Consider the following 121,896-nt stretch of genomic DNA (forward strand, 5'->3'; position numbering starts at 1 on the left):
AGATGTAACGGTCGGGGGTTATGTTTGAAAGAACCCTGTCCACGTAAAGTTTTACAGATGAGAATTAGGTCAAACGTTTAAAAATAAAATAGCAATGCATTTTGGCACATCATCTGACAGAATAGTCTGTGTATTTGCATACTGGAGCCCGATTATAATCCTGGACAATGGCAATGTCATTCTCTTGACTTTTGACAATGAAAAAACTACACACTATAGTAATATTTGTTTAATAATTTTCATCTTTTTTTTAATCGACATTTTCATGGTAAAAGGTTAGCTGGACAGGGTTCTTTCAGACATAAGCCCCAACCGTTACATCTCAGGAAACAGGGGGAGAGAGCACCGTCTCCCGATGGTCCTTCCCAGCACCTTGACGTCATGACATGGGACTTGAACCGGCCAACTGTCTGTAGCAGAGGCAACGGGTCAAGCGCTCCACACCATTGCGCCAAGGCACCTTGGGGCATTCAGGAGATTTCTCCTGGTGCTTTTGAGTTTTTATTTTTTAGTCAAGCCTTGAAAAGTTCAAATTACTGCAGCATTGAGCTGTGGGAGGAACAGGCCTTGAACATGGAATGTCTGTACTGAAAGCCTGATGATTAGACCACTGCACCATCAGTCAGACACTCTCAGGCAAAGTCTCCTGGTAATTTTGAAGTGATCTTTTGTTCGTTAGCCTTCAGTTCGTAAAGTTTAAATAACACAGCATCATATTAATCAGATGTTTCTTAGCGCTGTTGAGGTCTTCTTTTGTATGATAGTGTAACAGCCGGGAATCGAACCCTGGTCTCCCACGTGGAAAGCCAACATCTTAACCACTACGACAATTAGAGTTTTGAGGTTGTCAGGCTGAGGCTGAGGCTGTGAGCCACTGCTAGAATAGCAGTAAATGAAGCTCAATAACTCTAGCATTAAACTTTAGGAAGAGTGGGATTTGAACATGAACTCTCTGTGCTGAATAACCCCTACTACACCATCACTCAGTAACATCTGCCTCTTTGTACTGTTGAAGCGATCTTTTGTATGTTAGCCTTCAGATAGTAAAGCCCCTGGGACTCCGAATCCATATTCAATACACACACTTTTGCTTCAACACCCAACAGCCTTGTGTGGCGCTGTGGACTAGTGCGCTTGGCTGTAAACCAAGAGGTTGTTGGTTTGAATCCACCTCGGGGACCATGGTGCTTTTAACATGATCCGAAGCAGTACTGTTTAAACATTCTAGCTCTGTTTAACTCAAAAGCACCAGGAGAAATCTCCTGAATGCCCCAAGGTGCCTTGGCTCAATGGTGTGGAGCGCTTGACCCGTTGCCTCTGCTACAGACAGTTGGCCGGTTCAAGTCCCATGTCATGACGTCAAGGTGCTGGGAAGGACCATCGGGAGACGGTGCTCTCTCCCCCTGTTTCCTGAGATGTAACGGTCGGGGGTTATGTTTGAAAGAACCCTGTCCACGTAAAGTTTTACAGATGAGAATTAGGTCAAACGTTTAAAAATAAAATAGCAATGCATTTTGGCACATCATCTGACAGAATAGTCTGTGTATTTGCATACTGGAGCCCGATTATAATCCTGGACAATGGCAATGTCATTCTCTTGACTTTTGACAATGAAAAAACTACACACTATAGTAATATTTGTTTAATCCTTTTCATCTTTTTTTTAATCGACATTTTCATGGTAAAAGGTTAGCTGGACAGGGTTCTTTCAGACATAAGCCCCAACCGTTACATCTCAGGAAACAGGGGGAGAGAGCACCGTCTCCCGATGGTCCTTCCCAGCACCTTGACGTCATGACATGGGACTTGAACCGGCCAACTGTCTGTAGCAGAGGCAACGGGTCAAGCGCTCCACACCATTGCGCCAAGGCACCTTGGGGCATTCAGGAGATTTCTCCTGGTGCTTTTGAGTTTTTATTTTTTAGTCAAGCCTTGAAAAGTTCAAATTACTGCAGCATTGAGCTGTGGGAGGAACAGGCCTTGAACATGGAATGTCTGTACTGAAAGCCTGATGATTAGACCACTGCACCATCAGTCAGTCACTCTCAGGCAAAGTCTCCTGGTAATTTTGAAGTGATCTTTTGTTCGTTAGCCTTCAGTTGGTAAAGTTTAAATAACACAGCATCATATTAATCAGATGTTTCTTAGCGCTGTTGAGGTCTTCTTTTGTATGATAGTGTAACAGCCGGGAATCGAACCCTGGTCTCCCACGTGGAAAGCCAACATCTTAACCACTACGACAATTAGAGTTTTGAGGTTGTCAGGCTGAGGCTGAGGCTGTGAGCCACTGCTAGAATAGCAGTAAATGAAGCTCAATAACTCTAGCATTAAACTTTAGGAAGAGTGGGATTTGAACATGAACTCTCTGTGCTGAATAACCCCTACTACACCATCACTCAGTAACATCTGCCTCTTTGTACTGTTGAAGCGATCTTTTGTATGTTAGCCTTCAGATAGTAAAGCCCCTGGGACTCCGAATCCATATTCAATACACACACTTTTGCTTCAACACCCAACAGCCTTGTGTGGCGCTGAGGACTAGTGCGCTTGGCTGTAAACCAAGAGGTTGTTGGTTTGAATCCACCTCGGGGACCATGGTGCTTTTAACATGATCCGAAGCAGTACTGTTTAAACATTCTAGCTCTGTTTAACTCAAAAGCACCAGGAGAAATCTCCTGAATGCCCCAAGGTGCCTTGGCTCAATGGTGTGGAGCGCTTGACCCGTTGCCTCTGCTACAGACAGTTGGCCGGTTCAAGTCCCATGTCATGACGTCAAGGTGCTGGGAAGGACCATCGGGAGACGGTGCTCTCTCCCCCTGTTTCCTGAGATGTAACGGTCGGGGGTTATGTTTGAAAGAACCCTGTCCACGTAAAGTTTTACAGATGAGAATTAGGTCAAACGTTTAAAAATAAAATAGCAATGCATTTTGGCACATCATCTGACAGAATAGTCTGTGTATTTGCATACTGGAGCCCGATTATAATCCTGGACAATGGCAATGTCATTCTCTTGACTTTTGACAATGAAAAAACTACACACTATAGTAATATTTGTTTAATAATTTTCATCTTTTTTTTAATCGACATTTTCATGGTAAAAGGTTAGCTGGACAGGGTTCTTTCAGACATAAGCCCCAACCGTTACATCTCAGGAAACAGGGGGAGAGAGCACCGTCTCCCGATGGTCCTTCCCAGCACCTTGACGTCATGACATGGGACTTGAACCGGCCAACTGTCTGTAGCAGAGGCAACGGGTCAAGCGCTCCACACCATTGCGCCAAGGCACCTTGGGGCATTCAGGAGATTTCTCCTGGTGCTTTTGAGTTTTTATTTTTTAGTCAAGCCTTGAAAAGTTCAAATTACTGCAGCATTGAGCTGTGGGAGGAACAGGCCTTGAACATGGAATGTCTGTACTGAAAGCCTGATGATTAGACCACTGCACCATCAGTCAGACACTCTCAGGCAAAGTCTCCTGGTAATTTTGAAGTGATCTTTTGTTCGTTAGCCTTCAGTTCGTAAAGTTTAAATAACACAGCATCATATTAATCAGATGTTTCTTAGCGCTGTTGAGGTCTTCTTTTGTATGATAGTGTAACAGCCGGGAATCGAACCCTGGTCTCCCACGTGGAAAGCCAACATCTTAACCACTACGACAATTAGAGTTTTGAGGTTGTCAGGCTGAGGCTGAGGCTGTGAGCCACTGCTAGAATAGCAGTAAATGAAGCTCAATAACTCTAGCATTAAACTTTAGGAAGAGTGGGATTTGAACATGAACTCTCTGTGCTGAATAACCCCTACTACACCATCACTCAGTAACATCTGCCTCTTTGTACTGTTGAAGCGATCTTTTGTATGTTAGCCTTCAGATAGTAAAGCCCCTGGGACTCCGAATCCATATTCAATACACACACTTTTGCTTCAACACCCAACAGCCTTGTGTGGCGCTGTGGACTAGTGCGCTTGGCTGTAAACCAAGAGGTTGTTGGTTTGAATCCACCTCGGGGACCATGGTGCTTTTAACATGATCCGAAGCAGTACTGTTTAAACATTCTAGCTCTGTTTAACTCAAAAGCACCAGGAGAAATCTCCTGAATGCCCCAAGGTGCCTTGGCTCAATGGTGTGGAGCGCTTGACCCGTTGCCTCTGCTACAGACAGTTGGCCGGTTCAAGTCCCATGTCATGACGTCAAGGTGCTGGGAAGGACCATCGGGAGACGGTGCTCTCTCCCCCTGTTTCCTGAGATGTAACGGTCGGGGGTTATGTTTGAAAGAACCCTGTCTACGTAAAGTTTTACAGATGAGAATTAGGTCAAACGTTTAAAAATAAAATAGCAATGCATTTTGGCACATCATCTGACAGAATAGTCTGTGTATTTGCATACTGGAGCCCGATTATAATCCTGGACAATGGCAATGTCATTCTCTTGACTTTTGACAATGAAAAAACTACACACTATAGTAATATTTGTTTAATCATTTTCATCTTTTTTTTAATCAACATTTTCATGGTAAAAGGTTAGCTGGACAGGGTTCTTTCAGACATAAGCCCCAACCGTTACATCTCAGGAAACAGGGGGAGAGAGCACCGTCTCCCGATGGTCCTTCCCAGCACCTTGACGTCATGACATGGGACTTGAACCGGCCAACTGTCTGTAGCAGAGGCAACGGGTCAAGCGCTCCACACCATTGCGCCAAGGCACCTTGGGGCATTCAGGAGATTTCTCCTGGTGCTTTTGAGTTTTTATTTTTTAGTCAAGCCTTGAAAAGTTCAAATTACTGCAGCATTGAGCTGTGGGAGGAACAGGCCTTGAACATGGAATGTCTGTACTGAAAGCCTGATGATTAGACCACTGCACCATCAGTCAGACACTCTCAGGCAAAGTCTCCTGGTAATTTTGAAGTGATCTTTTGTTCGTTAGCCTTCAGTTCGTAAAGTTTAAATAACACAGCATCATATTAATCAGGTGTTTCTTAGCGCTGTTGAGGTCTTCTTTTGTATGATAGTGTAACAGCCGGGAATCGAACCCTGGTCTCCCACGTGGAAAGCCAACATCTTAACCACTACGACAATTAGATTTTTGAGGTTGTCAGGCTGAGGCTGTGAGCCACTGCTAGAATAGCAGTAAATGAAGCTCAATAACTCTAGCATTAAACTTTAGGAAGAGTGGGATTTGAACATGAACTCTCTGTGCTGAATAACCCCTACTACACCATCACTCAGTAACATCGGCCTCTTTGTACTGTTGAAGCGATCTTTTGTATGTTAGCCTTCAGATAGTAAAGCCCCTGGGACTCCGAATCCATATTCAATACACACACTTTTGCTTCAACACCCAACAGCCTTGTGTGGCGCTGTGGACTAGTGCGCTTGGCTGTAAACCAAGAGGTTGTTGGTTTGAATCCACCTCGGGGACCATGGTGCTTTTAACATGATCCGAAGCAGTACTGTTTAAACATTCTAGCTCTGTTTAACTCAAAAGCACCAGGAGAAATCTCCTGAATGCCCCAAGGTGCCTTGGCTCAATGGTGTGGAGCGCTTGACCCGTTGCCTCTGCTACAGACAGTTGGCCGGTTCAAGTCCCATGTCATGACGTCAAGGTGCTGGGAAGGACCATCGGGAGACGGTGCTCTCTCCCCCTGTTTCCTGAGATGTAACGGTCGGGGGTTATGTTTGAAAGAACCCTGTCCACGTAAAGTTTTACAGATGAGAATTAGGTCAAACGTTTAAAAATAAAATAGCAATGCATTTTGGCACATCATCTGACAGACTAGTCTGTGTATTTGCATACTGGAGCCCGATTATAATCCTGGACAATGGCAATGTCATTCTCTTGACTTTTGACAATGAAAAAACTACACACTATAGTAATATTTGTTTAATCATTTTCATCTTTTTTTTAATCGACATTTTCATGGTAAAAGGTTAGCTGGACAGGGTTCTTTCAGACATAAGCCCCAACCGTTACATCTCAGGAAACAGGGGGAGAGAGCACCGTCTCCCGATGGTCCTTCCCAGCACCTTGACGTCATGACATGGGACTTGAACCGGCCAACTGTCTGTAGCAGAGGCAACGGGTCAAGCGCTCCACACCATTGCGCCAAGGCACCTTGGGGCATTCAGGAGATTTCTCCTGGTGCTTTTGAGTTTTTATTTTTTAGTCAAGCCTTGAAAAGTTCAAATTACTGCAGCATTGAGCTGTGGGAGGAACAGGCCTTGAACATGGAATGTCTGTACTGAAAGCCTGATGATTAGACCACTGCACCATCAGTCAGACACTCTCAGGCAAAGTCTCCTGGTAATTTTGAAGTGATCTTTTGTTCGTTAGCCTTCAGTTCGTAAAGTTTAAATAACACAGCATCATATTAATCAGATGTTTCTTAGCGCTGTTGAGGTCTTCTTTTGTATGATAGTGTAACAGCCGGGAATCGAACCCTGGTCTCCCACGTGGAAAGCCAACATCTTAACCACTACGACAATTAGAGTTTTGAGGTTGTCAGGCTGAGGCTGAGGCTGTGAGCCACTGCTAGAATAGCAGTAAATGAAGCTCAATAACTCTAGCATTAAACTTTAGGAAGAGTGGGATTTGAACATGAACTCTCTGTGCTGAATAACCCCTACTACACCATCACTCAGTAACATCTGCCTCTTTGTACTGTTGAAGCGATCTTTTGTATGTTAGCCTTCAGATAGTAAAGCCCCTGGGACTCCGAATCCATATTCAATACACACACTTTTGCTTCAACACCCAACAGCCTTGTGTGGCGCTGTGGACTAGTGCGCTTGGCTGTAAACCAAGAGGTTGTTGGTTTGAATCCACCTCGGGGACCATGGTGCTTTTAACATGATCCGAAGCAGTACTGTTTAAACATTCTAGCTCTGTTTAACTCAAAAGCACCAGGAGAAATCTCCTGAATGCCCCAAGGTGCCTTGGCTCAATGGTGTGGAGCGCTTGACCCGTTGCCTCTGCTACAGACAGTTGGCCGGTTCAAGTCCCATGTCATGACGTCAAGGTGCTGGGAAGGACCATCGGGAGACGGTGCTCTCTCCCCCTGTTTCCTGAGATGTAACGGTCGGGGGTTATGTTTGAAAGAACCCTGTCCACGTAAAGTTTTACAGATGAGAATTAGGTCAAACGTTTAAAAATAAAATAGCAATGCATTTTGGCACATCATCTGACAGAATAGTCTGTGTATTTGCATACTGGAGCCCGATTATAATCCTGGACAATGGCAATGTCATTCTCTTGACTTTTGACAATGAAAAAACTACACACTATAGTAATATTTGTTTAATAATTTTCATCTTTTTTTTAATCGACATTTTCATGGTAAAAGGTTAGCTGGACAGGGTTCTTTCAGACATAAGCCCCAACCGTTACATCTCAGGAAACAGGGGGAGAGAGCACCGTCTCCCGATGGTCCTTCCCAGCACCTTGACGTCATGACATGGGACTTGAACCGGCCAACTGTCTGTAGCAGAGGCAACGGGTCAAGCGCTCCACACCATTGCGCCAAGGCACCTTGGGGCATTCAGGAGATTTCTCCTGGTGCTTTTGAGTTTTTATTTTTTAGTCAAGCCTTGAAAAGTTCAAATTACTGCAGCATTGAGCTGTGGGAGGAACAGGCCTTGAACATGGAATGTCTGTACTGAAAGCCTGATGATTAGACCACTGCACCATCAGTCAGACACTCTCAGGCAAAGTCTCCTGGTAATTTTGAAGTGATCTTTTGTTCGTTAGCCTTCAGTTCGTAAAGTTTAAATAACACAGCATCATATTAATCAGATGTTTCTTAGCGCTGTTGAGGTCTTCTTTTGTATGATAGTGTAACAGCCGGGAATCGAACCCTGGTCTCCCACGTGGAAAGCCAACATCTTAACCACTACGACAATTAGAGTTTTGAGGTTGTCAGGCTGAGGCTGAGGCTGTGAGCCACTGCTAGAATAGCAGTAAATGAAGCTCAATAACTCTAGCATTAAACTTTAGGAAGAGTGGGATTTGAACATGAACTCTCTGTGCTGAATAACCCCTACTACACCATCACTCAGTAACATCTGCCTCTTTGTACTGTTGAAGCGATCTTTTGTATGTTAGCCTTCAGATAGTAAAGCCCCTGGGACTCCGAATCCATATTCAATACACACACTTTTGCTTCAACACCCAACAGCCTTGTGTGGCGCTGTGGACTAGTGCGCTTGGCTGTAAACCAAGAGGTTGTTGGTTTGAATCCACCTCGGGGACCATGGTGCTTTTAACATGATCCGAAGCAGTACTGTTTAAACATTCTAGCTCTGTTTAACTCAAAAGCACCAGGAGAAATCTCCTGAATGCCCCAAGGTGCCTTGGCTCAATGGTGTGGAGCGCTTGACCCGTTGCCTCTGCTACAGACAGTTGGCCGGTTCAAGTCCCATGTCATGACGTCAAGGTGCTGGGAAGGACCATCGGGAGACGGTGCTCTCTCCCCCTGTTTCCTGAGATGTAACGGTCGGGGGTTATGTTTGAAAGAACCCTGTCCACGTAAAGTTTTACAGATGAGAATTAGGTCAAACGTTTAAAAATAAAATAGCAATGCATTTTGGCACATCATCTGACAGAATAGTCTGTGTATTTGCATACTGGAGCCCGATTATAATCCTGGACAATGGCAATGTCATTCTCTTGACTTTTGACAATGAAAAAACTACACACTATAGTAATATTTGTTTAATCCTTTTCATCTTTTTTTTAATCGACATTTTCATGGTAAAAGGTTAGCTGGACAGGGTTCTTTCAGACATAAGCCCCAACCGTTACATCTCAGGAAACAGGGGGAGAGAGCACCGTCTCCCGATGGTCCTTCCCAGCACCTTGACGTCATGACATGGGACTTGAACCGGCCAACTGTCTGTAGCAGAGGCAACGGGTCAAGCGCTCCACACCATTGCGCCAAGGCACCTTGGGGCATTCAGGAGATTTCTCCTGGTGCTTTTGAGTTTTTATTTTTTAGTCAAGCCTTGAAAAGTTCAAATTACTGCAGCATTGAGCTGTGGGAGGAACAGGCCTTGAACATGGAATGTCTGTACTGAAAGCCTGATGATTAGACCACTGCACCATCAGTCAGTCACTCTCAGGCAAAGTCTCCTGGTAATTTTGAAGTGATCTTTTGTTCGTTAGCCTTCAGTTGGTAAAGTTTAAATAACACAGCATCATATTAATCAGATGTTTCTTAGCGCTGTTGAGGTCTTCTTTTGTATGATAGTGTAACAGCCGGGAATCGAACCCTGGTCTCCCACGTGGAAAGCCAACATCTTAACCACTACGACAATTAGAGTTTTGAGGTTGTCAGGCTGAGGCTGAGGCTGTGAGCCACTGCTAGAATAGCAGTAAATGAAGCTCAATAACTCTAGCATTAAACTTTAGGAAGAGTGGGATTTGAACATGAACTCTCTGTGCTGAATAACCCCTACTACACCATCACTCAGTAACATCTGCCTCTTTGTACTGTTGAAGCGATCTTTTGTATGTTAGCCTTCAGATAGTAAAGCCCCTGGGACTCCGAATCCATATTCAATACACACACTTTTGCTTCAACACCCAACAGCCTTGTGTGGCGCTGAGGACTAGTGCGCTTGGCTGTAAACCAAGAGGTTGTTGGTTTGAATCCACCTCGGGGACCATGGTGCTTTTAACATGATCCGAAGCAGTACTGTTTAAACATTCTAGCTCTGTTTAACTCAAAAGCACCAGGAGAAATCTCCTGAATGCCCCAAGGTGCCTTGGCTCAATGGTGTGGAGCGCTTGACCCGTTGCCTCTGCTACAGACAGTTGGCCGGTTCAAGTCCCATGTCATGACGTCAAGGTGCTGGGAAGGACCATCGGGAGACGGTGCTCTCTCCCCCTGTTTCCTGAGATGTAACGGTCGGGGGTTATGTTTGAAAGAACCCTGTCCACGTAAAGTTTTACAGATGAGAATTAGGTCAAACGTTTAAAAATAAAATAGCAATGCATTTTGGCACATCATCTGACAGAATAGTCTGTGTATTTGCATACTGGAGCCCGATTATAATCCTGGACAATGGCAATGTCATTCTCTTGACTTTTGACAATGAAAAAACTACACACTATAGTAATATTTGTTTAATAATTTTCATCTTTTTTTTAATCGACATTTTCATGGTAAAAGGTTAGCTGGACAGGGTTCTTTCAGACATAAGCCCCAACCGTTACATCTCAGGAAACAGGGGGAGAGAGCACCGTCTCCCGATGGTCCTTCCCAGCACCTTGACGTCATGACATGGGACTTGAACCGGCCAACTGTCTGTAGCAGAGGCAACGGGTCAAGCGCTCCACACCATTGCGCCAAGGCACCTTGGGGCATTCAGGAGATTTCTCCTGGTGCTTTTGAGTTTTTATTTTTTAGTCAAGCCTTGAAAAGTTCAAATTACTGCAGCATTGAGCTGTGGGAGGAACAGGCCTTGAACATGGAATGTCTGTACTGAAAGCCTGATGATTAGACCACTGCACCATCAGTCAGACACTCTCAGGCAAAGTCTCCTGGTAATTTTGAAGTGATCTTTTGTTCGTTAGCCTTCAGTTCGTAAAGTTTAAATAACACAGCATCATATTAATCAGATGTTTCTTAGCGCTGTTGAGGTCTTCTTTTGTATGATAGTGTAACAGCCGGGAATCGAACCCTGGTCTCCCACGTGGAAAGCCAACATCTTAACCACTACGACAATTAGAGTTTTGAGGTTGTCAGGCTGAGGCTGAGGCTGTGAGCCACTGCTAGAATAGCAGTAAATGAAGCTCAATAACTCTAGCATTAAACTTTAGGAAGAGTGGGATTTGAACATGAACTCTCTGTGCTGAATAACCCCTACTACACCATCACTCAGTAACATCTGCCTCTTTGTACTGTTGAAGCGATCTTTTGTATGTTAGCCTTCAGATAGTAAAGCCCCTGGGACTCCGAATCCATATTCAATACACACACTTTTGCTTCAACACCCAACAGCCTTGTGTGGCGCTGTGGACTAGTGCGCTTGGCTGTAAACCAAGAGGTTGTTGGTTTGAATCCACCTCGGGGACCATGGTGCTTTTAACATGATCCGAAGCAGTACTGTTTAAACATTCTAGCTCTGTTTAACTCAAAAGCACCAGGAGAAATCTCCTGAATGCCCCAAGGTGCCTTGGCTCAATGGTGTGGAGCGCTTGACCCGTTGCCTCTGCTACAGACAGTTGGCCGGTTCAAGTCCCATGTCATGACGTCAAGGTGCTGGGAAGGACCATCGGGAGACGGTGCTCTCTCCCCCTGTTTCCTGAGATGTAACGGTCGGGGGTTATGTTTGAAAGAACCCTGTCCACGTAAAGTTTTACAGATGAGAATTAGGTCAAACGTTTAAAAATAAAATAGCAATGCATTTTGGCACATCATCTGACAGAATAGTCTGTGTATTTGCATACTGGAGCCCGATTATAATCCTGGACAATGGCAATGTCATTCTCTTGACTTTTGACAATGAAAAAACTACACACTATAGTAATATTTGTTTAATCCTTTTCATCTTTTTTTTAATCGACATTTTCATGGTAAAAGGTTAGCTGGACAGGGTTCTTTCAGACATAAGCCCCAACCGTTACATCTCAGGAAACAGGGGGAGAGAGCACCGTCTCCCGATGGTCCTTCCCAGCACCTTGACGTCATGACATGGGACTTGAACCGGCCAACTGTCTGTAGCAGAGGCAACGGGTCAAGCGCTCCACACCATTGCGCCAAGGCACCTTGGGGCATTCAGGAGATTTCTCCTGGTGCTTTTGAGTTTTTATTTTTTAGTCAAGCCTTGAAAAGTTCAAATTACTGCAGCATTGAGCTGTGGGAGGAACAGGCCTTGAACATGGAATGTCTGTACTGAAAGCCTGATGATTAGACCACTGCACCATCAGTCAGTCACTCTCAGGCAAAGTCTCCTGGTAATTTTGAAGTGATCTTTTGTTCGTTAGCCTTCAGTTGGTAAAGTTTAAATAACACAGCATCATATTAATCAGATGTTTCTTAGCGCTGTTGAGGTCTTCTTTTGTATGATAGTGTAACAGCCGGGAATCGAACCCTGGTCTCCCACGTGGAAAGCCAACATCTTAACCACTACGACAATTAGAGTTTTGAGGTTGTCAGGCTGAGGCTGAGGCTGTGAGCCACTGCTAGAATAGCAGTAAATGAAGCTCAATAACTCTAGCATTAAACTTTAGGAAGAGTGGGATTTGAACATGAACTCTCTGTGCTGAATAACCCCTACTACACCATCACTCAGTAACATCTGCCTCTTTGTACTGTTGAAGCGATCTTTTGTATGTTAGCCTTCAGATAGTAAAGCCCCTGGGACTCCGAATCCATATTCAATACACACACTTTTGCTTCAACACCCAACAGCCTTGTGTGGCGCTGAGGACTAGTGCGCTTGGCTGTAAACCAAGAGGTTGTTGGTTTGAATCCACCTCGGGGACCATGGTGCTTTTAACATGATCCGAAGCATTACTGTTTAAACATTCTAGCTCTGTTTAACTCAAAAGCACCAGGAGAAATCTCCTGAATGCCCCAAGGTGCCTTGGCTCAATGGTGTGGAGCGCTTGACCCGTTGCCTCTGCTACAGACAGTTGGCCGGTTCAAGTCCCATGTCATGACGTCAAGGTGCTGGGAAGGACCATCGGGAGACGGTGCTCTCTCCCCCTGTTTCCTGAGATGTAACGGTCGGGGGTTATGTTTGAAAGAACCCTGTCCACGTAAAGTTTTACAGATGAGAATTAGGTCAAACGTTTAAAAATAAAATAGCAATGCATTTTGGCACATCATCTGACAGAATAGTCTGTGTATTTGCATACTGGAGCCCGATTATAATCCTGGACAATGGCAATGTCATTCTCTTGACTTTTGACAATGAAAAAACTACACACTATAGTAATATTTGTTTAATCATTTTCATCTTTTTTTTAATCGACATTTTCATGGTAAAAGGTTAGCTGGACAGGGTTCTTTCAGACATAAGCCCCAACCGTTACATCTCAGGAAACAGGGGGAGAGAGCACCGTCTCCCGATGGTCCTTCCCAGCACCTTGACGTCATGACATGGGACTTGAACCGGCCAACTGTCTGTAGCAGAGGCAACGGGTCAAGCGCTCCACACCATTGCGCCAAGGCACCTTGGGGCATTCAGGAGATTTCTCCTGGTGCTTTTGAGTTTTTATTTTTTAGTCAAGCCTTGAAAAGTTCAAATTACTGCAGCATTGAGCTGTGGGAGGAACAGGCCTTGAACATGGAATGTCTGTACTGAAAGCCTGATGATTAGACCACTGCACCATCAGTCAGACACTCTCAGGCAAAGTCTCCTGGTAATTTTGAAGTGATCTTTTGTTCGTTAGCCTTCAGTTCGTAAAGTTTAAATAACACAGCATCATATTAATCAGGTGTTTCTTAGCGCTGTTGAGGTCTTCTTTTGTATGATAGTGTAACAGCCGGGAATCGAACCCTGGTCTCCCACGTGGAAAGCCAACATCTTAACCACTACGACAATTAGAGTTTTGAGGTTGTCAGGCTGAGGCTGAGGCTGTGAGCCACTGCTAGAATAGCAGTAAATGAAGCTCAATAACTCTAGCATTAAACTTTAGGAAGAGTGGGATTTGAACATGAACTCTCTGTGCTGAATAACCCCTACTACACCATCACTCAGTAACATCTGCCTCTTTGTACTGTTGAAGCGATCTTTTGTATGTTAGCCTTCAGATAGTAAAGCCCCTGGGACTCCGAATCCATATTCAATACACACACTTTTGCTTCAACACCCAACAGCCTTGTGTGGCGCTGAGGACTAGTGCGCTTGGCTGTAAACCAAGAGGTTGTTGGTTTGAATCCACCTCGGGGACCATGGTGCTTTTAACATGATCCGAAGCATTACTGTTTAAACATTCTAGCTCTGTTTAACTCAAAAGCACCAGGAGAAATCTCCTGAATGCCCCAAGGTGCCTTGGCTCAATGGTGTGGAGCGCTTGACCCGTTGCCTCTGCTACAGACAGTTGGCCGGTTCAAGTCCCATGTCATGACGTCAAGGTGCTGGGAAGGACCATCGGGAGACGGTGCTCTCTCCCCCTGTTTCCTGAGATGTAACGGTCGGGGGTTATGTTTGAAAGAACCCTGTCCACGTAAAGTTTTACAGATGAGAATTAGGTCAAACGTTTAAAAATAAAATAGCAATGCATTTTGGCACATCATCTGACAGAATAGTCTGTGTATTTGCATACTGGAGCCCGATTATAATCCTGGACAATGGCAATGTCATTCTCTTGACTTTTGACAATGAAAAAACTACACACTATAGTAATATTTGTTTAATCATTTTCATCTTTTTTTTAATCGACATTTTCATGGTAAAAGGTTAGCTGGACAGGGTTCTTTCAGACATAAGCCCCAACCGTTACATCTCAGGAAACAGGGGGAGAGAGCACCGTCTCCCGATGGTCCTTCCCAGCACCTTGACGTCATGACATGGGACTTGAACCGGCCAACTGTCTGTAGCAGAGGCAACGGGTCAAGCGCTCCACACCATTGCGCCAAGGCACCTTGGGGCATTCAGGAGATTTCTCCTGGTGCTTTTGAGTTTTTATTTTTTAGTCAAGCCTTGAAAAGTTCAAATTACTGCAGCATTGAGCTGTGGGAGGAACAGGCCTTGAACATGGAATGTCTGTACTGAAAGCCTGATGATTAGACCACTGCACCATCAGTCAGACAATCTCAGGCAAAGTCTCCTGGTAATTTTGAAGTGATCTTTTGTTCGTTAGCCTTCAGTTCGTAAAGTTTAAATAACACAGCATCATATTAATCAGGTGTTTCTTAGCGCTGTTGAGGTCTTCTTTTGTATGATAGTGTAACAGCCGGGAATCGAACCCTGGTCTCCCACGTGGAAAGCCAACATCTTAACCACTACGACAATTAGAGTTTTGAGGTTGTCAGGCTGAGGCTGAGGCTGTGAGCCACTGCTAGAATAGCAGTAAATGAAGCTCAATAACTCTAGCATTAAACTTTAGGAAGAGTGGGATTTGAACATGAACTCTCTGTGCTGAATAACCCCTACTACACCATCACTCAGTAACATCTGCCTCTTTGTACTGTTGAAGCGATCTTTTGTATGTTAGCCTTCAGATAGTAAAGCCCCTGGGACTCCGAATCCATATTCAATACACACACTTTTGCTTCAACACCCAACAGCCTTGTGTGGCGCTGTGGACTAGTGCGCTTGGCTGTAAACCAAGAGGTTGTTGGTTTGAATCCACCTCGGGGACCATGGTGCTTTTAACATGATCCGAAGCATTACTGTTTAAACATTCTAGCTCTGTTTAACTCAAAAGCACCAGGAGAAATCTCCTGAATGCCCCAAGGTGCCTTGGCTCAATGGTGTGGAGCGCTTGACCCGTTGCCTCTGCTACAGACAGTTGGCCGGTTCAAGTCCCATGTCATGACGTCAAGGTGCTGGGAAGGACCATCGGGAGACGGTGCTCTCTCCCCCTGTTTCCTGAGATGTAACGGTCGGGGGTTATGTTTGAAAGAACCCTGTCCACGTAAAGTTTTACAGATGAGAATTAGGTCAAACGTTTAAAAATAAAATAGCAATGCATTTTGGCACATCATCTGACAGAATAGTCTGTGTATTTGCATACTGGAGCCCGATTATAATCCTGGACAATGGCAATGTCATTCTCTTGACTTTTGACAATGAAAAAACTACACACTATAGTAATATTTGTTTAATCATTTTCATCTTTTTTTTAATCGACATTTTCATGGTAAAAGGTTAGCTGGACAGGGTTCTTTCAGACATAAGCCCCAACCGTTACATCTCAGGAAACAGGGGGAGAGAGCACCGTCTCCCGATGGTCCTTCCCAGCACCTTGACGTCATGACATGGGACTTGAACCGGCCAACTGTCTGTAGCAGAGGCAACGGGTCAAGCGCTCCACACCATTGCGCCAAGGCACCTTGGGGCATTCAGGAGATTTCTCCTGGTGCTTTTGAGTTTTTATTTTTTAGTCAAGCCTTGAAAAGTTCAAATTACTGCAGCATTGAGCTGTGGGAGGAACAGGCCTTGAACATGGAATGTCTGTACTGAAAGCCTGATGATTAGACCACTGCACCATCAGTCAGACACTCTCAGGCAAAGTCTCCTGGTAATTTTGAAGTGATCTTTTGTTCGTTAGCCTTCAGTTCGTAAAGTTTAAATAACACAGCATCATATTAATCAGGTGTTTCTTAGCGCTGTTGAGGTCTTCTTTTGTATGATAGTGTAACAGCCGGGAATCGAACCCTGGTCTCCCACGTGGAAAGCCAACATCTTAACCACTACGACAATTAGAGTTTTGAGGTTGTCAGGCTGAGGCTGAGGCTGTGAGCCACTGCTAGAATAGCAGTAAATGAAGCTCAATAACTCTAGCATTAAACTTTAGGAAGAGTGGGATTTGAACATGAACTCTCTGTGCTGAATAACCCCTACTACACCATCACTCAGTAACATCTGCCTCTTTGTACTGTTGAAGCGATCTTTTGTATGTTAGCCTTCAGATAGTAAAGCCCCTGGGACTCCGAATCCATATTCAATACACACACTTTTGCTTCAACACCCAACAGCCTTGTGTGGCGCTGTGGACTAGTGCGCTTGGCTGTAAACCAAGAGGTTGTTGGTTTGAATCCACCTCGGGGACCATGGTGCTTTTAACATGATCCGAAGCATTACTGTTTAAACATTCTAGCTCTGTTTAACTCAAAAGCACCAGGAGAAATCTCCTGAATGCCCCAAGGTGCCTTGGCTCAATGGTGTGGAGCGCTTGACCCGTTGCCTCTGCTACAGACAGTTGGCCGGTTCAAGTCCCATGTCATGACGTCAAGGTGCTGGGAAGGACCATCGGGAGACGGTGCTCTCTCCCCCTGTTTCCTGAGATGTAACGGTCGGGGGTTATGTTTGAAAGAACCCTGTCCACGTAAAGTTTTACAGATGAGAATTAGGTCAAACGTTTAAAAATAAAATAGCAATGCATTTTGGCACATCATCTGACAGAATAGTCTGTGTATTTGCATACTGGAGCCCGATTATAATCCTGGACAATGGCAATGTCATTCTCTTGACTTTTGACAATGAAAAAACTACACACTATAGTAATATTTGTTTAATCATTTTCATCTTTTTTTTAATCGACATTTTCATGGTAAAAGGTTAGCTGGACAGGGTTCTTTCAGACATAAGCCCCAACCGTTACATCTCAGGAAACAGGGGGAGAGAGCACCGTCTCCCGATGGTCCTTCCCAGCACCTTGACGTCATGACATGGGACTTGAACCGGCCAACTGTCTGTAGCAGAGGCAACGGGTCAAGCGCTCCACACCATTGCGCCAAGGCACCTTGGGGCATTCAGGAGATTTCTCCTGGTGCTTTTGAGTTTTTATTTTTTAGTCAAGCCTTGAAAAGTTCAAATTACTGCAGCATTGAGCTGTGGGAGGAACAGGCCTTGAACATGGAATGTCTGTACTGAAAGCCTGATGATTAGACCACTGCACCATCAGTCAGACACTCTCAGGCAAAGTCTCCTGGTAATTTTGAAGTGATCTTTTGTTCGTTAGCCTTCAGTTCGTAAAGTTTAAATAACACAGCATCATATTAATCAGGTGTTTCTTAGCGCTGTTGAGGTCTTCTTTTGTATGATAGTGTAACAGCCGGGAATCGAACCCTGGTCTCCCACGTGGAAAGCCAACATCTTAACCACTACGACAATTAGAGTTTTGAGGTTGTCAGGCTGAGGCTGAGGCTGTGAGCCACTGCTAGAATAGCAGTAAATGAAGCTCAATAACTCTAGCATTAAACTTTAGGAAGAGTGGGATTTGAACATGAACTCTCTGTGCTGAATAACCCCTACTACACCATCACTCAGTAACATCTGCCTCTTTGTACTGTTGAAGCGATCTTTTGTATGTTAGCCTTCAGATAGTAAAGCCCCTGGGACTCCGAATCCATATTCAATACACACACTTTTGCTTCAACACCCAACAGCCTTGTGTGGCGCTGTGGACTAGTGCGCTTGGCTGTAAACCAAGAGGTTGTTGGTTTGAATCCACCTCGGGGACCATGGTGCTTTTAACATGATCCGAAGCATTACTGTTTAAACATTCTAGCTCTGTTTAACTCAAAAGCACCAGGAGAAATCTCCTGAATGCCCCAAGGTGCCTTGGCTCAATGGTGTGGAGCGCTTGACCCGTTGCCTCTGCTACAGACAGTTGGCCGGTTCAAGTCCCATGTCATGACGTCAAGGTGCTGGGAAGGACCATCGGGAGACGGTGCTCTCTCCCCCTGTTTCCTGAGATGTAACGGTCGGGGGTTATGTTTGAAAGAACCCTGTCCACGTAAAGTTTTACAGATGAGAATTAGGTCAAACGTTTAAAAATAAAATAGCAATGCATTTTGGCACATCATCTGACAGAATAGTCTGTGTATTTGCATACTGGAGCCCGATTATAATCCTGGACAATGGCAATGTCATTCTCTTGACTTTTGACAATGAAAAAACTACACACTATAGTAATATTTGTTTAATCATTTTCATCTTTTTTTTAATCGACATTTTCATGGTAAAAGGTTAGCTGGACAGGGTTCTTTCAGACATAAGCCCCAACCGTTACATCTCAGGAAACAGGGGGAGAGAGCACCGTCTCCCGATGGTCCTTCCCAGCACCTTGACGTCATGACATGGGACTTGAACCGGCCAACTGTCTGTAGCAGAGGCAACGGGTCAAGCGCTCCACACCATTGCGCCAAGGCACCTTGGGGCATTCAGGAGATTTCTCCTGGTGCTTTTGAGTTTTTATTTTTTAGTCAAGCCTTGAAAAGTTCAAATTACTGCAGCATTGAGCTGTGGGAGGAACAGGCCTTGAACATGGAATGTCTGTACTGAAAGCCTGATGATTAGACCACTGCACCATCAGTCAGACACTCTCAGGCAAAGTCTCCTGGTAATTTTGAAGTGATCTTTTGTTCGTTAGCCTTCAGTTCGTAAAGTTTAAATAACACAGCATCATATTAATCAGGTGTTTCTTAGCGCTGTTGAGGTCTTCTTTTGTATGATAGTGTAACAGCCGGGAATCGAACCCTGGTCTCCCACGTGGAAAGCCAACATCTTAACCACTACGACAATTAGAGTTTTGAGGTTGTCAGGCTGAGGCTGAGGCTGTGAGCCACTGCTAGAATAGCAGTAAATGAAGCTCAATAACTCTAGCATTAAACTTTAGGAAGAGTGGGATTTGAACATGAACTCTCTGTGCTGAATAACCCCTACTACACCATCACTCAGTAACATCTGCCTCTTTGTACTGTTGAAGCGATCTTTTGTATGTTAGCCTTCAGATAGTAAAGCCCCTGGGACTCCGAATCCATATTCAATACACACACTTTTGCTTCAACACCCAACAGCCTTGTGTGGCGCTGTGGACTAGTGCGCTTGGCTGTAAACCAAGAGGTTGTTGGTTTGAATCCACCTCGGGGACCATGGTGCTTTTAACATGATCCGAAGCATTACTGTTTAAACATTCTAGCTCTGTTTAACTCAAAAGCACCAGGAGAAATCTCCTGAATGCCCCAAGGTGCCTTGGCTCAATGGTGTGGAGCGCTTGACCCGTTGCCTCTGCTACAGACAGTTGGCCGGTTCAAGTCCCATGTCATGACGTCAAGGTGCTGGGAAGGACCATCGGGAGACGGTGCTCTCTCCCCCTGTTTCCTGAGATGTAACGGTCGGGGGTTATGTTTGAAAGAACCCTGTCCACGTAAAGTTTTACAGATGAGAATTAGGTCAAACGTTTAAAAATAAAATAGCAATGCATTTTGGCACATCATCTGACAGAATAGTCTGTGTATTTGCATACTGGAGCCCGATTATAATCCTGGACAATGGCAATGTCATTCTCTTGACTTTTGACAATGAAAAAACTACACACTATAGTAATATTTGTTTAATCATTTTCATCTTTTTTTTAATCGACATTTTCATGGTAAAAGGTTAGCTGGACAGGGTTCTTTCAGACATAAGCCCCAACCGTTACATCTCAGGAAACAGGGGGAGAGAGCACCGTCTCCCGATGGTCCTTCCCAGCACCTTGACGTCATGACATGGGACTTGAACCGGCCAACTGTCTGTAGCAGAGGCAACGGGTCAAGCGCTCCACACCATTGCGCCAAGGCACCTTGGGGCATTCAGGAGATTTCTCCTGGTGCTTTTGAGTTTTTATTTTTTAGTCAAGCCTTGAAAAGTTCAAATTACTGCAGCATTGAGCTGTGGGAGGAACAGGCCTTGAACATGGAATGTCTGTACTGAAAGCCTGATGATTAGACCACTGCACCATCAGTCAGACACTCTCAGGCAAAGTCTCCTGGTAATTTTGAAGTGATCTTTTGTTCGTTAGCCTTCAGTTCGTAAAGTTTAAATAACACAGCATCATATTAATCAGGTGTTTCTTAGCGCTGTTGAGGTCTTCTTTTGTATGATAGTGTAACAGCCGGGAATCGAACCCTGGTCTCCCACGTGGAAAGCCAACATCTTAACCACTACGACAATTAGAGTTTTGAGGTTGTCAGGCTGAGGCTGAGGCTGTGAGCCACTGCTAGAATAGCAGTAAATGAAGCTCAATAACTCTAGCATTAAACTTTAGGAAGAGTGGGATTTGAACATGAACTCTCTGTGCTGAATAACCCCTACTACACCATCACTCAGTAACATCTGCCTCTTTGTACTGTTGAAGCGATCTTTTGTATGTTAGCCTTCAGATAGTAAAGCCCCTGGGACTCCGAATCCATATTCAATACACACACTTTTGCTTCAACACCCAACAGCCTTGTGTGGCGCTGTGGACTAGTGCGCTTGGCTGTAAACCAAGAGGTTGTTGGTTTGAATCCACCTCGGGGACCATGGTGCTTTTAACATGATCCGAAGCATTACTGTTTAAACATTCTAGCTCTGTTTAACTCAAAAGCACCAGGAGAAATCTCCTGAATGCCCCAAGGTGCCTTGGCTCAATGGTGTGGAGCGCTTGACCTGTTGCCTCTGCTACAGACAGTTGGCCGGTTCAAGTCCCATGTCATGACGTCAAGGTGCTGGGAAGGACCATCGGGAGACGGTGCTCTCTCCCCCTGTTTCCTGAGATGTAACGGTCGGGGGTTATGTTTGAAAGAACCCTGTCCACGTAAAGTTTTACAGATGAGAATTAGGTCAAACGTTTAAAAATAAAATAGCAATGCATTTTGGCACATCATCTGACAGAATAGTCTGTGTATTTGCATACTGGAGCCCGATTATAATCCTGGACAATGGCAATGTCATTCTCTTGACTTTTGACAATGAAAAAACTACACACTATAGTAATATTTGTTTAATCATTTTCATCTTTTTTTTAATCGACATTTTCATGGTAAAAGGTTAGCTGGACAGGGTTCTTTCAGACATAAGCCCCAACCGTTACATCTCAGGAAACAGGGGGAGAGAGCACCGTCTCCCGATGGTCCTTCCCAGCACCTTGACGTCATGACATGGGACTTGAACCGGCCAACTGCCTGTAGCAGAGGCAACAGGTCAAGCACTCCACACCATTGAGCCAAGGCACCTTGGGGCATTCAGGAGATTTCTCCTGGTGCTTTTGAGTTTTTATTTTTTAGTCAAGCCTTGAAAAGTTCAAATTACTGCAGCATTGAGCTGTGGGAGGAACAGGCCTTGAACATGGAATGTCTGTACTGAAAGCCTGATGATTAGACCACTGCACCATCAGTCAGACACTCTCAGGAAAAGTCTCCTGGTAATTTTGAAGTGATCTTTTGTTCGTTAGCCTTCAGTTCGTAAAGTTTGTGCGGAATAACCCCTACTACACCATCACTCAGTAACATCTGCCTCTTTGTACTGTTGAAGCGATCTTTTGTATGTTAGCCTTCAGATAGTAAAGTTGAAAGAATCAAGAGTTGAACATAGAATCACGTTCATCAGAGTGTAACACCCAGGAATCAAACACAGGTCACCTGCACTGAAGGACAACATCTTAACCACTAAGCCAAAGCAACTGCCTATGGCTCAGGGGAGATATGAGACTTTTGAGGTCATCAGGCTGAGGCTGTGAGCCACTGCTATACAATAAAAAAATGAAAAAAACGATGGGCTATAGCCCATGGTCAAAAATTTATTTTTTCATTGACTGAGTGAGACTTCCGGACGCTTTTTATCTTCTTCTTTATTCAAAGTAGGCAAAGTTTCAGAGTAAAGACCAGAGTGGGATTTGAACCCACAACTGGATCATGTAGACAGCGACTTAACACATTGCACTACCAGGTTGTCTGTGATCTGCTATGGCTTCTCCTCTGTATTATCTGATTAACATCCACGATAACACTTTAAAGCACTAAAGACACATTTGATGCACAGCAAACAGCATTCAAATGCTCTGTACATGATCCCAAGGCCCCATTTGAGAAGTGACACCAAGAAGAACAACTTACAACTTGAAATCAAAGTGAGCTCAGTGGCACCCTTGTTAAGATGACGTCCATGTGAGCCAGAGGTTGTGAGTTCAAATCCAGCTTAGTTCCTCCTACTTTCACTCTGCAGCATGTTTTGGAGAATAACATCCAGAAGAACACAAGAAAGAGATGGAAAGCTGAGAAGACTCTCAGAGAGCATGGTGGCACTCTGTGATAAGCTGCTGTCTATGTGAGCCACAGCTTGGGGGTTCAAGTCTAGCGGAGTTCCTTCTACTCTTGACTGTGGACCACATTTTGGAGAACACCCAGAAGAACAATGGAAAGCTGAGGAGATTCTTAGAGAGCATGGTGGCTCTCTGTGATAAGCTGCTGTCTATGTGAGCCACAGGTCGTGGGTTCAAGTTCAGCCCATAGCCCATGGCCTTGGACGGCATACTATAGCATGCAATTTTCTACCTTTTTGAGTATTTAAAAAAAGGACGAAAATACTTTTTGGGGCTATAGTCCATGGTCTCTTGAGTGATTTACGTCTTTTTTTTAATCCTTTTTGACCATGGTGGTCTCGGACGGCATACTATAGCACACCGTTTTTCATCATTTTTGAGGATTTGAAAACAAAAAGACGAAAATAACTCAGAAACTACAAAACATTTCAAAGTAAAAAGTTCCAGCATGTGTCTCTACAGTAAGCTGAATTATAAAAAGTGTGAATGGAGTTTCTAGGTGAAAGTGATTCTTTTTGACATGCCACAATCTGCCATTGACCGCCATACATTTCTCAAATTTGAAAGTACTATATTTTTAAAACTATGAAAAAACGACATACTATACAGTACTTCATGGTTTCAGAAGTTTTTCATGATATTGAAGGATTTTAAAAGAAATGTAGAAAATCATGAAATAATTACATACTATAGTTCATGTTTTCGGAAGACTTGTTGCGACAGGTAGCAAGTAGCTCAATGAGTTTGTATACTGGCTATACATCTGATCTGTAGGTTGTGGGTTCAAACCCCACTCAAGTCTTTACTTTCCACAACCAATTTCCAGAAGAAAAAAAAAAGCAGTGTGAATTGGCCAGTACCAATGACACAGTGGGCTAGTCATAAACGCTTTAAACGGTGTGTTCCTCGTTGACATAAGCTCAGCTGGCAGTGACTCAACTCGTACTAACCACAAAACATTAAATATTAATGAAATAAAAATAAACGTAATTAACATTCAGTTTCTGTTGTGCTGCAGCCACTCCGCCTACCCGGAAATGTAGTCTCTGGGTTGTTTGACTCGTTTATAGCGCTTATTTTGTTACTCTTTGGGTATATTTGTACATTTCCACCTCCAGTCGATGCTTCATATCCATATGATTGAAAAGGCCGGGGTGATTGGTTTATTTTTCAAACACAGTTCTTATATGAGGCGATCTAAAATCCCCCTATGGGGATTATAATGCAAATAAAAAGTACATGAACCTGTGGATTTGCACCCTCTACTGAGTGACGTCAGGACTTCGGTGCTCTATATCATCCCATTTATATTAACCGCAGCACCCGCGAGCAGCGCAGGGAAGCACATGGGATTCTATACGGTACACCGATATTTTATGCGTTTTAAAAGTTATAAGCCTATAAATAGATGCCATTAATTTATTTCCCCACATTATTTTACCCGCAGATTAAATATTAACTAATACTATATATTATTCACCCGAATCCATCCACAACCGCGGCTAAAGCCGCCATCCGCAGGTCTCTAATGACTATGCTCCAAACGTCACAGTCAACTCTTGTCCCGAATCCAATACATAATCTATGAAAAGTGGATAAAGGCACTACATAAATGCACCATTTTACATCTATGGTGCTCACTTGTTTTCTATGGTGGCGCTTAACTAGTATTTACCATAGTGTTTTTTCTTGTCTGGAGGATCATGAAGATTCATTCCTTTATAGACTACAGATTAAATATATACATGTGTACAATATTCTGCACGGTACAGTTCCTGATATTTGTGTCCAAATTCACTTGCACTTTTATTGTACGTTGCGCTTGTTAAATGTCATTTAACATCTATTAAGTGCGCCGAAATCAAAATGCAAAGACGCAACTTGAAAAAGATTCAAATAAAAACGTGACAGTTCAATGTCTCTCCATACCATTTAAAAATTCAATAAATATTAACATTTAAAGCTTTCATTCATGTACGTATATACAAGAACTATACAATACACAATGATGTTATGAATGTCAGGAATGGTGTAATACCAACTCGCACAGCATGTCCAACCATATTCTGTAGACTTACATTGTCTGATTTTCTCAATTGCAAAATACTTTCCATTATGTTGTTGGTTCTCAATTTCTTTATCATAACTTGGCAGAAATTTACATTATATACAATATTATTTGAAAAATATATCAGTAACAAAAAAAATACCATAATGAGTTTTTCTTTTCTTTTCTTTTTCCTTTTTTTGTATTATTTATTTTTAAAGCATATCTGACTGACTTCTTTCCACACAGGCAAAAGGGCATGCCACACAGTAAAATCCTCAGTGTACATGTATCCATTTGTAACTCTTGTACAAATGTACAAAAGCGCACAAAATGTATCCAAATGGTCCATTTGGATATAAGATGTACACTTTCAGAGTTCAAATAACACTATGGGGATTGTAGTTGAGTGGCGGTAGGCTCGCAAACAGACTTGGGAAGTTCAAAATTACTAACAGCACTGACAAACTTGTGTATTGTCTGCTCGGAGCAATATTTAACGACCCACACTGTAATATATATATATATATATATATATAATATTCTTACACTGTCAGAGTTAAATGAACACTCTGGATGTTGCCGTTTTGGCTCCCCTAAAATGTGTTTACCGCAGCGGTTTCCAACCTTTCCTGGGTCAGTGCCCACTCCAAACATCGTGAAAAGTGTTGCTCGTGGCCCACCCATCATCTGACCTAAGTGGTCAGATGATGGTTTCCCCTTTTACCCATTTAGACCTGAGGCCGATTCTAAAAAACGGCTTCTGAATGCTAAATGTTTTCTGAAAAACCTATGTTTCTATGTCAGTGGTGGCCGCGGACCCCCAGCTGAAAATATGTAATTCCAGAAGTTCAAAACGTTCGCTCTGAAAGAATATATATTCCAAATTTGCGCCACATTTTCTCGATTTTTCAAAAATAGCAGATATACAAGCTCATAGCGCGGCACTGAGTGCCGCGCTATGAGCTTGTAGATCTGCTATTTTTCAATAGCTAAAGTATAACATAATGCTTAAAACACCAAAAGGGGTTCCCGTCCTGAATGGGTTAAGGTCAGATGGCGGGCCACTTGCATTTTCAGAGCATGTTTATTTCAATGATCAATCAATCAATTGTGTTTCGACTTTAAATTTATATATTTATATATATATATATATATATATATATATATATATATATATATATATATATATATATAAACTTAAAGTCGAATATATACATATATATTGATGTTAATATACATTATTATATTGATGTTATATTATCATTAAAATCATAGTGCTATGCCAATTAGTTGGGGGCAAACTTGGAATGCCCCACAGGTTGGGAATCGCTGGGTTTTTAATGTCGCCACAAAGGTTCACAATACAAACATCAATAGTAGTTCTAATGCACTTGGAACAAACAGGCTTACACACACACACAACTGTACACACATCGAAACATACATGGTAGAAATGCAGTCGTCACATTTATTTTGAACACGTCTTGTAGACATTTTTGTTTTCTTTTTTTACAGCACCTTTTTGTTGTCGTTTTGTTGTTTTTCTTCCATTTCGTGTGTGAAGCAGAAAGGAGCAGAGCAACGCAGTGCACAGAGCTGCACTCTGCAGTTTTTGCTGAGGTAAACCATCGCTGGTCTAAGTCCACTGGCATCATGGGGCAAAAAATTAAATTAAAATAAAAAGATCTTCAAACCTTTTGTTGTTATCGCAGCAATAGTGTAGTCCATCAGATGCTGCGAGGACGATGAGCTGACGCACACGGAGCTCCAGGGTTCGATTAAAAAAAGCTGAGGGGGAGAGATTTTCTTAGTAAGCCCTGTATACGAATAATTCCTCCTCGTACAACAAAATAGTTCAATAGCAGATCTACAAGCCTCAAGCTTGTGGAACAGCCATTTTCAAATTATTTGGAAAGGAGAAAAAAAAGGTGTAATTGTCAAATTGTGATATTATCAAACATAAATATCAAACGTACCAGACGGTCTACATTTCCCTAAAAGGAAATGCATGCATTTATTTCAGTCTGACCAAAGAGCAGGGATAAAACATATCCCCACCGGACAAATAAAAAAGAATGGAGCTCCTCCCCCACAGCAAATTGAACCCTGCGGAAGCAGCACGTTCACAGGATGAAATCAGCGTTCATGTCGGGACAGACGTGCTTCTGTGAGACGAGTCCCTCTCGGATCCTAAAGCGTCCCTTTTTGACCTGACAGCGGCTGCAGGGCCTAAAGTGCTGTTCGGACTGTGCTCTCTAGAGGAGGCACCTCCGCTGGAGTCTGCCGTGGGCCGCGGGGGCCCTGGAGGAGGTAGGAGGAGAGTCCCCGGGTCCGAGTGCCCCTTCCCGGCCGCCACGGAGAGGGGGGAGGAGGAGGATTCACCGGCGGCGGCGCCCGTGGATGGCGAAGCTTCGGCAGAGCCCTGGCGTTGGGTGACAGCGCCGGCGCTGGCTGCGCCGGCGGTGGTGGTCAGCCCCTGGGCGGTGGAGCGAAGCCGCCTGCCCGCGGCCTTAGTGGTTTGTGGCGGGCTCTGGGTGGTGGAGGGCAGCGGGGGGGCCGCAGGCGAGGCGGTGGGGCTGTGCGGCGTGGAGGTGTCGGGTTCCGCCGAGGCCAGCGCAGGCCCGTGGAGGTCGGGGGGGTCGAGCGTGGTGAGGCCCTCCTTCTTGCTGCAGGACTCGCAGCACAGCTTGTTGTATCCCGGGATGGAACAGTAGCGAGCAAGGACCTCCATTTGACAGAAAATTGATTTGTCCCCAAGACATGGCTCATCTGGAGACAACGGGACAAAGCATTACAAACTCTTAAAAATACCTTTCTTATTGTCTCTACCCATATTGTACATTTAAGCACTATAACCGAGCAACACACTTTTAGTGCCATAACTTTTTTTTCCACCCTAGCCTAAATCATGATCATCAGGTATGAATTTATTATTAAAAAAGTGTACAATGTTTGTTAAAATGACATTATGTGGACACGCCCACCAGTATGATTATTTTGCCTGGTGGGTGGTGATGGGTGCAGGTGATCCACCTGAACTGAAACGGCACCCACAGCTGTTGTATGATAAAGGGGGAGGGGATGATATTGTCATTGTCATTGCACATAACTACCACACTTGTGGTGTGTTAGTTATGTGCAATGATGTCTTCCCTTTGAATGTAGGGTTGATAATGAAGTACTGTCACCTCATAAACACATGAAAAACTGGAAAAAATACAAACATCTTAAAAAAAGAAAAAGCCCTAGGACTATTGCATGTCACCGTCCCCAAATGAAGAACGCTCTAAAGACTTTGGATTGGTTCTGCAATGCAGGTTATTTTTTACCGTTAGTGTTACCACTCAGTTTTAACAATGAAAGCTAAGAGATTGTCCTCAATCTGCAGGTGAGTGACGCATTCAGAGACTGACTTGTGAATCCCCACAATTTGGTAAACACTATTTTCAAAACGAGCTTAGACTTCGACACCTGTCACATTTTCCCACATAGCCTACTGTAGAATTGCGTGTTGACTTACTGGAAGAGAGTTTATGGACAGGGTTTTCTACTCTCTGGTGTACACTGTCATCCTTCAACGTGGAATTCTCTGCCATTTCATTGGTGAGGGGAGACGCCGACGACTGGCCTGCAGCATGCAGACAGAGGGCCAGATGTCAAACTTTAGGATAACAAAAGTGTGCGTGTGTGTGTGTGTGTGTGTGCGTGCGTAGGTGCGTGCGTGCATAATGAGGCATAATGCCTCAAATTATAAATTGTCAGAAAACAGGAATCAGCAGCTTCAAAAACTATTTCGCTTGCATCCGCAATAAACCATTAGCACACGCAAAGGCAGGACGTGCACCATTTATGTCCTGAATGGTCTTTTGATTGACACGGTTAACGCAATTACAGCACTGTGCAAATAAGGCGGTATTTCACGCCTGAGAAGACACAATGATGGACAGGTTAAGAGTCCAGCTCCTGTAACTCCGGGAGAGTTTCGGAAACTTGGCGCTGCACTCAATACAATCCCATGACGGGTCCATTTAGCTCCATCTGTACACTCTTCTGGGTTAAAGTAGGATTTGACTGTGTACAATACGTTAAGTGGTTCGTGTGAGGAACGCAACGGCCTTGGGCAGTTGGCAACATTCAGATGCCTGTATTCGTTACAAGGCTGCAGGTAGCTCGAGTGCTTGTTGGTTTGAGTTATACTGTATAATGTGCCTTGTGCACTGCGCACCACTGTGGACCTGTGAATGATGCAGTAAATGGCATTGGACTGAAAAACGCTGTAAAAATGCTTACAAATGGAACTGTCCGTGGCCTCAAACCGAGGGTGCTTGCAATTAATTAAATTTTGTTTGCCAATAATTGGATTAAAATATAATTATTGCTGGAGGAGACCACTTACTTCTGCGGTTGTCTCCATCGGGGCCAAGGCACACTCTTACGAAGAGAGAATGAGCAAAATAAATAAGTAAAAGAAAAGTTGTTTGTGTTCCAGCCAAGTGGCCTTCGTCTCTCGTACTTCCAATTTGCAATAATAAATAATAAGATATGCACCGATGTATGGGCCACATATTGGTATCTGTTTTATATCCATAAAAACAAAACACCCCACGTTTTTTATAAGACATCTGTAGACGTATTTTGCGGCCAACTTAAGAGTTAGTTTTATTACAGTTTTTTATTACAGTTTTATTAGAGTTTTATCCTATAGTTTTATTAGAGTTTTATTAGAGTTGTATCCTATAGTTTTATTAGAGTTTTATCCTATAGTTTTATTAGAGTTTTATTAGAGTTTTATCCTATAGTTGTATTAGAGTTTTATTAGTTTTATCCTTTTATTAGAGTTTTTAGTTTTATTAGAGTTTTTAGTTTTATTAGAGTTTTTAGTTTTATTAGAGTTTTTAGTTTTATTAGAGTTTTATTAGAGTTTTATCCTATAGTTTTATTAGAGTTTTAACTAAGTTACACCACTGCACTTTGCAGCCAAGTGGCCTCAGCAGAGACTCTTTACTTAGTCTGTTTTCTCTTCATAAACATGAAAGAGTGTGTGTGTGTGTGTGTGTGTGTGTGTGTGTGTGTGTGTGTGTGTGTGTGTGTGTGTGTGTGTGTGTGTGTGTGTGTGTGTGTGTGTGTGTGTGTGTGTGTGTGTGTGTGTGTGTGTGTGTGTGTGTGTGTGTGCGCGTGCGTGCGTGCGTGTGTGTGTGTGTGTGTGTGTGTGTGTGTGCCGGAGACCACCACAGAGTGAGCCCCCATGCATCCTTAGAGCGTTCTACAGCAGCGCCATTGAGAGTGTTCTGACGAGCGGCAACACCGCCTGGTTCGGAAACTGCACCACCCCACCCCCGCTCCAGGAGATACACAAGAGACGTTGTGTGGCTAAGGCTGAAAGTATCATCAGAGACATTCACCACCCCAGCCCAGAGCCATCTAATGTTGCGATATTGAGGGGGCAGAAAACAGCCTGGTCACGTGGTTCATGTACTCGCGCGAGCCCATAGACTCCAATGCATTCCGTAAACTTCCGGTTGTCCCTATGTGGAGCCTTCAATTAGGGACAAACCAATGGAAGTCTATGTAGAAGAGCCGCCATTGGACTGGCCCAATGAAGTGAATAGAGTTTGCGTAACTCTGTCTATACTCTATGGCTCTGCCACAGCCATGGCCTGTTCAATTAAGAGCCAAGTCCAGTGACACTGCACAGACCTTTTTATATTTATACATGTGCAGTCATCACCTATTTATTTATTATGCACTCATATTGAACCAACCAATCAATCAATCAATCCGTTCTGTTATGTTCTGGACCCCAGACCAGAACACTCCGTCATTCTCTGTCATTCAGGACTTCAATTAAACGTTTACAGTGTGTGCCATTCAGGACTTACCCGGACATGGACTCAGTTTGCAGATGAGCACGGTTTCAGGTCTGTCGCCCTCACACTGGCCTATGCTGTTGTCGCTGCTCCTGCACACCACCTGCCTCTGTTGGATGCCCTCACCACAGCTCACTGAGCACTGAGCACACACACACATTTAACATCTTTATTTGCTTTCACATTTAACAAGAAATTCTCAAACACAAAGAAACAATAGTAGATGCACAAACTTGGGAAACTAAAAGTAGGCATCGCGCGCACACACACACACACACACACACACACACACACACACACACACACACACACACACACACACACACACACACACACACACAGTGTGACTGACCTGGGACCAGGCCCCTGTCCTCCACTGGGCGGGGCAGGCGGTGTGGTTACAGGTGCGTCTCATTTCGGGCCGCTGCTCGGTGCAGTGCTTGGTGTGCACGGGCCTGTTGGTTCCGTTGTGGAGGCTCTGCATGCACTGCACGGCCCGGGACTGGTAGCCCAGCTTCCCACACGTCTTACTGCACGGCCCCCACTGCTCCAGCACCCAGCTGCCAGGAAATACACATCATAATTCAGTCAGATAACTCATGAATAGATTGAACAAATACTTATTATAGAATGACAATACACGTGTGGCATAATATTTTATCTTGGCTGCATATTTTCTACATATTTTCTCCCTGCACAATTAGGCCTCACTCACACCTAAGACACACGCAAGACACACTTGTGTCCTGTGTGTCTTGGCCGCCTCAATGCATTTCCAATGGGAGTTGCGCGCACGCACACACACACACACACACACACACACACACACACACACACACACACACACACACACACACACACACACACACACACACACACACACACACACACACACACACACACACACACACACACACACACACACACACACACACACACACACACACACACACACACACACACACACACACACACACACACACACACACACACACACACACACACACACACACACACACACGACGTCATGTCTAAAGCCTGAAATTGGAGGCCCTCACAAATCGAATAAAAGCAAGAGTGAAGAAATCACAGTCTTGGGCTGCATGTACTTTAAAGCTATCTACAGAGGCTGCCTGTCTAAGGCATTTTATTCCAAGCCGTCTGGCTGTAGGAGCAGAATGCTGCTTCACCGTGCGTATATGCCATTTATATGGCACTTTGAGCAGGTCAGCACTAGAAGATCTGAGGGGCCACACGGCCACTGCAGTCATGGGTTCTGAAACACAGCTGGCTTTGAGAACCAACGCGTCACATGTTGTGAGCTTGTCGATCGGCCATTTCCATTTGGCCATTTCCATAGCTTTCCTCATAATATGCATGCTGGCGTTTCAAGTGGTTAAAGCAAAACATCCAGTAGAGGGAGACAAACACACTCACACATGCTGGCTGCACTCGTTCACGTTGCAGCGCTTGCGGATGGGCTTGGGCTTCTTGCTGGTCTCGCAGAAGTTGCGATGCACCAAGCGGCCATCGCTCTTCCTCCGACAGCCGTACTTGGTGTACTGAATACCTGTGTGATCAATGTGGAACAATTCACTGTTAATGCACTGAATACCTGTGTGATCATGGAACAATTAGCCCTTCGCTAAGTCCCTCCCCAACCCGTCCTTGTCCAATAGGCACGTTAGCAAGAGAGGAGACATGGCAAGCTGTGCCTTCTCACTCATTGAGATGCATGGTAAACAGTGCTATGATATACACCATAGACAATATCCCATACAGCTTAACGAATCCCTGGAACTACATCTTTTCAGATGGGGTCGGAGGCCAAATACAGATAATTCTGAGTGTCCTTGACATGAAAAAGGTTGACATAGAAACAGGTTTTTCGGAAAACTGTTAGGATTTAGAAGCAGTGGGTTAATGTACTTACACACTGACCTCCTCCACAGGGCTTGGAGCAGTGGGTTAATGTACTTAGACACTGACTGTCGTGTTATATATGGATGTGCGAGGAAGGTATTCAGAATTGGTGTAAGATATAAGGGGTCAAGTGATGATCATCTGTGTTCACATTAACTGATAACTGGAAACAGAGAACTCTGTGAGTCTCTCACCGCATTCCTTGCAAGCACCACTGGTGAAATGGGGGGCTGTGAGATCCTTATCAGTACCAGTCAGTGGTGTGAAACCATTTATGACCTATTCAGAGGAAAGGTCTCAACTTACTGAACAGGACATGTAGGTAGGAGCCATAATCTGGTTCTTTAATTCCTTTCATTGATAAATGTGTTCTAAGTAACCAATATTATACTGGGTTAGTAAAGCCTAGATAATAAATATAAACAGTAAATCTAGACAGTTTGATCTAGATAAGCAGCAGCTCACATGGCAGGAAGTGATGGGGGCTGTTGCACAGGCTGTCTCAGGACACAGGCCATAAAGGTCCGTGCTTTCTCATTGACTAAAGACAGGGGCAGAAATACTGTGCCTGTCGATCTGATTGGTTGCAGAAGCAATCCATTGCTTTAGATAGACTGTTTGGTCCAGAGTTGAATTAGATTCATCTTACCATCTTGACGTGACAGAAGCAGCAGAAAGGCCAGCTGTAATTATAATGATATGATATGTGCATTATTCATAACTATGTTTTAATGTGTAATATGATAATTAGATTGTAACCAAGTGTTTATTGTGTTTCTTTTCTCCAATCAATAATCTTGAATGGTAGATTTAAAACCACATACTTGCCACATACCTGGTTAGTGGGTGGAACACCACACAAACGTGGAGCCACACACACATTACAAAGTGGGCATAGTGGAACCACACAAAGTGGAATACCGCACACATGCACACTTACCAAGTGGAACCTCAAAAGGAGGAATACCGCTTATGTTTCAATATAACTACACTTCTCCAAATGAGAGCAGCGTTAGGTATTAGACTTTAAGGGCGTGCTAAGCACAAATCCAGGGTACTAGTATCAGTCTGCGTGGGGAAGTTTGAACAAACGTGTGAATGTTGATATATGTGTTTTATGTTTAAGAATGAACTAATAAAAACCCTATAAAAAGCATGTTTGATTCGTAAAATAAGGAAGTTATTGAAGCATTAAACAAATCAATTGTGCGTATTAAACCTAGCTAAATCTGTTGCATTCTGGGGAATTCGGATCCCGGCAAATCTCACCGAAAACCGAACACTGACCTCCTCCACAGGGCTTGGAGCAGTGGGTTAATGTACTTAGACACTGACCTCCTCCACAGGGCTTGGAGCAGTGCGTTAATGTACTTAGACACTGACCTCCTCCACAGGGCTTGGAGCAGTGGGTTAATGTACTTAGACACTGACCTCCTCCACAGGGCTTGGAGCAGTGGGTTAATGTACTTAGACACTGACCTCCTCCACAGGGCTTGGAGCAGTGCGTTAATGTACTTAGACAGTGACCTCCTCCACAGGGCTTTGAGCAGTGGGTTAATGTACTTAGACAGTGACCTCCTCCACAGGGCTTGGAGCAGTGGGTTAATGTACTTAGACACTGACCTCCTCCACAGGGCTTTGAGCAGTGGGTTAATGTACTTAGACACTGACCTCCTCCACAGGGCTTGGAGCAGTGGGTTAATGTACTTAGACACTGACCTCCTCCACAGGGCTTGGAGCAGTGGGTTAATGTACTTAGACACTGACCTCCTCCACAGGGCTTGGAGCAGTGCGACCAGCTCTTCAGAGCCCACTCGTACGTGTCCAGTTCTGCCAGCAGGACATTGTTGTTGGTGATGAGTGGCAGCAGGTCCTCGTGGATGATGTACTTGTACGTCAGGCTGATCTTGGCGTCTTCCTCCTGCGGGATGACCTACAGACAGAAACAACATGATATACTGTACCTCAGTTTTTTCTTTGTTTTACTTAAAATACTGCATTATAAACCACTTTGTTAGACTAGACATCTCAAATGTTTTCGTGTCTAGGGCCACCAAATTGATATGTATTTGGCCGCAGAAAATGTTTTGTGCCAGTGACCCCCAGAATACATGAAAAAAAACGGTTAAAAAATACATTTTAAACATTTTCCAATACTAAATAGTCAAAAATTGCAGATGTATATCTGCAATTTTTTGAGTAGCCCACGTATGAACTTGTAGCATGGATAAAGTTGTGATGCTGTTGCAGGTACTGTAAGATTTTGAACAAAAAAAATTGTTTTCAAAGTAGTACTGCTTAATTCCCAAAACGTGTAAAATGCAGGCTTGCAAAGAATAAATATATAGAAGGCAGGTCTATGGAGATAGACCCTGACAAAGACTTCGGTCGGACCACGTTGGTCTCCCGTCTTGTTGCCTTGCACATAAATAAATCATTCTATGTTTTCACCAATCTTTTGAATCTTTTTCTTTGCAAGTTTGCATTTGACACCTTTTGGGAATTAAGCAGTACTACGTACTTTGAAAAGTAACTTTGTTGTTAGTAGAAAGAGGAGTACAAAGGAACACAGAGGCCCTGTTTGAATGAAGCCATATGCAGCGGGGGGAAATCAATATTGCAACACACTGTATGCACACTCTGTTATGAGTAAAAGTCAGGAATTTAAAAGTAGCCTACACATATTGGTCAAAATGTACTTAAAGTAACAAAATAAGTACTCCGTCATTGTGCAGAATGCCCCATTTCACAAATGTATAAAATGTATATAAAATATAATTGAAATATACTGTAGATGCGACGAATTGTGAGCTTTTAGATCGGCTATTTTCAAATTGCCCGAAATGTATACAGGACCAAAGTGGTCAATGTAGCGTTTTGTTTTGTTTCTGGTTGGTGCGGGCTGGCTCCTGTGGCGGGACGGGACGGGCGGGTTATCCAAAAAAAGCCGGCCCGCGCAACACTAAAGCCTACATGTTCTCTCACCAGCACTACGATGCCCTCGTGGAGAGGCCCAGCGGTCTTCAGGCTCTCCTTCTCTCCACCGATGGAGTACTCCCACTCCAGGCCGTTCTCGATGAAGGTCCTCGACTTGGCGTCTTCGCTCTTCGCATTCAATATGAAACTCCCGGTAACTTGATTCTTAACAGCTGTCGAGCCAAGCACAGACACACAGTTTTAGTTGTGCATGCTCATAATATCAAATCTCCAAAAGCGTTACTTTTCAGGAATAGAAATGGGGGGGAAAGAACCTGTGTTCCAATGGATGCAATGTAGTTATTATTGGTCGTATTGTTAATACTTTTCAGCGGTTCAATATAAAAACCCACACAGACACAAACCACTCTCTTTCACTCCAAGAAAGAAATGAAAAAATATAGCAAAAACTATGTTGTATGACAAAGTAAGCCATTTAAAATAACAATAAGAAAACACAAATGTGGAGATATGAATTATATTCAGATTCCCTATATAGATAGAGTTCCTCTGCTAGACACTTCTTTTTGGTAGCAAAGCAGTAGAATTAGCATTAGGCTAATCAGTGAATACAGCCTGCAGGGAAAACATGAATTTTCAGAAAACCTTGAGGAAAAGAAGAGTTAGAAAGGCACATCTGTACAAGGTTTCTGCCCGACAGAAAGGATATGTTTTATTTATATTTTATTTTATTCAATCTTTCCACCATGTACAGTATGTACAGTATGGTAGAATACTTTATCAAGGGCACACAAAGCACTGAATGAGCCTCAATGTGAATTAAATAAACATCAGTCAGTGCAGGAACTCTTTAAACAACCGCCGGGATTCCTCTGCTAACTGGGAAAGTGTCCATGTGCATTTGGAGATGTTTGTTTGGCATTGCAGTCGAGCCAACAGTAATAGTCTGTCTGTGAGTCCTGCTGTCTGCTCATCTCCCTATGAACTAATGGAACCCATGGAGGGAGAGGAGAGGAGAGGAGAGGAGAGGAGAGGAGAGGAGAGGAGAGGAGAGGAGAGGAGAGGAGAGGAGAGGAGAGGAGAGGAGAGGAGAGGAGAGGAGAGGAGAGGAGAGGAGAGGAGAGGAGAGGAGAGGAGAGGAGAGGAGAGGAGAGGAGTGGAGAGGAGTGTGTTTGGCTGAACGCCACTAGTGATCATAACTCTCCCCAGCCAATTTCACAGAGAACTATTGTTTGTGGAGAGTCTCTCTCTCTCTCTCTCTCTCTCTCTGACCGTTTCAGAGCTGCAGTCTTGTTTCAATACATCATATTGAAACGTATTGAACATATACAGACGACATATGGCACACATCTGAGGTCAGCTAAAGGCTTTTAGAGGTATAGAGACGCCAAACACCAAGTCTTCACTCAGAGAGAGAGAGAGAGAGAGAGAGAGAGAGAGAGAGAGAGAGAGAGAGAGTTCAACCACTTCCTCCCTGTGTGGTTATACTGACAGTGAGGCTTTTCTTTTATACACACGCACAGTCGCACACACAAGACACTCGAAGCAGTTCAACATGTCAGGCTGCCTCTGAGCTCTCATTCACTCTCACCAATCATAAAGCTAAAATGCGGTGTAGCGGCGCTGCAACGGTTCCCCAGGCAGGGTCTTATAAATAACAAGATGAAGATAGACACACACTTACCAATGATGTGAGGAGAGGTGTCGTTCTCCTCGATGACAATGTGACGGGCACCCACGGGGATGTCGAACATCTTCAGCATACCTGTTGCAACAGACAAACAAAAAAAGAGGGCAACTTAGTTCAGCGTTTCCCAAACAGTGGCTTTTGTCCTATAATTGTTATCCCACAATTTAACCCATTTTTTCACCCAGTGTCAATGATCTAATATAATCCTCATGGGCTCTACCACTCCCTCCTGCCAGCCTGAGGAGAGCAACCGACTGACCTCATGCTTCCTTCAATGCATGAGGAGTCCAAGCCGCTTCTTTTCACCTGACAGGGGGAGTTTCCCCATTTCGCGTGGAAGGAACATTCCAACCAGTTCCTTTCCCCTCCATCAGGCGCCCCGGGCCGGCCGACCAGGGTGAGGTAGTTTAGAGACCAGGATTACTGCATGTTTTTTGTGAGGGTACCTGCCCTAGGGGACACGGGGAGAACTCCACCTAGGGTACGCACATGCATGCACTGATGACGCGGAGGAGAGAACACGCCCCCAGCGAGAATCAAACCCAGGACCTTCTAGCTGTGAGGCGACAGTGCTACCGACTGTGCCACTGTGCCCCCTATCGGGACCGATTTGTGGCTGCGGCATGCCGTTTTCTTAAGGGGCACATGTCCAAACTGAGGGGCAACGATGGCCATGGCCTTCGTGGTCTCCCTGGAATTCCTGCCCTGGCTGCAACTCACGATCAGATTCTCAAATAATGACTTAGGGTTTAACCCATTAAAACCAGGGAAAGGATCTGTGTCATTTTAGCTTTTAACCACTTTAACCATTATTTTATACTTTGGCTATTCAAAAAGAGCAGATCTACAAGCTCACCGCGCAGGGGTATTCAACTACATTAGGCTGGGGGCCACAATTGTTAAGAATTAAGATTACTTAAAGTTGGGGGACAACAATTTTTTTGAACAATTTGCTGTTTTACCTGAAGTCAGATACATTTTCAGTGGCACATCAACATAAAAGAGCATGAGCTTTGAGGGCAGTTCGACCATGAATTCCATCTCTATTTGTAAATACCCATTTCTTAGTTTTGACTGAGTGGATGTTTTTCAATCACACCGAAGAAATAATTCTCCAGCTCATCCATCAGCTTTTACACCATTGTGTTTCATCCAATCACTCAATAGTGTCTGAGGGCTGAATGTCATGGTGACCCAACTCTCAACTAAATGAATGAAGATATAAAAATAAATAAAGATCATTCATTCAAACAAAAAAACTCTTCACCATGTCAGCCTGCTCCGATACTCTTTTCACAAAGACACAAATACTGGCGGCGGTGGCTCAGGATGGTGTGGCCGGATGGTAACCGCAAGGTTGCCAGTTTGAACCCGGGCTCCCCCAGAGTTAGTGTCGAAGTGTCCTTGAGCAAGACTCTGAACCCCTAATTGCTCCTGATGTGCTGGTTGGTGCCTTGCATGGTTTCCGAACCATCGTGAAGATGTGAATGGGTGAATGTATTAATGCACAATCTATGTAAAGTGCCTTGGATAAAGGCGCTAGATATAAATGCACAAACCTAATTTTCTTAAACTCAAAATCAAAGCATGGGCAGAATAAAGACAGAGATGATCCTCTCAAACATAAAAATGTGTAAATGCAGTATGAAGCAGTATGTATGAAGCACCATGATGGTCTCATACAAAATAGCACATAACAATGGACATAAAATGTGTACTATAAGCACAATGGACAGCATTATGTCTTGATGTGAGCACCTTAAGAGATACCACTCATGGACATATTTTGCATTAAAAAGAAAATAAACTATTTTTAAAACGTACCTGTCTTTTTGGGCGTCTTGGTGAGTGTCAGCTTAACGGTGCGACAGTGCGAGTTGTCCCCCCCACACACTCCACACTTGTCTTCCTGTTTGTAGGAGCCCACCTCCTTGTCACAGCCCACGTGCTGCAACAGGACAAGAGCAGAGCAGAGCAGGGGTCATCGCTAGTTCCAATCACGTGAACGGAAATCGGGGGTGATCATGTCATGTCAAATGATCGGAATCGGATGCACCCACACACACACACACACAGGAACACTTTTGACGTGGATTTTGAAATATTAGAATTTTCCCCTTACGCACAAGATTGGTATCAGCACCTGTGGCTGTATCAACCGATCATGTGGGGGGAAAAAACCTGATCGGTGCACCCCTAGCCAGTGCCTCCCTGCTATAGGCCCTCAGCATCAAGGGTTGGATTGGGGTAAGTCCCTTCGACATGTCCAGAGGAAGTACTTGTACATCAAGCTGCCTCACACACTAAGGAAACAGGAGATAGGCTCCTGGCTGCCCCTTTGGGCCTCATGGCTCGGCATACTAACTACAATGAGCCAAGGTCATCTGACTTTTATATTGACTGAGATTAGTCGGTGGAAATGACGCCATGGACGAAATTCGACACACATCTGGTAGGGAGCCAGCCAGCCAGCAGGCTGCTGACAGCTCTGCTCTGACACGATGATGCAATACTGCCAGACATAATAACAATATAGTCATAACACCGAAGAGGCCCTGCTCTCCATGGAGTCGTCTCAATTTTATGCTCAAGGTGAAAATCCTCAAAGAGTGAAATAAACCCACAACACTCTTCTTTTGTTGCTGCGTATAGCCGGAAAAAAGCAAAACTGTACTTGTTTTTGATTTTTGGAGAGAGGTGTGTACTTTAATGCTTGATTATTCTTTTTAGCTTCATCTTTATCTTTATTTTTTTTTTAAATTTTTCATCATTATCACTATTATTAGTATTTTGTTAGGTGTTTCAGTGCAGTTGCTTCTGGTCTTGATGTAGTGTTTTGTTGATGTTGTAAGTGTATTGTTCTGTGTCGACATGTCTTTTTTTGTCTATGTACTGTATTCATTGTGTTGTGCCCGAGGACCCATTCTAAAACGAGATGATACATCTCAAGGGGCTATCCTCTAAAGGAAATACATTTTTCAATATACAAGTAAGACGCGCAAACGCGGGAAGCGAACGCAGCTCGTAAATGGCAATAACAACAATTAGAATAAATTACATACTTTTTTAAGGTTTTCTTTTTAAAGTTCTTTTTTTTTTTTTTTTTTTTAATTTTTTTTAAGTTAAGTTTTTTTGTGTTTTTTTAAGTTTAAGATTTTATTTTTAAGTTAACCCTTTTACTGCTGCCATTTATTGAGAAATTAGGACCTAATTCATGCCAGCATTTTTTTAATTTGAGCTCTTATTTTGAAAAGCCACATTTTGCCTCAACCGGAAGTGAGCTTATCCCTGCCAGCTTTACGTTGCCAAGACAACCTTTGTTTACATAATCGAATCAATGCCGGTACATATAGCACTCCACAACGTCGGCTCTGTGCCGTCAAAGAAACGCTGTTTTGACCAAAAATGCCATCTGGGACAAGGAATAGGAGATACAGGCGATTGAAAGAAACGGATAGAATGGATTCTTATGGCGACCGCGATCTAATCTGAACGATCCAATGCAGTGCTAACAACACTGCTAGCTAACCGGCTAACGTGAGTAGCATTATGGCGTGATCGATCATATGCACTATAAAAGTATAATTGCCGAAGGGCTACGGCAATGGCAGCAAGGTGTATTATCAAATTGAGGCTTTGATTGCCGAAGGGCTTCGGCAATGGCAGGAAGACGGTTAAGTTTTTTGAAGTTAAGTGTGTTTTAAGTTTTTTTTTAAGTTAAGGTTTTTTTAAGTTAAGTTGTGTGTGTGTGTGTGTGTGTGTGTGTGTGTGTGAGTGCGTGCGTGCGTGTGTGTGTTTTGTGTGATACAGCTGCGCCCTCTGGTGGCGGGCGGGTGGTGTAACAGCGGGACAGACAGACACACACACGGACACACAGACATGATCTGCAGGGTCTCATAGTTAGTGCTCACTGCATTTGCAAAAATGGCAGAATCGTGAGATACAAAGAAAGAGGCTCGAGTCGTGATTGACTTTTAACACATTAAGACCTGAGGCCGATTGTCCAAAATGCATTCTAAATCAGTGATGCTCAACATGTGGGTCGATCACCCAATGCCTCGCATTGTGAGCTTGTAGATCTGCTATTTTCACAATATTTATCTGTGGAACAATACAATTCCAAGTGCTTGTCTTTTAGTTGCAAAGACAATGCTGAACATTGAGAGTCAGAACCACTGCTCTATAAATCAGTAGTTCTCACACTTTCAACACATTTTGGAAATGTTGAAAAATAGTATATCTGCTATTTTTAATAGCCAATGTTGAAAATCTAAAATGACACATACCGTATAGATGATGTTATGGATAAATGGTGAGCTAGACCTCTGGACCTTTTCTATTAAGATAGTTATAAAGAGTAACGAACAAAGATTTTTAGATCTGATATACTGTGTCTTTTGTTTTGGTTTGTCTTGTCATTTTAAGCGGTTGTATTGTCTGATTTTGTGTTTGTCATATTTTGTTCACTAATATCGCTAATACATATTTGAGAACCACGGTTTTAAACAACATTAGCAAACAAGCCTAAAATGCAACAATAGATTTTACAAACAAGCCGACCTTTGCTTTTATGCAAATTATCCTTTAGGGTTTTATGGAAGATGCTTCTGAACTTCAAATGCTCGAATAAATCTTAATATAATGCACAAAATTAGCTCATCTGCAAGATTGAGAGCATTGAGTGCATGTGTAGATCGGCTATTTTCAGTTGCTTCCTTCTATAACTGACTGAAGTGTGATTTCCTGGCAGGTCTTTAATCAAGATACATTTGACAGCAGGTTACATCATACGATCTGATTACAGGGCAGGACGCAGGTGGTACGTTATGTAACAGCACAGACGGCAAATTCTTTGTCCAAAACTGATATTCGTCAGGAAATGGACAGAAATGGACAGACTTTTGGCTCCGTACCAGATGAGTGTCCAGTGCCGGATTAATGGAAGGGCCAGTGGTGGAAAAGGTGTTTAAGTACAGTACAGTACAGTATCATTACTGCAATATAGAAATACTCTGTTACAAGTAAAAGTCCGGAATTCAAAATGTACTTGAGTGAAAGTACAAAGGTAATTACAAAAGTAAAAGTAGTCCTTATGCAGAATGTCCATTTCAAGTTACTGTGTGGTCCATGGCGTCATTTACACAGACAAATCTCAGTCAATATAAATGTCAGATAGTGATCAGCTGATTGTAGAGCATATCGTCGCTGACAGGTGGAAAGATCATTATCTCGAAAAAAGCCTGTGTTCCGAATATGGATCCAACGTAGTTATTATGAGGTCACAAGCCTCTTGTTAATACTTTTCTTTGGTCCAACCTTTTCACATTTCACACTTTCATATCCTAGACGACTATTTATATGCATTTGATGTGTTTACTTCTTGCTTACTGTAGTAAAATCACTCTGGATTAAAACGCCTAAACAAGTTGTAAATCATTCCAAAGAAGCGTTCCAAAAACATTGCCAATTATCTGCAAGCTTGCGTTGCGCGCTTGTACAGTGTGGATTGGCTATTTTCACTACTTTTGCACCACACTGTACTAGCCTGGCGCAGCCACACTTCACCCGCCCCTATTGCATATGCATATGCTCCGAGGCACGTAGCCCAGCGCAGTGGTATATTAGTATCGCAACGCCAGGCTAACAATGTACAACACCACAATATAAATAGGCCATAAATCAATGTGGAAACATGTCCTGCCGACAGCTGATCATGGGGCTGCATGTGCCTCCGTGCGTACGCGCATGCGTGCGTGTGTAGTGTGTACGTGCGTGCGTGCGTGTGCAGTACTACTACAGACATACCAGACATTCCCCGCGGGCGCACACACTGAACGGGTCCGTGTAGCTGCAGCGTGTCCCGTCATGCATCACTTGGTTCATGAAGACCACCTCTCCCGTCTCTTTGGAGCGGCAGCTCAGCTCACACTTATGGGCCTCTGAAAAGAACAACGACGCAATGAATAATAATTATGCAAATGTGCATCATTATGAATATGGATGTTCTATACATAGGCCTGATATACGTATGAATATGCATGAGACGCGGCCCGATGCTTCTCTCTGCAGACGTCATCTTGTCCGTATCCGGGCCTCGCACGAAACCTTCTGAGTAAATGTACTTAGTTAATTTCCACCACTGCTCTCGGGTGCCCTAGGGTAGGAGATAGTAGACTCTATTTAAGAAGGAGCAGTATTCAATGTTGTTTCAAGACACTTTACATGTAGAGCAGAGAACAGACTTTGGTGATCCCACCCTGAACAGGCAATTTTGTGACAGTGGTAACAAAAAAACTCCCCCTTAACAGGAAGAAACGTGAAGCAGAGCCCGACTCTAGGGTGGGCGGCCATCTGCAAACAGAGAGAGATGGAGAGACAGAGAGGGAGATACAGAAGAAAAAAAAGAAAATGTAGTAAAAGAAAATTAAATTTTTACTTGAGTCGTGACCCGTAAAAAGTGGTCTTTAACCCAGAAATGGGTCCCAACCCATGCAGTCCCGACCAGGAAAACGAATGTTCTTAGTTACCGTCAGGATGCTCATAGAGCAGCCAGGTGTGTTTGATGTTAATCTAATGTTCTTAGTTACCGTCAGGATGCTCATAGAGCAGCCAGGTGTGTTTGATGTTAATCTAATGTTCTTAGTTACCGTCAGGATGCTCATAGAGCAGCCAGGTGTGTTTGATGTTAATCTAATGTTCTTAGTTACCGTCAGGATGCTCATAGAGCAGCGAGGTGTGTTTGATGTTAATCTAATGTTCTTAGTTACCGTCAGGATGCTCGTAGGGCAGCCAGGTGTGTTTGATGTTAATCTAATGTTCTTAGTTACCGTCAGGGTGCTCGTAGGGCAGCCAGGTGTGCTTGATGTTAATCTAATGTTCTTAGTTATTGTCAGGGTGCTCGTAGGGCAGCCAGGTGTGTTTGATGTTAATCTAATGTTCTTAGTTACAGTCACGGTGCTCGTAGGGCAGCCAGGTGTGTTTGATGTTAATCTAATGTTCTTAGTTACCGTCAGGGTGCTCGTAGGGCAGCCAGGTGTGTTTGATGTTAATCTAATGTTCTTAGTTACCGTCAGGGTGCTCGTAGGGCAGCCAGGTGTGTTTGATGTTAATCTAATGTTCTTAGTTACCGTCAGGGTGCTCGTAGGGCAGCCAGGTGTGTTTGATGTTAATCTAATGTTCTTAGTTACCGTCAGGGTGCTCGTAGGGCAGCCAGGTGTGCTTGATGTTAATCTAATGTTCTTAGTTACCGTCAGGGTGCTCGTAGGGCAGCCAGGTGTGTTTGATGTTCTTGTGGTACTTGTTGCTGCGCTGGACACACTGCTGGGCCCGGAAGTCCTCGTAAGGCCCGGCGCACTCCTCCGTGTTGCACATCTGATAGTCGAACGTAGAGCCGGGGCACTCGCGACCGCCGTACGCCGGCCTGCGGGCCAGGAACAAACACATACACAAACAAACAAAACCGTAAAAAAGCCAAATAAAACCAGTCGATATGGAATAAAGCTGTCACATCCTCTTTGATAAATTTGTTTTAAGCCAGTGGATTTCAACCTTTTTCATTTCAACCTTATTATTTATTCAGCATTTGAGTATTTTGTTGTCGTTGGATACGATTTTGTCCACAATTCCATGCTGTATGGATGTGGTACCATAGGAGAGATAACAGGCAGAAGTTCATAAATTCGTCTACATTCTGTAATTGAATGCAGGCGTAATGCAACAATAATTTAACTCTTGAGAGCGTAAGATTAACCCCATTTTACATTTTCATTTTACAATCTCAAGAGTTTACGATCTATAAGGGTTCATTTGGTTACCAATTCTCCATCAATCAGGACCACTGGTTTAACCCTGTAAAACCCAGATAAATTTCTACTTGCAAAAAAGAGATTTCAACCTTACTACTACTTTTTACTACTAGGACTTATCAGAGGAAATTATGTAAAATAAAAAATAAAAATAAAAATAAGTTTTTTTGCAAATGTTATGCACATTTATAATAATTATTAAAATAATAAATTAACAATTTACATTTGGGGGATATCTTTCACAATAATAAATAAAACATGTTCTAGACATTCTAATGACCACAAAAAAACATATATTACAGTTATTACTTTCAAGTGCAGAGCGTGCAAGTCATGTTTCTCGTCAGGTGCTACGATGCGTATGTCCCTTAGCAGCATATGAGCACATGACGTGATGAAGATATGTACCAATGCCAGGGTATAATTGGTTATCGATGGTGACGTAACGATGACATGTTTCAGTGTCAGGTGGACTAAAGGTAATGCCCCTATGTATACATATGTAATCCGACACCACTGCCATAACAGGCATAAGTAATCATTACGCCATATGCTGCCACGGGACATACGGAAGCAGAATAATAATAATAATAATATAACAAAATATGTTGTATCATTGCAACGCTTGGTGTTACAGGATTAAATCATCATCAATACTAATTCCTATTTCACAGCTTTGGTTGAATGGTTGATTCTGATGGCAGATTAGACAGATGGCTGTCTAATCAAAGATTCTGAGCACCTGGCTCATATCCATATGCATTGTTCTATTTCTGCCATAATTATCCAGCATTCCAAGCAGCCATGTGAACAAACACACAATATGTAATTTACAGCCAAACAGTACACTCTAGAATGTTTTCTTGAGGCGAGAAATAGACTCACATAATATTGATTCATTTTTGATCAAGACTTCCGACCGGGGTTTTTTTCTGTGGTGCACTGGACGCACCTGGCATGAATGAATGGGGCTACTTTCATTACCATACTGTACGTATGCAATTGGCTGTTTAATTGTTTTGTTGTTACTTTTGGGTGAATTTATACATTTCTTTAGGGTTAGGTATTAATAGGTAGCAGTGTAATAACAATGATATGCAATGGGGAGTCAGTCAAACCCTGATAAAGACCCCTCAACTTCATGTCGGGTTCTAATCACCCTGTTGGGGGATTATTTCTCAGTAATAACCGCATTGATTATCCATTGTCAAAATCAACACTGCCTGACAGCATATAAATATTCACTGTTCAAGGCTCTGCTGTGGAGGTAGTGCATGTGGCTCCACGTCCATGACACACAGGACACTAATGTGTTTTCCTGAAAACCGTGAGCTTGTAGATAGGCTATTTTCGCTATTTTTGGAATAAGGGCTCTAAGTGGTCATTTTCTTTCGTCAACCTCTAGGATTTTTAGTTACGCAATAGTTTTGCATTAGGGGTTTAAGTGGTCCCTTTGGAAATAAAAAGATGTGCCCGTTGGTTCAAGAGACGCCGGTCTACCTCAGCCAACCAGATGTCGTCGTCTTCTGTGGCCTATTTTATGAGTCATGTTGTAGTTGTACCTCAATATTGAGCGTATAATGTATAATAATAAGGATGCAGACAAGAAAATGCATATCTATAGCATGTGTCACATCATGGAACAGTTGCGTGCATTCACTCAAGCGCTGATATGAAGATTAATCTGCAAAAAATTGGCATAACCCCCTGAGCTCCCCCTGCTGTGATGTGACAATGACGTTCATGATTGTGAGTCATTGTTGAGTGTGTACACACACACTCAACAATCATGAACGTCATTGTGTGTGTGTGTGTGTGTGTGTGTGTGTGTGTGTGTGTGTGTGTGTGTGTGTGTGTGTGTGTGTGTGTGTGTGTGTGTGTGTGTGTGTGTGTGTGTGTGTGTGTGCGCGCGCGTGCGTGTGCGTGCGTGCAATATCATTACTCACGCGGGGTTATTGCACTGTCTGCTGCGGGAGCGCACGCCTCCCCCGCACGTCCTGGAACAGGAGCTGGACTTGGACCAGGAGCCCCAGTTGCCGTCGTGACCCTGAGGCTCTTGGCTGGACCTCCAGATGCAGTGGCCCTTGAAGCACCACTACAGAGAAGGAGAGAGGAGAACCGTCACCCTGAGGCCCCTGGCTGGACCTCCAGATGCAGTGGCCCTTGAAGCACCACTACAACGAGGTGAGAGAAAAGGAGGAGAAGAAACGTTGTCGCTGTCGAAAGCAAAAAAGCGCGCAGCTGCATGCAGGTTTAACGCAGAGGGCTCGTTCATGAATCGATTCGGGCGTGTTCAGGCGAGTTAGCACTTCCGCATTTTGGGGCGCCACATTTTGGTGCCCAAATTGAGAAAATGTGGAAGTAGGGTGTTCTTCCAGGTGCTTTAAATACCAGCGAGCAACTTCCATTGAAATATATATAGAATAGTGGGGGCGGGGCTCTATGTAACAAACCTTGGTATAGAGCCATTCACCTAAAATCCTAAAAATAGAAAGAATCGTTCATGATTCATAACGGCACTTCATTATGTAACTGTCTGGGCTTTTTATGAGGCAGTATTAAAAATGTTCTCCCTGCTCTCTCCACTCAAAAAAAGAACTGTTCCACCTTTCACTGGATTAACCCATCAAGACTGGGAGGGCATCCGTGCCCAGGGGAGAAGGGTCGAAGGTGACATATCTGAAGGGAGATTTGGGGCAGGTCGCGTGAGAGGCCGGGGCGGATCCAGTGTGAGACCTTAATGCAGGAACGGGGACTTTTGAAGATCCACAAACAGGCCCACTGAGAAATTGACGGTTTAGTGGTGATTAACTGTTGAAATGAATGAGATCATTTTTGTTGTTTGGTATAGAACCATGATTACTTGTATATGCGTAATAAGAGGAATAGAAATGCTTTGTTTTGTTTTGTTTTACTGTGTTTTAGTCTAGAGAGAAGAGATAGTAAAATTACAGGTTGTGTGTGTGTGTGGCTGAGTGTTAACTATCCCCCTCCCTCCCCCCTTCCCTGACGGTCAAAAGTTTAAGGAAAGGTTGCACCCCAGCCCCTCCCGCATCTCAAAGCAGAGAGCATTCTGGTTGATTGGGGGTTTTAGTTTAATTTATTTTGTTGCATGTTAAGATGTTGTTTTGTTCAGTTAAACCGTGTAAGACACTACGAGACGGGAAGTTAAATAGATCCTCTCCCTCTCACTCTCTCTGACTGTGTGTGTAACTCGATGCCACCAGCTGGCTGCAGCCGCCAGCTTTAGGACATCCACCGTGAAATGAGAAGCCCCGGTCAGGAGGTCAGGAGGTCAGGCTGACCAGTTGAATGAGACTGTGTTGCTGGAAATATCAAGAGTTTGGCTGACTACACATGTTGGTCTGAGATATAGCTGATTGTGCAAGACATCAGCTAGATCGTTTAATTATTGTATCTAAGGTTCAACTGTGGTATAAATTGGACAGAGGAAGGATGAAAACTTTAGCTAACATGGCAGAACAATAAAAGGACTAAACATTCTTCATCTACTGTCATCATGGGATTTATTCCATATCAGTACTTTTTAAGGGACCAAGCCTGAAGGGCTAATGGTCCCTCATTACAATTTACAATTTACAATTTAGGCATTTAGCAGACGCTCTTAATCCAGAGCGACTTACATTTAGGCAAGAACTCCACCAGGCCGAAGGCATGTGGGGAGAGTATGTTTTGCACTCCGTCCGTCCGCGTGTGTGTCCGTGTGTGTGTCCGTGTGTGTGTCCGTGAACAGCTAATCTCGGCCACCGTTAACCCGGTCGATGCCATATTTTGCACACACACTCCCTGGATGCCAACCATGAACCTCTGCCCCAAACTTTCCAGAACGGCCTGTTATAGCGCCACCAGGAGGCCGCTTTGTGCAAAACAAGTTTTTCAATGCCATATTTTGCACACACACTCCCTGGATGCCAACCATGAACCTCTGCCCCAAACTTTCCAGAACGGCCTGTTATAGCGCCACCAGGAGGCCGCTTTGTGCAAAACACGTTTTTGCACAGTACACCTACAGATTTTGTCCAAACATCACGCAAATTGGTACACAGTCTCTCTAGAGCCATTCAACGAAACGGGTCTTTCAGATTTATCAGACTCCATCCTGATTGGTTAAGATTGGCTTCCAAAGTTCACAGGAGTGCTCAGTTTCAAACAAAATGCTGCAAATCATGAACACATCGCGTGATTTCCGTGAAATTGTGCACCCACATTCCCACTAGGCTGAGGACGAAATGCCACATGAACAATTTCAACTCAGCCTCAAGGTGGCGCTATAACTGGCCGAAAAGTGTTTTTACCTCTAACTGCACGGATCTGTGGATAACCTGGTGGAGACCTGTGCCCGGAAGGGCACTTTTTCTAGTTGTATTTGTTCTTCTTCTTCTGCCAAAAATGCTAACTTTGAACAGGAATAGCTCATGAACCGTTTGACCACCAGAAATAAAACTTCAATACACATATGCAGACGCATATGTTACTCACAAGGAACAAATGTGGTATGGGGACCTACAGTATGACCTTAGATCTCCCACCATTTGAATTACCGGAATAAGAAAAACAGTTCTAATCAATTCTAATTCGAATCGATTTTTTGACACACCTATCTCGCACTGTGAGGCGTTGTGAGCCTGCAGATCGGCCATTTTCACAATGTTTGCCTCTTTCTTACGTCATATTTGCCAATGGATCCTTGATACATCTTTAACTATTGAGTGTAAAATGACTCAAATTATTGTTAAACATCTGAATTATTTAATTTAGGTTTTAGGTTTATTTATTTAGCATGTGGTACAAAAAATAGACAATAACATATCAAAGAAACAAACATACAATGCAAGGAAAGGAAGAAGCCAGAAGGCTTATATGGAATCCTTTCCTGAAGGAAGAGGTCATTGGTTAAAAAGATTAAAAGTTCATAAAGAACAGTACATACTGTAAATCTACAAGTTGGCAAAGGGGGGCAACTGTGCAGTAAAGAAATAAAAACACAGACTGCACAAAAAACTGAAATAAACAATACAACAACAAACACACAAAAGAAAATATAACGCATTCGAAGTCTACACAATTAGATAATGTAGAAGAATTGTTAGTTTGATAAATGTTTGCCTGTTATCTCTCCTATGGTACCACATCAATACAGCATGGAATTGTGGATAAAATCGTATCCAACAACATTTGAATCTCATGGTGGTCCGTGGCTCAAATGCTGAATACATATGGGCCTTGATATGAAAATAAAAGGCTTGGTAAATAGGAGGTGTGAATGAACTGGACATAATTGTATGTCATGTAGGCCTATGTGTAATTATACTGTAGCAGAGTCACAGTCACATCACAAGGATACACAAGTCAAAAAGTCGGTGGAGAGTGAATAGTGGGTGGGGAGTGAATAGTGGGTGAAGAGTGGGTGGAGAGTGAAGAGTGGGTGGACAGTCAATAGTGGGTGGAGAGTGAATAGTGGGTGGAGAGTGAATAGTGGGTGGGGAGTGAATAGTGGGTGAAGAGTGGGTGGAGAGTGAAGAGTGGGTGGACAGTCAATAGTGGGTGGAGAGTGAATAGTGGGTGGAGAGTCAATAGTGGGAGGAGAGTGAAGAGTGGGTGGAGGGTGGGTTGGGCCTGGTTATGTTAGAATTGTCCATTGTTGATCTGGCACAGTTTAGTCAGTAAGCGGAGCAGAGGACTGAGTCGAGTCATTGACCTCATGATGACCATAAAAGGACCTGGGTAGTAACGTCAGAGTAACGTCAAGTGGTAAAAGCGGGCCTCAAATGTCAACCTTCAGAATGGACCAAAGGAGATGAACTATTGTTTTTTTGTTTAAGAGAGATGTCGTCCAGCAGCTTTTCCGCTGCTGTGTCAGAGAAGGAACAGATCTACCAGTCAGCCATGTTGAAGCAGCCTGTGATAAGGTTACACAGAATAGGTATGTGCGGTGGTTCCGGTGACGTCATGACCGAGGTAGACGTGTGAAAGACTAGCTCCGCTGAACCTATTTACAAAATAGCCTTAAAACTAATCAAAACCTAACAAATGAATACGAAAATATACTGAAATGGTCGTCAAAGAATGGTGAAAGGCAAGACTACGAAAAGTTCGGGCAAAGGAAACACAGAGGAGTCCGAATTAAGACCAAATACAAGGCAGCTGAAGCTAACGCAGCTAAAGCTAACCGGTGAATCATTGCAAGCCATGGCAGTTGGAGGGAACGTGGAGTCTGAGATGCTAACAGAGCTGCGGAAGCTCCGAGCTGAAAACAGTGACTTTTATAGGGACACAAAGACCTCATTGGGCAGACTGGAAGCATCCATGACTGAAATAAAACAACGGATGGACATGTTGGACCAGAGAGTCGCTACGGCAGAGCAAAGAGTAAGTGACGCAGAAGACAGGAGCATGCTACATGACAGAGCATTAGCTTACTTGCTCAAAAAGGAGTCCAGCCTAGCTGCTAAGTGTGACCAAATGGAAAATATGTCACGTCGAAACAACATCCGTGTGTATGGCATAAAAGAAAACGCAGAAAAGAATGATATGCCTGGCTTTATACAAAGATTCCTGTGTGAAAATTTGCAATTAGAAGAAGAACTGTCCGTAAGGGTGGTGAGAGTGCACAGAGCCACTGTGCCCAAACCGAAAGAGCCGACAGCACCACCGAGATCCATAATCATTCGCTTCCTTGACTATGGGGTAAAACAGACAGTCTTGGCGCAAGCGTGGTCACAGGGAAACATCCAGTATGAGGGAAGGAGAGTGGTATTTGACCATGACTATTCACAGAATCTACAAAGAAAGAGAAAGGCAGTGTGGGAAGTGATTAAAAAGCTGAAAGATAAGAAAATCAAAGCCCGCACCATCTACCCGGCCCAAATAAAGATCTTCTTGGACACCGGGGAGAAGGTCTTCCCATCTTTACTGGATGCTAGAGAGACACTGAAGCAGTTTGAAATCATCGTGGATGCAGAGGAACAAGACATGTTCGACAGGGAGCTGGCGCAGGACGGGTGGAAGACACAAGGAGGGAAAAGAAGGAGCCGTCAACTGAACCTGGAGGACATCAGAGCCATAAAAAAATGCAGTCCATTGAATCCCGATGACAACAGACCCACCATTCAAGATGACGACCAAGAAGAATAGCAACGGACATTAAAGTATCCCAGCCAAGGACGTCTAGGACAGAGAGGTATCCAGATATTCTGAATCACATCTATGAACGTCCTGGAGGTCAGTATCATTTGAAGGGATGTTGCGACGAATTGAAACATTTGTTAGTATAATAAGAACTTAAGGTAAAAAAAAAAAAGAAAAAGAAAACTAAGGCAATGGTTATTATTTGAATATAGGGGAATGCTTTGGGAGAGGGTGGGAATGTGGGAGGGGGGGGGGGTAGATAGAATGTGTAAAAATGAAGGTCAGTCCACAAGGATTTGTTAAGTTGTTTTTTTTGTTTCATTTTGACTGATGTGGAGTTTGTGAATAATATATGAAGGGGGCGGCAGGCTAAATACAGAGGTATCATTTTGGTTTGGTTATTAATGATAATCATGCAAATATATGTTGGGTAACAAGTGTATTTTGGGGACAGCGAGACATGGGAATATCCTCAATATGGTTTTATTTCAGTATCATCAAGGGGGGTGCCTGCCGAGGGAGGGGGGGGGGGGCTAAGTATCCCTAGTATTCCTCTTTTCTTAATTTCAGATAGGTTTTAGTGGGGGTAGAGGAGGGGGACCAATGCATGCTCTAAGAGATATGCGAATCGAGCAATGGGACGAGGGCGACATCAGGAGGTGGCCCGTTGCAGCTGCACTCTGTGCAAAACAAGAGTGTTTTTCTCTACCCAGGGTGTTCCAAGGGGTGTTATTGTGTGTTTTGGTTTTTGGGTTGGAGCATTCTACGGGGAATTTTGATTGTTGTTTTTATTTTTCAGTGTTTATACAGCTTGTATTCATTGTGTGTGTTTATGGGGCAGAGTTGGGCTTGTGTGGTGAGGAGGGGAGGCATGTCAAAATGAAAAGCAAAAAATATGGCAGGTTTAAATTTTATTAGCTATAATATAAAGGGTCTCAACAACCCTATAAAAAGGAAAAAGATACTTAGTCAATTGAAGAAAATGCAGTGCTCAGTGGCTTTGATACAGGAAACTCATTTGTCTGAGATCGAACACTCAAAACTTAAAAGAGAGTGGGTAGATCAAGTGTACGGAGCGTCGTATGCGGGTGGTAAGAAGAGAGGGGTGGCTATTTTATTCAGTAAATCTGTATATTATAGCAATGAGCAAACCTTCCAGGATAAAGAGGGCAGGTATATAATGGTGGTTGGGACACTGGGAGGCATAAAGGTCACCATTTTGAATGTGTATGCCCCGAACGAAGATTGCCCTCTGTTTAGTAAAAAGATTGCTGCATTAATTGCAGATAAAGGAGAGGGGTTTATAATCATGGGAGGAGATCAGAATTGTACTTTGAGTAATAAGTGGGATAAACTACCGTCGTCAACAAAAACTCTATCCAAGAAGGCCATGGGTTTAACAAACGTGATGAGGGAGTTAGGCTTGGTAGATGCATGGAGACATCTCCACCCAAATGAAAGGGATTTTTCATTTATGTCCCAAGTATATGGCAGTTATTCTAGGTTGGATTACTTTTGTGTGTCAAAGAAGGATCTTTTTCGTATCAGAGAATGCACTATAGGACAGATCACTATTTCAGACCATGCCCCAGTTTCTATGAAAGTTGGCTTTGAGTCAGTTAACCACTTAAAGTACTGGCGGCTTAATACCTCATTATTATCAGATGCTAGTATTAAGGAGGAAATAAAGGGTGCCATTCTGGAGTACTTTGCTATAAATGATGATGGGATTGTTTCACCCTCAGTAGTCTGGGATGCAGGTAAAGCCACAATCAGAGGGAAGATTATTTCTATAGGAGCGAGAATAAAAAAGCAAAGGCTTGCAAAACAACAAGAATTGGAAAACAAAATAAAAGGACTAGAAAAAGAACACAAACAGTTTGGGAATGGGAAAACACTGGAAGAATTAAAAGAAACCAGAAAACAATTAGATGAGCTATTAACATACAAGGCCGAGGGGGCACTTAGGTATACTAATAGAAAATATTATGAGATGGGGAATAGGGCGAGCAGGTTGTTGGCCTTTCAACTCCGGAAGGCCCAATCTGGTCGCGCTGTGGCTAAAATCAGACACCCCGAAACCAACCTGGTTGAAACGCAGCCTAAGCAGATCTCGGATGCCTTTGCAAAATTTTATGAACAATTATACAAGGGGCAAGAACAAGAATTTAAAAGAGAAAAGATCATTGAATTCTTGAGACCCCTTGAATTAAATAAATTGGCAGAGGGGGAAGCATCCAAACTAATAAAACGCATCACTGAGGAGGAAATAAGGGAAACAATTTCCAACTTAAAAAATAATAAATCTCCAGGAGCAGACGGTTTTTCAGGGGAATACTACAAGGTTTTTGCAAACGAACTTTCTCCCAAGCTATGCAAATTATATAATTCTGTATTATTGACAGGGGATCCCCCAAAATCATGGTCAGAGGCCATCATAACGGTATTACATAAGGAAGGAAAAGACCCCATACAGTGTTCTAGTTACCGCCCAATCAGTCTTCTGTGCGTGGACTACAAGATACTAACCTCTATATTAGCAAATAGAATCCAAAAGTACATTAAACGATTAATATCCCCCCAGCAAACGGGCTTCATATGGAAAAGACAGGGGACAAATAATATCAGGAGAGCATTAAACATACAGTCACTAGCTGCAAGGGATAAAGACCCATCGATGCTTCTTAGCCTTGACGGTGTCAAAGCGTTCGATAGATTAGATTGGCTCTTCTTGGAAGAGACTTTAAAGGAAATGGGTTTCAGAGAAGAATTTGTTTCTTGGATTAATTTGCTATATAATAATTCCAAATCAAGAATTAGAGTTAATGGTCACTGTTCAGATTTTTTCAGGGTTGAGAGGGGCGTAAAACAGGGGGATTCATTATCCCCGATTCTCTACGCAATCAGCATAGAATGTTTAGCTGAAGCTATACGCCGAAATACTCAGATCCAAGGCATTCCAGATGATGGAGGGTTCGTCCACAAGGTGGCGCTATTCGCAGATGATGTTTTGCTCTTCATAAAAAATCCAATTCTCTCTATACCCCCACTCATGAAATGCCTGCAAAGTTATGGTTCCGTCTCAGGTTATAAAATTAACGAAAGCAAATCAGAGGCAATGATGATTTCTGGGTCCTGGCCTACACAACTAAACAATGATGTATCATTTCGTTGGTCTAAACAAGGGTTTAGATACTTGGGAATTGTAATTACACCAAATCCTACACAATTATTTGAGGCAAACTATACAAAATTAATTAGAGCCATTAAAAATGACCTGGGGAGATGGGATGTTCTTCCTCTCTCCTTATTGGGTAGAGTTGAAACGGTGAAAATGAACGTATTGCCTAGACTTCTGTTCTTGTTTCAGTCCTTGCCTGTCAGAGTTCCCATCTCCACCTTCAAGGCGTTGGACCGAATGATATCTAAATTTATTTGGCAAAATAAAAAGCCCAGAATAAGGCTCAAAACACTTCTTTTGCCAAAAAATAGGGGAGGCCTAGGCCTTCCCAATCTAAAGCACTACTATTGGGCGGCTCAGTTGACTGCAATTGTAGCATGGATAAGTAATGATGAAGAGACAGTTTGGAACCAAATAGAACAGAGCACAATTAAAGGGGTGTCTCTGTCAACATTACCCTTCCTTGATAAAAAAACAATGGATAAAAACAAAATTAAAATAGGAAATGAATGGATAAAGCATACGTTAAAGGTGTGGGAAGCAGTTAAGAAAACATTGTGGGGACCAGGGTCAGTTTCAAGGGCAATGCCAATAGTGGGCAATATTGATTTCTTGCCATCCATAAGCGATACTGGATTCAGTCGCTGGGCTGATAAGGGGCTTAAAACCATAAACCAGTTATTTGACGGAACGATCTTTAAATCTTTTGCTCAACTCCAGACGCAATTTAAACTCCCTTCAAGTGATTTATTCAGGTACTTCCAGATAAGACATTATATCACAGACCATAGAGAGAGAGAGCTGGTTAGTAAGACTCCAAATGATATTGAGATGTACTTCATTGGTATTGCAGAAAAAAAATTCCCGACTAAAAAACATGTTTCCAATTTATATAAAGCACTGGATGATGTTTCTCAAAACACATGGTACATTAAGGATAAATGGGAATTGGAACTAAATATAATTATTGAAGACAAAACCTGGGAGGACATGTGTGAAGGCTGCCACAAGGGAATAAATAGCCAGATGTGGAAGGAATTCGATTGGAAACTCATAACTAGGTTTTTCAATACTCCTCTGGTCATCTCCTCATATGTGAAAACACCATCCATAGAATTGTGTTGGAGAAATTGTGGGGAAATCGGGGACCATACACACATTTTTTGGGACTGTCCAATAATTTCAAGGTTTTGGAAAGAGGTTAATAAGGAAATCGAAAAATGTTTAGGGTTGAATATTCCTTTTGGTCCTGAGTTATGTTTGCTTGGTATTATACCAGAGGAGGTGCGTGCATGGAGTTACATATTAAGGATACTTTTACTGATTGCTAAGAAGATGATAACAGTAAATTGGAAGGAAATAAAGCCACCTACTATAACCCAATGGAAGCAGAGACTGAAGCAGGTTTATATAATGGAAGAAATGACCGCAAGGTTACAATTAAAAATGGACAGTTTCATACTTAGATGGACTTCTGTGATATTGTATTTGGGTGTTTCAATATATGTGTAGAGGTTGTTGGGTCTGTAAAAGTGTCATGAAGTGGTTGTGTCAAAACAAAACAAAAATGCTTTTATATAATTGATTCTGAAGTGTATTGTGAGTCATGTCTCCAGTTCCTCTCCTGCCTAGCTCAACTTGGAAATGCTGTACTATAGTAGTTATGTCAAGCTGTTTTTCTTTCTTTTTATGTATGTTTTTTGTTTCTTTCTTCAGTTTTTTGTTTTTGTTTTCATTGATTCGTATGTTTTAATTGTGTTTGATTATTCTTATTATTTGGTGTAAAGAAAAAAGAAAACTTTTGAATAAAAACAAAGTTCAAAAAAAAAGAATAGGTATGTGCATGTTTTTTATGGCACTGTTGTACACTTTTATTTAATCTTCAACAGAAATCAGATGTACATCGTATCCGAAAAGTAAAGGTCCCCCCCCCCCCCCCCCCCCCCCCCCCCCCCCCCCCCGGACCATGCTCTCAGATGGCTTATCTAGTCAGCCTGTGCCGTGTTTAGCCAATGCAATCTTACGGAAGCAGTACTGTGCATGTGGACGGCGGACCACAGGCGGACTAAAATAAGAGACTTAAACGCTTGTTTCAACCCATCAGTTAGATTCTATTGTCAGTGAAATCAATTAAACATCTGAGAGCAGCATCTGGGAGGGGGGGACCTTTACTTCTTGGGTATACGATGTGCGGAAAAAGTTAAGAATTGTGCATCATGGCCAATATCCTGCTCTGCCGGCACCCGATGCCATGGGAACTCATCTCGGAGTCGTGTGTGTGTGTGTGTGTGTGTGTGTGTGTGTGTGTGTGTGTGTGTCTGTGTGTGTGTCTGTGTGTGTGTCTGTGTGTGTGTGTGTGTGTGTGTGTGTGCGTGCGTGTGCATGCATGCCTGCATGTGAGAGTGAGAGAGAACGATAGCTGCAGTCATCAGGCAGGCCAGGAATGTTCCAACGGCCAATCGCTAACTGCATGGCAGTTGGCAGTTGGTAATGGCGACTGTGGCTCAAGAGGTAGAGCAGGTCGTCCAATGATCCATGGGTCGGCGGTTCGAATCCCGGCTCCTCCTGTCTACATGTCGAAGACACTGACACTGACACTGAACCCCAAATTGCTCCCGATGTGCTGGTTGGTACCTTGCATGGTTTCCGCCGCGATCGGTGTATGAATGGGTGAATGTAATGCACAATCTATGTAAAGCGCCTTGGATAAAGGCGCTATATAAATGCACCATTTACCATTTACCATTTAATATAACTGCATGGCAGTTGGTAATACAACACAGCTTGCATGTTATTTAAAAAAATATTATATTACTGTTTTTTCTCTCTCCTCATTCTCCATCCCAGATGTCTGTCCTGCCCAACTTAAACATAACAACAGCCGAAATAGTCATCTCAACCAACACCAGATAATTCATAGAGGCTTGAAGCCCTACCACTGTGACCGGTGTGGGATAAGCTTCAGCCAGAGCACTACTCTAAAAAAACATCAGATAATTCATACAGGACAGAAGCCCTACCAATGTGACCAGTGTGGGAAACGCTTCAGCCGGAGCTGTCATCTCAAAAGTCACCAGATAATTCATACAGGACAGAAGCCCTACCACTGTGACCAATGTCGGAAGCGGTTCAGCCAAAGTAGTCACCTCAAAAGTCACCAGAGAATTCATACAGGAGAGAAGCCCTACCACTGTGACCAATGTGGGAAGCGGTTCAGCCGCAGCAATAATCTCAAAGATCACCAGAGAATCCATACAGGAGAAAAGCCCTACCACTGTGACCAATGTGGGAAGCGGTTCAGCCACAGCAATTATCTCAAAGATCACCAGAGAATCCATACAGGAGAAAAGCCCTACCACTGTGACCAATGTGGGAAGTGGTTCAGCCGGAGCGGTCAGCTCAAAAGTCACCAGAGAATACATACAGGACAGAAGACCTACACCTGTGACCAGTGTGGGAAATGGTTCAGCCACAGCAATAGTCTCAAAGATCACCAGAGAATCCATACAGGAGAAAAGCCCTACCACTGTGACCAATGTGGGAAGCGGTTCAGCCGGAGCAGTCATCTCAAAAGTCACCAGAGAATACATACAGGACAGAAGACCTACACCTGTGACCAGTGTGGGGAATGTTTCAGCCACAGCAATAGTCTCAAATGTCACCAGACAATTCATACAGGAGAGAAGACCTACCACTGTGACCAGTGTGGGACTAGGTTCAGCCTGAGCAGTCATCTCAAACTTCACCAGAGAATTCATACAGGAGAGAAGCCCTACCACTGTGACCAATGTGGGGTTAGGTTCAGCCAGAGCAGTCATCTCAAAATTCACCAGAGAATTCATACAGGAGAGAAGCCCTACCACTGTGACCAATGTGGGAAACTGTTCAGCCACAGCAATAGTCTCAAACTTCACCAGACAATTCATACAGGAAAGAAGCCCTACCACTGTGACCAATGTGGGAAACTGTTCAGCCACAGCAATAGTCTCAAACTTCACCAGACAATTCATACAGGAGAGAAGCCCTACCACTGTGACCAATGTGGGAAACTGTTCAGCCACAGCAATAGTCTCAAACTTCACCAGAGAATTCATACAGGCGAGAAGCCCTACACATGTGGCCAGTGTTGGAAAAGCTTCAGCCGGAACAGTACTCTCAAAACTCACCAGAGAATTCATACAGGAGAGAATCCCTAAAACTGTGACTAGTGTGGCATAAGCTTCAGCCAGAACAGTGACCTAAAAAAATTGGAGAATTCATACAGGACATAAGGCCCTACCAGTGTGGGGAAAGGGTTCAGCCGGAACAGTCACCTCGAAGATCACCAGAGAACTCATACAGGACTCTCTAAAGATGTCATGGTGTCCGAGAGTGTGTAACACTGGAGTAGCTGATCTACAAGCTCCCTCGTTACACGAATGTTCCGTGCAAAAACCACAACTAATATGTGACAACGAATCGTCAAGTAAAAGGCCATGATGGTGACAAAGCCATTTAAAGCCTATATTATGCATCCATTACAAAGAAACAAAGATTGTAGATCGGCTAACATAGCATATTATACAGTTGATTTGGCTTCCAAAGTAGTGGTACATTTCGTCAACTAAAACTATGACTAAAAATGTTTGTTGACTACCCTTTTTCACAGATGAAAACCAAATAAAAACTAAGCTATGATGACTTAAACTAAGAATAAATATATTGACAATTTTGTGAACAAACCAAAACTAAGAGATCCACTAGAACTAAAAGACAAGTCATTTTATGTTTGTGTAGCTCCCAGCCAAGACCCGGCCCACAACAGCCCTGCCAATCGGACAGAGTCCTATTGACACGATAGGTCTGGAGAGTGGGAGGCTGGCGTTTTGATCCCAGCTCAGCACGAATCAGTACATTTGGTTGTGTGCGGGTGTCACGCTCTGAAAATAGCAGCTGTGAGCTTGTAGATCTGCTATTTAAGTACAAATCAGGCATTACAACAGGCCTGGTGCCACGGAGGTGCCAGAGGGCACACTCAGTTGCAAATTCTGGCCCCTCTGTATTATGACATATTGTTTTACTATAGAAATGATGTGTGGCCCCTCTCCATTTTCAACTGCCCCCCCCTCAGTCATTTCATCCTGGAGCCGAGCCTGCATTACGACTCCATCACGGCCCGCCAAAATACATTTTAGTCGACTGAATCAACTGTAGATTTAGTCTGCTAAAATCGTATGATATTTAGTCAACTAAATATCATATCATAGACTAAGAGCAAAATAATATGACTAAAAACTAATTGGAATTGTATTAAAAAGACGACTAAAACGACATAAAAATTTGCCGTCAAAATCAACACTGTTCTAAAGTTCCTGAATCGCTAGCCACGCAGCGATTCAGGTACAGTATTTCTAAGTATATGATGTTTTTTCATAGTACTGTAGCCTATATTTGTATGTCATTAAATGTTTCGATGAATTGAGTAGAAAACTCCCAAATGGAAACAAGCTATAGTTTTTTTTTTCTTCCTGCAAACTGTTAATAAAGTATCCAATCAATCAATCACCATGTTTATGTCTGTCTGTCTGTCTGTGGTACAAACAGCTGCAATACCGCTGGGTGACCTAAAGTGGCACTGTTGAGCAGCCTAAAAGGGCCATTCACTTCACACTGAGTACTATAACTATAACTGCAGCCAGCCAGCGGTGTTGTTGTTGTGCATCCTGCACCGCTCAGTTCACACAGGTGTGATTTTTCTTATTGGCCCCTCTTATCACTGCTTGAAGCTATATCTTTTTTCTTCTATTTTTTTAAATATTTTTGGTAACCTTTGAACATCCCTTACCTTTCCCGCTGCACACTCTGTTCCGTCCAGCGGAGGACCCTTCTTGGTTTTACAGAAGTACTGGTTGTCGGGATGGCTGCACCACAGCTGCTTGCACGGGTCATACGTTCTGAACTACAGGGAAGGGAAGCAGACAGGGTCAAAATGTACATGTTCTGAACTACAGTGAAGGAAAGCAGAGAGGGTCAATTCATGTGTTCTGAACTACAGTGAAGGAAAGCAGAGAGGGTCAATTCATATGTTCTGAACTACAGGGAAGGGAAGCAGACAGGGTCAAAATGTACATGTTCTGAACTACAGTGAAGGAAAGCAGAGAGGGTAAATTAATTTGTTCTGAACTACAGTGAAGGGAAGCAGACAGGGGCATTATGTTCTGAACATCGCCATGTTGGCTTCTTGTGGTGGACATTTTTGTCAAGTGTCAATTATCTAATATAATCCTGGGCGCTACACTTTCTCTGCCAACCTGGGGAGGGCAGCGGACTGACCTCATGCATCCTTCTATGCATGAGGAGTCCAAGCTGCTTCTTTTCACCTGACAGGGGTACCCGATGAAGGTCGTAATAGACCGAAACGTTGTAACTTCAGTAGCCTAATGAACTACTGCTATAATTGTCTCCACCAGGCCGAAGGCATGGGGGGAGAGTATGTTTTGCACTCCGTCCGTCCGTCCGTGTGTGTGTCCGTCCGTGTGTGTCCGTGAGCAGCTAATCTCGGCCACCGTTAACCCGGTCGATGCCAAATTTTGCACACACACTCCCTGGATGCCAACGATGAACCTCTGCCCCAAACTTTCCAGAACGGCCTGTTATAGCGCCACCAGGAGGCCGCTTTGTGCAAAACAAGTTTTTGCACAGTACACCTACAGATTTTGTCCAAACATCGCGTCTTTCAGATTTCTCAGACTCCATCCTGATTGGTTAAGATTGGCTTCCAAAGTTCACAGGAGTGCTCAGTTTCAAACAAAATGCTGCAAATCATGAACACATCGCGTGATTTCCGTCAAATTGTGCACGCACATTCCCACTAGGCCGAGGAAGAAATGCCACATGAACAATTTCAACTCAGCCTCAAGGTGGCGCTATAACTGGCCAAAAAGTGTTTTTACCTCTAACTGCACGGATCTGTGGATAACTTTGTATGCCAACTCCCTAGTTTACTTTTGTTGCCCTTTTATCCAACCACCAGATGAAGGCAAGCTGCAATGTCCTACATTCCTATCCTGGTGGAGACCTGTGCCCAGAAGGGCACTTTTTCTAGTTGAAGAGAGTGTGTGGGACTTCCATTTATATATATCTTTTTTCCAGAGTACATGAACCAAAAGAGAGCAGTGTTTCTTGCATATTTGTATGCAAAAGAATAAACAGGTGCACACTGTGCTGAAGCTCTCAGCCCAACGAGTAAACTTTAACGAGGACAAATATGCACCTTTGTAGTCTCTGTCGTGACTTTATAATCCTTTGCTCTTCTTTTAATAAGTTATCGCACACTTTAGCACACTAGCTCTGTTTATAAAGGGTCTAACTATCACTCGTTTAGCTGTTGACCAACTGGAACACACTCAAGATCCCCATGGGCGGTCCCCAGACACAGTTTTGAAATGTACTCAAGTACTCAAGTTTGGTTTTTTTAAACTTTACTGGAGTATTTCCAATTTTCAGCACTTTTACTTCTATACCATCTCACAGGCAAATACTGTACTTTTACTTAGTAACTGGTTACTTTGTAGATTATTGTTATTACTACAAAACATACACTTCAGCCCTATTTACAGTATATTTCGACCATTTTAAACTAGCAGATATTATATTATTTGAACGCGTGTGAAATGGGACATATATTCAGCATAATGAGTACTTTCTGCTTTTGGCACTTTAAGTACATTTCGATACCAATGCTTTTGTACTTTGTACTGGACTTTTGTAACCGAGTATTTCTACATTGCAGTATACTCTTCTTACTTCAGTAAAACCTTTTCGACCTTATCCACGGAAATTCTGGCCCACATTGAGAAGGTGTGATCTAACCCATTCTGGACGGGAACCCGTTTTGGTGTTTTAACTAAGCATTATTTAGCTATTGAAATATAGCAGATCTACAAGCTCATAGCGCGCCACCGAGTGGCGCGCTACGAGCTTGTAGGTCTGCTATTTTTGAAATATCGTGAAAATGAGGCACAAATCTTTCAGAAGAATCTTTATTTATTTCGACGTCAGGCCTAAATGGGCTGAGGCAGATGTACCGAATGTCACACATGGCTCTCGCCTTGTGAAGTGTGAAGTGTACGGGGGAACTTACAGCGGTGCACATCTTGTATCCCACGCCGAAGTCAAAGCGACACTGCTCGTCCATGGAGTAGTTGATCCCGGGGAGCTCGGGGAGCTTGGGCCACTTGTGCTCAAACGGATCGTCCAAGAGGCAGTCGTAAGAGCTGGGTGAAGAACATAGATAGCACACAAACACACAGACAAGGAAACTGTAAGTGTATTAATAACAAGAACAATAATAATACAATTGAGCTATTTTAACAATCTTAAAAAAAAAAAAAAGGAAACACAAGTATACATATTCCCGGAGTCCCTCAGGGCTGTATACCTGTGTATTTACAGTTTTCTGTTATTGTGGGGAAAACGTTCGCTCAAAGTAGCGAATCGACAAGCTCACATCGCATTGCAACGCAAAGGGTTGAGAGCTTGTCGATCTGCTACTTTCAGCGAAGGCTTTCCCCAGCAATACGGATGATTGCTGCTGCCTTTGATATCGTTATCAATCATCCCTGCTTCAGTCAGTCAGCCAGCAGCAGAGGCTACGGATAAAACAGATTCCCCTCTGGCCATAAAACTGCAGGGGAGGGGGGAGATATGAAAAGCATAAGGCTTCCCCCCAGCAGATCAAGCCCTTGCTGGCTTGCACGCGTGTGGTGATGATGGCGTGCTGAGGTAAAAAGACCCATCCATCCATACGTACTGGATGTATCTATTGAGCTCCTGCTTGCTGCAACGTGACCAGTGGTATCGGTGGAATGCCGCCTGCACCAACGGAGCCATGATGCTGCCCATGCTGGTCTCGTCGGCACATCGGTTCCCCTGGCCGTCGTGCTCCATGCCCAGCCTGCACGGGGGGGACAGAGGGAGACAACATTCACTACACCTCCATGCCCAGCCTGCACGGGGGGGACAGAGGGAGACAACATTCACTACATGCCCAGCCTGCACGGGGGGGACAGAGGGAGACAACATTCACTACACCCCAGCCTGCACGGGGGGGACAGAGGGAGACAACATTCACTACACCCCAGCCTGCACGGGGGGGACAGAGGGAGACAACATTCACTACACCTCCATGCCCAGCCTGCACGGGGGGGACAGAGGGAGACAACATTCACTACATGCCCAGCCTGCACGGGGGGGACAGAGGGAGACAACATTCACTACACCCCAGCCTGCACGGGGGGGACAGAGGGAGACAACATTCACTACACCCCAGCCTGCACGGGGGGGACAGAGGGAGACAACATTCACTACACCCCAGCCTGCACGGGGGGGACAGAGGGAGACAACATTCACTACACGCTCCATGCCCAGTCTGCACGGGGGGGACAGAGGGAGACAACATTCACTACATGCCCAGCCTGCACGGGGGGGACAGAGGGAGACAACATTCACTACACCCCAGCCTGCACGGGGGGGACAGAGGGAGACAACATTCACTACATGCCCAGCCTGCACGGGGGGGACAGAGGGAGACAACATTCACTACACCCCAGCCTGCACGGGGGGGACAGAGGGAGACAACATTCACTACACCCCAGCCTGCACGGGGGGGACAGAGGGAGACAACATTCACTACACGCCATCACAAAACACATGAAGGAGGAGGTCACCCAAGAAATGACTCATTTTCTATCGATTACTCACTCCATGGAGACTTGGAAGTCATGGATGTTTTTTTGTTTGTTTCTTTGTTTTTGTCGCATTCCTATAAGCCAATCATTTGCTGAGCGTCAGAGTCGACTCAAATCCAGGCCAATCGAGTCTCCTAACGGAGAGTCCGCCGGTCATCAAACTATTGGCTTAGGAATGTGACAAAAACAAACAAAATAGACATGCATTTAGGGCGTTTTCAGATTGACAGATTAGAGCTATGAGCTGGAAAATGGCACAGATGTTTTCCCGGTTTAAAGCTAAATATGCATGGCCATGTCCTGTTATTTGTGAAACAGTGTGAAAACGAGCCCCCGGCTCACACTAGCGCTGTTAAATGACGCAGAGTTAGTAATCAAATGGACCCTTCTTATAGATCTTTAACTCTTAAGGGCGTAAAATGAAACCAAATGGACCCGTTCATTGTACGTTCTCAAGAGTAAAATTATTGTTAAACAACTGCATTACTTAATTTACAAGAGGTCTACACAATTAGAGAATGTAGAAGAAAATGTTTGCCTGTTGTCTCTCATTGTGGACAAAATATTTTTCAATGACAACCAAATATTCTTTAGTTTTGGTTCGAGAGGCTAAATCTCATCAAATGGTGGTCCGTGGCTCAAACGCAGAACAAATAATGGACCGTGAAAAGGGTTGAAAACCACTGTCCTAAACAATTAACACAATATGTAAAAAATGATGATGTTTTTAGTAATATTGTTATTCTATTTGTGGTATGGATACTTTTATTTAAACTTCTTCCACCATTATGACACAATAATTGGTGCAACTAAATCCAATAATTTCCAAACAAAGTCATGGGTTACTGGTATGGAACGAAGGGTAGTCCTTCACCCACAAGGGGGAAAAAACAACAATAAAAGGTAGCTGAGAGGAAAAAGAGTGCAACTCTTAATCCATGCACGTGGAAAGAGTGGCAAGTCTATTTATATGAATCCAAATACATAAAAAATAGGAAACATTTGTCTTTAAAGAAAAATACCAAATGCCCAGATTTTAAGTGGTGGAATAAGTTCTCTTAAAGTAGCTAAACCACAACACAGAAATAGTCTCTCAAAAGCCCGTAATCACAATTTTACTTTGGTACAAAAGTGTTCGAAATATACTTCCAGTGCCCAAAGTAACACAACATAATTGATCAGTTTGAATATACTGCATGTTTTGTATTCATAATTAAAAAGCAAGGCGAGGAGAGGGTACGGTGCCCAAAAACGAAAAAGGAACAAACACCCGCACACTGTCTTCAAATGCAGTGACCAACTTTTAATCAGGGAAACAGCTGTGACCAACTTTTATTCAGGGTAACAGATGTTTCCCTGAATAAAAGTTGCACAAAGTTGCACACTGCATTTGAAGACAGTGTGCGGGTGTTTGTTCCTTTTTGTATTCATAATTAAAATATGCAAAGCAAGCAATCAGTAGTAACAATATTTGCCTCTGCGATGTAGAGGAGTAGAAGTGGCCTATAAAGCATAACAAAGTAAACTAAAAGTACTGTTACCTCAAAGGTGTGTTTTAGTACACATGAGTAAATATTCTTAGCTTCTTTCCATGACTGCAGATTACGGTAGATTATGCTCTTTGGGACGACACTGGCCCATAGGCGGTGCTATTGAGCTACCCATAAAAGGACACAATCTACAGCAGTGGTTCTTAAACTTTGTCAAGGACCCCCAAATTGATATGCACTTGGCCCACGGACCCCCAACTGAAATGGTTTCATGCTAGGGTCCCCCAGAAAAGAAGATTTATATGTTTGTTTGTTTAAATCAAGTTTATTCAAAACATTTTCCATATTCTTCTTATGTTTAACAAAATAATAATAGCAGATGTAGAAGCTTGCAGTGCAGCACAAAGTGACACACTGTGAGCTTGTAGATCTGCTCTTTTTGAATAGCCAACATATAAATGGATGAAGTGGTTTAACTATGTGGTTTAACTATGTTAAACTACCGTATGTGTACAAATACATGTCAATTTGGGGGGCCTTGACACTGTTAAACCACTTAGTTGGACCTGCAGGGGTCCACGCACCCCAGTTCAATTGTCATGTATTACAATGACTGTGTTAATGTTTTATGCTGTGTTGATGAATAGTACATAGGACCACAATGGAAAGAAGACCCCAGGACTTTGTTCGTGTTCTCCTTTTAGCCTTAATGTCTGACTGTACCTTATGCCTTTTACATTTATGACTAATAAAGTATTCAATTCAATCAATCAATCAATCAATAAAAAATGCGGATCTAGGTGGTGGAATCAAAAGTCAACAGAGTTCTGAAACCAATTCTCAGATGAATGTACATATGATTCAATTGGGTCAGGCGCGGTGGGGCGCCTCCCATCAGCGTGAAATGGAATTAAATTTGAGCCGTGGCGTGCCGTGCAGCACCCGTCCAGACAGCTACTGTAGAGCCCTTTGTCGTCGTCCCCAGAGAGAAGTGACCAGGCTATCTCACATCTTCTAGGCCTGTCACCATTCTTACAGAGAAGTAAGTGACCTGGCTATCTCACATCTTCTAGGCCTGTCACCATTCTTACAGAGAAGTAAGTGACCTGGCTATCTCACATCTTCAAGGCCTGTCACCATTCTTACAGAGAAGTAAGTGACCAGGCTATCTCACATCTTCTAGGCCTGTCACCATTCTTACAGAGAAGTGACCAGGCTATCTCACATCTTCAAGGCCTGTCACCATTCTTACAGAGAAGTAAGTGACCTGGCTATCTCACATCTTCTAGGCCTGTCACCATTCTTACAGAGAAGTAAGTGACCTGGCTATCTCACATCTTCAAGGCCTGTCACCATTCTTACAGAGAAGTAAGTGACCAGGCTATCTCACATCTTCTAGGCCTGTCACCATTCCTACAGAGAAGTGATCAGGCTATCTCACATTTTCTAGGCCTGTCACCATTCTTACAGAATAGTGTCAAGAGTTTTTTGTTTCAAGATGCTGGGGTTTAAGTGGGTCCCCAGCAAAAGTAGTTAGCATAGCATCATAATATTCTTAACCACTTTATCCATTTATCTGGTGGGCTATTCAAAAGTAGCATACAGTATCTACAAGCTCAAAGCGCGTCACTACATGCCGGGTTGCCAGCTTGTACATCTATTTTTGTAAAATAATTGAAAAATATCGAACATATTTATAAATGTTTGAATATATTTGTTTTAACATAAATCTTCTCTTCCGGGGGGGATAAAATGTGGGGGGTCCTTGACGCGTTATTACGGATCCCACCGCCGTTCTAGCCAAACCCTGCTGTGATTGGCCAGTAGTCACCGTGATTGACAGTTCTCGTTTATGCCACTGTGCCTAAACCTAACCTCAGTAAAACTATACCTACACCTAACCTCAGTAAAACTATGCCTAAACCTAACCTCAGTAAAACTATGCCTAAACCTAACCTCAGTAAAACTATGCCTAAACCTAACCTCAGTAAAACTATGCCTAAACCTAACCTCAGTAAAACTATACCTAAACCTAACCTCAGTGAAACTACGCCTGCCCGGGAGCCAATCAGACACATGGTAAGGCGGGTCTATCCTAGAACGTTGGTGTGATTCATAATCAAACGTCCTTGACATGAAAACGTTTGAGAACCATTGAAACACAGTAGGAGTAGATGTACTTTCTTTGACACCAGTGGGTGGCACTATAGTGTACTCACACGTGACCGGTCTCGTGGGCGACCACGAAGGCGGAGGAGAAGCCGTCCTCGTGGTTGAGGGTGCAGCTCCGCAGGGGGTGGCACATGCCCGTGACCGGAGCGTAACCTAGGCAACAAGAGAGACCCACACATGCACTGATGATGTTGTGCTGTGATGTTGAGCTATGAGCCACGTAAAGGATCAATTCACCCGTTTTCATCACAGCCGACGTACAAGCTCACACAGATGTGGCACATCGTGAGCTTACAGTAGTTCTACAGTTGTTGTTTTTTGCCTTGTTTTGAAATTTGGGGGGTAGGGGCATAGGTTCAGTGACGAGCTATTTTTGAAATGGTTAATTCGTAATGTATTTTTGTGTGTTTGGGTCCAGATGAGACACCAAATTTATTGTTTGACTCTCAGGCGAAAATGTTTGGGCGTTATGTTAGCACATATTTTGTTTCAGTATTTATGCCTTTCATTGAACCTACTTGCCTAACAGACGAGAGCTTCCAAGAAGCTAACAAATCATCTTAGAAGGCAGGAAATGGCTAATGCTAAAAAAAAAAGAAAAAAAGAAAGGAAGCAGGCAAACAAGGGAGATTCTGGGTGACCGACGGGGTGGATGTAGAAAACATTAAAAAGTCTGGAGTTCCTATCAGTGTGATTCTTTTCAGATTGAATGTGCATCTTGGATACACGCGTCGTCTCTGTCGGGTGGAAACCTCGTATGTCCAAAACTGTTACTTTTCAGGATTCAAATTCCAAAAGTAGCAAAAGTTGCAGATCTACAAACGCTCAAAACGCAGATCTGCTACTGTTGATGCTTTTGTGTGACGCTGTAGTATGAATGATCAAGTTCATTTGCGGAAAAAGACAAAAAGTTAAAATATGGAGAATAAGAGGTTTCTACCGACAGCAACGATATGCTGTATGTATTTTAAATAGAATAAACTAGAAAAAGTGTCCTTCTGGGCACAGGTCTCCACCAGGATGATAGGACTGTGTGAGATGTTTGGCAAAATGTTTAGGAGTAATATAAACATGTTTTTTTGTTTTCATTTTTTGCAACAATTGTCTTCATTTTGTTGAGGAAATACAGAGCCAGATCACTCACAGCATCTCTGAGGATAGAATTCATGTGGACCGATTTGCGTGAGATTTGGATGAAATCTGTGCGACTAACATAAGCAATGTGTTTTGCAGAAATCGGCCTCATGGTGGCGATATAACCGGCAGATGTGGAGAGATGCAGGGACAATGTTTTTCCATGGCCTCTAGGGAGTGCGCATACATAAGTTGTATACAGATCGATGCAGTTATAGCTAAAAACAGGAATTGTGGCATGTCGTCCTCGGCCTAGTGGAAATGTGCGTGTATAATTTCACGGAAATTGCACACAGTGTTTGTGATTTGTGGCATTTCTTCGAAACGGACCAATCGTGTGAGCTTTGTAAACCAATCTTAGCCAATCAGGATGGAAGATAGGAAATGGTGCCACTCTGTGTTGATCACATGACTATGGAGATAGTGTATACCGAATTGTGTAATGTATGGATAAAATGTGTACAAGTAATCTACAGAAATGTGTTTTGCCTAAATCGGTCTCATGGTGGCACTATAACAGGCCGTTGAGGAATAGTTGGGGCAGAGGTTCGTCGGTGGCATCCAGGGAGTGTGTGTGCAAAGTTTGGCATGGATCGGGCCAACGGTGCCGGAGATTAGCTGATAACGGACGGATGGGAAGGATGGGCGGACGGACGGACGGACGGACGGACGGACGGACGGACGGAAGGACACACACACGGAGTGCAAAACATACTCTCTCCCCATGCCTTCGGCCTGGTGGAGACAATAAATGCCCTGAGATGAGACCCATGCATTTCATAATTACCCAGACCAGCTAGGGTAGCTTTTACACAGACAGACCAACACACACATAATCAAAACAAAGCATATATACAGTAATAAATAATAATCATACAAAACATAGTTCACCCCATGGAACCTGAAACTTGGGGGCCGTGTCCACCGAGGCATCATCCCCCCCCCCCCCCCCCCCCCACCCCTGAGTGAGCGCAGGTGTTATGTTTTCAATGGGAGCACAGTTAGTGTATTTACACAATGCTGAAAACACCAGCAGCTTGATGCCGTGCTATTCTCCGCTGTGTGCGTTCATGTCTGTCGTTTGTATGAGTTGAAATATTTTCATCTCTGCTGTTTGTCTCACATTTTCTGCTGAAAAAAAAACATAAAAACTCCTCGGTGGACAGCCGGCCTTGGAAGGCCAATTATTTCTCCCTTAAGGCAAATTTGACTGCATCGCTTGACAAGAACGCTGTATTTTCAACTGGAAAAATGTGTCGCGTTGACACTTTTTTCTACTGAATATAGAGTATTTTTTGTAAAGCGACGCAGTCGTGCAAAAAACAAAAGTACAGTGTACATTTGCATTTTAAGCAAAGAAGCACAAAAAATAAAACGATACATAACTCGATCAAGAGATGTGCAGCGATTCAGCTTTAGCGCATAATAATGTTGGTGTGGTTCAGAAGCAAAACGTTTGGTCAGGACCTCTCAACGATGGCCTTTTTTTTTCTTTTTTCAAATACAATCCCATGCTTTCTGACCATCAGAGGGCTTTTGGCATGCAGGTAAAAAGCAGAAAATTGCAGACATGAAGACAGCCTGTTGATAAAACGGCGAGCCTCAAAAGCAGCTAGATTATTCTGGTGGTGTTGGAAAAAAGAGAAAATGGCTGCAGCATGATGGTTGATGATGACAATGACGCTATGAATGATACGGTATTGTTATTATTATCCCAGGTAAAAGAAAATGACAAAATGAACCTATTCAGTGCTGTCAGTGAAATGGAAAAAGCAGCGGAGCATAGGCCTGATTTGTGCTTTTTTTGCGTGTTCGGTTGTCTCGCGCCGAAATGAGCTAATCTACAACGTCACACAAATAGGGTTGGGATCTATGAACCCGGAGGAACTGGATATTAACATTGAGGAACCCGGGAATCAGTTCAGTCACATTTGGAACCATTTCCGGGAACCGCAGGCATTATCACAATGGACCAAATGGACCTGTACGGGTCCATTTGGTTTCCATTTGTACCCTCTCAGAGTTAGTGACTTCAACGGGTCCATTTTAAACCCCCTATAGGAACCGTTACAGGACCGTTGAGAGGGAATCATTAAGAATTGGCGGTTGTTGACATTGAAGATTGGCTGTTTTCGGGTGCAAGATGCGACACGCAAAACCAAGTCTAAAATCAGGCTTTAGCCCTTAGTATCTGTATAAGGCAGATGAAAAGATGTTCATGAGAATGTACAGCAGGCTTTACATTCTAATGAAGAGGCTGCTGTTGTGAGCTTGTGCACATTGTCAAGCAAAAGGTTACAGCAGAAGCTAGTACAGTTACAGACATAAATACTTTGGTATAATTATTGTCGATGTCTGAGTCAGGAGAGAGTTGGAACACTGGTTATTATGTTCAATCAATGAAGGATTATGACAGACGGATCTCTGTAGTGTAAACCAATTAACCCATTTTGGGCGGGAACCCCTTTTGGTGTTAGCATTATGTCATGCTTTAGCTATTGAAAAATAGCAGATCTACAAGCTCATAGCACGCCACCGAGTGACACGCTACAAGCTTGTAGGTCTGCTATTTTTGAAAAATCGAAGAACGACTGACATAGAAACATTTTTAATCTGATCTCAGGTCAGAATGGGTTAAGAGAGCAAGGCGTCTCTGTCTGTCGGGCGGAAACCTTATATCTCAATATCTCAACTTTACGTTTTTATTTGTAACTTAATGCCCTACTTTGTCACACAAGAGCGTCGCATAAAATAGTGACAGCAGATCTACAAATAACAAATAACAAAAAGTAGCGATGTGCTGTGAGCTTGTAGATTTGTACTATTTTATCATGATTTTTGATAATAAAAAGGAACGGTATTGGACATACCAGGTTTCCACCCGACAGCGAATAATTAATCACACGCAATCAACGCTGCACGACAAAAGTACACAGGTTTTGTTTACAGTGTTGTTGTGCCACAGCGTGCCAATTTGACTCTCGCTTCAGGTAAAATACTGTATTTCAGTTGTTTCCCAACCTGGGGTGCTGGCCCCTCTTGGCGGTTCGCCAAAGAGCACACGGGGCGGCCTGAGGCCATGTCTGCTTGGAGGTAGTCCAACATTTGCACAAAATCATAACTTTGTCGCTGTCGGGCGCAAGCCTCGTATCTCCACACACTACAGTGTCACACAAAAGCATCAAAAGTAGCAGATCTACAAGCTCGAAACGTGGCGTGAAGCGACGAGTTTTGATCTTTCATCTTTTGTGAAATTGTAGATCTGCTATTTGTCGCACAAGATGTAGTCTATAGGGCTTAAGTGGCTAACACGTCTGAAAAACACAAGTGTGCGTGTGCGCACACACAACACGAGCACGCGTGTGTGTGTGTGTGTGCGCCAATCGGGCAGAAACCCCTCATCTCCGCTCCATATTTAAACTGTTAATTTTCAGGATTCAAGTAAAAACAAAAAGCTTGAGAGCTTGCGTATCTGCTACATTGTGAATACCTTTTGTGTGACTCTGTGGTGCGATCGAGTAGGACGTCGATTTACACAAACGGTTAGAATACGGGGATAGGAGGTTTCTTCCCCCGAACGGTGACGACGATACGAGCTTTCCCACGGCGGCACTCAGCGAGGATATTATTTGGCGAGATGGATTCCATCGTCTCCCAGCAAACCCGTGGCAGCAGAGTGTGATGTCTGCGCGTGACCCTGACAACAAGGCCCCCGAGGGGCCCGGGCCCTTGTTCGCCCAGCCACCCACACACACTGTCCCTGTTATGACAACAAGACCGCCGTCGCCCCGGCAACCGTCCCGAGGGAAGTGTGACAAGCACAACAGGTACGTACTTTAGCTCTCTGATCGCATCCTCCTCAACGTGACAACACTTGAGCGCTAGATCCTTTTTTCTCCCTTCTCTAGGCGTCTTCTCGATTCCCCAATGACTTTCTTTTTAAGGAGTAGTTTGTTTTTTCTATCAATTACACACCCCATGAAAGCTTGAATTCATGGGGATTTCTTTTGTTGTCCTGAGTCAAATTTGTAGCAAACTCAGTTCAAATGAGTTTCCTACTGACCGATGATGATTTATTATTATTGACGTGATTTTTTTCCACCCTAAAACATCATATTATTATTAAGGGGGAAGACATTTTTCAAAAAAGTGTACAGTAGATGTTAAAATGTTCTTTTTATGTGGATACCCCACCAGTTCATTAAAGATGGGGTGCCGTGATAATTGTACTTTTTCTGTTTTGCATGTGTCTATGGAGTTAACATTACTCTAATAGACGCCCAGGTGTTATAATCAAAATTCCCTGTGTATTTTTGGTTTCTTCCTGAAAGCTGTAAGCCTTTGAGTCAAAAGGCCCAATCGAAATAACACCATTTTAGTGACATCATAACCCTAACCCAGGGTAAAAGGGGGGGGGGGGGGGGGGGTCCCAGCTGGGGGTCCTTTTCAAATGGGGTCTTGCCCTGATCATTAATTTCAGGGTAAGACCTCGACCTCGCGCGTGCAGACTCGGCCCCCAGCCTGGTACTGTAGTCAAAATATGGCCCTTGAGGAAAATTAATTGGGGGACCCTGCCCTAACCCCTCCCACATTATCATACAACAACATCTGTGGGCGAGGCTTAAGTTCAGGTGGGTGGTGCTAAAGTGAAAACTAGGTATACTTAATGAACTGGTGGGTGTGGCCACATAAAAACAATTTTAACACTTTCTGTAAACCTTTTTGAAAGAAATCTAGTACCTGATGATCATGTTTCAGGGGGGGGGGGGGGGGGGGGGGGATTGCGGCACTCCATCTTTAAGTATGCCTGGTTTGCCTGGTGGGTGGTGATGGGTGGTGATCCACCTGAACTGAAGCCGCACCCACAGCTGTTAAGTTAGGGGAGGGGGATGATATTGTGATGTCACTATATCACTGTTTTTTTTTCATTGGCACGTTTGACTGTCAAGGTTTCATCCTCCAGGAAGAAACCCTAAATACAAAGGGAAGACATCATTGCACAACAACCACACAAAGGGCTCTAATGAAGTACTGTCACCTCATAAACACATGAAAAACTGGGGGAAAAAAATTTCCCAGGTTAAAAGAGGTTAAAGTTAAAATATAAAACACAAGTCAATGAGTGGCATTGAACTTGGAGAAAGAGGATGACTGTTCAATCCAGACCATGTGTTCAGCAGGCTCTTTGGTTTGGTTAGAGGAGAAGTTCAAAAAATAAAAATATCTATCATTTACTCACCCACTCAGTTGAATTTCCGTTTGTATAACGTGCCTTTATGGTGAATGAAGAATCTGACTATAGAGGGTATGCGCATGACATCATCATCAAACCTGGAAGTTATGCAGGAATGCCTACTGAGTGGCAAAAAATACTTTCTGGCCTTGACAACCCATGCATCCAAACAGAAAAGTCCTATCTGATTGCATTAATGAACATTAAACAACGTTAAAGTCACTTTGCATGATGCTTTGCCACTCGATGTGCCATTCACTTTAAGCATGCGCATACCCCCTCTATTGATAATAGTTTTGCTGCTGTTACTCTTAATTTACTTCATCAAATATTTTCTTTGTTTTCCTTTCTTTATTGTTTTTCTTCCATAAACACATTTTATACAAACAAAACTTATTTTTGCATTCACCCGTTTGGGGGGCGAGAATGCGTTGCATTAGATTACCCAGTGGTTCTCAACCTTTTCAGGCTGTGACCCAACCAAACACAATCAAGTTAAAAGAATACAAAAACAACAGTTAGTCTAATAATCAACCCACAGCAGTTAAAAGTTAAAAAAAAACCTCAATTAAGCATTTCTGTTTTTTATCTACATGCCAAAAAGAACCTTTCATCGTTTGTCGTTGTGGTTTTTCCAACCCAGGGTTGGCGTTGACCTCAAGTCAGCGAGGCGACGGACATGAGAGAAGAGAATCTGCAGTGTGAGGTCACTGCTGGAAGCGCCAGCTGCTCCTGACCGCCTCATGCAGTGGTGGAAGAAGTACTATGACTTATGCATTTATTTACTCGAGTAAAGATTAAGAATACCAGCAATACCACTATAAGCCAGAAATACTGACTTTCAAATGATCGTAGTGGCGTGTTACTGTGAAGTGAGGGGCGCTCTTATGATCATACATACTTCATCATACATCATCTCATTCTGGCCAATCACAATTTGCTCCCCTTTGCGTTTACACACACACCCTCAAAGCTGGACATAGCGCCCCTCAAACACAGACGTACTGTACATGCTCGGTTAAAGTAAAAGTACCTAAAGACTGTACTTAACCCATTCTGACCGGGCACCCATTTTGGTGTCGGCATCATGTTGTGCTTTAGCTATTTAAAAATAGCAGATCTACAAGCTCATATCGCGCCACCGAGTGGCGCGATACGAGCTTGTAGGTCTGCTATTTTTGAAAAAAATCTAAGAACGACTGACATTTTTTAGAATCTGATCTCAGGTCAGAATGGGTTCATCAGACCAGTGTGTGTCCGGCGGAAACCTCGTTATGAATCTGATCTCAGGTCAGAATGGGTTAAACGAGTACAGTTTGCTTAAGTGCCTTATTATTTAGATACTTTCCACCACTGAGCGGCAGCGTGAGTGAGCAAGTCACGGCTGGGAGCGCCAGGTTTCTTGACCTCATGCTGCGACATCCCCCCCTCCCCCCACCACCCCCCCCACCCCCATGAAGGTTTCCAATGACCTTACCTGGGCGAGACTTGAAGCCAATGTTTCCCCCCGTGTTGATGTTGTTGTTGTTGTTGTTGTGAATGGAAGCAGATGATACCCCCACTCACTCAGCACTCGGTCTGCACATGTCCTCGATCGAGAAGAAATACAGTACCTTGCATACCTGCGGGACCAAAATCTTGCCTTGTGAGGAAGATGGCGTGGTCGTGATGCTCGTCGTGGTCGGGGTCGCGGCGCTGCTGCGTGTTGGCCCAGCGGCACACCTGCTCCAGACTGCGCGACGGATTGCCGCGCTCGATCAGGCTGATGGACTGCATGTGACGGAGACACAAAGCAAACAGGATATTTAGGACCGGTTAATACAAAAGAAACAAGTGGACAACAAAATGGACTCTTATAGATCTTGAACAGAGTGTAAAATGAAACCAAATGCACCCGTAATTTTACGCTCTCAAGGGTTAAATTATTGTTAAACATCTGCATTACTTAATTTAAAAGAATTTACACAATTAGAGAATGCAGGAGCATTGTTATTTTGATCAGCTCTCTCCTAATGGTAACACATCAATGGAATTGTGGACTAAATCAATGACGACTAAATATTTGTTACTAGTTTTGGGTCCGAGAGGCTAAATCTCATGCCGGATAAAGGTTTGAAAGTACACACTTCCTTAATTGGGTTTCAATTAGTTGTACTTGAGACAACGTGACCCTGGGACCCAAATCCGGGAGGGCTGCTCAGGATACGCAAACATAAACAATGAACTTAACAAGACACTTCACACACACTCCTGCACCACACGCCGCCTTCAAAATAACAGATCTACGAGTTCACAATATGTCACACCTATTTTCACACACATTCATTTAAATAGGGCTTAACTGCTTCAATCATAATGTACCTTTTCCCCTTCCTTTTAAATGTATTGCAGTGAAAGTCACAAGTCCCCCAAAATACAAATACCGGTAGTTAAGTACAATACTAAAGTAAATATAGTCTTTGTTATTGTCCACCACTGATGCAGTATGTGCGAATCACATGTGCAATTGTGCATGTGCTGTTCAAAAATAGATATTACACGTTTCGTATCACTACTGTTTGACACATGTGAGCCTCGACGGCGCTGCGATCCACATGCGAGACATCCTTCATGTGTCAGTCCTTCGGGTGCCTCTCTTCTCCTTCCAACATGAGGCAATGTGAAGAAGGAGTTATGACAAGGAACACCGCGTGCCGAGGGAGGGATTCCAAAAGCATTACGAAAACCTTTATTCTTTGCGGGCCGGGTTCCTCAGAGCACGCCGTGATTTAAGCAATATTACACGAGAGGGTGCGCTACAGTATACCGTCATTAATGGCACGTCAGCGTTTAAACGAGCCGATGGGCGAGTTCCGTAGGCAGCGTAGAAGTGCTTCGGCAACAAGTTTTGGTATAGAGGGGAAAAAAGAGCAGACCAAGTACAGCGAAAGGAGGTCAACTTTACTTGCAAACATAAACACGGCCGTGTGTGTTTCTATTCAAAGTGGCAACTGGATGGAGCCGAAGCGTCACAATTAATAGTAGGCTCACTCACGCGAGGCACTGCACTCAGATGACTATAATGACTATACTATACTCAGATGACTATACTATGCTCAGATGACTATACTATGCTCAGATGACTATACTATGCTCAGATGACTATACTATGCTCAGATGACTATACTATGCTCAGATGACTATACTATGCTCAGATGACTATACTATGCTCAGATGACTATACTATGCTCAGATGACTATACTATGCTCAGATGACTATACTATGCTCAGATGACTATACTATGCTCAGATGACTATACTATGCTCAGATGACTATACTATGCTCAGATGACTATACTATGCTCAGATGACTATACTATGCTCAGATGACTATACTATGCTCAGATGACTATACTATGCTCAGATGACTATACTATGCTCAGATGACTATACTATGCTCAGATGACTATACTATGCTCAGATGACTATACTATGCTCAGATGACTATACTATGCTCAGATGACTATACTATGCTCAGATGACTATACTATGCTCAGATGACTATACTATACTCAGATGACTATACTATGCTCAGATGACTATACTATGCTCAGATGACTATACTATGCTCAGATGACTATACTATGCTCAGATGACTATACTATACTCAGATGACTATACTATGCTCAGATGACTATACTATGCTCAGATGACTATACTATGCTCAGATGACTATACTATGCTCAGATGACTATACTATGCTCAGATGACTATACTATGCTCAGATGACTATACTATGCTCAGATGACTATACTATACTCAGATGACTATACTATGCTCAGATGACTATACTATGCTCAGATGACTATACTATGCTCAGATGACTATACTATGCTCAGATGACTATACTATGCTCAGATGACTATACTATGCTCAGATGACTATACTATGCTCAGATGACTATACTATACTCAGATGACTATACTATACTCAGATGACTATACTATGCTCAGATGACTATACTATGCTCAGATGACTATACTATACTCAGATGACTATACTATGCTCAGATGACTATACTATGCTCAGATGACTATACTATGCTCAGATGACTATACTATGCTCAGATGACTATACTATACTCAGATGACTATACTATGCTCAGATGACTATACTATGCTCAGATGACTATACTATGCTCAGATGACTATACTATGCTCAGATGACTATACTATACTCAGATGACTATACTATACTCAGATGACTATACTATGCTCAGATGACTATACTATGCTCAGATGACTATACTATGCTCAGATGACTATACTATACTCAGATGACTATACTATACTCAGATGACTATACTATGCTCAGATGACTATACTATGCTCAGATGACTATACTATACTCAGATGACTATACTATGCTCAGATGACTATACTATGCTCAGATGACTATACTATGCTCAGATGACTATACTATGCTCAGATGACTATACTATGCAAGGTGGGAATAGATTTGATAGCAACCTAAAAACCCAGTGGAGTGGAAAACGTTTCCCCACATTATGGCAGATGTACTGGGGCATCGATTGGTCACTTCAACACGACAACCACCACTCAATAACATGGGAGAGTGAGTCCTGCAGAGTGACATGATGGCAGGACACACGCTGCCGGTTGATCGCTCATCAGCCCGTGAGACGACCACATCATCGCAGTGACCCCTGGTTTTGATGGGCCACTTTTTGATTTCTGCGAAACGCTCACCCATGCAGTGCTTGTATACGACCAGACTGGGCTGCAGAGAAGAAGACACGTGATCATGTGAATTCACGCGACCGGGATGGCTCACCAGGCTAAAGGGAATAATCAAGTCACTTTTTTTTTAATGAATCCATTAATCCTTAATCCAGTGGTTCTCAAGCAGTGGCCCGGAGGGGTTTCCAGGTGGTCCCCTGCAGCTAAATGATGAAAAGCTGGTAACCAAATGGACGCTTATAGATAAAATGACACCAAATGAACCCATTTGGTTTCATTTTACGCTCACAATGGGTGAGATTATTGTTAAACATCTGCATTACTTAATTTACAAGAAGTCTTTAGTCTACACAATTAGAGAATGTAGAAGCATTGTTATTGTGATCAACATTTGCCTGTTATCTCTTCTATGGTACAACATCATTACAGCATGGAATTGTGGACAAAATGTTATCCAACGACAACAACATATTCTACGTTTTGGGTCTGAGAGGCTAAATGTGGCTAAATGTGGCTCAAATGCCAGCTAAATAATGGACCTTGACATGAAAAAGGTTGAAAACCATTGCCTTAATCAACAACATTGAGTAGTCTGATTAACCATTTAAGCCCTGAATTGTACAGTATTTTGTTGTTCAATAGTGAGGCAGCGCTTTTTTCCATTTTACTTATTTTTTTAAATAATCCTGAATAAGGCAAAAAAAAGTTCAGGGTTATAGGGTATAGTTCCTGGGGCTGTAATGTGTTGCATAACAGCCAAAGTGGAGTGTGGAGTGGAGTTGAAATCATGCTGAAAAGATTGTGTTTATGCGTTACAGAGTGGAGGCCATCTGTGAGGAGGAGGACACAGGCAGCATGTGATTACATGTGTATAAAAACAGTGTGTCTCTGCCTGGCCCTGGACAAAGAAGAGGTCAGATGATGAGCTATTGGGTTCACGTTGAGAACCCCTGTATTAGCCCGTCAGGAACAAGCATCAGCCGTGATTTGTACCCTTTAATGGACACAGGAATGTGGAGGGAACGGATGGTGGTGTAGCATTGCATTAGCAGCAGTAGTGCAGCAGTGGTTCTCAAACCTTTTCATGTCAAGGACCCCCAAATCGACATTCATTAGCCCATGGACCATGGCATTTCTATCTCTGGGACCCCAATATATTGTAAAATGAAAGTCTATTTGACTCTGAGCCCACCATACCATGAAACCCTCACCTGCCTGTACCCCACCATTATCATGACACCCTCACCTGCCGGTACCCCACCATTATCATGAAACCCTCACCTGCCTGTACCCCACCATTATCATGAAACCCTCACCTGCCTGTACCCCACCATTATCATGACACCCTCACCTGCCTGTACCCCACCATTATCATGACACCCTCACCTGCCTGTACCCCACCATTATCATGACACCCTCACCTGCCTGTACCCCACCATTATCATGACACCCTCACCTGCCTGTACCCCACCATTATCATGACACCCTCACCTGCCTGTACCCCACCATTATCATGACACCCACACCTGCCTGTACCCCACCATTATCATGACACCCTCACCAGCCTGTACCCCACCATTACCATGAAACCCTCACCTGCCTGTACCCCACCATTATCATGAAACTCTTACCTGCCGGTACCCCACCATTATCATGCGCACGAGCACAACGTTGATGTTGGTTCCCAAGGACTCGTCATGGTAGATCTCGTCAACCTGAAAGAGATAAAAGGGCAAAGAAAGCACATCAAGCACTCTAATGAGGCATGAGAGGAAATGCAGCGCTATGCTTTGTGATGTCAACTATGTGCGTGCGCGCGCATGTGTGCGATCCAAATTGATTCACAAGTAGCCTATAGTAGAATTTGAATTTCTATACGGCACTACTGTAAGTTGCATGCTGGCGTTATGCACCAAAAAGTATAGCCACCGCCGCCGCTGATCTACAAGCTCACAATGCGTTGCGGCTGCAATGTGCTTGTAGATCTTGTATTGTATTTGTATTGTATTTTCGACTTGAGGGTTTTGTCAAAATGGCATTAATTAAAATCACCATCCTAAAATGTCCTCCCAAGTATGCTAATACAACCCTGTGTGTGTGTGTGTGTGTGTGTGTGTGTGTGTGTGTGTGTGTGTGTGTGTGTCCAAACGATGATAGCCACAGTTTCAAACAGTTTGAAAGATATACACTACTAGTATAATTAAAGATTTTCAGTATTTGCTCAGGCCCACATGTAGCCTCTATGCCCTGCACTGTAGTAATTATTGGAGATGTTTATCACACTACTTTATATTCCATAGATGTAACAGTCTGTTATATTTTAAATTCAGTTAATTTTACACATACTTGCGGTAAAGACAGGGACTGCCTTTCCCCATTTACAAATTTTAGCCGCACATTTTTACTGATTGCATTTTCTGTTCAGCATAATGCATTCTACTCATTGCCAGTATTTTATGTTGGAGTATAATCACCATTACCTTTTTTGCTATAGCCTCATGGTTAGCACCAAACATTTTGAATGCTACAATGCTAGCTGTTTGTATTGTATGTAGAGTTTGTGTTTACATTTTACATATTTCATTACAGTGTACATTTTCAATTACTTCAGGTTACAAATGGCACACAGACAATAGTATACATATATACAGTACACATTTGTTTTGACTAGAAACTCATTCAGAATCATTGCTAAACACATACTTCCTGTTTTTGGTCTGATCCTTCTAAAAGAGTTACACAATGCCTCCAGCTGGGCTCCTTTTATAGGAAGGGAAGGTGATTGGGACATACCATTTGACAGGGGGGGGGGGGGGAGTTTACATACTATCCATGTTTTTCCCCACCAAGGTACTGGGGCTCCTTGTGTGTGTGCTTTGCTTCCTTCAGGCTGTGTTGCCATGTCTCTTTATTATAAGCAACCTTTGACTTGTTTTTTCTGTAAAGTCACTTGCAAATACATTATTGGTAGAGGTTGATGTTTTTTTTGGGCTTGATTCTAAAGTGTACAGTAGTTGCTTACCGTATTTGGGCTTGCTTCCACATTTCTTCACATCAAGGAACCCCAGATTAATATGTAATTGTCCACAGACTTCCATCTGAACATATTTTGTGCCTTTTTTTAATGTTTTAAAAATATTCAAAATATTTTGATTTATTCTCAATGTGTTTTTAAATAACGGATGTACAACCTCACAATGTGTTGCTGTGAGCTTGTAGATAAGCTATTTTCATTTGTGCTTGTTTTCATAGACCTGGCCACTTTCTCTCTTGCAAAACTGGCAACACAGCAAGAGAAAGAGGAACTTATGCACACACAAACGCAATGCACTATGGGCTGTAAGAAAAAGGTCAATACAAAGAGCGGGGTTGCTAAAAGCTTGCCTTGTGTATGAATATCATTTAATCTGTGGCTTTGAAATGACGTTCTTGGTTGATGTCCCTTGCATATGAAGGTGAAGTTAGTATAGGTAGTGTTCCTTGGTTAAGGACCGTTGGATTCTCCCAACAAAGGAAATACCCATATGGGTACCATATAGATATAGATGCCTCCTCATTGGCCGATGCAGTTCGTTGGAGCCATGTGTGTTGACGGAACAATTTACATTCTGTCAACAGTCAACCGGAAGTGCAGAAGGCACACTGCCACTCATGTGACTAGTGGCCAATCACAGCGCATCTATTGCGGGACTTGTCAGGCGCGAATACATCCCCTCTGGGATGCGCGCTCAGGCTTCCGCTATGCTTCCGCTATGCTTCGCAAGGAATCTCTGGAAAGTTTTGCCCCCTCTCACACAAGCCCCCCTCAAGCCCCCCCCCCTCTCACACACGCCCCAGAGCCGAAAGAGGCCGGTGCGTGTGTGAGAGGGGGCAAAGCTTATATGTCTATGGTGGTACTGCATGTATTCAGGTGCTGCAGAGGGCTCTGTGCCTTGATCAATACAGTCAGTATAAGCCAGATTATCTTTAGGCTGTCGTGCTTGAATGATATGGGCTCGTCTGTATGTCTGCTGTGCCCCCCACACAACCTGCCGTCACCAAAGACAAACATTGACATCGTTACTGTTCCTGCACACCAGCACAGATACCAGCTGGTTGGATTTGACATTTCTGAATGGAAAAAAAAGCATGGTATATCATCGTTCCCAGCTGGTGCAGACCATGACCTGAATCTGGTGTATTGTTTGATTCTATATCCTTTGAACCATGCTGGAACATCAATGCACCCGCTGCTGTGTGCTTGGACTACTAACCTAGACCAATGTGTGTCATTTGTTTTTGTTATTCCACCAATGTCTTCTAAATCATGACAGTTTCTGAAAAAACATATGTTGCTATATCAGTGGTTCTCAAACTATTTCATGTCAAGGACCACAATGTATTTTGCCGACCCCCATCTGAAAATATCTTTGTTCCAGGGACCCCGCAGAAGCAAAGATTTGAGTTAAAAAAACGTTTGCTGTGAAAGATTATATTCAAAGATTTGCACATATTTTCACGTTTTTTTGCAGATCTACAAGACCTTGTATATCTGCTAATTTTCAATTGCAATAAAGTATAACATAACGGTTAAAAGTGGTTAAAAGCTAAAGCGACACATGATGGTTCCAGGCCACCTGGCATCCATCCAACCAAACCAGTGTTGTTATGCAATGGGCTCCAGAAAACTGACCTAGAAATGTGATGACTTCCATTTGGCTTTCTAATGATTCCCTGGTATGTGGACGCTTAACCACTTGGACACTGTATTGTGCTACACTGTAACAGCAGTGCTTCTCAGACCACTCAGGACCCCCAACTTGATGTGTTTTTTGGCCGCGGCGGACCGCCGTCGGAAACCATCTTGTGCCAGAGTGTTGTTAAAATGTTTCAAAAATATGATTCCAAATTTTCAAGAGGATTTGAAAATAGCAAACTATTTTCAACAGGATTTGAAAATAGGAGATCTACAAGCTTGTATATGGGGTTAAAATTAAAATGGTTAAACTGATTTTGATGCCATATCAACTAATTTAGCTGGAGACCACCTGGAACCCGCTCAAGGACCCCTGGGGGTCCCCAGACCCCCAGGGGTTGAGAACCATTGCTGTACTGTACTGTACTGTACTGTACTGTACTGTACTGTACTGTACTGTACTGTACTGTACTGTACTGTACTGTACTGTACTGTACTGTACTGTACTGTACTGTACTGTACTGGTGCACTCTTTTTTCCCTCTACACCAAATATCTTCGACGAAAACAGACGATCTAGAGCTTATAGATATTTTGGACAAAATTTGTCAAAAATAACAGATTACATTTAATGTAAACTGTAGTCCCCATGCAGTCAAGCCCTTTAACAGTCGATCCAGGTTCCATGTGGCGCATGCATGCTTTATCCTCGCTGCATGTCAAACACTCGAGGCCCTATTAAGTCAATCAACAACTCCGATCTGTGGTCGACGAATTGACCCTATAGAAGAATGGATTGGGGGGCGGACACGTCTCTCTTGTTCCGTTTTTCTATAATTCACCGCTGTCGGGGGTGAAAACCTTGCATGTCCAAGACTGTTCCTTTGTTATAATCATTAAAGAAATGAATAAAAGCATTTTGAAATGGTGAAAATAGCAGATCTACAAGCTCACAACACGTCGCAACACGTTGTGAGCTTGTAGATGGGCTATTTTCACGCCACACTCTTGTATGACAAGGTAGGGCATCGATGTATGAACAAAACGTACGAAGTGGAAATTTGGAGATATGAGGTTTTCTGCCCGAAATCAAGAAGTCAACTCATTTTGAGACGGAGGCCACAAATGGCGACCGTGGAATCATCGCTGATTATCAACATGCCAAAGCGGGCTCTCGACTGGTAAACACAGAGTAATTTAGCTCCACAAGGCGCCCTCACATTTTCCCCACGTGACCGACTTCTTTAAACCTGTCATTGAGAGAAAACACACGTTTCACAATCGGCCTTTGAAAAAGGCAAGAGGGTTTACGCTCTGCACGACAGAGCCACACATTAACTTGACATCTCGGTATGTTGTAAGCAGAGGAGAAATAATTTATGCATCGTGTTGTAAGGCCTTTTTGGAGGGATCATCTGGCTTTTTCCCCTTGTCTATTTCAGGAGACTTTGTGTCCTGAGATAAGAGAGAGAAAACGCTTGAATGCTTAGAAAATAAATAAATCAGGATGTTTACAGTGTATTAGAAACCCATTTGCGTGACAGGTTTAGGACTAAAATCTCCCTGTGCTTGGAGATTGCGAAGTGGTTGGCTCACACGTCTCTGCAGCCACATTTGGGTTGACATAAGATTTACTGGAAATCTCACTAAATGGGTTTGTTTCTTCTACAGTACACAGTACCTGAGAGGTCACCTGAGGAAAGACGACAGGGACAGAGCCTTTAGGGGAGCTGATGTTTCTCCTCCTCTATCCCCTGGACAACGTGGGTCCGACCAACTCGACACCGGGCACTGCACTCCCTGCGGGTGTGTAGAACGCGTGTGTCGAATTTTGAAGTCGGTGGGGCGAACGGTTCTTGAGTTACGTGCATTACAGCCGCACACGCGTACAGACAGACGTACAGATATAAAGACTATCACAAAACGCCTGATTTATACTCGACCGTACGTCGCACCGCATGCCGGAAGTAGCCGAACCACAGCGATGCATGCGAGCTTGTAGATCTGCTATTTTAGGCGCACGAGAGGCTAAGTATATCAATCTGGCCGGCGCTCTTGTGATGTCATTGCTTGTCTGTAAGCCATAAACAGCAGCTGCTGATGATACAGGCATGCAGCAGAGTACTGATAAGTATGGCGGTGTGTCCCGTACAAATTACAGTCCTGGGACGACACAACAGTGTTCATACGCAAGCCCGTCACTATGTGAGTGAAAAGAAAAGAAGCATGCATCTTACTAAAGCAGAATTCAACGCGTTGTAGTTTTTTTTATCTGATTGTGTGGACCGGTTCTTGTCTTGATGATTTGTGAACACGGAGGGAACACAGAGAGTTTCAACTTGTATTGAAAGTTAAATGAATACACCATTGTTGCTCTATATCGTCGCTGTCGAAACCTCGTATCTCCATATTTCGACCTTGTATGTCACATGTTCTACTTAAGTAAAAGTACCAATACTGTAATGTAGAAATTACTCTGAAGTAAGTAGAAGTAAAAGTCTGGAATTCAAAATGCACTTGAGTAAAATTACAAAATAATTGACATCAGTATCGCAGAGTGGAGTCTCCCAGGGGTCTATACTAGGCCGGGTAGGCCCCACCTCCTCTTGTCCCTCTACACCAAGTTCCAGGGCCGGGCCGGTTCCAGTGTGCCGCCCTGCGTCCGAAACGGTTGAGAAATGACAGAGTTACCGTGTGGGGGTCCCTCTACTGTACCCTCTACTGTACTGTACTGTACTGTACTGTCACTGTACTGGCACACCCGAAATCATCATATATACAGTTAATACGTGCATGTGTGTTTGTGTGTGCGTTAGGTTGCGCACAAGTGGTGAAAAACAACCATGCTATTTTTGTGCTCAGACCCACCCAGCCACCCAGCCAGCCACACACATAGCTCCGTAAGGGAGTGGTTGCACCACTCAAAAAAATACAGATCAGACCGAATGACAGACAGAGGTTCTTTCATTTTATAGTATAGGATTCTCTAGTCTAGTGCAATAGATCCTTTCATGAATGAATGGAACAGCAGTGCTCAGCTCCTTCACAGAGACTTCACACCTCATAGAAAATCACAAGGAGGAGGACTGTGGCGGTGGAAAATAATTTTTTACTTTTGAAAATAGAAGATCTACAAGCTCACAACTCGTCACATCGCGACCCGTTGTGAGCTTGTAGAGCTTGTCTCATAGGGCCGAAGTGGTTAATGTATATGTTTTGTAATGAAAATCTACAAATTAACAGGTAACTGAAGTTTTCCAAAGTAAAAAGTACAATATTTGCCTCGAGTCGAGTAGAAGTAAAAAGTATTGGAAATTGTACAGTACTTCGTCGACTGAAAAAATATGAGGAATTTTTTGTCGACCTTTTTTCACTGACAAAAACTATATAAAAACGAAAATAAAAACTAAGCTATGATGACTAAAACTAATATTGACAATTTTGTCAACAAATAAGAACTAGACTAAAATAGTTAGGGAGGCACTAGTGGAGAAGAAATAATTTTACGTTTGATTGGAAACAGGTGTCACGTTATGTTATGGAAATATAGGTGTCACGTTCTGAAAATAGCAGATGCGGTGTGCTGTGAGCTTGTAGATCTGCTATTTGCGGCACGCAAGTAAGTATAAATCAGGCACTATACGGCGCCATCATGGCCCGCTATAACACACTACATTAACTGTAGATTTAGTCGACTAAAATCTTATGATATTCAGTCCAACTAAAACTAGACTGACACTAAAACATTTCAGATGACTAAAATGTAAATGGATTTTAGTCAAAAAAGACTTAGATTAACTACATCAAAAATGTTGTCTGTCAAAATCAACAGCGCTGGACACAGGAGGCCAGTATACTAGTGGTCCAGGCCAGGAGGACAGCTGTGTCACCAGTCCAGTGAAGTGCTCTATGCTCGGACAACGTCCAGAATGTGCTCGGGGACGATAAGGTCAACACCTGAGGAATTTAAGTAAATATACTATCCTACAAAACGCCTATTCAGCTCCATTAAAATAGTGCACAGGACACTACTCTCCAATGACCGCAAATTCCCCCCCAAACGATTTGCATTATGACCTAAAATCCCCAGACCGTTTTATTATGCTGACCTATATACTGGTGAGTTTACGTTGGATGCCAAACAGACAGAAGTTGTTGGAAATAATAAGGACAGCGTAGAAATAGCATCGTATTCGTAACCCCAGGAAGCTTTCTAAATGCGAATTGTATACAGTATAAGCTCTGTTTTATGTTTGTTATTTTTGTAAAATAATAAAGCATGCAGCACTATACTTTCCTCTTCTACCCTGGAATCGAACCCGCGGTTTCCTGTGCATGTGCTGAAAATGTTATCCGTTGAGATAATTGCTCAGGGGATACGTTGAATCTTGCAAATTAGGTCAAAATTCATGTCAGATCCTAAATCTATTCTAAATTTCTCAATAGAAGGTAGACGAAATATAACCACCCCGATTGTATATAAGTTATATTATATTAACATACACTACCGTCTACCAGATTGGACAACATTTTTAAGTTTTCATTACAAGAGAGCTAAGAGCTCACAACGCGTCATGATGCAACTCATTGTGAGCTTGTAGATCGGCTATTTTCCCTATGATATTTAAAAGAAATTAATATGGAACGGTTTTGGACATACAAGGTTTCCGCCTGACAGTGATGACATTATAATAATACTAATAATCACAATAATAGTTACTTTGCATATATCTTTCACCACACCACTGGTTTGCCATGCCTCCTCCGCTCCGAGACGGATTTCCTTGAAAGAACTTTTCTCAGAGGTGCCACTAACACCGGATTTGTGTGGTGGCATGAGTGTTGCAAGACTCTCTCATCACATACAGTACCACCGGACATTCTGTGGCCCCTGTACTGAGAAAATGGAAGATAAAAATATAGCATAAGAAAAACAACATGCAGCCACGGCCTCCCGCTAGGTGTTGATAGCATGCCAACAGGTGTGCTAGTTCACCCACCAAGCCACACAAATCCCAACCAGTGTTGCTAGATTCGGCAAGAGAAGCAACCAGGTCTATGAAAACAAGCCCGAAAGAAGTGCCTATTTTGTGAATAGCCGATTCACAAATATTGGTATATAAAGTATTAAATAGGTCTTAATTGGTTAACGCATGTCTGGTAATCTATCTATAAATGCACCATGTCTCTGTACGTCTGTCTGTACGTACGTACGTATGTACGGCTGTAATCCACGTAACTCGAGAACCGTTCGCCGACTTCAAATTCGACACACACGTTCCACACCCCCACAGGGAGTGTAGTGCCCGGTTTCGAGTCGGTCAGACCCACGCTTGTCCAGAACCGCCACAAAAGGCCTAGGCCTGGGCTCCGGACAGGGCTTCTGCCCCAGTGCCCATGCTCCATATATGGAGCTGGCCTGTTCTGACAACACAACACTCCATATTTGGGCATGCCTGACACAGAACTCCATAGATAGGACTTAAGGGACAAAAAAATATATAAAGAATACCCCAAAAAAGTAAGTACAGTACGACGCAGGTAAGTATCGTCTCTGTCGGATGGAAACCTCATATGTCCAAAACTGTTACTTTTCAGTGTTCAAATTCAAAGACAGCTAAAGTAGTAGATCCACGAGCTCAAAATGCGGTGCGGATCTGCTACTTTTGATGCTTTTGTGTGATGCTGTAGTTGTAGTATGATCAAGTAGTTCATGTATAATTAAAGAAGCACACACACACACAAAGTTAAAATACGGAGATAAGATGTTTGAAATCTGCCAGGATTTACTAATGTTTGCTCTGGAGAGGGAAGTCTGGAGCTCTCTGGTGGAGCTGTTGCCCCCGCGACCCGACTACGGATAAGCGGTTGAAGATGGATGGATGGATGGAGATAAGAGGTTTCGGCCCAACAACAACAAAATGTACTTAAGTTAATTTTTCCCACAACTTGGAACCCTTATAAACGCAAAAAAGAAGGGGAAAAAAAAGAGAGTAGCAGCTGTTGGTGCATGCCATGGGGCTTTAGAGCAGGGCGTTGCGTTAGGTATATCCCCTGGCCCTGGCCCTGCAGCTCTGCATGCAGCGTCGCATCGACGTGGACAAAACCCTGGTCAGCGCTTCAAACAAGGCGGCCATTGTGTGCCAGGCACCTCGGCCCTCGGCAGTCTCCCTGGCTTTCTCGCAGACAGGATGTTCAGTAATCAATCCCTCGGGGAGAGTTTCTCCAGGTGGTACTATGCACATTCTAGTGGTGCCCCCCACCCCCCCCCCCCCACCCCCCCACCCCAGTGCTTGGACAAGGGATTTGGAAAGCTGGAGGGAGGGAGGCCCATGCAGAGCTCTTTCTCTCACACACACACACACACACACACACACACACACATGCACACACACACACATGCACACACACACACATGCACACACACACTCTAGTGGGTTGTTGCTGACTGCAATGCTATCCCATTGGCTGAGAGGTCGGGTAGAGGGAAAAAAGTGTCTGGTTGCCTAGAGACGAGGCAGCCAATCAGAAAGATAGGTGACTACGGCAGCCAATGAAATGATAAGTTGCCACTACCAACCTGATAGAAAGTAGATCAGCATGCAGACAGCAGACAGTCCATTTGACTCCATTATGTACACACTCAGTTACAGATCCATAAGTGTCCATTTGGTTCCATGTGTACACACTCAGTTACAGACCCGCAAGGGTCCATTTGGTTATACACACTCAGAGTTACAGACCCATAAGGCTCCATGCGTGCTTGCTAAATGCTTGCTTGCTAATGCTTGCTTGCAAAATGCAAGCAGACCAACTCTCAAGTTCATGATTATAAGACTAGAAAATCCGACAGTCTCCATCCTTCCTTCAGCCGTACCACTCATAGCCGCAGTGCTCCATTAAGACAGAGGTTCTTTGCTCTGGAATACACACATACTTACATATTGCCAAGTCTTCACTTTGTAACTTTAAACATAAAGTTCTAATGAGCTCTTCATTCATGGGTTACCTTTCTCACCTGCACATATTTCCTCATTTGATAATGTTACCTATTTTACTGTTTTTAGTGATTATTCAGTTTTCAGTGATTATTCAGAGTCACAGCACGTGCCCCAGGGCTATCATGGCCATCTACCCACTGGCTTCCACAACACCAGCATTAATAATAAACCGCTGCTCATTACAAAGGAGAGATTGCTCCCTGCCCCGGCCAGTGGCGGATAGGGGGGACGATAACAAACACAAATATGTTGTTTATGTAAATACGTCTCGCTGCCCGGCCTGGCGTGTGAGTCGAGCAGTGCGAGAGGAGAGCGGAACTTCTGGCGCCGCTCTCCTCGGCCTGCCAAAAAAAAAAAAGGTTTCCAGTCGTCTGTATAATTGGTCTAGTGGTGCTGCGGGCCGCCGGCGGCGGCGGGCTAATCAGACCACCGCGCACGCTAGCTAGCCGCGGCGTCCAAACCGGTAACTGTTACCGAGTGAAACCAGCACCGCTGCGCTGGAAATCTGACTTATTGGGGGGGGATTTGGGCGGTAAGCAGATTAGGGTGGAAGGAGCTGGTGGAACCCATTACGAAGGAGCTTGAGGGTTTTCTTTAGCTCCTCTCTCTCTCTCTCTCTCTCTCTCTCTCTCTAATCCATAAACAGCCAGATAGAGAAACACAACAGAGGGGTCTAAAGGACAAATGACAAGTGAGAGGACAATTTGCAATTTAGGCATTTAGCAGACGCTCTTAATCCAGAGCGATTTACAGTAAACAAGAACTAAAACAGGGCAATGCAAAATATTCATCATGAATCATACATAAGCCAAGGACCTAACAGTGGAATATCTACAGCATATAATAATGAAAGTATTATGCGTATGTCTACATAGAACGCTACCTGAGTTACATAAGTTGAGCCGTTGCATACGCCTGTAAGGTCGTCGAGGCCAGGGCAAGTGTTACAGGCTAAATATGGAGTCTGAAGAGGCAGAAGGTTGGGAGTGAGTGTATGCAGTTCTGATTGCAAGAGGAAGTGCATTCCATAGTATTGGAGCCAGAAGGGAGAAGAGTTTGGGACGTGTGGAGCGTTGTCACAAGTAAAGATGGCACATGCGTGTGTGTGTGTGTGTGTGTGTGTGTGTGTGTGTGTGTGTGTGTGTGTGTGTGTGTGTGTGTGTGGATATAAATCTGTAAAATAACATGTGCACACCTGCATAAAGTGCTACATGGTCCGCAATCTGCAAACACAGGCAGGGGCATTACTAGCGCCTACGCAGACAACACAACTGCGTTGGGGCCCAGAGGCAAGGGGGCACACGGCCGCCTGCACCCGTGCCATCGGTAAAATAAAATTATAAATACATACAGAGATGCAATGACAGTTGAGTTGAACAAAGTTTGGCGGAGCCTGGTGGTGGCTGCTGCTAGCACATGCTGCGGTCGGGGGCGTCGGGGCCTACTGACGTCTAGTTACGCGGCTGACTGCAGGGGTTGAGGTTCCCATCTGGAGACCTAAAAGCTACATTAAAGTGTTGCTTATCTCCATATGTATATGCTGATTATACGATAGCATCACACAAAAGCATCAAAAGTAGCAGATCCACAAGCCAGAAACGCGGCAAAGAAACAGTTTTGGACATATGAGGTTTCCACCCGACAGAGACGCGATTTAATAGGGGAAAATAGCCAATGTACAAGCTCACAACGCAACACCTGCTCTTTGGGTCTTGTAGATCTGATATAAAACCCACCGTTTTGGGGAAACTATACTGCATGCGCTTTTGGTTCAGAATCCTCAAACGGTCAACGTATCAGGAGTTTGCGCACACACACACACACACACACACTTACTATGTGACTTACTATGTTCATGAGAGTGTCTCACTATGTCGATGAGAGTGACTTACGATGTTCATGAGTGTGAGCACGTAGTTCTGCACGTGCTCCTTGCCGTGGAAGCGCACCACCGAGTCGTCGACCGCCAGCAGCACCTCGATGTTGTACTCGTCCTTCTTGGCGTGTCGCCGCTTGCGCTCCGACTCCGACTCCGACAGCTTGTGTTGCACCAAGTCCAGCGCCGTGGGGAGGTCAGCGATGCCAAAGTCCACCACTGTGAAATATGACCATACACATATATGATCGTACAATAGCAGAGGAGCAGTCACTGCTGCTCCTTAGATTGTTTTGTTGCTGTAGAGCAGAAACCTCTTATCGCCATATAGCAGTGTCTCAAACCTTTTCATGCCAAGGACCCCAACATTGACACTTATTAGCCCGCGGACCCCCATTTGAAAATATATGCCGTAATGCCCAGGACCCCCATAAGAGAAGATTCTAACGGCTCTAGCAGTGATTTTCAACCCAATGTATAATGTAAAATCAATGTTAATTTAACTCTGAGAGTGTACAAATGGAACCAAATGTACCCGTTAGAGACTCCATAGCTGGGCACCCCCTGGAAATCCCTCACCTCACCTCAACACCCCATCAAAAGTATAAAAAAGCAAGAGTCTGTAGAACTGCTACTTTTGCTCTTTGTGAATTTGAATCCTGAACGGTTTTGAAACCGTTTTGGCAATAATGCGGTTTCCACCCGACAGAGAATCTCTGTTACATGTAAAAGGGCCATCTCGAGTAAAAGTTCAGAACTTTTGGAACACAGAACAACCCTTATTTATAGTTTTTGAGGGTCGCTAACCCTCATGTGGCAGCAAGGTCTATGAACTGTTATGCCCTCAGGACCCCCACTCGTGACATCACGTGGCAGCCAAGTCTATGGATTATTTATTTACGTTTGCACGTCACGTGGCAGCCACAATGGGCGTCACCTTACTTCACACAAGTGTGATTTTTTACATTTCCACAGTCTCATACATACTGTATCAAATTGGGTGGTCCATGACATGAACAAAGGCTGTGAAGCACTGCTGTAGGCCTACATTTCTAAATCCATCCAGGAAACAAAAGAAGAAAGAAACCCTCTCCAGTCTCATAAATCCCCTGCAGCCTACTGAGTCTAGAGAGTCAGAAGACCATTTCCTCTGGCCTACATTCACTCTACAAACCATAATATGTGCATTCAGAGCTCCAATCCACAGAGCTGGCCCACTCCAAAGGACATTCATTCATTCCAACATATCGCACACACTCACACGCACGCACGCTATGGCCGCACGCACGCATTCCAGGTCTGTGCTTGTGAGCTTGTATACATCTGCTATTTTTGAAACTTTTTGAAATATATTGGAAAAAAAACGTTACATTTCTTTTTACACAAATCTTCTCTTCTGAGGGTCCCCGGGGCACAAAACCTTTTCAGATGGAGGTCCGTGGACACATACATTGTGGCATTGAGAACTAACTGGCGTACAAACATTGTGATCTGGTCTATTAGAAGAACGTCATTTGTATTTGTATCTTTTATGTTGTCTTGTTCTGTTGTTCTTGTTCATTATTTTTTATATCCTCTGTGATATTGTGTCTGCTGTATGTATGGGAAGTGCTGATGTGCTCTTTTCTTCATTATTTTCACAGCGCACACCCACACATCAACAGCCCACCCACTACATCTACAGTATGACAAAAAACTTTCGTCGACTACCTTTTTTCACTGACTGAAAACTTAAATCAAAACAAAGCCATGATGACTAAGACTAAATTGATATCGTCAAGTCAGTGCCTGAAAGTAATTAGCTGGTGTCTTTGTGAGACAATGTGAGAGAATTAACGCGGCCCCCGTTTAGAATCATCCCGCCGCGCAATTAGCTGAAATGGAGATTAGCAATTATAAGATTCTAAATGTCATTGTGGGCTAGATGTTGACAAGAAGCAGAAACTGCCTTGTTCAAACAGCCTTGTACAATGAAAAAAAACAACATGGCATTTGGCTGCAGGGCTGTGAAAGATCAAATTCCATTTTGATTGCGGAGAATTCCTGAGAAAGTCGTATATATATTGATGTTGCTGTCGGCGGAAACCTCAAATTTCATGTTTTCTTTTACGTTTGAATGCCCTACTTGCGGGCATACTATTGTGTCGGCCCTAATTGCTCTGGATGTGCAGGTTGCATGGTCTCCTCCGCCATTGGTGTGTGAATGTATGGGATGAATCAATGTAATGCACATGTACAGTATGTGTAAAGCGCTTTGGATAAAAGCGTTATAGAAATGCACCATCTACCATAAATACATACACAGATGCATTTGTATGGATTATTCTGAAACTAGAACATCAAGTTCAATAGAAAGCCATTTCCGTTTCTTTGTAGTCGTGGTGAAGAAGCAACGGCAGTGAGACAGACAGCGTTGCCTCTATGGTGATCACACATAGGTTTCCACCCGCCAGAGTCAATATATATAATGTAATATATACTGTATTGTCTCTGTCGGGGTGGAAACCTCATAACCTCATTATGTCCAAAAAGGTTGCCTTTCAGGATTCACTTTAAAAAAATAGAATAAGTAGCAGATCTCTACAAGCTGGAAACGCAGCGCGAAGCCGCTACCTTTCTTTTGACATTTTTGAGTGAAGTAAGGCGTTATAAACACAGTTGAAATATGGAGATAAGAGGTTATATGCCCGACAGCAACGAAACAATGTACGGTAATCAAACCCCGTTGTGAACATAAAAAATGAGTGCCTTTCCTGATTAAAAACCTTGATTTTCATGCGGGGGCCGAGGCGCGGGCCGAGGCCGAGGTGCTGTACAGGAAATTGAAAGGCCCTTTTCATACAGTATACAGCCACAGACACCGTGCATGGATGGAGTGGAGGGCGATTAATAGTCAGCTACGGTTTCTGAGTTTCAGCAGAACGCCAGATGCTCAAGCTATTGTTGCGGCGCGAGATAGAGAGTGAGAGAAAAAAAAGGAATTGATGTTGAAGTTGTGTCATTTCTCAGAGAAGAGAAGGAAAGGTCATTTCCAACCCCCCACTACTCCACTCCACTTCACTCCACTCTACTACTCCACCAACTCCTCCGGCATTACCGCAAAATCACAGCATTCCTCACTCGAGCAGCTGGTGAAGTGAAGGGGACCTTGGTTCTGCTGCGGCTGTGTGTGTGTGTGTGTGTGTGTGTGTGTGTGTGTGTGTGTGTGTGTGTGTGTGTGTGTGTGTGTGTGTGTGCCGGTCATAACTCTGAGTGGAATAAGGGGCCGTGGTGTGTAACGGTACTCCCTCTTCCTTTGGTGTGGCGCCCAGGTGGCGCCTAAACCCTAACACCTTTAACTTAACCAACACTACGCCTAACCCTAAACCCTGAATCCTTTAACTTAACCAACACTCTATGCCTGAACCTAACCGTAAGCCTATAACCTCTCCAACACTATGCCTGAACCTAACCGTAAGCCTATAACCTCTCCAACACTATGCCTGAACCTAACCGTAAGCCTATAACCTCTCCAACACTATGCCTGAACCGAACCTTAAGCCTATAACCTCTCCAACACTATGCCTGAACCGAACCTTAAGCCTATAACCTCTCCAACACTATGCCTGAACCTAACCTTAACCCAAACCTCACAGTCAGAAACTATGCCTACACCTAACCTCAAAACCATGTCGACCGGGGCGACGAAACACTGGGCGGCGGTCCGGTGGCGTAACATCTCTACCTGCAACCAAAGCATGATTCATGCCTTAAAGCGCAAATAACATGCATTTTAAAACTGCTTTTAATATTTAATATCATATTGTCTATGTCCATCAAAGTTATTTCTAATGGTTTGAGCCTCAATCACCACTCTGATATAACCAGGCCTTGTCATTTCTTTCTGGACTTTGAAAGCAGTTTTAGCTGCAATACCACAATGTCCTGAGGTGGTGGGGTTGCTGATATGCAGAATATTTAATATTTGAGTCATTATAATACTGATGCTAGAAAAAAACAGATTCTTTTCCATTCCATGCCAGCTTGGAAAATCAACAATGGTGGACAAAGTGGAAATGCAAATTTGAAACTGAAGACTGAAGAAGGAGGAAATATACAAAGTAGGGTGACATTGATGACATCACGATGAGACCAAAATCAGTTGAGCTGTTCCTGAGAGCAATTTCCATTAAAGCACCAATATGATATCAAAGCCTGATTGTTAAAAATTGGTTATTTGTGGGGAGAGAAAACACATATGGGAGCCCCAAAAACACAAAATAAATTGAAAAAGTTGAATTTTATGTTATAGGTCCTTTAAGGAATAGATTCCAATAGAATTCTGAGGCAAAATGTCATTTCAGATGGGCAGCGATTAATGCACCTAGTAATTCATTTACAATGAGAGACCTGCGTTTTTTTTTCTGTACATGTGGACTAGTTGTGGGGCGTTGTCGCGCTCCTCATGAGCAGACCTGGAGCAGACAACATATTCTCAGATGGGGGACCATGGCCAAATACAGATAATTCTGGGGGTCCTTGACATGGAAAAGGTTGAGCACCACTGACATAGAAACATAGGTTTTTCAGAAAACTGTTTTTTTTAGAATCGTCTAATTCTAAAAATGTGATTGATTGATCAAAGTATTTATTAAGGTGTTAAAAAGGTCTTAAAATCCTTAAATTGCTACTTCAATGTCATCTGGGAGAACAACTTCTATACAGCATCATACAACAAGGCCTGCCAATAAAGGCAAGAATTATGGTAGTGTACACACACAGACATTCACAACAACACACACACACACACAGTCACACACACACACACAAACACACAGACTACTCTTGTATAGTTTCCACTGACGTCACCACCACCGTCCATACCTTCGTTGTGAGCGTCCTCCCTCCGCTGGCTGCTGATTGGCTCCCGCCGGACGGCAGACCTGCGGTAGACCACGTGCACGCGACCCTTGACCTCCACATCCTGCTGGCCCTTCTCCAACGGCTCGATGAAGAACTCCCCATTATCAGTACGGATCAGACCTGCCTGGAAGGAAAGAGAGAGAGAGAGAGAGAGAGAGAGAGAGAGAGAGAGACAGAGACAGAGACAGAGACAGAGACAGAGACAGAGACAGAGACAGAGACAGAGACAGAGACAGAGACAGAGACAGAGACAGAGACAGAGACAGAGACAGAGACAGAGACAGAGACAGAGACAGAGACAGAGACAGAGACAGGGGGGAAGAGAGAGAGAGAGACAGAGAGGGGAGAAGAGAGAGAGGGAGAGAGAGACAGAGAGAGAGAGGTTTTCCAAATTAGTCCACCACCACACCGTCAAACAACTGTTGCCAGAGTTTGTGAGATAAATAAGCTTATAGGTCTATGAAAACATGAGGCCCCGGAAAGAAGCGACTATAGGCTAACATGAGCACTTTAGTTTAAACCTATATATATATATATATATGTTTGAAAATAGCAGATAAGCTCACAACAAGATGTTGGGGGAGTGACATTTTTTAAATAAGTTTTAAAACACACACTTTAACAGCACAAATCTGGTCAGAAGGGGATACGTAGACAATTGCATATTAATTTGGCGGGGCCATCCTTTACATGCAAAACGTTTAAGAACCACTGGTTTTATAAACAAACCCCCCCCCCCCCCCCCCATCCCCCATCCAAGCCCAAAGTCGCTTAGAATAAGCAGACATGGTAACACTGTCCACCCCCCCAACCCGTTTACTCCCCCTCTTTGAAGGGGAGTAATTGCGCGCGGAGCCTGTAATTACAGCGTGGGCCCTAATCAATTGGGGACGATTTAGTCCAGAGCTGAACGGGGCTGTGTGACGCAGGTAGACCTAATTGAGAGGTTTTCCATGGACTTTACCAAGAGTTGTTGCAGGCTATTTCTGCGTCGTCTACCCACGTCGGTGAGGCTTAACCACTGCACCACATGAAACCTATATCCTGCCCCATTATAGGGCTGACATTTTACCTGGCAGATTGTCGCACACATAATCGCGTAAATAAATAATAAAACATTTAAAGGACCACTTCATCACTTTTCAACATGTCTTCATATAATTGGTCCTCACTGATTTCTTTTTCAAAACAAGATTTAGATTTTTGTTATCATGTGAACGATGGCTTCCATTATCGCACAGCAACTTTTCAGGAATAGAAAGCCTGCCATTTCTATTAGCTTGGATTCCCCATCGATGATGTCACTGGTGGACGGGTTTCTGAACTGCCCACAGCCCCCTACCTATGAGACACAGACTATAGAGAAGAAAAACAAATGTGCTATTTTATCATGAACATTAGTTAGGACCAATATTAGATGAAGACAGGTTGAAAAGTGGTGAAGTCGTCCTTTAATTGTGTTTTTTTTCCCTCGCATTGAACATAAATGGAAATTATGGGAACTTGTATACTTTCAAAATACATAGGCTACAGTTCAATTGAAGACAAAGGGTGTCAGTGTCTGCATTCTCAGTTTCATTTTAAAACAAAGAACTGCCAGCTGCAGTTAATTAATTCGTGACACGTGCTCCGTGTCTTTCACACCTGCATGCGCCTTGAGATTAATTGAATATCGAGGGAAGAATAGCAGAGCCTTGAGTTGTGACCATCTGGTGAACAAAGAGATTATATATACCATCATAACCTTGACTTTACACAGCTACTATTATACTACTATATAGTAAAGTCTTTATTTTTTATGAATAATTCATCATTTATTTATTTAAATAGACTATGCTGTAATATTCATGAAATACAGAACTATATGTTCCTTTATCCGTTATGGTACAAACCAAAATTAGGAACATATCGTCTTAGATAAATAATTATGGCCCTGAACCTTATGTTACACAAAATATATCCAAAAGTCAGAGATCTTTTTGTGCACAGCTGCATTCTGGGACCTTACCATTAGGTTTAGAAACGGGTAGATTCATTGGTACTATGAAGAACTAAGACATGTATTATTTTGTAAAATGACAACCCTCTGTGTTCACTTTTTCTGGTTAGAGGACTACGAAAAACTGGAATTTTGCTTTAGTAAAGGTATTTTTGCTTTAGCAGACTTTTTATTCAAAGCGTGGGAAAAAAGGCAGAATGTTTTGTTTCTTGTACACTTGATTTGTATGGTGTGTCCTATAAGTCCATGTGGGCTGGTGCATGACACAAAATGTAATAATCTATCTATCTATCTATCTATCTCAGGGGTAGGCAACCTTTATTATCAGAAGAGCCATTTTTGGCCCAAAACGTATTACAATTCTATCTGGACCCGCAAAATATGTTTGCTTTAATAAAGAAAACTTTAATTATTCGTGTTTTTTCTGGTCTTTCAATATTAAATTTTATTGTTTGCTAATTTCAAGTCAAGTATACTGTACCAGTAAGCCAGCAGCACATGGTGAAAACAAACAAAGGTTCAGGTTCAGGTTCAGGTTTATTTGTCATTTGTATAGATACAGAGTATACATACAAAGATGTCTTATCATGAATACATTTTTCTATTTTCCTTCATTAAATTTGATTCTTATTTTTATCTGCATGGTGTATAGGCAACATTGTTTTGCAATATCAAAATTAAAGAATAACTTTATGCCTACTACAAATTCAATAATAAATTATGATTAAATGTAAAAAAGAAGAAAAAGAAAACCTCTTATTCCTTTTCATACTTCTTTGCCGTAGCAACTGGGAGCCACGGGAGAGGACCTATAAGAGCCACAGGTTGCCTACCCCTGATCTATCTATACACATTAGTCTCTGCTACCCCCCCCCCCCTAATGTTGTCACAGTACCGTAAATATCTTGACAGAAAATATGATTTTCCACGAATGTTCCCCACCGAAATATAGGGACACTATGGTTCAAGTGCTTAAAGAATCTAGTCTGTAGGACTGTATATATTCTTTGTCTGTCTTCGTAAGAGGCTCAACTTGACCTCATTAAAACATTTTAGATGTTAGCTAAATATATCGCCTACTAGTCTGTATATAGCAAAATATGTTTTTCTGAAAAAAAAACCTTTTGTGGTCCTCAAAAAATAGCAGATACCGGTATGCAACCTTATACAAGCTTTGCTTGTACATGGAAACATCTAGAAAGTGTTTGAAAAATGTTGAATAATTTTGAAACAAATCTTCTCTTCTGGGGCGGTCCCTGCATGTCACAAAACATTATTATTATTATTTTTTTTAAGATATTTTTTTGCGGCTTACGCCTTTTATTGATTTTTGAAGGGACAGACAGTAGGCTGACAGGAAACGGGAGAGAGATGGGGGGATGACATGCAGTAAAGGCCGTGTCGGGTCCGGGAGTCGAACCCGCGGCACACTGCGACTGGATTACCAGTCCGGTGCCCAGACCGTTACGCTACGGCCTGGGCCCACAAAACATTTTCAAATGGTCCATGGCAAATACATATTATTTGGCGGGTCCTCCTGAGCACGAACACGTTTGAGAACCACGTGATTTTAGGACACATTTAGAATGGACCTCACAGGACACTCTGCGATGGGATGGAGGACTCCACTAACTGACACCACGGACGGAGCGCAGTGCGCTGAGTGGCAGGAAAGAGAGGAGAGGGCAAACATTTATACGGACACTGATTTCCATGAGCTAAACATCCTCTTCCTGGCCATCTTTGTTTTAGAACTTAAGTGTTTTAACGTAAATATTTGTGATGGATGGATAGTCTTATTGGCTGTGTGCTCAGGACCAGATTGTCAAAAGCCTCCTCCCCCCCCCTCCCCCCGGGGAGGGGGGGGGAGAAACCCTGCGGGGGTCTCCTCCTCCTGACCTACAGTAATTAGGAAAATGTTTTCTAAATACTACAAACAGTTTTCTCTCCTGACAACCTTCCATTATGTTGCTATATATAATCAGTGGTGCTCAAACCTTTTCATGTCAAGGAGGCATATGTCACTGAGGGAGACACCATAGTAGCCTGGTTAATAAACCAGACTAATATCGCACGGACCGCGGGATATTAGTCTGGGGAGGCTCAGCTTGGATTTCATTTCCAGGGGAGCGGGTTGAAACATTTTCTCTTTGACGCAATTGGTCAGAGCGACTGTCAGTCAAAGGTCTCAAGCATTGAAAGTCACTGTACCAAAGCCCGCCCATATTGCATACCGTGTCCCGATTGGCCGCCCCATTTCTCTGGTGTAGGAAATGGGCGTACAATTGAGCCTCTCCAGACCGTAATCCGCCGGCAGGCAATTTATTTTTGCCAACGGCTGATTCGGTCTGGTTTATTAACCAGGCTAACACCATAGGGGCCATGTGTTCACCAACATCAGATATATTCACTGACTGAGACACTATAGGGGCCATGTGTTCACCAACATCAGATATATTCACTGACTGAGACACTATAGGGGCCATGTGTTCACCAACATCAGATATATTCACTGAGGGAGACACTATAGAGCGGCACAGTCCCTCCCCCTTTCATAACAACAAACGGCCCAGGAAATGAAAACGCAATGCATTTCCCCATAGGCAGTTTTTATTTAATTTATTTAAAGACCTTTTAAGCGTTGTACGAAGCCAACTCTTGTCGTGACAAATCATGACAACACACACAATATTTCGGGCCAAACAAAGAATTAGAAAGTAGAAAAAAACGGCAGGTTACAACACTTTTTTTGTTGTTTTTCTTCTTTGTAATTATTTGTTTGGTCCAAAATATTGTGTGTGTTGTCATGATTTGTCACGACAAGAGTTGGCTTCGTACGACGCTTAAAAGGTCTTAAAATAAATTAAATAAAAATTGCCTATGGGGAAATGCATTGCGTTTTCATTTCCTGGGCCGTTCGTTGTTCTGAAAGGGGGAGGAACTGCGTCGCTCTATAGGGGCCATGTGTTCACCAACATCAGATATATTCACTGAGGGAGACACTATAGGGGCCATGTGTTCACCAACATCAGATATATTCACTGAGGGAGACACTATAGGGGCCATGTGTTCACCAACATCAGATATATTCACTGAGGGAGACACTATAGGCCTGTGTTCACCAACATATTCACTGAGGGAGACACTATAGTGGCCATGGTTTCACCAACAGAAATCTCCCAGAGTGCAGCAGACTCTGTGGCTAGGCTAGCTAGTTTATTGGGACATTTGTGGTCGTAGTGGCTACATCTGTCATTAAAGAAATGATGATATTAGTTTTAAGGGTAGGCTAACTGTTGTATAATTGCGTACATTTAGGGGGGGGGGGATCACAAAAAGTTAGAAGAATACGGACATAGGAGGTGCCCAACAGTGACGATATACTGTAACTATGATATACTGTACAAGTCATATTCTCTTATCATCATACGTCATCATACATCATCTCATTCTGGACGATCACAATTTGCGTCCTCACCTTTGTCTTCTATGTTTCTTCAAAGCTAGACATAGGAGGGGCTGGTTCCATAATTATACTTCCAGTGCAGTGGTGTGTGTGTGTGTGTGTGTGTGTGTGTGTGTGTGTGTGTGTGTGTGTGTGTGTGTGTGTGTGTGTGTGTGTGTGTGTGTGTGTTTGGGGGGGTTGCAGGAAAAGAAAGCAATGCCCACCATGCCAGTAAGAATCTGTCTACAGTTCTGTGTATTTCAAGAAGACTATGTATAAATAGAGCCAAGCAACACAGAGAACAGCGTTGTTGTAGCGTCTAAATTTAAATCACGTCATATAAAGAAGGGTCATCATCATCTCTGGACTGACAACACACACACACTGTGAAGGGGGGGGGGGGGTCACAGGGCAAGGGAGGTGACAGAATGGCAAAGGAATTCTGTTCCGAATCCGAACCAGGAAATTCCAAGTAAGAGTGCACTAGGCCTACTGTATACTTCCTCTGGGGTTGGTTCTTCTGTTTTTGAATAGCCACACATATAAATGGATACATTTGGTTAAAATTATTGTGATGCTATATTAACCAATGTAGGACTGAGACCAGATTCTACAAATGTCTTCGAAATCTTGACAGTTTTCTGAAAAACCTAAGTTTCTATATCAGTGGTGCTCAACTATTTCATGGACCCCAGACATTATTTGCTCACCGGACCACACATTGAGAACCAATTGTGTCAATGGTACACCGAGGCACAGGACCAAAACATTTGGGAGGGAGACCCATACAGAGGAAACAGATGTAAACATGTGGTGTAGACTGACTGACTGACTGACTGACTGACTGACTGACTGAGCCTCACCTGAAATCCAGCCCTCTGTCTGCACCCATATATAGGCCTACGCCTGTGACTGTGTACAACCATCAATGATCTATGTTACAGTATGCATGCATGGCGTCTGTCTGTCTGCCTGCCTGCCTGCAAAACGTTCCATGAATTTAAAACAAATTCAAAGATTTTTTTCATTCATGATTACCTGTACAAGCCGTTTGTACTTAAGTCATGGCTTAATCTTTGATGTGTTTAAATTCCATACATCAGAAAACAAAGCCACTATCCATCTACAAGCTCACAACGCGGCTCGACGCATTGTGAGCTTATAGATCTGCTATTTTCACTATAGGTTGGGTCCCCCTCTCTTTTGGGTTCTTGAGCTAAAACGTTTGGGAACGTTTTAGCTCACAGCGTGAGGCATGAGTCTTCCACCTTTGGGAACGGTTTAGCTCACACCTCACAGCGTGAGGCATGAGTCTTCCGGCAGTTGCCACTGACCTCTTAGGGGAAAAAAGGCAAACACATCTAACCTCCAGAGCTCACCCACACACTACATTCCACACACCGGTAAAAGCAACTTTGAAGGTGGATATTCATGTAATTCAGAGGGCTGTCGTTTTGGCTCTGCGAAGCTGCATAGAGGCAGCAAGGTCTCTTTATATATGTGGTCAGTGCATCCTCCACTGCACTCTTAACAAGCCATTAATGAACCTACAGTATAGGGCCCCAAAATAAAACACCTTTTCCCCCGTTAGTTAGTCTATTAAATTTGTCAAGGACCCTCCCATTATCAAGGACCGACTGACCACCCATCTGACCACTTAGCATGGCTTTACACAAGGTCAAAACGCTGGTGGATGAATTAACTCATCGATACCTGGCAGTTGACGTACGTGTGTCACGGTGTGGTCACGGAGGTAGGACTCAAATGCAGAACGACCAGGCCAGGCAGAGAAGTGAATGTTCAAGAGGTTTATTTCTCAAAAACCCACATGGAAAAATCACAAGGAACAATATACATGGAACAACTGACCACAACATATACGACGACGAACTGACAAGGAGCTGAAAACACTGGGGCATATATATAGACAAGACTACACACAGGTGAACTGAAACACACAATCATCACTGGGATAGGCTAACAGACAACAGAACACAGGTGGCTAGGGCCTAGGGTTACACTAATACAGGGAGGTGAGACAAGGCAGGAGACAGCAAACAAGGCAGACAGGAAACACTAGGAACAAAACTACAAAATAAGGTACAGAACACAAATACAAGTAATAAGTCCCAAAATACAGACAAAGTCCAAGGGCAGAGGAGCGAACCGTGACAACGTGATAACTCGTTTTGGACAGAAAACGATTTCCGTGCACTTTTTCTGTCTTACTGAACAATGACATCCGGCGAGATAAGACTCAACATCCGTCACAAATAGTTGCACACACAGGTCAGGGTGGGGGGGTGGGGGGGGTGGGGGGGGCATGGCTGCCTGGTTTAGGGTTGTTCTGGTTGGTGTGGGGGGGCTATAGGCGGAAGAGGTGTGTGCACCTTGGGAAGCTGGCGTCGCACACACACACACACACACACACACACACACACACACACACACACACACACACACACACACACACACACACACACACACACACACACACACACACACACACACACACACACACACACACACACACACACACACACACACACACACACGTGGTGGGGGGTGCATGCCTGCCTGGTTTAGGGTTGTTCTGGTTGGTGGGGGGGCTATAGGCGGAAGAGGTGTGTGCACCTTGGGAAGGTGGCGTCGCACACACACACACGCACACACACACACACGTGTCACGCACGCATGCATGCACACACACGCGCGCGCGCACACACACAATCTAAAAATGGAAGAAGAGCCCAGGGCTACGGATGCCTGCCCTAACAATGTGCAGAGGGAAATCAATGTCTTCACTGTCATTCCAAGAAGCTTAACCTGCAATTTGAGGCCGATTGTTTTGAAACGTATAATTTCTAGTTCCAGGCGTGCACTTTGTTGATCCATAAAGGAGAGCGAGAGCGAGAGAGAGAGAGAGAGAGAGAGAGAGAGAGAGAGAGAGAGAGAGAGAGAGAGAGAGAGAAGTTAATCCCTTCTGTTTTTTCTCAAACTCAAAGATCTGGAGCCGTTCCTGAGCCCAGCTGTCACCGGAGGTCACGCAGTTTATGAAGTCACACCGATTCAATTCCCAGAAGCAACATTCCTTTGTATATTTTAGGTTAAAAAGTACACACACACACACACACACACACACACATGTACTATAGAGTCAGGCATGGGAGCCATTTTTAACATGCACGTTCAAGGTTAAAGGTGCTGCAAGTTATATAGGTATCGTTGCTGTCGGGCAGAAACCTCTTGTAGTAGTAGTGTGTGTGTGTGTGTGTGTGTGTGTGTGTGTGTGTGTGTGTGTGTGTGTGTGTGTGTGTGTGTGTGTGTGTGTGTGTGTGTGTGTGTGTGTGTGTGTGTGTGTGTGTGTGTGTGTGTGTGTGTTTGCCTATAGGTTATTGTTATTGCACTCCAGCACTTAAATCGTTTAAAGATGTTCGCATCGTTCAACAACTCTCTATATCTATTCTCCCCTCCGATTGGCCACCGAAGGCATTTGTGCACTTTGCCCTCATCTGATTGGACAGTATACAGTGACATCATACCCAACTCAACTCTTCTAACTGAACAATATTCCTACAGAGATAGGCAACCACGTTTGCAATTCCGCAGGATTTGCATCTTTCTAATTTATTTGATTATTTATTTTAGAAATAAACATGATTGATCATACTACAGCATCACACAATCCGCTGGTTTAGTTTAATCACTTCCAATGGGCTATAATTATGCACACAGAATAACTCTTCCTACTTCCGGGCCGCATCCCTACAGTACTTGCTTCACAGGTGTTACCAATGATACTAATTAAGGCTTAGGGTTCTCAAACTACTTAATTTCGCTTGGTTAAAGTGTAGAGTAGGTCTACTTCATTACAGTATTACAGGGAGGAGCTGACCTGCTGTCATAACAGAAATGCAAATGCATGTATATAGCAATGCATGGATAATCCCCAAAGCTGTTACACCTGGCAACAGCTAAACACACATGAAATAATTAAATTGTCACACATACCTGCTGACATGTAGACTACAATGTGTGTGTGTGTGTGTGTGTGTGTGTGTGTGTGTGTGTGTGTGTGTGTGTGTGTGTGTGTGTGTGTGTGTGTGTGTGTGTGTGTGTGTGTGTGTGTGTGTGTGTGTGTGTGTGTGTGTGTGTGTGTGTGTGTGTGCGTGCGTGCATGCGTGCGTGTGTGTGTGCATGTGCACTGTGTGTATTCCTACACTTGTGAGGGCCAGACCCCCCCCCCCCCCCCCCAGAAGTACAGTAGAATGTGTCTATCGTATATTACTCATGGTACCGTCACAAGTCATGAAGAAAGAAGAAAAACAAGCACTCAGTTGAATAATTCCATGTAATAGTGCATTGGGTGCACATGGTTCTGGAAGAACCAGAAACAATACCAGCACTCACGTTGTATCCAAAAGGATTCTTGTTTATTCAGTTTCCCCCATAGCAGCATGCAACAATACGGCCTTCCTCATCATACATCTGAACAGTAATGCAATAGCTGTCACTTATAAAGGGGACCTGGGTGCCACGCACAAAACCATCTGGGTGCTCTTAAAACCCATTTTGGGCAGGAACCCCTTTTGCTTTAGCTATTGAAAAATAGCAGATCTGACATTGAAACATAGCCTTTTCAGAATGTCAGGATGTAGAAGACATTTTTAGAATCTGATCTCAGGTCAAAATGGGTTAAGTACAATGGTTTGTTTTATGATTAAACATCAATACTGCACTGGAACACAAGAGGAACACCAGCCCCTCTTTTTACAGTATTCCTGCAAACATTCACGGATAAAGCAATTTGTGCAAAGAATTTTCCATCTTCTCCGATAGATGGAAAACTAGTTTTCCAAACTCGACCCGCCGGCCGCAGCCAAAAGGGGAGTTTGATCCCCCAACCAGTGGCGTGAAGTAACTAAGTACATGTACTCAAGTACTGTACTTAAGTACAGTTTTGAGGTAATTTCTCAGAGGCAAATATTGTATTTGTTTTATGCAATTACTTGAAGACTTTAGTTACTATAGTTACTTTATAAATTTTGATTATAATAATAATAAAACTTGTATTAATCTAACCACTCATTTCTGCGTACTTTCTACTCTTGGTACTCTCAGACAGTACATTTTGATGCCAAAAACCTTTTGTAATTTTGAATACCGAACTATTACTTTTACCAACAGAGTATTCCTACATAGTGGAATTTCTTTTAGAAAATACATCATGACATACTGATACTGAATCCAGAAATAATCATTAACACCCAGAACGCCCGGGGTTATTTAATCCATTACATTATAGCGCCCAGTCCATCTATAAACACGGACCACTATACCGACGGATGTTGTTGTGAATGTGTGTGTATAGCTAACAATAGCCACGCCACTTCAAAGTCGATCGACAACAACGGGAGGTAAGAATAAATCTATCGCAACTAGCGTCTGGACTGCGGAGGGCCGTCAAACACAGGATCATAATTAGACGGGATGATTTAGATTGTGAGTTATTAATGTTTTAAGATTTTCTTTTTTGCTAAACAGGGGAGTTTTTCGATGACGTCTCACTCTTACGCAACATGGAGGATTGCCCAACAGGCGCTCCCAGGCTGTGTAGCCATTCGATCCATTTTCATATCAATAACCTTTGTCTTTTGGACAATACTTCGTCCTGGGCGTCGGGCGTTACTAATAGATAAGACGAAGATACTTCGTCCTGGGCGTTCTAGGTGTTCAGGAAAGTTTATGCATGTACTATCATGTAATTGTAAACTCTTCATTTCCATTTCCAGCCATTCAGTTGCAAATAATAATAAAAAATTATAATCTGGGACCCCCAGATTAATCCCCCCAAGGGTTGAGAACCCCTGATTTAGAAGACATTTGTAGAATCGGTCCTCAGGTCTCAATGGGTGAATGGGTTAAGTAAAAAAACAAAATGTGAGTACTTTTCTCCACCATGTGATCCCCCAGCTCTGTTGCTAGGTGGATCTCTCTCCATTTAACCCCTGCAGCTCTGCCTCCTCCTGTTGCTAGGTGGATCCCTCTCCATTTAACCCCTGCAGCTCTGCCTCCTCCTGTTGCTAGGTGGATCCCTCTCCATTTAACCCCTGCAGCTCTGCCTCCTCCTGTTGCTAGGTGGATCCCTCTCCATTTAACCCCTGCAGCTCTGCCTCCTCCTGTTGCTAGGTGGAACCCTCTCCATGTAACCGATTGGGAAACAGAAATAGCAGCTCTTCCTCCGGCTGCAGTTATCCCAGTTGCTCGTGTTTCCATCATCACGCGTGAAATCCAATCTGTGCCAATTCCCAAATGCACGAGCGGTGGGAAAAGTACTCAGTTTTATTTATTTTTACTTTAAGTAAAAGTATCGATACTCCAAAAAACTAAAGAATATTTTGTTATCGTTGGATAAGATTGATGCATGATGCTGCATTGATAATATGGTACCATATACGAGATATGGCAGACGTTGATCAAATAAATTGTGTTGAATAATGCAGTTGTTTAACAATAATTTAACTCTTGAGAGCGTAAAATGAAACCAAATGGACCCACCAGGGTCCATTTGGTTTCATTGTACACTCCCTCAAGGACCACTGGTGGTCCCCGGACCACTGGTTGGAAACCACTGCCCTATACTGTACATACAGTACTATACAGCGTCACACACAACAAGTATCAAAAGTAGCAGAGCCGCGACGCGTCTCAAGCTCGTCCATCTGCCGATTTTGATACTGTACTTTCGAAATTGAATCCGGAAAAGTAAACCATTTTGGGACATCATAATATGAGTTCCGTTCCACCTCGACGACAGACATATATATATCCAAAGGCCATCCAGTTTAAGAGGCTTAGGGACCTTTAGACCGGGCGATAGACAGTGTATTCTGCATGTGGCATGTCCTATCTGGCATGATGATATGTGCTGGGATGCCAGAGGATGAGGCAGTGTTGCTCCTCTGGGCACATGGCAGGGGACCAAAGATCACGTAATGATCTGTTACTGCATGCGGCGCTGATGTGATGTCATCATACCACCCTAGCAGAGAGAGGATGTCTCTCTCTCTCTCTCTCTCTCGTCTCTGTGGGAATAAGGCTCTGGCATGCCGCTGCACAGCACAGCAGAGTCCACACTCACAGCCAGTAACGCTGGAAGAAAGTAACAGTACGGTGGAAGAAGTATATATATATACAGTATATATCTGCTATTTTCAAATACATGTGGGTACTGGAATAGGAATTTGACTTATGATTTACACCGAAAATTATTAACATTTACACGACTCACGACTGCGAAGACTGAGCGGAACTAAGTGGGGAGAGAGTCAGATAATATCCGCTTTATAAGCTTTCAGACGGAAGCATTTGAAACTTGCGATGAGCTTGTAGATCGGCTATTTTGGGCCTGCAACGGCGCGCCCTGTGTCGCGTGCCTGGAATATATAGCCGATCTACTATTTTCGGTTGCGTGACGACACCCTCACTCACCAACCAAGTATAACTCTGGCTTTATAGTTTATGGCCGCCAAGTGTCTTCCCGCATGGGATGTTCCTCCTCTAGTCTGATGTTCCTCCTCTAGTCTGATGTTCCTCCTCTAGTCTGATGTTCCTCCTCTAGTCTGATGTTCCTCCTCTAGTCTGATGTTCCTCCTCTAGTCTGTGATGTTCCTCCTCTAGTCTGTGATGTTCCTCCTCTAGTCTGTGATGTTCCTCCTCTAGTCTGTGATGTTCCTCCTCTAGTCTGATGTTCCTCCTCTAGTCTGATGTTCCTCCTCTAGTCTGATGTTCCTCCTCTAGTCTGATGTTCCTCCTCTAGTCTGATGTTCCTCCTCTAGTCTGATGTTCCTCCTCTAGTCTGATGTTCCTCCTCTAGTCTGATGTTCCTCCTCTAGTCTGCACGTGAGCCACGCTTTCAATCTGCCACCCACTTTCATCTAGAGATCATCAGTTGTCTCCTGCACTTTACCTCCATCTCATCAAGCACACCACACACACACACACACACACACACACACACACACACACACACACACACACACACACACACACACACACACACACACACACACACACACACACACAACACTACCTCCATCTCATCAAGCACACCACCCACACACACACACACACAACACTACCTCCATCTCATCAAGCACACCACCCACACACACACACACACACACACACACACAACAATACCTCCATCTCATCACACACACACACACACACACACACACACACACACACACACACACACACTCTCTCTACCTCCATCTCATCAAGCGCACCACATCAGAGCTGTGATCTCTGCCCGTCGCTCACACACACACACACACACACACCAGGCGCACATCTCTGCAGACTAAATAATTTGCCTATGCTGGAGGAGCTGACAAAATACTCCTCTGAAGAAAATATAAACCGCAAGAGCAGACACGTCCGTGTTTACGTTGGCTACGGCCCAAGGCAACACATGGTCCATATTGTTCGGGGGGGGGGGGATTCTTGTCCTTGAAAGAGATACCCCACCCTTACCCCCCCATTTCCCCCGCGTCCTACAGCCCTGTCAAACCTTGAGCTCTGTGAGTTGAAAGAAAAGGCACTTTGGAAGTGAAGTGCCACAGGAGGAGACATGCCTCGCAGGCACTGTCGGAAACGGAAAAGTTAGTTTTTGGTATAATTTAGTTCAATTTGTCCATTTACGGACTTATGTGTGTGGCTGGCTGGGGTGGGTGTGTCTGAGCACGAAAACAGCATGGTTGTTTTCATGTGCGCAACCTAACACACACACAAACACACACGCACATATTAACTGTATGTTGATTTTGGGTGTGCCAGTACAGTACAGTGACAGTAAGTACAGTAGAGGGTACAGTAGAGGGACCATGTCATTTCTCAACCATTTCGGACGCGGGGCGGCATCAGGCCGGCACCTGGGTGCGTTCTTGTGGGTCTGGTGTTGGGGTCCCCTTTAAACCCTGGGTGCGTTCTTGTGGGTCTGGTGTTGGGGTCCCCTTTAAACCACTGGTTCCCAAACGTCAAGGATCCCCATCTGAAAATGTTTCGTGCCAGCATTAAAAAAAAATCTAAAATCTGCTATTTTTGAATAGCGAACGAATATATAATAAATGGATAAAGTGGTTAAAATGATTGCTGGAGACCCCCGTGGAACCCCTTTAAGGATGGACCCCTATGAGCCAGACCACTTTGACAACTACTGTACATCTACTCTCAGAGGCAAATATGTCAATGAATCCACTTTTGAAAACTTTAGTTAAAGTTACTTAGACTAGCCCTTACCCGTTGTGAGATATCCCCCCCCCCTTGTGGCCGCGGGGGGTACTGCGCCCTGGGTGCGTTTTCGCATTTTTAATTCACTAATAAATTCATTATTAATCATTAATGTGTCAAATCGAAAGAAAAGGCTTCGTTAAGACCTCCATATTATTATGGTCAAATCCTGTGTGAAAAGTGGGAGTGATTGGTGCAGGCAGTGAGGATCTCCGGCAGTCACAGTGACAGACAGACAGACACACACACAGACATTGACTGAATTATAGTATGATGATGATGATGATGATGATGTTCTTATTACAAAACATACGTATATCAAAATGCACCAAGTCTCTGTAAGTGTGTATGTACGATTGTACGTACTGTATACGTACGTCTGTAATCCATGTAACTCGACACACGCGTTCTACACCACCACAGGGAGTGCAGTGCCCGGCCTTGAGTCAGTCGGACCCACGGTTGTCCTGAACCGCCACAAAAGGCCTCTGTCCAGGCTCTGGACAGGGCCTCTGCCCAGGCTCTGGACAGGGCCAAAATATGCCAATTGGTCACACCTGATCGACCCTAGATCTCCATATATGGAGGTGGCCTGTTCTGACATCACGATTATGTTCTGACATAGACTCCATATTTGGGCATGCCTGACAAAGAACTCCATATATGGGCATAGAAGGGACACAGACATAAATTGGGTGGGGCATGCATTTACAACTTGCATCGTTTAAAGTAGGCCAGTGCCCAACGGACATAGCCTGGTTAATAAACCAGACCGAATCAGCCGTTGGCAAAAGAAAATTGCCTGCCGGCGGGTTACGGTCTGGAGAGGCTCAATTGTACGCCCATTTCCTACACCAGAGAAATGGGGCGGCCAATCGGGACACGGTATGCAATATGGGCGGGCTTTGGTACAGTGACTTTCAATGCTTGAGACCTTTGACTGACTGTAGCTCTGACCAATTGCGTCAAAGAGAAAATGTTTCAACCCGCCCCCCTGGGAATGAAATCCAAGCTGAGCCTCCCCAGACTAATATCCTGCGGTCCGTGCGATATTAGTCTGGTTTATTAACCAGGCTACAACGGACACTGCTATAGTTAACCAAATAAGTCATAATAAAGTGCATTGTGCTGCCTACAGTATACTGCTACTTTGACTTGAAAAGAATCAGAGCAGTTCTACTGCTTGCAGGCTTGCAGGATGCAGGTGACACGTGCACCAACAGGGGAGCCAACTGGAGTCTTATCTCCAAACGTGAAGAAGATCATTGATCATTGTCAGTGCTCACTAATAACAGCACTGCTTCCCACCCAGAGACACAAGAGGCCAGGGGCTGTATTTTGTGTGTCTTATGTACCAGGTCTTATTACTTAACTTGAGTAAACTAAAGACCTGGAGGCGTGATCAATGCTCTTTCACCACTCAGAATAGACAAATGGCATTGATCTCGCCTCCAGGTCTTTAGTTTACTCAAGTTAAGTAATAAGACCTGGTACTTAAGACACGCAAAATACAGCCCCCCCGTCTGACCAACCCAAAAGAAGCAACTTAAGGCCACATTAGCAGGCGTGCGTGCACACTATATGCACATGCCACACACACACACACACACACACACACACACACACACACACACACACACACACACACACACACTGTTTGTTAATAAAGCATCAAGATAGGTTTGACCAATTTAAACCTATTATACATCAGTTAATAGACGACCTACACACTCACAACAGGCTTGTAGATCGGTTTTAACAACACAAATCTTGTATGGGGGGAGGGAATATTTTGGTGGTCCTGATGTTTGAGAAGCACTGGTGTGAACAACATTTAGGAACATGAACCCCAAATAAGCAACCCGCAAACTACAAGCCACTTCACAGTAAAACAAGCCTAAAGTCGGTTACAATAAAGCACTTAAGCAGACTGGCGACACTTTTCTCCAAAGTGTTGCCGGCCCAGCATTGGTTCAGCGGCAGATTTGAACTGGACAACACAACACCTTCATACCGTCGATGTCAGGGCAACCGCTTATCTTTTCCGTTTTCATTTTTATGCCGACACGTCAAGTTGCAGCCGCGCGCACGCGTCATTTCCAACCACCAGCTGTTAAAAACCAGAAAGCTCTAGGCGCTTTCTTTTTTTTATAATATATATTTTTTATCCCACGATTTTGTAACCCATTTTTCACCCCTGTGTCAATCATCTAATGTGATCCTGGGCTCTACACACCCTCCGCCAACCTGGGGAGAGCAACGGACTTAACTCATGCTTCCTTCATGCTTGAGTGTCCAAGTTGCTCCTTTACACCTGACAGGGGGGAGTTTCCCTGGTTGGACGTAGCGCATGGAAGGAACACGTTATTCCAACCAGTTCCTTTCCCCTCCATCAGGCGCCCCGGCTGGCCAGGGGGAGGCAGTTTAGAGACCAGGATTACTGCATGTTTTTGTGAGGGTATCTACCCTAGGGGACACGGGGAGAACATGCAAACTCCACACAGAAAGGCCCTTTCGCCAACCCCGCCTTCGGGTATGGGCACTGATGATGCGGAGGAGGAAACACGCCGCCAGCACCCACAGCGCCCCGAGCGGGAATCGAACCCAGGACCTTCTAGCTGTGAGGCGACAGCACTACCAACTGTGCCACCGTGCCCCTATCTAGGCGCTTTCTTGCCAATCAAATAATCGCTATGGGGTGATCAGCCAATCAAATCATCGTGTTTGTGTTCACACAAACAGACAAAGCTGGGCATAGGAGGCCTTAGAAAAATGAACGGTTTTAAAGGTTTGAGCCCGACGGCTCTGTAGGCCACACTTATTTTCACACTACACTTCACGGTTCAGGTGCCCCTCTTATGCAAATAAGATTGGCTGGCGTGATTGGGTGGGAGATGTGCTATCAACAAATAAAATAAAAAGTAATGGCAAAAGTTCCCCTTTCTGCCGTCATGATGAAACAGAGGGAGTATGCAAATATTTGATATACCGTTTGATATCGCTATATTTGCAGGTGAATACATGATTTCTTTGGATCGGGATTGGATTTCAGGGGGCTGGGGGGGAGATACACTCTAGCCATTCAGGAAATTACTTTGTGATTAGAGTAGACAACAAAAGCATTGTCCTCTAGTCTCCTCCTATCACTCTGCTTTATTAAAGCATTGTCCTCTAGTCTCCTCCTATCACTCTGCTTTATTAAAGCATTGTCCTCTAGTCTCCTCCTATCACTCTGCTTTATTAAAGCATTGTCCTCTAGTCTCCTCCTATCACTCTGCTTTATTACTTCAGACACAAACCGATGCCACCGCGCACGCCGTCTCATACCCATCACATTGCATTGCGACGCGTTATGATCTTGTAGATCTGCCATTTTTGCCATGTTTCAAATTCCATTCAGAAACAAAAGAAGACGTTTTTTTATCGGACTCAGATCTAAATGGGTTAAACTAATGCAATGTCCTGTAGAAATAGTCCGAATTTAAAAATGTAATTGAGTAAAAGTACCAAAGTATTGGCATCAAAATGTACCAAAAGTAGAAAGTACTCACGATAATATGCAGAATGTCCAATTACAAGTTTTCAAATGTAAGTATTTTTATATAGGCCTACAGTATGCATTGTGCGCTTGTAGATTGGCTATTTTCAAAGGTATATAGGGCTGAAGTGTTTAACGTAGGCTAATGTATGTTTTGTAATAACAATCAAAGTAACCAGACATTTTTTCAAATTTCAAATAATTTCAGTGGAGTAAGTAAAAGTACAACATTTGCCTCTGAGATGTAGTGGAGTAGAAGAAAAAGTATTGGAAATTGGAAATACTTAAGTACAAATACCTTGAAATTGTACTTAAGTACAGTACTCAAGTAAATGTATTCAGTTACTTCCCACCACTGGTGATGGGGGGGGGGGTCTAGGTCACATGAGGAGACTTCAGGTTACAGAGGGCATGCACTTCTAAAACATCTCCATGCAGTGTTGGTGAGGGGAAACAATGGCAGCGTTGAGGGCAACGCTGTTGTTTCTCTCTGATGTAAACAGTGGTACAAAGAGCTCGACTGTCCCGCCTGCACGCACGCACACACACAGACGCACATGCACGCGCACACACCCGCGCGGTTATGCACTCACGCGCGCGCACACACACACACACACACACACACACACACACACACACACACACACACACACACACACGGATCATTGAGTTCACAAATAGGGTGCAACAGCTAATCGAGCTAATCATTTTTTACCGATTACGGAAAACGAATCTTTGATCCTTTAATAAAACAATCAATTACTAGTCGTCGCACCCTATTATGGGCATGTCATTATATTATGTGAAGAGTTTCAGAATATAGTGAAAATAGCCACCCTACTGCATGTGCTGACACCGCATCTCATTGCACGCTGTATTGTGAGCTTGTAGATCGGCTACTTTGGATCAACTGAAAAATGTTGTGTGGGCATGTCCTAAAAATGAGATCTGTGAAACAGCATGAAAAGAGCACAGTAGGGTTTGTAGATCGGCTATTTTTTGCTGCACAATATGCTTCCATCGAAGACATTCTGGCTTCTATGGACACTCATAATGAAATCTGTCATTTGGCGACTGAGAACTTGAACCCGTGAAAGCAGCAGGTGTTTACTCAATCTATCAGGCAGACCGGTCCGGTATAACAAAGTCACAATGCTGCCACACAAACTGTGACGTTTGCAGTTGAGCGGCCAGAGTGCGGTGATTAAAACTGGACACGCATGTTCACTCCTTTGTTTTTTGTGGGAGAGGACTTAAAAGCTCCCAAAAAAGGTCAATCCCATGATTCCCATCCCACCCAACTGTTAACTGGTCAGGATTGTGTTGTTATATATGTTGTTTAGGTTTGTTTCCCTGCATGCAGAAACCTCTGATCTCCATATTCTAAGTTCTAACTTTTTTTTTGAGGGACGCTAGCCCCTCCTATGTCCGGCTTTGAGAGTTTGTGTAAACACGAACATTGTCCTAACACAAACGTTGCATGCCATTGACAATGAATGGCCAGTTGAAGACAAAAGTGAGGACTCACATTGTGATTGGCCGGAATGAGATGATGTATGATGTATAAGAGCGCCCCTTCACACAGGTGTGATTGTATTAGCATATTAATGTCCTATACTTGATCATACTACAGTGTCAAAAAAATAAAAATAAATAAAAAGTAGCACATCTACAGGCTCAACACTAAACCAGGCCGAAGCATTGATCACTCACTACGCTGGCAGAGCAGGGTCAGCCCATCAAGTGCATCGACTGGCCCTGCGCTTTGCGACAGATACAGATAGTCCCCATTGACCGCTGCAAAGTGCATGTTGGGAATTTGGGGGCTACTATGGTCCGCTAGTCTACAGAGGACCATAGACCAGGCAGGCTTTGCTTGTTTATCAATGTTTGAGGATCCTAGACCTAGATCTCTGTAAGCACTAAGCAGGCATTCAGAGTTGAAGCTACTGGTGTGTGTGTGTGTGTGTGCGCGTGTGCGTGTGTGCGTGTGTGTGTGTGTGTGGCCGGGCCACTGCAACCGCGCAGTGCAGAGAGAGAGAGAGAGAGAAAGAGAGAGAGAGAGAGAGGTACAGTACAATGTGTGATGCTTGCTGAGCCATCACTGCCGATGCCAATATGTGGGGGCCCATGCATGTGTGTGTGTGTGTGTGTGTGTGTGTGTGGGGGGGGGGGGGGGGGGGCATGCATGTGCGAGAGCGTCAGGTTACTTTTTAAGATGAGTGTCTTACATAAGTGTCGGTAAGAAGGAGAGCAAAAAGCATGCAGTGGGCCGGCCGGCTTAGAACAGTGGCTACCGTGCAGGACTTACTGGATATGCAGACTAGAGTATAGCTGTACAGCGGTTATAATAATAATAATAATAACAACAACCTGCCATTCAAGCTGACATCATCATACCAAAGTGTGAAAGACTTTTAATTGTCATATTTCTACCTTGAACCCACACTCCATTACAGTGGTTCCATGGACAATGCCCATAGCTCTGACAGTGTAAGTGTATACATGGTCCATTTGGTTCCATACGTGTTACTGTACACACATGGAACCAGAATTACAGATCTGTATGGTCCATTTGGTTACTATAACTGCAGGGGAACCCCCCCCCCCCCTCCTTGGCTTGAACCCACCTCAACAACCCCACTTTGAGGACCACGGTTCCCGGGAACCGTCCCGGGTCACTTATAAAAGCTGGAACAACTTACCAGTCCGTCACAGTTGCTGATGGCCACCGAGGCCTGCGGCATGTCCGACACGTCCCCCGTGAAGACGCAGTCCCCGTGGATGTGCTCCTGGCCCCTCCGCTTGAAGTCCTCCTGCCACTCCACCACGGCGCCGGGCGCCACCAGCCGCCGGTTGGCCCTCAGGCGCAGGTGGAGCTCCACGCCGAACACGGTGACGTTGAAAAACAAGTGCTGCTGTTGACCGCCGGTTGACCGGTTGGAGGAGGAGGAGGGCATCACAGGGGCACTGCGGGCAACCCTTCTGCTGCTGCTGCTGGTGCTGGAGTGAGTGTCGGTGCCCGTACCGGTACCGGTACCGGTGCCGGGGCTGTCAGGGGCTGACGCGGCGCCACCTGCGCTCCCGGACACCACGTGGGAGATGTAGCGTCCACGAGAGTCTGTGCTGAACGGCACGATGAGTCCATATTCACTTAACTTTCCAGAGAGTTTTTCTGAGGAGGGACAGACAGATAGATGAGGAGGGACAGACAGATAGATGAGGAGGGGCAGACAGATAGATGAGGAGGGACAGACAGATAGATGAGGAGGGGCAGACAGATAGATGAGGAGGGACAGACAGATAGATGAGGAGGGACAGACAGATAGATGAGGAGGGACAGACAGATAGATGAGGAGGGACAGACAGATAGATGAGGAGGGGCAGACAGATAGATAGATGGGACCACGCAGTTCAGTGAGAATCACCATCATTCATTCACAGACCAGTGTGGTGGCCACTCACCGGTATACTGGTATACACACACACACACATGGCTATAGGCCTATATGAGGTTATCAAACGAACCTGCACTATACTTACTTAAAGAACCACTATAAATATAGTTTAGTAGGCAGATGTGTTGTGTTGTGCGCGTGTGCGTGTGCGTGTGTGTGTGTGTGGAGGGGGGGGGGTCATCTTGACTGAACTTGATATTTACATTGTGGCTGAATTTGAAACAAAACAAAGTGCACATGTGCAAAACTTATACCGAAGTAGCTGAAGTCATTACGTTTATGTATATGTATATATATATATATATATATATATATATATATATATATATATATATATATATATACACGCACACACACACACACACACACACCATAAAGGTTTAGTTGACCAACACTTACTGTATGCTATCCACCATGAGCAGACTATAGGCTACTTTGTCATTCCTGTATGCAGCCACAGTCAGGCTACTGTATGCAGCAGCCAGTAGGCTATGCAAGACAGTTACCGGTATGCATACCACTAGATAGTTCTGCTACAAAGAGGCTGATGCCTTTAGTAGTTAAATCGTCCCATGGCAGTGAGTGAGTGAGTGAGTGAGTGAGAATGAAAATGAAACGAGAGAGAGAGAGAAAATATGAATGACTCACCATGCGACTCTGCGGCGTGTTTATGATCCAAAAACAGCAGACCGAGTGACAATAAGTACACCAATAAATACATACAATCCATAGCGAGGGCTATAGTGCGGAGAGAGCTGCCACTTCGGCGGCGGAGAGTTGGACTTTCCTTTTTGCTATTGTAAAACTTTTTGAGAGGAACGAACGGACTCACTCTCTCTCTCTCTCTCACTCACTCACTCCACCTCCTACTGAAACACCGCAGTGGAGTCAGTCAGTCCTGTGTGAGAACTTTAGTAACAGTCTTGAACTTCAGCGAAGCGGTCAAGCATTCTTCTGAATCTGAACGAAAGCTGACGCCGGGATCATGATATTCAACGACAACAAAAAATAAAGTTGCTGCATATTATTATTAGTCTTGCTGTGGCCACTGTTGCACTGGATAGCGTGGTGGATACAGCCCCATCCATGGAGGAGAGAGAGAGAGAAAACCCTCGGGTGCTGATGACGACAAGTTCGACAACTGCAACGCGTATTAAAAAAGCGGATAGTTTTTTTTGGAGAGGTAGTAGTCCAGTTGTTTTATTATTTTAAGACTAAAGAAAATAATGAGGGGGGGAACAAGACACACACACACACAACACAAGATATACACACACGAAACCAGCTGAGCTGAAGTTGGGGGGGGGAAATAGAAAAACAGAAAAAATCTAACGGTTGAGATGCAGTCTAGGGAGACAGACTGTCCCCGTACGATGAAACATCTGCCGCGCAGCAGGGCTGCAGTTTACTGACTGGCCTGCTATGCTGCAACTCCACACACAACTTAAAAAGCTTCCCGTGTATATACCTCGCTCGTACGACGGTGGTGCATGGTGCCAGAGCGGCCGAAGAATGGCCCCGATCTACAAGCTCACAACGCGTCGCGGCAGCCGTACGACGAGCTTGAATTTTAGGCTATACTCCACTACTCTGTCTGACTGTGCAGGGCCATACTAGAGTTATGAGGTCTGAGCAGGGCAGGCATACCGGTATATACCTTCTCCCCCTTTGGCCAGGAGGTGGAAAGTATCTATACTACCTTTAAGTAGGCTGCAATTTTGAGGTAGGCTATAGGCAACTTCTTCTTATTATTATTTTTTAAATAACTCTTTTGGGCTTGTTCTGCCTTTATCAGATAGTGTAGGCCTACAGTATAAGTTGACAATGGGGGAGAGAAATGGGGGGAGAGAGATGGGGAGTGACACGCAGCAAAGGT

The 121,896-nt window shown here is 43.7% G+C and overlaps 1 protein-coding gene across 3 annotated transcripts; it reads right to left on the minus strand.

Moving 5' to 3' along the window:
• Positions 1-24,304: 24,304 nt before the first annotated feature.
• adamts14 (ADAM metallopeptidase with thrombospondin type 1 motif, 14) lies at positions 24,305-121,340 on the minus strand. 3 transcript variants are annotated; one of them, XR_014570615.1, is made up of 23 exons: positions 120,669-121,340; positions 119,268-119,737; positions 98,248-98,410; positions 93,401-93,603; positions 81,465-81,548; positions 76,708-76,864; positions 68,775-68,880; positions 64,129-64,272; positions 63,460-63,592; positions 61,162-61,275; positions 46,954-47,102; positions 44,450-44,622; positions 43,008-43,141; positions 39,027-39,150; positions 37,197-37,277; positions 35,561-35,724; positions 34,343-34,508; positions 32,090-32,222; positions 31,005-31,212; positions 30,665-30,794; positions 28,306-28,413; positions 25,787-27,554; positions 24,305-25,715 (listed from the first exon to the last, which is right to left on the minus strand). XR_014570615.1 is itself a non-coding variant. In XM_083788201.1 (22 exons), exons 1-22 carry the CDS (start codon positions 120,748-120,750, stop codon positions 26,929-26,931), a joined length of 3,843 nt encoding a protein of 1,280 aa, XP_083644327.1. In that variant the 5' UTR covers positions 120,751-121,340; the 3' UTR covers positions 25,746-26,928. The 3 variants fall into 3 exon arrangements, 2 of the variants coding, with proteins under 2 accessions (XP_083644327.1, XP_083644326.1); XM_083788201.1 differs by lacking the exon at positions 24,305-25,715 and having other exon boundaries at positions 25,746-27,554; positions 76,717-76,864; XM_083788200.1 differs by lacking the exon at positions 24,305-25,715 and having other exon boundaries at positions 25,746-27,554.
• Positions 121,341-121,896: the final 556 nt, after the last annotated feature.

Source organism: Protomyctophum parallelum, assembly GCF_964188405.1.
Source record: "Protomyctophum parallelum genome assembly, chromosome: 17".
Classification (NCBI taxonomy): Eukaryota; Metazoa; Chordata; class Actinopteri; order Myctophiformes; family Myctophidae; genus Protomyctophum; species Protomyctophum parallelum.

What these genes read in the sequence shown, in the direction of transcription:
- adamts14 (XM_083788200.1), bottom strand. Translation starts at nt 120,750, where the DNA reads ATGGATTGTATGTATTTATTGGTGTACTTATTGTCACTCGGTCTGCTG. An exon ending in GCGCCCGCGGGGAATGTCTG is followed by an intron (nt 39,151 to 43,007) that starts GTATGTCTGTAG and finishes GTCCTGTTGCAG; the next exon opens with CACGTGGGCTGTGACAAGGA. An exon ending in AACGAGTGCAGCCAGCATGT is followed by an intron (nt 31,213 to 32,089) that starts GTGAGTGTGTTT and finishes ATTTCCTGGCAG; the next exon opens with CTGGGTGCTGGAGCAGTGGG.